Raw genomic sequence first — 144,179 nt, forward strand, 5'->3', positions numbered from 1 at the left:
AGTTTTCCATCACTATTTTCTTCTTGAATTTATAGGGTCTCTTGAAGTTACGTATACAGCCTTTAAGACAAAAGATTATGTTAAAAACTTTTGTACTCCATTTAACAAAATTTAACAAACTAAAGAATAAATATTAGAATGAAGAATGATGGTTATTATACATAACCCTAGCTCATCTTTAAATTATTTAATAAAGTGGGGTTGTTAACATACGTAGTTTCTAGTGATCCTCCATCTAAAGCGTGATATGTTCGATTCAAAACGATATCCTTGAAAAGTGTTAGCTGATTGAGAATTACTGAGTTAAACAATTTTCTTTCTTCAATTGTAGTTAATTTATTAAAGTGCCTTGCTGAAACTATGGAATTAATTGTCAGAATTATCCAAGGTTGTATGATAAGGTTGGTTACTCTCGTTTCGCTCGAATGTTAGGGAAATTTCGTCTTCTAAGATAGATAGATGAAATGAATGGCGTCACTCTCGCCTCTTATCAGTACGTTATATCGGATATTTATCTTTCTTAAGTGACGACATATTCCGTATAAAGGGTAACAAATCAGTAAAAATAAATTCCTGGAAGAGTTGAAATTTTTAAAGTATGCAAGATAATAATTTATTACGAGGTTTAGGAGGGAGCCTCGCCAATTGACCTTCGGAGCCTCCTGCAACGCAGAATCGCTTCAAAGCCCCACACAACTGTCTCCACGCCTCCCACTCCTTCCACGAGTAGTTTCCATGAAAAAGGTCAAAAATAAAGACCAAAGTAAAATGTGGAACACGATTTTTTCAAATATGAGGTTTTATAGTATCTTAATATTTAAGATGCTAGATTTCCATATTTTGCGGACAATATCCTTAAATAGCGCTCGAAATTTTATTGTGAGTTTTGAGCTCGTAGCGCGGTATTCGAATATCAAATAGATACAAATGTTAGAAATGTACAAAGAGCTTTGTAAAATAAAGAGTAGGCATTGGGATTTATACGCAAAACCAGATGCCTCAATTGGGTTCAATAAGAAGCCAAATAATGTCGTCTTTTCTATAATTTAAAAAGATTTTAGGACTTTTTAAGCATTTATACATCACCAAAAATTTGCGTTTTTTACATAATTTGCCGTTAGAAATGCATAACTTTAGTATCTTTTTAGATAAACTTAATCTTAAAACAGACTGCAATGTAATTGGTTTAAAAAATTTGGCTACTTAAAACCAAGGTTTTTTCGGGCTTTCCTCACGTTACTGGCCTAAAATTCTGCTTTAGACTATAACAAAACTATACTTAATAACATTCTAATAAATTTTGTTTTAAAATTTGTGGTATTTTTCATACAAATGAGATGCGTTGCGTAACAAAATCACAATTTTAGCCTTATTTTTAGAAGTTTATATAAGTGGACAGAGTGTACACACTATTCGGATTAATTCCTAAGGCCCTATCTTTTACTATTCTACCGTCTTTGGGTATGTAGTTTCCCAAAAGCAAATTCCCAATGGCGACCCTCAAAGTGACAATTTCCCAAGTTCCACTTTCTTAAATCTGCAATTTTAAAAGCAGCAACTTCCCAAAGGTTAAGTTAGGCCGAGTGCTTGTGCCAGGTTAGGCCAGGGGGCATTATGCACTTCTCAAAAATGTTTTGTTAACATTTCTGTTAAAATTGTAGGTAGAGTTTACATTTACAATTTTCTATATAGGTGGTCTGGGTTCCTCTGGGCTGCTTGCAGATCTCATTCTCATAAGTCATATACATTCTCATATACATGTTAATTAATAGGTTTTTATAAATCGTTTATTGTATTTTGCAAAAAGAAATAAAAATTATAGATAAAATATATAGCTAACTCTTTTATGGTTGAGCTTTTATTATTGTAATGATATTTTCCCTGATTTTTGGCTTTTTGTGAAGGCATCACTTTTTTTTAGAAATAGAGTCATTTATTTATGGTTTCTTGTCTTTTACTTTATTTTCAACAATTTATAGTTAGAACAATTGTTAATGGTGTTTGACATTGACGGCTAGTATTACATTATTATGGTTGACATTGACACCTAGTATGACATTATTATGATTGAAATTGACGGCTAGTATTACATTATTATGGTTGACATGACACCTGGTATGACATTATTATGATTGACATTGACGGCTAGTATAACATTATTATGGTTGACATTGACAGCTAGTATGACATTATTATGGTTGACATTGACGGCTAGTGTGACATTATTATGATTGACATTGACACCTAGTATGACATTATTATGGTTGACATTGACGGCTAGTATGACATAATTATGGTTGACATTGACGGCAAGTATGACATAAGTATTGCTAAAATGTCGTCTTACCATTCCAATGTTTTCTGATTATAACTGTAGGATTGTGTTATTACTGCACAATTGCTGCGTTTTATGTTTTTAAGTGGACTATTCGGCCTATCAGTGGAGTTTTTTGGGACTTACAGCAACTTTAATATGGTAAGTTATATTTCCAAATATATGGTATTTTTTTTAAGCTCCACTGAGTGAATGTATACGACAATAATCTATGGTAACCTGTGTTTGATGCCTATAGATACATTTGTCATCTATAGAGTCTATGTCTTCGCAGCAAAAAGAAATAAGAAAAATAAATGTCGTCGTTGTAGAATTTATACTTTAGAAGGTTAAAACGCAGCAGAGCCCAAAGGCCAAATCTTCCCAACTTAACGGACGTATTTAAGACGTACTTTGTATGCCTCCGTACTCTATAGTGTTATCCTCTAGATGTCACGCAAAGTATAGGTGTCAGCACATATGTAATTTTACTATGCTTGCTATTGGTTTCCGCCGAGAGGGGTCGTGTTTCACCATGAGTAAGTTAAGACGTCATATATGTTTGCAAAAAGTACGAATGGGAAGATTTAGGTTCAATGAATAAGTTACTGATTGATAAAGTCATTCATATCAGTGTAGTTTGCAACTGATTATCTTTCATAATTTTTTTTATAAGATTACAGGAGGGGGTAAGATTAAAAGGGTGAATAAACATTTTATTTAGCGCTTCGCGCGAATATACTATCCTAGCCCCCCCCCCCTCAATTTCTCAAATCCTGAAGCCGTCCTTGTAAACACGTCACACGATGAGATTACAATTTGTAAAGTCGTCTCTAAGTCTCATTTTTTATGGGTAATCCTGTAGTAAAACCTGTTTAGCCTGTTGGCGTCACTACCTCAGATAAAGGTTATTGTGTATATCAAGGTTAATGTATTCTCTAAAATTTATATTTGTAGTAAATAGTAACCACCAAATAGATGTTCAAGTAAAGGTGTCTGTCTACAGTACAGAGAAAAGAACCAACACACGACGTCACAAGTGTAAACTATAACAAGGAAAACGAAAATTTCTCTTACTAGTTGCAATATATTCCAAGATCAAATAAAAAAGTATAAAAGCAGAAACTAAAAAACACATAAAATTGCACTTATTTTGCTGTAAGATAAGCACTTTATTTTAAAATTATCACTATAATTAATAATTTTGTCAGACACAAAAACGGAATCGACACTTGTGACGTCAAAATACAACTGTACTGAGAGTGTACATATTCTACGTAGCCATCTATTGTAATCGAATTTATTTGATAACCACTTTCCACGAACTCCGTAAATTGAACTACATTTAAGAACAGTCTCTAAAAAGCTTTATACCCGATAAAAAATGAATTTGATATATGCAATACCTTTTATTGAAGTAACTTGTCTATTTTATCTTTACAAACAATAGAGGAAATTATCAGAATTAAACGAAACTATCTTCCATCTTATTGACTTAATATGGGACCGTTGTGAATCGAGCTTGAAGTTACTTGAAGTTACAAAAACCGTCCCCTATATCCTTATTTTTCGTGAGAATTCCAATTTGAACTTTTAGATCGTTAAATGTTGAAGATTTTTAGTTCGTCTTCAAAGTGTATTCTTTCAACTGTGTATTGAGGATATTGAGTCTATATGTGTATCATATACAGGGTGTTCCAATAAACATCGTCTTTTTAAATAATTCTTTGATTTAGTATACTGATACCTACTGAGAAGCTGTAATCCGTAAGATTTTTGTCTGCTATGTTTACAATTTGTTTGTTTTTGTTTTGACTGAATACAGTTGTACTTAAAAAAAACAAGAACATTACAGTATACAAACAGATTAAAACTGTCCATTTTCACTGCTCAACTTACAAAGACACTATAGACAAATCTTTACAGCCATTCACTGTTTTGATAAAATAAACTCTAGTAGACATAATAATATTATGTCTTTTGAAATCAGGTATTACAATGCTAATTTATAACAAAGACGATGTCGAATTCGTCCCATATTAATTGGGACACCCTGTAGGTTAATACAAATATTTCAAGTTAAACCAGTATTTCAACATATTAGTGTAGGATGTATATATTATTGTGTATCACTGTGTATAGTGTATATAGTGCATAGTATATCAGTAAACAAGCAACAATCTTCTGTTAACATTTTATTCATGAGCACAATGTTTCATGCTTTATGCAATCTTCAGTATAGTGTAAACAGTAAGAGATAGAATACTGCAATAGATGTTGTTACAAAGCAAATAGTTTTATTACTAAACAGTAATTTAGTGAAATGTGTGACTGTGTCTGTTTTTAACAACACAATTACTGTGTGTCATGAGCATTGCGCACTTTTTCAAGTTTTAATTTTATTCCAAAAGTCGTCTTCTTATTTCAGAGTTTTCTGGTTATCACTGAAGTATATGTGTGTTGTGTATTGTCTATATAATGTAAAGCCTATGTCTGTGCTATACTTTTCATTTTTAAGATTAATATTCGTTTTTATTCTCGATATTTTTAAAATAGTTTCTCTGACTCCTGTTTTTTTCTTGCTTGTTTTAAACCTAAAGTGTGGACCACTAAAGGAAACAATTGTTGGACAACAATTAATGGTCGTCTTTATTCTAAAATATAGTGACATCATTGCAGTAGCAAAAAGTTGTTAAAACATGTCATTTGATAGCTTTCAAAGCTGGAGTGGGTACAAAAACAAAAGGCCCAAAATTTGAAGAAAAAAAATATGTTTTGTACCCACTCCTATTAAAGATCGTAGACGATCTGTGAGTCGTCTACATACTATCATACATCCTTTATAAAAGTATGAGAATATAACTCAATTCTTCATATTTTCAGAAATAATCGAACCAAAATGGCGGAAATACTGATGGTAGAGAATTTTATCGGAGGGGATTTTATATCTTCTGCCAAGCATATAGATAGGTATCCATGAGATAGGTATCCATGAGATAGGTATCCATGAGATGGTGTCCATGAGATAGGTATCCAGGAGATAGCTATCCATAGAAACTATTTGTCAGAAATAGCGTGTGGAAAGGAATCGTAATCACTAATCTAGATTGTGTATAGCTATGTATAATAATAATACAAAAATTATAGTAATAATAATAAGAAAAAAAAATGAGAGTTTTTGTCACAAAATCAAATTGTCTAATCCCTATATCTTAACAATCTGATGACGTAAACCCTTGACATTTCAAACTTAGATTATTTGGTCTAACAGAATTCATTGTTTGAAATATCAAAGGTCTACGACATTGGGTGGCAAAGATATAGAGATTAGAAAAGTAGAGTTTGTAACAAAAACTCAGTTCCTTTACCAACTGCGTTTATTGAAGCTCTTTTGTTTTCAATGTTTCTGAGTTCTACGTTTCAATTTTTGTTTTTGATTTGTTTTCTAGTTCTTTGTTTGAATTAAGATAAATCTAAGATTTAGAATGAATAATATTTTTGTGATGGGCGTTCCAAAAATCAAACATTATTATAATTGTGAAGGATGTTCCAAAATTAATCAATATTTTTGTAAGGGATGTCGGCTTAAAAATCATTTTCGATTTTCTGCAATCACGTGTATTAAAAAACATTTTATCAAAAAGTTTAAAATCGATTTTATTCAAAAATGATTTACAAGATACTAGCAGTTTAAAGCGGAATACCGATATTACTGCAAATAATTATGTTTACACAAAAAAAGAGTTCATTTTGAAACATGTGAAATGAATATCTTTGTATCATAATATGTCAAGCAGATTTCATATTTTTTTCAACATATAATTATATTATTCGATAGATACCTCACGTTAATTTCACTCCTATCCCAGCAAGATATGTAAATTTTGATCACAATTTGAGCCAATAAACAGAAATAATTCGCTTTTATCAACTATACTTTTTATGACGACGGATGCCGATGTTAAATGAAAAGGAATAAAATTTAAACTTATAAGTTTGATAAATTGTAGACCAAAACACGATTGAATTGAAATTAAAGAAACCTAACACATGTCAATGTAAGCCGAGATTTGAAGTTTTTGCAGGCACTCAAGTATCAAAATATAAATACCTAGCTTGGAAACCCAGCTTTGCCTTGATACAAAGTTTTATTAATAAGAATCAACCTATTTAATTAAAAACTGTTTAACCTAGCTAAGAATATTCCCGTGGTTCTACAGAGTTTCCCAATTTAAGTTGAGGCAAATCGGTTAAGGAGTTCCTGAGTAATGATCGGACATACAAACAAATAAACAGAGAATGCTATCATGTTTCAAAATATAATCAATAAATCATTTTCTTTTAGTTTTAACCCTGCAACTGGGGAGGTCTGGGCACTTATACCAGATTCAGGGGCTCACCAGGTAACTAAAAATTAATTGAAGGAAAAAATTTTAAAAAAATTATCTTTAAATTTTTTTTTATTTTTCGAAAGAATCATCATGGAAAAAATAAATGGTATTTTTTTTTTATGTTACATTTGCAGCATTTGGTGTTAACGATTTTTTTGGCTTACCCGTAATGTGAATTAAATTTAATTTTGCTAAATCAAAAGCACAAACTACTAATTGGTGTAAACGTTTATTTAAGTGTCCCTCTATCTTGAGAAGGGGATGCAAAGATTAACAATTATATTCCTAAATATGAGACACGGCTCAAATATGGTTGGTTCCACTTTAAATTGTATTGCTATGTTTCAAGATTTAAGCAGGCGCTCAATTGAAACTGGTTTTTGGGGGATTTCAGACGCCGCTCAAATTAATTAAATTCGGACTCAAAATTTATAAATTTTCTTTTCATAGATTATTATTTCCAATTTTGATTTCAATCTATTATTTGTGAATTCAAATGACCTGGTATTTTAAAAGGAGAATACACGATACACAACGGTACCCAATCTAAACCCTTTTTTTATCATTGAGGACAGAGAACTTGTATAATCTATATATTTTAAATGCTATGTTTAAAGCCGTAAACCTGGATTGTACGTTAACGTACTGTGTGAACTCGACACTAGTGATATTTATGCCAGGAAAATCCAGAATGTTCTATGTCCAAAAATTCAATTGAAAATATTTATATTCCGTGACTTCTATAAATATGTGATAACAGCTTGCAAAGAAAGTGTTAACACAATAACACGAGTTTCTGTAGATAAATAAGGAAAAGTCTGACATCGTTGATCAGAAAAAGGTTAAGAGGGTAACGTTGGTGGATGCCCTCTTCAAATGAAAGGTCACTTGAAATTATGTGTACAGTCCCTTTAACTGTAAAAGGTGAATGAAGCTGTAGCAGCAGCCGAGAAAGCTTTTCCCTCCTGGTCACGACTAACTCCATCAGCCAGAGCAAAATATCTTCTTAATATTGCTGATATCATTGATCAAAGGTAAGCAAAGGTAATTGTTTAAATAAATATTTTTAAAAAAGTATTCGTTGTAATTACAAGCGAAATTCTTTTTTTAGAGGCACCCAAGGGTACCCTATACATGATGATAAAAAAACGTTGAAAAGTGTTTATCTCACACTCCCCAAGCCATTTTCAAAGAGAAACCATAGTTTGAATTAATTAATTACCCCACGCTGGGCCGTAGTAAATTTGAATTCGAACAGGACCTGTCCAGTTTGTACCGGCCTGCCAGATAACAGCGTGTACTGACCCGATCCTATGACCATATTCTGTACAGTACGTCGCCCTAACCAGACTAGCATACGACAGGGGTCAATTTTCTTGGTATAGTAACGTCGGAGGGCTAACTACGACAACTCCCATGGCGCGTTCAGACTTTTTACAGTACCCGGCTCCACTGGCTTAGTCCACCGTGACCCAAGGGAAAAAAAAATTTTCAGGGTACAGTAGTGAATCGGAAATGCCACTTTGTAGAAGATGTTCTCTAAAATTTACATTTCCATCCCCACAATATCGAAATGAGCTTTATGTTTTGGCGATTGTTTTCTTCGAAAATGTTTTTTTGTGTCTTAAATTTCCAAAGAATTATTTTGGAATCATATTTGGATGTCTATAACATTTCTTTAAAATTCAAAATAAGAAAATTATTTTTTAACTTTCCTTATTAAACGCATTCGTTACCCTAATTTTTTAAGCATGTTTAGTTCATTGCATGAACTAAAAAAATGAAAGCAAACAATTTCAGTAATTGGCAAAACATTTTTTGATGATCCAGTTTTGTTCCAAAGTTGCCAACAATGGTTACTAAAAGTGAACAGGTTTCAGGTGGGTGGTAAAGTCTTATCTTTTGTGGATAACCCTGTATCTATTATATTTTAACAAACCTTTTGTTTACTGACCCATAAGCCTATAAGTCTACCAAAAGTACATATCAGTCAGGCTTAAAAAGCTTACATGGGATAATCCTGTATGACCTAAGAAAATCATGTAAAATTCTTATTAATATTTTATTTATTCTTAGATTCAATTAAACATAAAAAAGAACTTTAATGTTTATTTAGAGTGTATTTCACCAAATAAGGATAAATAACGGGAATAAAATTGAATCAACGTTTTTATTTTGTGAATTTTTGCTATGTCAGTTCATCAACAGATTCTCTTGGCAGGTGTCAGACTTCACTTCCCAGTTTTTGACTAAGATACAATAATGGTGTAAAAGGTTCACCCAGATCGACCCTAAATTAACCCCTTCAATTATCTCTAGTTTCCTGTATCTGCTAATTGTATCTTTAGCTGTATCTATGCATAGGTTGGATGTATCTTTAGCTGTATCTATGTATAGGATGGATGTATATCTAGCTTTATCTATGTATATGCTAAATGTATCTCTAGCTGTATCTATGTAAAAGTTGCTTGTATCTCTGGTTGTATTTATATATAATGAAATAATCTATCTATGTATAGGTCAGATATATCTCTAGCTGTATCTCTGTATAGGTTGAATGTATCTACAACTGTATCTTTGTATAGGTTAGATGTATCCTAGCTGTATATATGTATGTTGTATTGGTTGGATGTATCACTGGCTTTATCTATGTGTAGGTTGGATGTATCACTAGTTTTATCTATGTATAGGTTGGATGAGCTATATCTAGCTGAATCTATGTACAGGTTGGATGAGCTATCTCTAGCTGAATCTATGTACAGGTTGGATGAGCTATCTCTAGCTGTATCTATGTACAGGTTGGATGAGCTATCTCTAGCTGTATCTATGTTTAGGTTGGATGAGCTATCTCTAGCTGAATCTATGTAAAGGTTGGATAAAACTCTAGCTGTATCTATGTATAGGTTGGATGAGATATCTCTAGCTGAATCTATGTATAGGTTGGATGAGCTATCTCTAGCTGAATCTATGTATAGGTTGGATGAGCTATCTCTAGCTGAATCTATGTACAGGTTGGATGAGCTATCTCTAGCTGTATCTATGTATAGGTTGGATGAGCTATCTCTAGCTGAATCTATGGACCAGGGTAAACCTGTGTGGTTGGCTAAACAGATGGACATCCCAAGAGCTTCTCATAATTTCAGAAGTTTTGCTGAGTCGTGGCAGGTATAGAAGTTGAGTGTTTCCCACAGATTAATTTTGCTAATCCTGATATCAATTGTAACCTGATCATAGGGATTCGAAAATTAGAATTTGCAGCAAAGACTCAATTTGTTTTAATTTTGCTTTTAAAAGGGTCGAGTATTCGTGAAAAATGAAAAGGGGTATAGCTGCTGATCCTAAATTGAATTCGGTTTCGATTGCTACGATCGCTACTAATTGTTGTGTAAGGAGAAAATGGTTAAAATCGCATTATACCCAAGAGAGTAGAACCCATACGAATTCACGGAGTCGAATTCAATTCTGGGCATTTGTATGTAGTTTACATTTCACATTATTTTTTTTATATACGATGTACTTATGTCTATACGATGTACCTGTGACCTAAAGCGGTAAAAAAATCGTACTCCAAAAAAAAGCGCACATAAAAAAATTAGATATAAACTACATAAGAATGCCCCGAATTGAAATCAACATAACTTGTAATATCTTATTAGAAACCGTTTTTTTAGCATTTAACCGAATCCTCTAATTCAATGAGTGGAGCTGGAGTTATAAACTACTCTCTTAGAAAACCGTTAGGAGTTGCTGGTAATAATAGTAATTATATTAATGATATTAACCCCTGGAATCTCCCTTTATATCTTCTAACCTTCAAGATTGCTCCAGCTTTAATGGCAGGCAAGTTTATTACAAAAAAACATGTTTCATCTTTTTGCAACACTTTTAGTTTGAAAGTACATTTTTTCGAGAAAGTTCAAACCTTTTAATTTGTCCGGAAGGGAAATGAGTTTTGCCAAAAACTCTAATTGTTTAATTACTATATCTTTACAACCCGATCTCGTAAACCTTTGATATTTCAAACTATAAATTTTAAAATCTAAAGGTCTAAATTTGAAATATCGAATGCTTACACCATGCATTAGGTTGCAAAGATATTGGGATTAGAATATTTGAGTTTGTGGCTAAAACTCATTTCCTTTAGCGAAAGATCAAAATAATCTATAAAGGCGAGATACCGAAATTTGTGACTTTTTCGAGAAATGGTGTTTGCTTCTAGATATTTCACAAAGAAAAGAATTAAAGCAAGTTCATTTGAAATATAGATTTATTTAAATTTAAATATTTTTTTAGAAAAACCAGTAACTAATCGAGCAAACTAATATCACCTTGATATATTACTATATAATAAATTAAGCATGTCCTTTCTAAATAGAGTGTAGAATAGTTACATAAAATATCTTATTCACAAATATATGAAGAATAAAGATGAGTTCTAATTGTACAAAAAGATGAATAATTCAAGCATCTATATTAGAAGAATAATGTAAAACTTTTCTAAAGAAAATAGAATAATTTATTATGTTTCTGAATAAGATACTTTTTGTAAAGTGAACTTTGAATTGAACATTCAGAAATAGTTCTTAAAACTAATATTCCTAAAATTTGCTATATCTATATTTGAATTGAAAAATACAATTTAAACGTAGAACTATTGCATTTGTACTTTTGTTTGTTTCAAATAGATTATCAAGTATACAATAGATGGCAACAGAGAAATGGAACAATTATTCACGACGTCACGAGTGTCGATATAACAAGAAAAACGAAATTTTCTCACATTAGTTGACATGTTTTCCAAGATTAAATAAAAAAGTGCTAAACAGAAAATAAAGAACAGATACAATTGCATTTATTTGGCTGTAAGATAAGTACTTTATTCTAAAATTATCACTAATATTAATGAATTTTTCGGACATATAAAATTGTTTAAACTTGTGACGTAAGAATACAGCTGTACTGAGAGTGTACAAATTTTACTTTGCCATCTTTTGCACTATAGATTTTATTTGGTTTGTTTGCAAAAAATTGTCGGCTTAATTGCATAAACATGGGCTATAAAATTTAGCTTTGGAACTCGTTAAAGTGTTACAAAGAAACACGTGGTGTTTTTTAGTAAACAAGTGAGAAAGAAGTGAGAGGGATTTACGCGTTGTTTCAACTTTCCCTCCATGATGACATGATGCAAAAATGACATTACCAGATTTACAAGGATACCCTTGTAACCTCTGTTTGTCCAATTATGAATTAGAAATCTTGTATATTATTATATTAGATATATTATTTTTCCTTTATAGTGTTTATTTCATTTGCGGTTTCTCTGCAAAAGTTACTTGCACATTCCGTGTTTATAAGAATCAATGGAGAAATTCACCGAAATTAACACCTTTAGGGTCAGAAAAACGATGGTATCTTCCACATTTTTTATCAGATTAAATCAACCCATTCTTGAATATTGATGCAACTTTTCATAGCAGCCAGGATCTATATGTGTAAACATTCAATCCATAGAAGCAATGACCACTTGCATTAATTTGCAATTATTTGCAATTTCACAATTTGACTATTTGATCTGGCATAACTTCAAGTTAACAAATCTGACGACAAAAGGGTTGATTGATATTAGTGAGATGCTTCATTCGAAACTTATAAATGAACAAATTAAAAATTTATGTTGTTGCATTCAACAACAAAAAAGCGTATTGGTAGAACAACAAATATTTGTCTCTGTTGATATAGAATATGTAGATATCAGAAGAATACATATATTTTAGAAATATATAGATATCAGAAGAATATATATATATATATATATGTCAGAGGAATATAAAGATATCAGAAGAATATTCAATTTATTGTTCAATAAAAAAAAACAGATAAACATTCTCATACACAATGTTTCATGGACCAGTTGTCGTGGACCAATCTTCAGTAAGGTCTGTTATCAGAGGGATATATAGATATCAGAGGGATATATAGATATCAGAGGAATATATAGATATCAGAGGGATATATAGATATCAGAGGAATATATAGATAACAGAGGGATATATAGATATCAGAGGGATATGTAGATATCAGAAGAATATATAGATATCAGAGGAATATATAGATATCAGATGAATATATAGATATCAGAGGGATATATAAATATCAGAGGAATATATAGATATCAGAGGGATATATAGATATCAGAGGAATATATAGATATCAGAGGGATATATAGATATCAGAGGAATATATAGATATCAGAGGGATATATAGATATCAGAGGGATATGTAGATATCAGAGGGATATATAAATATCAGAGGAATATATAGATATCAGAGGAATATATAGATATCAGAGGAATATATAGATATCAGAGGAATATATAGATTAGAGGAATATATAGATATCAGAGGAATATATAGATTAGAGGAATATATAGATTTCATAGGATTATTTAGATTAGAGGGATAAATAGATATCAGAGGAATATATAGATTAAAGGGATATATAGATATCAGAGGAATATATAGATTAGAGGAAAATAAAGATATCAGAGGATTATATAGATTAGAGGGATATATAGATATCAGAGGATTATTTAGATTAGAGGGATAAATAGATATCAGAGGAATATATAGATTAAAGGGATATATAGATATCAGAGGAATATATAGATTAGAGGAAAATAAAGATATCAGAGGATTATATAGATTAGAGGGATATATAGATATCAGAGGAATATATAGATTAGAGGGATATATAGATATCAGAGGAATATATAGATTAGAGGGATATATAGATATCAGAGGAATATATAGATTAGAGGGATATCAGAGGAATATAAAGATTAGAGGAATATATAGATATCAGAAGATTATATAGATTAGAGGGATATATAGATATCAGAGGAATATATAGATTAGAGTAATATATAGATTCGAGGAATATGTAGATATCAGAGGAATATATAGATCTGAGAAATATATAGATCAGAGGAATATATAGATATCAGAATAATATATAGATTAGAGGAGTATATAGATATCAGAGGATTATATAGATTAGAGGGATATATAGATATCAGAGGAATATATAGATTAGAGGAATATATAGATATCAGAGGAATATATAGATATCAGAATAATATTTAGATATCAGAATAATATATAGATCAGAGGAATATATAGATATCAGAAGAATATATAGATCAGAGGAATATATAGATATCAGAGGAATATATAGATCAGAGGAATATATAGATATCAGAGGAATATATAGATATCAGAATAATAATACAAATTTTGCGCATCATTGCGGTAAACTTTAAAAAACTATAATTAACATATTAACATATTTTCACTATTATTAAAGGGAATATTTAACAAATCTTGTTCAAACTTTTCTAAAATTGAATTTTAAGTTTTTGCGCATTTACACCCTAAATGTTATATTGTTTACTCACAGGTAACACTGTAGTTTGTAAAACAAGCGAGATGACCAGCGTAACAGCCTGGAAACTCGCGCAGATCTGCAAACAGGTTCAATCAATCATTCAATTAATTAATCCATCAATCAAATAACCAATCAATCAATCAATCAATTAACCAACACATCGATTTATAACTCAGTGAATTGATCAACTAATCAATCAATCAATTAGGCCATCAATGGTGTAAATTAAATTAACCAAATAAACAATCAATCAACCAGCCCATCAATCTATAAGTAAATAAAAAAAATCAAAATTCAATCAATTAATAAATTCATTAATCAATTATTTAGCAAATAAAGCAATCAATCATTTTATCAATCATTTTTTCATTTAATAAATCAATCATTCAGTCAATAAGCAAATAAATCAATTGATAAATCAATTTATCATTTCATCATTTAATTGTTTTGATAATTATAAATATAAAGATGAGAGATAACTGTGAAAGAAGAATTATAAAGTTGTTAAATTAACTCTAGAAAAGTGAGAGACCCTCAAGTATTTAATTATCAGAACTACAACCCTTGTTTTCCTTTAATGTTTTTAATTATTATATATTTCCGTTGAAATAATGAAGATGTAACAATAAAACTAGTAAAGGGTATACTCAATAAAATTATATAGTGTTAACAAATACATCTAATTATCTGAAATTCATGATTAGCATTAAGGAGATTATTCATTTGATGTCCCGTCCTGTGTTGCTGTCTTTGGTCTCTATACATGCTCTATCTGCCTTAAAGTCGCTTCTGTACTTTAAATAAAGAGCAGTACTATATGTAGGCTACTAGTAGAAGCACCGCCTTTAAATTATCTTTAGGTTGAACTTCCACCGGGAGTACTGAACATGGTGTTTGGATACGGACAGACGGCTGGGGAAGCACTGGTAACCCATCCAAAAGTAAGTTTGACAAAACCAAAATAAATCTCAGCTTTAAAACCTTGTGGCTGTAAGTTTTTCAAGGCTATTTGCGATTTAGATTTTAAAATTTTATATATTATGTGTACGCCAATGTACATAATTTTATATATTATATGTACGCCAATGTACATAATTGGCTGCTAGATTGTTCTAAATTCCAATAATCTGAAAAAATTATTAAATACTTCGGCAAAAAGTTTTTTTTCTATTCTTTACGTCAGACTATAGTAAATTGCTCTTAAGATTAAAATCTTATTTGTTTGCAATCATAACTCCTCACATCAAGGAACTTTTGAGAACTTTTTCAATTTCTAAAATATTTCTAATATATAACCGGATACATTTTTTTTCTTAAACTTCTTTATAATCCAAACTAAAGTAGCTACGAGGTTTCAAAACCATGCCAGTAATATCGCATTTAATTTTTCTAGTTTTCAGTGCACTGCGGTTGATATGTAACGACCAGTAGTTGAAAAAAATGTGCCCACGTCTTGAATAAATCGTTTCTTTTAATTGTGAAATTTGCCTTTTTTTCCCTTTCCCCCTAGATAAATAAAAAATTATAACCCCCTATTATTGAGTGGAATGCCGATTCACAAAGATACCATTTAACCATCTGTCGTAGCTAAAATGATAATGAAAGCCAGTTTTTTTACTAATTAAAGTGTACCGACTTGTAAATAAGGGTTTCCTTGAAATTTGTCCCTTTAAGGTTCGCATTGTTAGTTTCACAGGATCTACTGCTGTCGGTCAACATATAGGGTAAGCAGAAGAAAAAGTCAAAACACCAAATTTTGGAGATAAAAACTGTTTTGAAATTTTGTAGATTTTTTTTATGCCAACAATTTACGTCAAAATTATAGAAGTAAAAGAATGCAAAAAAGTGTAGTTTTTTTTAAATTGTTTTTTTTGAAAAATATAGATTTTCGAAAATGTTACAAATATTTTTTCTTTCGGTAGACGAATTGCAGCTCCTATGATGAAAAAACTAAGCCTGGAGCTTGGTGGAAAGAATGCCGCAGTGGTTTTTGACGATGCTGATCTTGAAAAATGCGCACAGGTGACATGAACTTATTTTCAAAGTTGTATTTAAAAAACCCCGATTAACTCTGATATGTAATTGTTTTGAACTAATAAGTGAAACTGATTTCTTACAGTATTTGATGCCTTGTCTTTCCTTCCAAGCAACAGCAAGTTTTTATTTTCAAGGGGATTGGAAGCTTAGTGTTGCACCTTTGTCAAGTAATAGACAAGATGGGATATAGTGAATCTGATGGGTATTACATTTGCACAGGCTGATCACAGTTAATGTGCAGTAGGACAGCGGAAGAAAGTAAGAAATAGATAAGTAGGAGAAAATAAGAGAGACTTTTACGGAGCCAGAGTTCCTAGAGTTTGCCCAAACCCGAAAGGAAAGGATTGGCGCAAGAAAGAGAGAGAGACGAATGAATATCTTCGATCAACAACCTTTCTTGGTTGCGTTCATATTGTCTATCTCAACTGGTAATCAACAGTCAAGATTAAGGAAAAATAGTATGTATAAGCAAGATCAGACCGCGTAAAACAAATGTTCACTATGGTATAAAGGCCACACCCATTAACATAATTTTTAATAATAAGACACGGCGCAACACAAAACGGTTGGAGTATATATCTTTTAATCAGCCTTGTGCAAAGCAAATTATAGAAAGACTTCGAAAACAAACTGTAATTGCAGGTTACTGATATATCGCATTTTTTTTTGCATGCGTTTGCTTATGCCCACAACCCTTATTTAAAATGAAATATTTTTTAAGTTAAAAAAGATTTTAAAGAAAAATATTTATAGAAATGAAGCTTGAATTGCCTTAAAACAATGCATTCGATTTTATCAATTATAAGAAACTAAGGCTTTAAACTCGCCGCGCCTATGACCTACAGATTCAAATTGGACAACATCCGAATGACCATCTTATACAGTGAAACCCTTAATAACGAATACATCGAAAGAATTCATCAAATGTCGTATTCTTCACTTTCTGCTAATGGAATATTGCAGATATTTAGTTTTGTAATTAAATGATTATATGGAACTCTTTAAAACTGTTCCCGCATATTCATGGCTATTTATTTATTTTCGCAAATACTAAAATTTACGTAAAATAGTATAAACTCATTTAAAAAATGTCAAGACGACATTTGATAAATTCTTCCGATGTATTCTTTATTAAGGGTTTCACTGTACCATAGTCATTCTGTTTAGCATGAAAAGATGGAAAAAGGTATTTCGAAAAAATATTCTTCTTTTAAATTCCAGGGATGGAATTTGATGAACTAGAGAAAGGTCGCTGAACTCTCTTCCGTCAAATCATGAATCACTGCTCAAAGTTAAATATTCATGAAAATTTAAATCAGTGATCTAGAATTTGAATCGCTGATTTAGAATTTGAATCGGTGATTTACAATTTGAATCGGTGATTTAGAATTTGAATCGGTGATTTAGAATTTGAATCGTTGATAGGGTTATAGTTCAGTAATATCTCCAATTCATAAAATTCCGTCTTAGAAGTTTTGCTAGGGGATATTTTAAATGCCAAAAAATGGGAAGGATATGGGATATTTTTATTTTTTTTTTATATTTTTTTTAATGATATTTGATTTGTCGGGAACCCGCATTTATTCTCTCTCTTGTGTATTGGCTTCATTTAGTTCTAAGCACATGGTACTATCAGAGAAATGATTGGTTGGAAAAATAAATATCATAAAAAATAGAAAATAATGATCTAAATAATACTTTTTATATAGTTCATTCTTAAACACCGTACACGTAATATAATCTAAGTATACTGGGGGAACTTTACAACTGTGGAAGAAGAAGACTGTTAAACTCAAATTCAATTTATAATCCTAAATATAACATAAATATAATCAATGAAAACGGCAATGTTCACAAAATCAGTTAATTTACTCCGAGAAACATAAAAATTTGACTGGTACATCAGATATTCCCATTTAATTCGTGTGATTTCAAATCTCTTTAACACAAAAAGAATCTGCATGGGGTATTATCTTAAAGGAGGTTTCGTAATTTGAGAACCTTCCATATACAGACAATTTGCACTCTAAACCCAACTTTTTTATACTACTAGAGAAATCTTTATATTAACCTTAAGTTCCGAAGGGTCAATTAAAATAGCGTCAGAAATTTGAAGTACAATGAGAACTAGAAAACAATGAAATTATTGTCGTCTTTCTTCTTTTAAATGGACTGAAGCGCAATTTGTATTTACCATTTACCATGCAAATATTGCAATGCCGGATTCACAATGGAACCCTTGAAACCTTTCTCTGATCAATCGTTTTTCCGTCTTATAAACTGTTAAACTCCGATAATTCCTATAAAATGTCCTGCAGTAGAAATGCGTGAATCTTTTTTGCAGAAAACTCGAACAATTGAAAATATCAAGTTTTCAAATTTCTAATTTATACTTTATCTGCGATAGCTTTTAAGGGTACAGTTGTGAATCGGGCCATTTTTGTGTGTACGATCACTTGAAATTACGCTTACAGATCCTTTAGTTACTAACTGTCGCTATGAATTTTTTATTTGTAACTGAGTTATTTGTAATAAAATAACTCAGTTACAGTTACAGTTATATATGTTGCAAATCACAAAATAATCCTTAGCGATATTTCATAGATTAATAACAATACAGATAGAACACTAGGTGTCGTCTTTTCAAAATTTACGAAAAACCCCTAAATCTTGAAAAGACGACATCTAGTGTTTTATCTGTATTGTTATTAATCTATGCTGTAAATCAAAAGATGATTTATATTAATAGGGTCTTGTTAGATCTGCGTTTTTAAATCAAGGAGAGATTTGTCTATGTACCAGCAGAGTTTTTATACAGAAGGTAATTTTTTTTTCTACAATTATAAATTTATTTTTATTTCATTCTCTTTTCTTCTTTCATTGTAACAACAACATGATGTGCAAAAATAAAACAACTTTCTGATCTTTTAGAAATATTTATCGTTATTATAAAAATTTCATTCTGTAAATCCTTTTTGAAAAATACAGAAGATTACAGTTCATAATTTGTCAAATAACTTTTTTAACTTGTCTTAATTTTCCGCAATTGTTCAATACTTTAGTTGTTATTCATTCACACTTTTCTTTAAATTACTTTTCATTAAAAATATATTGTAGGGTGTATACAACAAGGTACTGGAGAGGTTTATACAATTAACCAATATATTGTAGGGTGTATACAACAAGGTACTGGAGAGGTTTATACAATTAACCAATATATTGTAGGGTGTATACAACAAGGTACTGGAGAGGTTTATACAATTAACCAATGAGCTGAAAACTGGAGATCCAACACAAGCTGATAATTTCCTCGGAGCAGTTAACAGGTTGGGAAATTAAAAAAAAACATTTGAAAAATATAGGAATCAAGGCTCATAAAACTGAGTAATAGGAAGACGACTTTGAGATCCAATTTATGATTTTAAATGGTTCAATAACTGTTTATGAACACAGCTAAATTTCCATTTAAAATTTGATTTAAAATCTGTTTTCAATACTTTTGCTTTACACATCAAATATTACAATATATATTTCTTAAATATCGTCTTCACGTTCTAAAGTCTGTCTAATTCCACTGTAGAAAAAATGTATTTTAAAAATATATCTGAAATTAAATGTAAAAGGATCGAGTCTTTGCCACAAACTCTGAACTTCTAATCCCTTTATCGTTGCAACCCAATGTGCGTAGACGTTAGATATTTAAAACTACTATTTGTGTTTGATCAAATAATCTAAGTTTGAAAAATCAAATGTTTACACCATCAGATTAAGAAAATATAGGGATTAGAAGATTCAAATCTCAATTCCAATTTACCCTGGCAAATAAAGTGTGTGTATGTACAATATGTTTTTCCATTATAAAAAGTTGGGTTTTTTGTTTATTATTCTGAGATATTTATTTTTAGTAAGGTTCACTATGAGAAAGTGATGAAGTATATAAAGCTCTCTGTAGAAGAGGGAGGAACTATCAGGACCGGGGAGGGGGTCTCAAAGTAAGTTTTTTTATCTTTAAAAACTTTTTGTTAAATCTTTTAAATTAGACAGTAAGATATGGTCTCACTCCTTTCGACTGACTTTAAAGTTTCTTTAAGGCTTTTTGTCTTTAATTTGACATTCTTAACCAACAGTTTTATAGCCCTGAATCTTTTTAATTACACTTAATAACATGCGTTATCTGTGTGCGTCTTAAAGTTGGGGTTAGGTTTATTTCAATTTTGTTTTCAGCTATAACAAACATTTTTCCTAGAATTTTCTATTTTTTAGGATAAAATCCGTGTACCAATTAAACATTATAGCACCGTATACTATATAATACTAGCTTGGGAAATCAGCTAAATGTTTGCTATAAAAGTCGACCCAATCAACTTAGAATCTCAAAACCAAGCTAAGAACATTCCAGTGGGTCTCCCGAGATCCACAATCAAAATTTTAGGGAAATTGGACCAGGGGTTCCTATATATATATATATATATTTATATCTAAATATATACAATAATCATAACTTATTTTGAATTGAATATGATATGATCAATCTTACAAAATTATCTCAGCAAAATGTTTTAAAATCCATCCTTTAATTACGTTTACAATTTTCTTTTTTAACTTTTAAAATAAAGGATTGTTTTTTTCTCATTTCAGGTTGGATTTGTCAGAGAAGAATAGAAAGGGATGGTTTGTACAGCCAACCATTATTACTGGACTCTCAGACCAATCAAGGTAAATGTATGCTCGTCTTTCATCTGCGCGGCATTAATTCGTGAACACAAAACTTTTAAATGATGTAGTGGGCTAACAGATAAAAATACTTTTCGCACTTTATTGATTTTTTTTTGTGCATGAGCAAAAGGAATGTACTTAATCCGTTATGCCAGAAAGGATTCGGATTGTGTTTTCTGTGCTATGATAACTCATGAAAAGGAGTGAGACATCGAGACTGCTCACCAGTGCAAGGTTGAAGATGTCCTGCATTGTAGACAGGTTCCTGAACAAGAAAAGGTTAGAAAATGCAACCTAGTAAACAATCTTGTCCGCAATGGTGATGAAATGATCTCAATACAGTGCTAGGAGGTACACAAAGAAAAAGGTTGGGATGAACCTAGACAGCCATGTAAACAGGTTCCCGAGGAAAAGGTTGGGATGAACCTACTCCAGTATACCAGAATATTCCCAAGATGGTTTGCCAGAATGTTCAAAAGGAAAAATCTTTGGACAAGTCTAGACAAGAATGACATGATAGGCCAAGAGAAGAGTTACACGAGGTTCTCAGAGGGTATACTGACAAGGTATCTGTACAAGAATACAAGTCTGTCAATGTTCCTGTACGCAGCCCTGTACACCATGTATCATGCAGGGAATGTTACAGGACAGATTCCTTAATTGGTTCCTAGACAGAAATGTTCCAGTAAGTCATGAAAGGTCTGTCATCAGGTTCCAAAGGAGGTCTACAACAGTGTGCCCAGGAAGTAATGTACTCAATAATGGAATATATGAAGATGTGGAGTTGCTGGAAATAAGGAAGTATGTTGAAAATGAGAGAGAAATAGCCTTTTTTCAAACTCCCCCAGTTTTAGCAAATATGAGGCCCCATAGTGAATTATGTTGTACATTGTCCATATAGCTAAATGTGTCCATAAGTAAATACGTAAATCATTCAACTCATTCAATGTACATAGATATATATAACTTCGTCATACCCATATTGTGATTGCTTAACTACGTTATATATAACAGCGCATAACTTAAAATTACGCTGTTAAAGACCCAATTCATATCTAAACTGAAGAAATATACCTTAGTTGATATAGAAACTCCGCTTTGATTACAGTGTTGAGAGTAATTATGGTTTTGACGTTGATATGTACAAATTGAGATTGTTGCCTCAAGTATTGGTTTGATAAATAGATTTCTATTGTCTGGTTGACATAGCTAACCAAATTGCACGCAGTGGTATTAGTGGCGTTGATAGTTCATGGGATTGGAGCCATGTGGATCGTGTCCTTTTTAAGACATCAATTGATTGCTAGTGTCCATATTGACACCGATAGCTAACGAGATCGCGCAAAGTGGTAGTGGCGTTGATAGTTCACGGGATTGTAGCCGTGTTTTGACATTGAAATTCAAGAGAATTTTAGTTATACCTGGATAGATACGTGTTCGTGAAAATTGTTATAGAGTAGGCGTTTACTACATTCATATTGAATTTGTTTGTTTTAAGAGTGTTATAGTTTTTGTGCATTTCCACTAAGTTCTCATTTCCTTTAATATAATACTGTATAATATATAGAGTTTATACTATTTAATGCAAGTATAGAGTGCAGATTATAATTACCAGGCGTTGACCTTGTAAAGTATATATTACAACAAATCTAAATATACATATATATATATATAAAGGGTGTCCAAAAAAATCGTTATGGTAACTAAGGTCTCAACTCTCAATTTTGAACTAATATTGACGATTTTGAACATTTTTGGTATCTACAATACAATTCTGATCGAATGGTGTAATTTAGATCAGAGCCTGTATCTGCATCTGTATCTTTATCTGTATCTATATCTATATCTGTATCTGTATCTGTATCTGTATCTGTATCTGTATCTGTATCTGTATCTGTATCTGTATCTGTATCTGTATCTGTATCTGTATCTGTATCTGTATCTGTATCTGTATCTGTATCTGTATCTGTATCTGTATCTGTATCTGTATCTGTATCTGTATCTGTATCTGTATCTGTATCTGTATCTGTATCTGTATCTGTATCTGTATCTGTATCTGTATCTGTATCTGTATCTGTATCTGTATCTGTATCTGTATCTGTATCTGTATCTGTATCTGTATCTGTATCTGTATCTGTATCTGTATCTGTATCTGTATCTGTATCTGTATCTGTATCTGTATCTGTATCTGTATCTGTATCTGTATCTGTATCTNTATGATCATTATAATTAGTCTTGTTATTACTATCATTAGTATCAGTGTTATCATTTTCATCATTCTTATAGTGTTCATTATTATTATTATGATCATTATGATTAGTCTTGTTATTACTATCATTAGTATCAGTGTTATTATTTTCATCATTCTTATAGTGTTCATTATTATTATTATGATCATTATAATTAGTCTTGTTATTACTATCATTAGTATCAGTGTTATTATTTTCATCATTCTTATAGTGTTCATTATTATTATTATCATCATTATAATTAGTCTTGTTATTACTATCATTATTATCAGTGTTATCATTTTCATCATTCTTATAGTGTTCATTATTATTAATATCATCATTAAAATTAGTCTTGTTATTACTATCATTATTATCAGTGTTATTATTTTCATCATTCTTATAGTGTTCATTATTATTAATATCATCATCATAATTAGTCTTGTTATTACTATCATTATTATCATTATTTTCACTATTATCATTATTATCATTATTATCATTACTATCAGTATTATCAGTATTATTATTATTTTTATTATTTTCATTATTATCAGTCTTGTTATTATTCTAGCAATATTACCAGTGTTTTATTATTGTGATTTTTATCTTTATTATTATTATTATTATGATTATTATTATTCTTATTATAATCATTATTTTTGATATTAGTATTATTGTCATTATTACATTAATATCATCATTATCATTATTATTATTTTTATCGTTATTATTAGTGTTGTCATTATTATCATTTTCATCATTGTTATCATTATTGTCATTATATCAATGTTGTCATTCTTATCAATGGTGTCAAATTTTCACTATCTAAAAATTTTCGTTGTTGTCTTTAGTGTCGTTATTTTTTTAATTAAATTTGTGCAAAACCTTTAAAATCATAAATATATTATCAACTAACCGTGAAATTGACAAAGATGTAGCCAAAAAGAGAATTATCTACAGTAACAATCCAATTTAGAAATACATCGGTATAGTTGAACTCACAAAACCATGTACGTACACTGTACACTGTACAGGTATGGTCTGTGTGCTAGTGTATGGTCAAGTAACCTAGGCCGGGTTCACCGGCTCGGAGAGGAACTTGAAGTTGGAACGGTTTGGGCAAACTGCTGGTTAATCAGGTAGAAATACAGGAGTTAAAATTTTAGAAACTGTAGGAGTAATTTCAACTAATTTTTACTCAAAAATTGTAGCATGTCCGATTCAAAACCGTCCCCTATAACTCTCTAACAAAATGAAGATTCTAACCCGGCTTTCAATTATGGTTCTCTTTAAACTTGACTAGCGGATTTAAAGGCAGCAGAAAAAAATTAAAAAAATTTTATTTCAGAAAGAAAGGACACGAAATCTTAACCATTGATAATTCTTTATAAAGGGTAAAAGGTTAAATTCAAATTTAAAATTAGAGTGTACTTCCATTCGAATAAATGTTGCAAGCTCTCAAGCAAAAATCAATAAGAGTTTTGCCAATTACTTTTTAAAAACCAAAGTTAATAACACGTGCTTTATAGTGCGTGCTAAAATGAACATGCATAAGGCTACAGAAAGCATTAGTGAGTTAGATTGGTAAAGTCAATGCCAAAGGCGTGGCGACACTTCAATGTCGACCCTGTCTTAAAAAATGATGAGACTTTTTATAAGCAGGGTGAATCTATGTGCTGTGATTTTTTTAATTTCTCAATTTCCCCGCCGTTCGATTTATTTTCATTTTTGTTTAAGATGCCTGGAGATGCCCTTTGGTGGGTGTAAAGAATCTGGTAGCGGACGGGAAGGGACTGTTCACTCCCTTGAAGCGTTTACACAAGAAACAACAGTCTGTATAAAATACAAGGATTAAACTCAGCAGGGAAATTTAAACTGTTTTGGTGTCAGAATATACTCACGTTTCACAACTTTTAAATGAATAAATAAAAAGATCACCCCCCCCCCAAAAGAAAAAAAGATTTAGCATTAATACTTTTATAGTTGTAAACGTTCAATGTGTTTTAAAGATATTTTATTAAAAAATAAAATATTCCATTAATCTTTAACAAATGTATTTTATTTTATTTATTACTCATACTCTGCAGACTGTATAATCAAACTATGTAATTAAAACTTGTTATCTAATCCAAGTTTAATGTTAACGGCGCATTTTAAAGGAATTCAGTCTTTACCATAAATCTTGATTTTCTAATCCCTATATCATAGCAACCAAATGTCGTAGACCTTAGATATTTAGAACTATGAATTCTATTGGATCAAATAATCTTAGTTTCGAATATCAAAGGTTTAGAAAATTAGGTTGCAAAAATTAGGAAGCAAAAAATATATGGATTAGAATAGTTAATTTTGTTCCGAAGACTAATTTCCTTTCTGTAATATATGTTTTTTTATTGTGCATTTATATATTAAAATTAATTATGAAAAAAAAAAAAATTAAATTCTATTAAATCAAACTTTAATTTGTTTAGAGGATTTCAAAACAGTTTTTCAAAATGGTAGAAAAGTTTTGTTGAGAATAAACGTTTAATTTGTTTAACATTTTAATAGTTTTGTTGTTTAAGTTGAATGCATAAAATGTTTTCCAAGTAGCAATTTCAAACTTAGAATTGCTAAATGGGCAAAAATACTTGAAATACCACTCAGTACAACTATTCTTATTATGAATGAATAATGGGTCTAGGGTTTACGTGTCCATATTTTAAGCTAAAATGTTCACTATCAAATATAGGGTCTTTAGGGTTTTTGAACTTGATCTTAAAATTAAGAATATGGCGTTAATCAATGATGGTATAGAAACAGATTCACTTTGAGTTGAAAATATTTCATGTAAGGCCATATAAAGCAAATCAAGTTTTTAAAATCTCGCCTGAATTTACTGTGTAATCTTGAGAAATATTCTTTACACACAACAAAATTTGATAAATACATGTTCTAAATATCCTTAACAGTTAAGAATCTCAATATATTATTTATTTTAAGCTTTCTTTACCCAAACTGCAGGACAGAATACTGAAAAATTTGCATAAATGAGTAAGATACAAAGGGAAATTCCATATTTTTTGTTTATTTCTGCAGCTCAAAATCTTGAATTTCAGCTTTGAAAATCTGCTGTATCTTACTCAAATCGGAGAGTTTAACATTTACTTAAGTACAAATAATTTGAAAGGGAACTGAGTTTTTGTCACAAACTCTGATTTTCTTATCACTATAACATTGCATTTAATCGTCGAAAACCTTAGATATTTCAAACTATGAATCATTTTAGATCAAATCATGATAGTTTGAAATATCAAAGATTTACACAATCAGGTTGAAAAGATATGGCGATTGTAAAATCATATTTTGTGGCAAAAACTCAGTTCCTTTCCCTTTCCTCTATTTACATGTCACCTTCGGCCTCCCCCCCCCCCCCCCCCCCCATTTCCTTGGGGGTATAAGGGGGGGGGGGCATAAACATTGTGTATGTCCCCCATCTTTCGACGATTATACAAAAATTTCTTGAATTTCCAGTTACATACATATTTTGGAAACCCTAAAACTCAAACTCATCGGTATTATTGTCGTACTCGTCCTTTCTTTCACATAGATTTTGTATAAACTTGTCACTGCAAGTTCTGAAATGTGCCCTGAGGTTGAAAAACTCTTGTATTGTGGATGTTGTGGATAAGATTAATTTAAACTTTTGTCAATATCCCGTGAAGGTTGAATTGAAGGTGAATCTGAATGGCAACTACCCTTACTCCCCCAAATACCTTCAGTTTTTAAAGAGACCGCATCCCCACTCTTTGATTATTCTTTGCGCATGGTATACAAAATGGGTATCGGTTCTCATTGAATCAATAGTTTTGAGCTTGTTTCTGGCATTCAAAACACTCTCCGACCTTTACTATCCTTACCACCCATCTTCTGAAGGGTGCACATTTCATAGTCGAAAAAAAGGCATTCATTTTATACGTTCACTAAAGATTGTCGATGGAAAACGAACAGCCGATCAGAAACCAGAGAATTTCGCTCTTAGTCTTAACCATTGAGAGAACAGAGAAATTGCAGATGTTCAAAAGCAAAATTTAAAAAATTAAAAATGCCCATTGTAAATATCAAGATCAAGGGATATGGTTTAGACTTGTATAGAGAAATGAGCCAATCTATCGCCTTCTGGGTATCTGTTGCAGAAAACATTTTTAAAAGATTTTATACCAACTTTGTTAAAAAAATGTCTGACAGACAGAAGAAAAACTAAATCCAAAAAAAGCCTGTGAGTTCATGGTTGCATGAGCCATTCATAATGTCTTTTTTTAAATAGTATTTTAATTACTGTTTCTCTATAAAATTAATTTGCGAATTTTATGATACATAAACAATGGAGTATACCGTGAGAATTTGACAATTTTAAAAGTAGAAAATTGACGATATCTTCCATATTATTGACTGAAAAATCTCTAAGAAAATGAGTTATATATATTTCAATATTGCTAACTACCTTGAAGAGTTATGTCAGCATGTATGCCTTGTGAATACAATACCTATTGTTTATCAGGTGTTAGGACTCTAGCAGTAAACTACCTGTATACAAAAATATGACATAGTCAAACATATTAACAATTTTTTCGATTGCTTTTAAAACCATATTAAACTTAATTTGATAGTAATAAGTTGATATAAACTATATCTTAAAAATAGAAAATTTTACCACTCCCACCTATTTCTCCTCTATGAATGAACATTGATGATTCACTCAAGGACTTCAGAGTTTCAACACTACAGTGAGTAGAATGGATGTGCCTTACTACAAACAGTATTATGTAAGTTAAATAAAGAAATGTACTTAAAAAGTCTGTAGACGTAATTTCAAGTAACCCTTTCTTTTAGATTCAAAAGAATATTAGAAAATATAATTATAATTATATATTAGAATATTTTGTTTTATCAAAATCACAAAACATTTTTAAGAAAACGATTTTTTAAATGTCCCTTACATTTTGTTAATAATTTGGAACTACATATTTAAAATTTTTTGTTCAGAGTTCTTTTAGTAGTGTGTAATTCAGGAGAATACTGTGCGAGGAGTCATCAGTAGCGCTGTGCTTGCATCCTTCTTTATAATTATCTGCATCATTAATAGATTTAGGTCAAATATAATTATCTGCATCATTAATAGATTCAGGTCAAATACAATTATCTGCATCATTAATAGATTCAGGTCAAATATAATTATCTGCATCATTAATAGATTCAGGTCAAATATAATTATCTGTATTATTAATAGATTCAGGTCAAATATAATTATCTGTATTATTAATAGATTCAGGTCAAATATAATAATCTTTAGTATTAATAGATTTAGGTCAAATATAATTATGGCTGTATTATTAATAGATTCATGTCAAATATAATTATCTGTATAATTAACAGATTCGGGTCAAATATAATTATCTGTATTATTTATAGATTCAAGTCAAATATAATTATCTGTATCATTAATTGATTCAGGTCAGATATAATTGTCTGTATTATTAATAGATTCAGGTCAAATAAAATTATCTGTATTATTAATAGATTCAGGTCAAATATAATTGTCTTTAGTATTAATATATTCAGTTTGAATACAATTATAGCTGTATAATTAATAGATTCAGGTCAAATATAATTATCTGTATTATTAATATATTCAGGTCAAATATAATTGTCTTTAGTATTAATAGTTTCAGTTTGAATACAATTATAGCTGCATAATTAATAGGTTCATGTCAAATACAATTATCTTCAGTATTAATAGATTCGGGTCAAATATAATTATCTGTATTATTACTAGATTCAGGTCAAATATAATTATCTGTATTATTAATAGATTAAGGTCAAATATAATTATCTGTATTATTAATAGATTCAGGTCAAATATGATTATCTGTTTTATTAATAGATTCAGGTCAAATACAATTATCTGTATTATTAATAGATTCAGGTAAAATATAATTGTCTATAGTATTAACAGATTCAGTTTGAATACAATTATAGCTGTATAATTAATAGATTCAGGTCAAATATAATTATCTGTATTATTAATAGATTCAGGTCAAATATAATTATCTGTATTATTAATAGATTCAGGTCAAATATAATTATCTGTATCATTAATTGATTCAGGTCAGATATAATTATCTGTATTATTAATAGATTCAGGTCAAATATAATTATCTGTATTATTAAAAGATTCAGGTCAAATAAAATTATCTGTATCATTAAGAGATTCAGGTCAAATATAATTATCTATATTATTAATAGATTCAGGTCAAATATAATTGTCTTTAGTATTAATAGATTCAGTTTGAATACAATTATAGCTGTATAATTATAGATTCAAGTCAAATATAATTATCTGTATTATTAATAGATTCAGGTCAAATATAATTGTCTTTAGTATTAATATATTCAGTTTGAATACAATTATAGCTGTATAATTAATAGATTTAGGTCAAACTCTGAAAAATTTGATTTCTACTATTCCTGTTTTCTTTTATTCATCCTACTTTATACTTTTCTTTTTTATTTATTTTTTATTTTCCGAGAATACCTTAATAACTGTTCAAATTCTAGTTTCACTGAGTCTGCAAATTGGAAATAAAGTGATTAAATATTGTACTTCAATATTCTATTAAAATTACATCCAACTTATTTCTTAAAAGGAATGTATCCGATGTATATGTAAAGTGACCTTCCAATTAAAGAATGCCATGTTCGATTCCCATTCACCAACCAAAATTCCGGTTTAAAAAATAGAATGTTAAAATCCAACATCTTTCAGAAATATTTCAATATATCAATACTAAGGCCTTGACCTTCTCTTCTGTACAATTTTTATTTTAAGAAAATTTTATCGATGTAAAAAATCCTTCTTATAGCTTTACATTACAAATTACAATTCTCCTTGAAAACTGTTAACAATCCCTTTACAGATGGAAGGAGGAAGATAATGAATCTGTTTATGAATATGATCTCCCGGGCTCTAGTAAGGTAATTATCCTAGATTAATGGTAATACTCACTATATTTCATAGTCTCTACCAATACATACCTGGTCTATAGTAAAGGATCTAATTTATTGCCTCAAACTCTAATTTTCTCTTTACTTTATATAATTTTCTAACTTCATGCTGTACAGTGTATAGTGTATATATCTTTGATTATTTTTAACTTTGACTTTTTGATCTAGTGGCGTCTATTACTTAGAATATATCTAAGGTCTACAAAAAAAAGGTATATCATTTGAGGTCCTACAAAAAATTCTGATCCGATCGGTTTAAGGACGAGAAAATTTTATGTTTGAGGAGAGTAATTAGTTAATTTAATTAAATATAATCAAATTAATTAATTAAGGAGAGTAATTAGTTAATTAATTAAAAATAGAACTTAAGGTGTAATTTAGAGTCATTTAAGACAACAACAACTGTTCCTTTGCATATTGTTTAAATTATGTCCTGCTAAAAAAAGAAAAAAAATACTTTGCATATACAGTCTGCTCTTTAATTTTAGGCCTTGGACCGACGGGTTGAGATTGAATCTGTTTCTCAAATCATCCTTCTTAATCAGTCAAACTCTGATTATAACTTAAACAAGGAGAAAACTGCTGAATCGACACCAGCTAAAACAGCTGAATCCAAATTGTACAAAACAGCTGAATCGGAACCAGCTAAAACAGCTGAATCCAGATCGGAGGAAACAGAAGAATCGACACGTGATATAACAGATCAACCAATATCCCAGAAAACAGCTGAATTAGACAAGCACCTAATGCACAGCGCTGAATCGAAAACAGAGTCAACTTCTGAATCAGAATATGAGCTAAAATCAGCACCTGAATCCATCTCAATTCTCGGAGAAAAAACTACAATTTTCACCAACCAAGGAGCAAACTATCAAATTCATTCTGAATTTGAGGGAAGCACTAGATTTGAAGAGTTGAGAATATTAGCTCCGCCCCCTACTCCTGCTAATGAATTAGACTTTCACTTTGGATACGATTCACATTCGGTTCCCGCCACTATTCACGAACATAAACATTTACCATGTTTAATTCATGAATATGAACCTACAAAATGTTCGATTCATGAACATGAACCAACACTCTACAGTTCCATTCATGAACATGAACCTACCCCCTCATATTTTAACCATGAGTTGGCAGCAAATAAAAGCAAAGTAAATCATGGTTTTGAAATTTAATCTACAATAAACTAAAATATATTCTTTCATGTTTCTGAAAATTAATTTATCAAATTCCTATTTTAAAAAATAGGTAATGAATGATATGTTAAAAATTAAACTGTTCAAATAAAGTATTTTTATATTCTTTTTAACCTGAAGCCACTTTAGAACAAAAATCGAGTTAGTTTTAGCGATAAAATATTTAAAAAAAATAATATTATTATCGTAAAATATTTGTAAAAGTTCTCAGATAGGAAATTTCATAAGTTTATATACTGTATAAATTTTCTCTATAGGAGACTTCAGAACATTTTTCGTGGATATTTCATAGAAGATTTTAATTAATAGAATATTTCATAGACAGGACAGTTCTTAATGTATAACTTTACATTTAATGAAATTTTCATGTGTTAATTGTCTATTATTTATTCTCAAATTAATACTTTGAATTTTTTTATCCTAACCCTTTTAAAAATGAAACAACTTTATTTGTAATTACATACATTTAAGCAAAAAATGAAACAAGTTTTATAAGAAAACGAAACAATGATATATTCTATTATTACGCTAATGAAGGTTTAAAGGGTGCACGCGTTATTGTAAAATAAAGGGTGGCTTGAAATTACGTCTTCCAGTCTCTTTAAGTTGAAACATAAATTCTAGCCTATTCCATTAAGTTTCTCTTCTGCCAAGACATATCTAATATATGCACTGAAATAACTTTAATTTGAGTCACATGGGAATTTGGAGGCATTTATTTCAGATGGAAAATTGTTTGACAACCATGGTACAATCGTTTTGTATTCCGTTTCCTGGACTTTAAAGGTGGTTCACAAAAGTGGTTTTCTGATTTTTTTACAGATATAATTTTAAACAGACACCCGAACAGAGATTACAACTTTATATATATATATATAGATGCCCAAGCGTTAACTAAGAATATCCTATTTTTACTATTGAAAAACGGTTGGAAATTTATTATACTTTCACTCTCTTTTATCATCTGATTTTGCAGCTGCATTTTTCCAATCATATATCTTTATAATAAAGCTCTTCGTTCATATTTGTATATTTGTATGTATCTTCTTAAAATAAGTCTAGAACATATTCTATTGTTTATTAAGATTGGTTATTGCTGGACACTGTGTTTCATCGTGACATTCTTCTTTCAGCAGTCCGGCTCAAGTTTTATTCTATAAACTGAACTTTTATATATCATACTTAAACATAACAAAAACATAATAGTAAAATTAAAAGCATTAAAGAACGATTTTTTAAAACTAAAACTTTTGAACATAGTATTGTCGGACAAATAAAACTGTGGAGCAGGATCGAATATTACTTTTTTGAAATATTATGTAAATATTATGTAAATATTATGTAAATATTATGTAAATATTATGTAAATATTATGTAAATTTTATGTTGCATAAAAACAAATATTAACTTATTAAGTTAAATTGGGTTGTATACACTGTACAATTGCTGTATCTCTCGTTGGACCATTTTAATTCAATACACTGAGTATTACCTGTCGTCTTTCTATTGACCAGTCTTTCTGTATGATTCTTATAAATGCGTAAAAAGAAAAAAGGTCCAAGAATAAATAAACATATTCCTCTTGGGAAATAAAAGTATGTTATAGGATTTTAAAACAAGCATAATGAAACTAAAAATATTCTAAAGAATTTTATGTGTAACATAACACCTTTATTTTTAATAGCTTGTTATAGCAACAACACGCGGCCTAGAATTGGTACTAACCTAACCAAACCCACAGATAGGAAGTAACATTGTATATGTGAATGAGGCTAAGAAAGTTAAACACAGAGAGACACATGAGCTGGATGAGCAGGATCTGATGGAGTATATTAACAAATACATGCAGATTATTTAAAAAATCTTTTTAGATGCTGCGGTTTTCAGCTACAAAACCACTCGGGGCTATGCCCAAAGTGGTTGCCCGCGCGAGCATAAAACATTGCACTATGCTAAGCAAACGTGCCGGTCAACCCAATTTTTTTCTCGTTCTGTCTATTCTAAACTTTCTCGTTCTGTCTATTCTAAACTATCTCATTCTGCCTATTCTAAACTATCTCGTTCTGTCTCTTCTAAACTATCTCGTACTGTCTATTATAAACTATCTCGTTCTGCCAATTCTAAAATGTGCTGAAACTTGACTGAAACTTATCAATTTTGGTCAATTTGCGTAAAAATATAATTTTTTGTTTACAAATTTACGTTTTGAGCAATAATTCCGGTTTTGCGTAAAGGGGATGGTGGAGTTGGCACATTTGATGTAGGGGGGGACACAATCCCCTTTCGCAAAAAAAACGTACTGCGCTTCTGACGCAAAAGATGCGCAAAACATATGGTAATTTCAATGAAACCCTACCTCCAGTATATTAGGAGATCTCAGAAAGACCAAAAATCTCAAAAATCATGAAATTTATATTTTTCACTCTGTCGAAAATTGTTCAAAAATAATTTTTTTGTTGAAAATGAATCTTATTTAGTTGGACTCTATCGGAAAAAAGATTATGGTATTAAAAACACACAAATAAGGAAAAATACCTAACATGCAAACATTTACCTAATTTTTAATGTTATAAAAGCTTTATATGATCCAAAATGTGAAAGATAGATTTAATAGTCACAAGTCACATTTGCAGAGAAACCACGATAAAAGTAAAATAAGTTTTTAAAATTCAAAACGTTTATATCTAATTCATACTTGACCTGCAACATTTCTCGGAAAATCATTTTGCAGAAAAAAATATTATAACATCGAATTCATAAAAACACAGGTTTTGTCCACAGCTTCCTAATAAAATTTACCAGGCTATTGCAAATTATCTGTTACAGCGCGTTACAGAATTAAATGTCAAGAATGGAAAGAAAACAAATGCGAATCAGCAAGTTAAACCCAAAGGCCCAGGCGTCACAAAACTTCCAAGATGACCCGGTCTTGAGAATTGATATATAATTTTTTTAAATGTCTGGTTTCTCTGTTTTTTTAATGCATCTTGTTCTTTCCATGGACCAGTTGGAACTTTTATACAAAGTTATATAAAGTATATAAAGTATTAAGTTTATACGTGACTAGATTGCAAGCTGGGACTTTAGATCACAATCTGAAAACAATATTTTTTCAGTTTTAAGTTTTTACAACTCCCATTCCCATAGGGTTGCAGAACTCAGCGCGGATGAAATCATATTTACTACTGGAAAGCCTACAATTTTCTGTTTTCAATAATTCGAATATTAATCGATAAATTTTAAAACTTCTAGAAAGTAAATTTTAATATTCCTCAAATGTAAAAACAGCTTCTCATTCCCAAAGTGTGGTGGCATACATCTTTTAATTCCAATATATGGCAGTGGCACACAGCTTCCCTTTCCAATAGGGCAGGGGCATACAACTCCCCATTCCCATAGGGTGGTGGCACACAGCTTTCGATTCCCATTGTATGGCAAAGGCACACAGCTTCCCAGTCCCTTAGAACACGGTAATACCACTCCCCATTCCCAAAGGGTGGCATGGCATACAGCTTCTTATTTCCATAGTGTGTTGGCATATATCTTTATATTCCCATAGGGTCGTGGCAAACAGCTTCCCATTCCCATAGTGTGTTGGCAAACATCTTTATTCCCATATATTGCAGGGGCACACAGCTTCCCTTTCCCATAGGGCAGGGGCATACAACTCCCCATTCCCATAGGGTGGTGGCATACAGCTTCTCATTCCCATAGTGTGGTGGCATACCTTTTTTATATTCGTATATTTTGCAAAGGCACACAGCTTCCCATTCCCATAAGGTGGTGGCACACAGCTTCCCATTCCCATATGGTGGTGGCATACAGCTAGCTCCCCATTCCAATTGGACAGGGGCATACAGATTCCTATTCCCATAAGGGCGAAACTTTAAAATCGATAGACTTTAGCATATATCTATCAATTTCTTTATAAATTCATACTATATAAATATTCTTAACGAAATCAGCTGATTAAACCAAATACTGTTTGTCCCACAGGAGTGATTCAATTACATTTAATATTATGATTTACAAGGAGGAATATAAATAGTGATTACCAACATTTTCTAGAATTTCATCAAAAACCTAAATTGCGTTTTATACGTTCTTTTATCAATATATTTTAATCAGAAAAAAATAACTGGACAAAAATAAAAATTATGATGTAATTTAAATTGATAAACGTGAGACCACAGAGGAAGTTTTAGACCGTATGAAAAGACCAAATTTATTAACTAACATAAGAGAAATTCCATACATTTTTGTTATTTTCAATGCAGTTTTTATAGAAATAGTAAACTGGAAAACATATAAAATGTTGAATCAGCGGGAAATACACTTTAATTTGACGTAATATATGATATATTTGGTTGATCAAAGATAATGATTTGAAGACTTCGTACCATGCAGTGGTTCCCATAAAACTTTGGAATAAGAAGATGACTTTGAAGCAACTTTTATGTTATGTTTTAACTAACCAAAAAATAAATTTGGTCTGTTCTTTGGGAAGGAAGGGAAGGCCGAAGGGAAAGGTTCAAACTGGATAAAATTTACTTTTATTAAAAGAAAATTTTCTCTAAGTTGCATTGATACAAAAATGTAAATACTTTGAAACCAATTTATTTTCTGCTTGCACTAAATCAGATATAAGTCCCTTAATAATGGTAGGTATGACGTCCATAGTCCCTTAGTGATGGTTTATGACGTCTACAGTTCCTTTAATGATGATAAATAATGTCAACAGTCCCTTTAAATGGTGGGTATGACGTCAACAGTCCCTTTAAATGGTGGGTATGAAGTCAACAGTCCCTTTAATGGGGGTATGACGTCAACAGTCCCTTTAATGGTGGATATGACGTCAACAGTCCCTTTAATAGTGGTATGAAGTCAACAGTCCCTTTAATGGGGATATGACTTCAACAGTCCCTTTAATGGTGGTATGAAGTCAACAGTCCCTTTAATGGTGGATATGACGTCAACAGTCCCTTTAATTGTGGGTATGACGTCAACAGTCCCTTTAATGTTGGATATGAAGTCCATAGTTTCTTAGTGATGGTTTATGAAGTCAACAGTTCCTTTAATGATGTTAAATAATGTCAACAGTTCTTTTAATGGCGTTGTATTACGTATACAGTTCCTTTAATGGTGGGTATGACGTCAACAGTCCCTTTAATGATGTTGTATGACATCAACAAGGAGTATGGACGTCATACCTACCATTAAAGGGACTGTAGACGTCATAAACCATCACTAAGGGAATGTTGACGTCATAAACCATTACTAAGGGACTGTTGACGTCATAAACCATCACTAAGGGACTGTAGACGTCATTTCATCTAAAAAGCTTTGAACTATCAAGCTTTAATGAATAATCATGATTTTCTCTTTTTTTAAATTTTTATTATTTTTAAATGAGCGTTTTCTTCCGATGAAGAAAAATAGAGCAAATTGACCAAATTTAGCACTTTCAATTGCTAGACCAACGACACATATTATTTTATCAGATGAAAGGTGTGAATCCGGCATGCCCCTATCTTTTTTAAGTAGTGCGTCACCTAAGAATAAAACGACGGTAACAGATTATTGTGTAATCAGAGCTTGAAAGTTTGTGTAGAAAACTCATAATTCCGAACACTTTATCTTGATATCCACTGTGGATACTTTCGATTTTAAGGATCTTACTGCTTTTCTTTTCAAATTCCTTCAGAGTACAATTTTACCACAACATCGAATAAAGATTAAAATAATCTGCAGATTAACAAAGATTAGCGTCAAGCATTGAAATCTATATCCACATTCCAAGAGTTCCCAGCTGAGTAAATAAAGATAGATTTTTTAAAGTTTATTTTCTGCTCTCGGTATATTATGCATTTACAATAAATATGAGGATAATATATGTATTAAGATAAATTGTGTAGCAGTCCACAGTAGGCTGAAACAATCATTAATATTAATATCAGCAAACCCATATTATTATTGGTGTTAGGTATTTTCACACAGCCATTTTTTCAAGCGGCAAGGCAACTGAGTCTAGAACATTTTGCGGCAAGGACAGACTTGGGAAGTTGCCGCTTGGGAAATAGTTCATTTGGATAGTTGCCGCTTGGAATTATACCCTTGGGAAGTTGCCGCTTTGGAAAATGCCTTTGGGGAAGTACCTTGCACCTTATTATTTATTACTAGATTCTTGGACTGTAAGACCAAACAGTCGACATACCCTACTATATAGAATATTTCCTCTTGTTATGTAAACTTTTTGATTTATTTTTCATACTAGCTGAAGTGCCGGGCGTTGACCGTGGAATTTTAAAAACTCTTTTGGAAAATAATAATTCTAATCTTTTAGCCTATTTTACACCCATTAATTGGTTTACTAAAAAATTCAGCCAATTTGGTCCAGCATAACATAGATTTAGATCTATAGCAGCTAGATCATAGTTTGAAATATAAAAGGTCTGCGAAATCAGGTTGCAAAGATATAAGGATAAGAAGAAAAGTGTTTTTTAGTTTTTTGTTCAAAATGTATGAAAGGATACTTATAAATCCTTGCAAAGATGGCTCAAATGAAGGGCAGTCCGGCTCAAGTTTTATTCTATAAACTGAACTACAAGTAAACTCTTATCTGCCGGAGAAAAGACCTCCCCTGTCACACTAAAAATAAATATTTCTTAAATTTTTTAAAATAAGGCAATTTTATAGATTGCAAAATTGACTGGGGTCTCTTGGTATTGTGACTTATTTACTGTAAGTAATGAAATCCTAAAAGTAAACAATTTAAAACATTTACGAGAAGAAAACAATTATTATTTCTTTAATAAAAGAGGATTTAAACAAAGAGAATAAATTACAAACAATTTATTTTGTTACAGCAAGGCCAGACTAGAGTCAAAATTTTATACCAAGAAACGTGTTACCTTGCAGTTGGCTCCCCATAGGTTGCATTTGCACACAAAGCCAGAGCAGCAAAACTAAAACAAGTTTCAAATATAAGCTGAATCTAAATAAAAAATTTAAATATTTTTAAAGCTTGAAGACTTAAATCCTATCCAGCTTTTACAAAATGTATATACAGTGAAACCCTTAATCACAAATACATCGGAAGAATTTATCAAATGTCGTTTTAAAGATTTCCATATAATCATTTAATTAAAAAACTAAATATCTGCAACATTCCACTATCAGAAAGTGAAGAATACGGCATTTGATGAATTCTTTCGATGTATTCGTTATTAAGGGTTTCACTGTAGTTTATATTTAATTTACAATACCGGCCTGTACTACTAATTACTTGTACAGCGGGTTCAGATCATTCAATGATTGGCCAAAAAATGTTTTATTCAGACCTGAGGAGCCGCGGAGCAGGACATTGAATACGGGATGCACAGAGATCCACGCCTAGATATTTAATTAATCAATCAATCAATTAATATTCAATGAACTGATCAATTATCCGTCAATTGATCAAAAAATCAATCAATAAATTAAAAAATCAATCCATTTTTTCAAAACGAAGTAAAATTAATAAATTATCGTTTAATGATCAATTATGTTAACACATTGCTATTTCATTATGTTAATCAATGCATCTATCAAATCAACCAATGAATCAATAAATCGAGTAGTCAGTCGATCATCTTTCAGTCAACCCAAAAAAAAATGGAATCATAAAATCCGAATCCATTCAAAAACTCAATGTTTTGCCATTACAGAATAAGTAAGTAATGAGTAATAAATCAATTTTGTAACATTTCTAAAAAAAAATTATATTTAGCATTAAGATATAAAATTGAATTAAATTTTATTATGGTCTTTTACTGAAATGTGATTTAAATTAAATTGGCAGTTTAAGATAATATATTAAGACTTCAGCACTGCATAGGACAGAAGAATATGTCTATATCAGAGGCGTGTACACAGGGCTGATCTTCCTCCCCCCTGAACAAGTTCCTGTGTACGCCCCTGAATTCTTAACAATCTCTTATTTCTAGCTTTGTTTATTAATTTATCTCTACTTATAAATAATATGGATTTTGAAAAATGTAATGAATCAAATGTAATAAATATATCATGTAATTGATATTTTTGTAAGGTTTCTTTCTTAAAGTTAAATACTTCAATAAATATTTGTTGAAGCAGTTCCAGATGTTCATAAACATTCTTAAAAGAACTGTTTTCAAGTCACCCTCATTGACTGCAGTATTGGATTTGAACTGAAAGAAATGAACATTTAAAGGGATTGTTCGCAAAAATGAAAGGGGCCGATACAGGTTACGGCGAAAAATAAGCGCTTTTGATCGCTACTAATCTTATTTTTATCTGTTGCGTTTATAAGGAGAAAAGTGTTAAACACGACTCATGCTGAAGAACGTAGCATCCATGAAATTCAGAAAGTTGCAACATTCAACTCAGATCGTAAACAAATCAATTTAATTCTAAACAAATTATTCAGATATTACAAACAATAGTCATCGATTATTTTTCGACGCATTCGTATTTGGTTTTCGAACATTCCTGGAAAATATAAACATGTCGTTTTCATTATCAACAATCCTCGAAACAGAAATTATTTTGAAAAGTAACTCTCGGATCATAAAAATAAAAAATATTATGAAATTTGATCTATACACGAATGCGTCGAAAATCTCTCGTTGATTATTGGTTGTAATATCTTCGAACGATTTGTTTGGAATTAAATAGATTTTTTATAACGATCCGATTTGAATGCTGTACGGACTAAAAATTCCGATAAGAGTATTGAATTTCTGTAATTCCCATTGAATTAGAAATGCTTATATTTTACATAAAACACAGCTTGCATTAAAAATTTTTAATAATTAAAAATCATATAAAAATTAAATACAAAATTATAATCATAGAGGTCCTGAAAAATACGTCTAAAGTCCCTTTACAGCTTCAATTCATGTATTCTTGTTTAAGGTAAACTTTATGTCATATTGCAGGAATTTTAGATATTTCAAAATTTAGACATTTTCTACTATCGGATAATTTATGGGTAAAGTTTAAGATTTAACAAAGTGATAAAATATTATGCCTCGACAAATATGATGAAATATTTTGCCACAACAAACATAATGAAATATTTTGCCACAACAAACATAATGAAATATTATGCCACAACAAACATAATGAAATATTTTGCCACAACAAACATAATGAAATATTTTGCCACAACAAACATAATGAAATATTTTGCCACAACAAACATAATGAAATATTTTGCCACAACAAACATAATGAAATATTTTGCCACAACAAACATAATGAAATATTTTGCCACAACAAACATAATGAAATATTTTGCCACAACAAACATAATAGAAACAATCTGCGACATTTTTATTAAAATTAAACTTTCTCCAAAATGAAATGTTAATGTATATATTTTTTCCAAAATATTAACATCGATTTATATTATAAAGAAAAAATATTTGTGTAAATCTTCATCAAATCTTACGAAGTGAAATATTAAAAATGTATTTACTAACTTTATTTCCCGCAATCTTTTAAATTAAAATTATTAATATGAAAATTTTAGATATAAAACAACTATTTAAAAAAAGGACTAGGCTTTTAGGGTGATGTCCCACAAAAAATTTGGGCCCGATCGGTTCAGCCGTTTTGACGTTTATTGGATACAAACAAACAAACAGACAAACAGATAGACAAGCCAAAGGAATTGAGTCTTTGCAACAAATCCCAATTTTCTAATACCAATATATCTACAACCAAAATATGTAGACCTTTGATATTTCAAACTTTGATTGTTTGATATAACAGAAGTCATAGTTTGAAATATCTAAGGTCTACAACATTGGGTTGTTAAAATATAGGGATTTAAAAATCAGAGTTTGTGACAAAGACTCATTTCCTTTAATCAAATAGTTGAGTTAAAAACAATTTACCGTAAAAACAAACAAATAAATCAAACTTAAATCTTAGTAATATTGAATTATAATTTTATAGATATTTCTTATCTATTGAAAAGAAAAACATAAAACGAGAATAATAATTGTTATCAAAGAACTATTTATATAATATTTTACATAATCAACAAACTTAAAACCAATGTTTTTGACAGAACAATATTTTTTGGATTAAGTTCATAATTATGACTATTGCATAAAGATATAAAATAGCATAAAGATATAAAATTGCATAAAGCTATAAAATGCGTATAAATTTTGTGCATTGTAGAATAGTTATATAATTTACTCTAGTATGATGTTTTTTTAAGGTATGTACACAATAAATCCAGGCTATCAAACTTCTATATAAACAGCAGATAATAATAATATAAAGTAGTTGAACGACAATAAGGAATGAAGCTTCTTGTCTTATCAGTATATTTAACTGTCACTCTAGGCCTTCATGAAGGTTCCTTTATCCCTCCGTATCAAGAGGTATATAGCACTTTTTTTTAATTTGGAAATTTGAAATTTGAAAAATTTGCCACAAACTCAAATTTTCTAATCCATTTATCTTTGCAAACCAATTTTGTATACCTTAGATATTTCAAAATATGAATTCAGTTAGATCAAATAATCTAAGTTTAAAATATTAAAGGCTTACCCCATCAGATTGCACAGATATAGAGATTAGAAAATTAGAGTTCATGGCAAAGACTCAATTTCTTTCTTACAATAAGAATTACATCATTGTTTGCATCTGCAAAAAGAATCAGAAGTTTTATCAAAGTTGCTTCAATCTCAGTTGTCAATGGTTTATTTTCTGTTTGATGTAAATCTATGGTTCAAAATTATAAAGATTGTTCTAAAAACCTGAATATATTATTTTTTGGACAACATATGAACAATCTGATTCTGCATGAATGAAAACTGAATGAAAACTAATCATTCTTTATGAATTACTATTCTTTCAGATGATATTTTGTTTTTAACAATTTGTGAATATCAAGATTTTATTTGTGCAAAAATTAGTGTAAAATAACTTATCATTCCTAAAAAGCTTCTCTATGTTTAATTAAAGTCATAAATATAAATTTTTATGTTTTAGGGTGAACCATTGGCTATGTCAGTTGTAGCTCTGGATCCTCCAGACTTTCGAGGAGCAGAGGTTTACAGGATAGAGTTTGATCTTCTCATCAAGAGTGGGGAAGTTGAAGCTGGTATGATCCATAGATCTTTGGCAGATTTTGAAAAGTTCAACGACATTCTTCACTCAAGGTTTTTCACCTTTGGAAATGTAAATGATGTTGTCTTCCCTGAAAATCCAGATAAAGATTCATTAAATGACTACCTACAAGCTGCTATTGCTCACGAAAAGGTGTTTAAATCAACTGAGCTTCAGGATTTCTTGGGAATTAACTGGTCAGGATTTGATTTAAAGTTTATGGAGTCTCTCCCTGAGTTTATGAAAATTGTCATCCCTCAACTTTACAGAGCTCCTGAATTTGCTCCTGAACCCCCAATTTTCTCATGCGAAGAAGATTCTATTACAGCACCTGAAACCCCATTTGAGGTTTACACTTATTTGCAGGCATTCAGAGCAAGAGGAAACTTAGAAGAGTATTTAAATTTTTTCAACACATTTGTAAGTACTTATCCTTCATTTGCTGGATTAGAAGATGATTCAGATGTTCAGCCTACTGGAGTGTCTGTTGACATCCCTTCCCATTTCAACCAGACATATGTACACTTTTTGCCTGGTGGATACCTTAATGGACACACTGTCAGGATCTCATATTTGGGACGTTCAAAGTTCAATTTTCTCCATGAGGACCTATTGACTGAATGGCTCATCAAGCTGCATGGAGATAAGAAACCCAAGAGAATTTTAGATATTGGAACTGGACCGGGGTTTTCAGCATTTGTTCTAGCTAAAATCTTTCCTGATGCAGAGGTTGTTGCTGTTGATCTTGCTGCTCCGTACATCAGAATGGCAAGACAATGGCAGTCATTGAGAAATGTGAGTAACATTGAATTTTATCATGCCAATGCTGAAGACCTTTCCTGGCTGGAATCTGAGTCTTTTGACTTTATCAACTATGCCTATGTACTCCATGAAATGCCAGCAGAGAACGCTCTTCGGATTATTTCAGAAATGTACAGGCTCACAGCTCCTGGGGGAACCATGAATGGATTTGAAGTTCCTTATCCTGATAACGTTGTTGAGAGATTTGCTCTTGTAGAGTTCAATACCTGGGGACATGTCTGGGATGCCCCTGGAGAAAAAGGACCTGAACCTTATATGATGGAGTATGAATTTGGTACAATGATCACACAAGCACTGGATGCTGTTGGATTTAAAGATTTAGAAATTGTTGAGTATTCTTACTTTGAAAGTGTTTTCATTGCAACAAAGAATTAGATAAAAAATGGATACAAAGTTGGTAAATGAGGTTTCCTTCAGATAATTAACAATTACAAATATTCTAGTGCATGCCATTGTATCAATGTAAAATTAGGTATTTAATAAGTTTGAAAGAGCTATATTTGTGAACTATATTTTTCCCCATGTGGTAGAATTTAAATAATTAAAATACTAAAATTTCATAAATACTTATTTTTATTTTTATCTCACAAAAGAAAATTTATTATACATGCCAACTTGTTTAGAGCTAAAACCTAAAGAGGGTCTAAATTTGTTAACCATTGAAACTTTGATTTAATTGTATTAAAATTAGAAAATCAACATTGGAGACTTACAAATTTTCTGTAAGGGCCTTTGATGAAAATATAAGTGTCTTCAATACAGGGGTATTTCAAAGGGCAATATGAGGTTTTTTCCCCAAAGTGGCAACTTCGCAAGGGTATTTTGCCAAGTGGCACTTCCCAAACATGCAATTTCCCAAACGGCAATTACCCAAAGGTTAGTTTAGGTCCTCTGAGGCGCCACAGACTGCCATGGGGGGCTGCGGCTAGGATGGGCTAGGGGGCCGAGTACCGTGGTTAGCATAGTTGGGGGGAAGCACTGTGGCTAGGACAGACTTGGGAAGCTGCCGCTTGGGAATTTGCACATTTGGGAAGTTTATACTTGGAAAAAATCCTTTGGGAAAGTACCTAACATCATCTTGAAATCTCCAAAGAAATGTGGCACTTAACTAAAATCTGGGGGGTCACCAATAATACTGGGGATTTCTAGGAGCAATCTTCAGATCTCTAATGAACAAGTGGTCTTTGACTAAAATATGGGGGTCTTTGATGAAAAAAAGGGGGTCTTTAAACAAAACTTATGTAGGGTCTTTAATGAAAAAAAATTTGGGTCTCTGATGGAAATCCAGGGGTCTCCATTGAAATTTGAAGGGGTAGATCTCCTCTACAAATTTTGGGGTCTCCTATGAATATTTGGGTGCAGATCCAATAAAATTGCAGGGGGTCTCTGGTGAAAAGATTTCTCGATATGATGATGATTTCTTTTGAGACTATAATGTTGAGGGTGTAAAGTGTATGGTTTATTGTACAGAGGAGACAAGTGAACAATTTTAAGGTTAGTAGGTAGCTAAGAAACATTTTAAATATCAAACAACATATAAAAAGTCCTTAAATATGGATTAAAATTCATGCATATGTCACATGAGAGCCCGATGGGGCCGAGAAGGGGATACAGGTATATGAATAAACATTAGCCAATAAAAACTAGGATTATTTTTTTATATTCATTATTAAATTCTGTTGAAGCCTACAAGTATTTAAATATACATGACTTAACATTTCTAGACTATTTAGATAATTTGCCAATATTAGGTAAAAGAGATAAGAAAACGTTATACAACTCAAGAATATCTACGTTTAGCCTTTTTATTAGACAAATTAGTGTTGCGTACTCTATAATTCTATAAAATTATTAAACTCTAATATTGATGGGGGGGGTACCCCCCTGCCTATGATTTTGTAAGATGGTTTAGTTTTTTTCTGTGCATAACTTTATATCGTTTGTCAAAGACACATATTTGTACCACAAATTTACTTAGAAATATAAAAAAATAATAATAATTCCTACTTTTGAGCTGGTTGCATCATTTCCCTCATAAACTCATTGTACAGCTCATAGTCCCTTTCAGACCCTAAAAATGCATTATATTAGTCACTTATACTCTAAACATAAGATATATTAGTCCCTTTCTGACCCTAAACATAAGTTAGATAAGTATCTCTCAGACCCTATACATGAGTTAGCTTTCAGACTCTAAACATGAGATAGATTAGTCCCTTTCAAACCTTAACATGAGATAGATTAGTTCCTTTCAAACCTTAAACACGAGTTAGATTATTCCCTTTCAAACCTTAAACATGAGATAGATTATTCCATTTCAAACCTTAAACATGAGTTAGATTATTCCCTTTCAAACCTTAAACATGAAATATATTATTCCCTTTCAAACCAGTAAACATGAGTTAGATTATTCCCTTTCAGACCCTAAACAGGAGTTAGATTATTCCCTTTCAGACCCTAAGCATGAGTTAGATTATTCCCTTTCAAACCTTAACATGAGTTGGATTATTCCCTTGCAAACCTGAACATGAGTTAGATTATTCCCTTTCAAACCTAAACATGAGTTAGATTATTCACTTTCAAACCTAAACATGAGTTAGATTATTCCCTTTCAAACCTTGAACATGAGATAGATTACTCCCTTTCAAACCTAAAGATGAGTTGGATTATTCCCTTTCAGACCCCAAACATGAATTAGATTGTCCCCTTTCAGACCCTAAACATGAGTTAGATTAGTTCCTTAAAGACCCTAAATATGAGTTAGATTATTCCCTTTCAAACCTTAACATGAGATAGAAATTAGTTCCTTTCAGACCCTAAACATGAGTTAGATTATTCCCTATCAGACCTTAACATGAGTTAGACTATTCCCTTTCAAACCTTAACATGAGTTGGATTATTCCCTTTTAAACCTAAACATGAATTAGATTATTCCCTTTCAAACCTGAACATGAGTTAGATTATTCCCTTTCAAACCTTAACATCAGTTAGATTATTCCCTTTCAAACCTTAACAGGAGTTGATTATTCCCTTTCAAACCTTAACATGAGATAGATTATTCCCTTTCAAACCTAAACATGAGTTAGATTATTCCCTTTCAAACCTTAACGTCAGTTAGATTATTCCCTTTCAAACCTTAACAGGAGTTGATTATTCCCTTTCAAACCTTAACATGAGTTAGATTATTCCCTTTCAAACCTAAACATGAGTTAGATTATTCCCTTTCAAACCTTAAACATGAGTTAGATTATTCCCTTTCAGACCCCAAACATGAGTTAGATTATTCCCTTTCAGACCAGTTGCCTGATTGACTTCAGAGAGTAAGGACCTATCTTAAATGGGTCCCAGCCTTGTATCAGCCATGTATACCTATCAGGGAATAAATTACTTCTTAAATCTCCTGAGAACCCAGATAACACAAAACCAGAAAGGAAGGTTTTAATCTATGTTTATATCTTGCTTCCCCTGTAGTATACTAGATGCACAACTAAACATAGCACTTTCCCTACTGTAAGCACAATGATACTGGTTTTTACTCAACTGGCTGTGAGGAATGGACTGAGGACTGGACTGCTAAAATAGATTCCCCTCAAGAGGGCTTTACAGGGCTTACAACTCCTCATTTTGCATAAGGGGAGCAGTTATGAGTTTCCTTATAATTCCCCTAACTGGGAAATAGTATAAAATGAAGGAACACAGGAAACAATTCCCTATACCCTTCTTCTTACAAATCTCCTAATCTCTCTCCTCTACCTTTTCCACAACTCAGATGTTACAAGGACTATTTGGAAAGGTCTTAAAGTGCAAAAAAGAGCTAAACAAGAAAAAAGAAGAAAATAAAGAAAAGTAAAAAAAGAAAATCGAACAGGAAAAGGAAAACATGGAAGGGAATCTCTAGTGTCAAGCTGTACACTGTCATATTTTCCAACAGCAAATGTAGAAAACATTGGGAAAGGGAAGGATACATCCACCCCCCCCCCTTCTAAAATTTTTCTACCCTAGGTAGAAACCTCTTCGAACAGTGTATTTAATTGCTGCTGAGACTGCACCAAACATTAGAGATGTTGAGTCAAGACATTCCTAGATCAGAAAAAATATTAAAAACCGCAAACACATCTAAAATCTACTCCTGACAAACAGTACCCTTATATTATACTTATATTGATATTTCTGGCGCCAAGATATAAAAAAAAAGAATAGTATGAATGATAAATATGTGTCAAAATGCATTTTTCCCTTGTCTACAAGGGATTAGAATGCTTAGATCTAAAAGAGAAGAACAGAAAACAGATGTATGACCAGATAAAAAAATATTCAATCCAGAGTTCAGAAAAAAAAATCAGATGCAAGAGTTTACAGAGTTCATAAGAAAAGAAAGCAAGATGGCTCAGAAAAAAAGCAAGATCATTTAAAAATAATTCTTACTTGTAACACAGCAAACTACAAGGACATCCAACAAAATTCTTTCTTTTTATTTTCAAAATTAGCTGAAGTATGATTGAAGGGGACCAACAAGAAAAAAATGAAGAACAAGAAATGTAGAAATCTCAAAATATTTCCATCTGATATCATATAAATATTTAAAATATTGTAAAATTTAAATAAAAAGAATTTTTAAAGTTAAAAATTTCCTTTAAGACCCTAAACATGAGTTAGATTATTCCCTTTCAAACCTTGAACATGAGATAGATTATTCCCTTTCAAACCTAAACATGAGTTAGATTATTCCCTTTCAAACCTTATACATGAGTTAGATTATTCCCTTTCAGACCCTAAACATGAGTTAGATTATTCTCTTTCAGACCCTAAACATGAGTTTGATTATTCCCATTCAAACCTTAACATGAGTTAGATTATTCCCTTTCAAACCTAAACATGAGTTAGATTATTCCCTTTCAAACCTAAACATGCGCTAGATTATTCCCTTTCAAACCTTAACATGAGATAGAAATTAGTTCCTTTCAGACCCTAAACATGAGTTAGATTATTACCTTTCAAACTTTAACATGAGTTAGATTATTCCCTTTCAAACCTAAACATGAGTTAGATTATTCCCTTTCAAACCTTAAACATGAGTTAGATTATTCCCTTTCAGACCCTAAACATGAGTTAGATTATTCCCTTTCAGACCGTAAACATGAGTTAGATTATTCCCTTTCAAACATTAACATGAGTTAAGTTATTCCCTTTCAAACCTAAACATGAGTTAGATTATTCCCTTTCAAATCTAAACATGAGTTAGATTATTCCCTTTCAAACCTAAACATGAGTTCTTATTCCCTTTCAAACCTTAACATGAGATAGAAATTAGTTCTTTTCAGACCCTAAACATGAGTATAAAATAGTCTTTTTTTGTGTGATTACCTTCTGCAGGATCAATTGAAGCCTGGTAGGAGAGATGTGTGATTACCTTCTGCAGGATCAATTGAAACCTGGTAAGAAAGAGAGGCTAAGAGAAGAGAATGTGTGATTACCTTCTGCAGGATCAATTGAAGCCTGGTAAGAAAGGGTAATTAAAAGAAGAGAGTGTTTGATTACCTTCTGCAGGATCAATTGAAGCCTGGTAGGAGAGGGTGATTGAGAGAAGTAGAAATGCTGCTGCAAGTACTTTGACCATGATTTTGAACTTCTTTTAATCTAACAAAATATTTTTTAGAAACCATTGACAAACTACATGAAGACACATTTATGTTCTTTAATAAATTTTGCGGCATTTAATCGTCAACCTTATTTGTTAACCCTTTATTGTTATTTTAAAATGTAAAATTTTTTTTTCAAATTTCATTTTTTTAAGAAAACCAAAACTGTCTTAGCTCTGAACCAAATTCTTTATATCTTCCAAAGAGATGGGGGGGGGGGGTTACCTCTTGGGCTGAGAGGTTGTAGAGGAATGACGGAGGTTTAACTGAGGTCTACATGGAGACCGGAGAATTGTGACGAAGAGTTTTTGTAGAGACCGGAGAACAGTCCTTGTATTTCCAGAGGAAATATTTGGAAATCTATGACGTTGTTACAAGGGAGGGGGAGTAGGATATAGAACGGCATAAATTCATATATTAAAGACTAATTTGAAAGAGTATCTTCTCTTCTGCTAAACCCCTTTAACTTTGAAATCGATAACAAACAAAAATGTAGCCATTTTTAAGAAAAATAATTCAAATATTAATTAAAATAACAAACAGTTGTGTTTCAAAATAAAACCAACAGTGGCTTCCGTTAATTTTAAACTTAAAATTGCAAAAAAATTTACAGAAAAATTTTTGTGTGCTAATGTTTTTTTAATGTTATCTGCCCAGCATTCTCTTGTTTAAACTTAGGTTGTTTACAGAAGTTAAACTACACCACCATGTGCATTGTGCAAGCCATTTCTCTCTGGTTTATTCGTTTTAGGTAAAGGTTTAGGCCATTTGCAAAAATACTCTACTACATTCGTCTGTCTTGTAAGAAAACTTGTCCGTTTGCCTTTGCAAAGGCAAATTTTCATAAAAATCCTAAAAATAAGGTTAAAAGCTCTAGCTTCAACTCAAAAAAGGAAAAAATTTTTTGCAAAAATTAGATGATGGACTCTGAAAAAAGCGAGGTCAAAAAATATAAAAATAATTTCGGAGCAAATGTTATAACTAAAATAAAAAATCTAAATTTAAAACTTATTAAGTAAAAAATAGCGTTTAAAATAGCTTGATATCTTAATTAACAAAAATGTTATTGGTAATTGAAGCATGCAAGGTTGGAGTGAAAATTGCCTTGAGGCAGGAACTTTAGAATGACCCAAAAGGAACAAAATAAAATCGTTGAAAATCATAAGCATTTTACGGACCAGTCAGTAAACCTGTGTTATTTGAGGTCAAAACTTTTGTTTTAAAGGCCCTTCAGCTACTTCAAAATAAATTAAATAATCCCATTGAATGCCACAAGATTATAGGGCAACTACTTAATCCTCAGATTAACAATTATCAAATAATGTTGAGCTCCCAGCTCACAGCTAAAACTGCCATGGATTTAATCTAGTTGATATCCAACAGGAATTAATTTTATCCCTAAGAAGACACAAGATTCAGATAACTGCTTAATTTTTGGGATTTCCACCATAAAATGTTTGAGCTCAGAGGTCATTTGGTTCCACCATAGCACTGTTCCCAACAGATGTTGTTCAGGTTTTATTTCTCGCATGCTTTCCACAATCCATTAGGACAACTTCACAGAATATTAAACATACACCATAGAAACTTAAACTTAAAAGGAATGTTCTTGAAAAATTATCCTGTTATCATAATATGTTAAAAAATTGTTAAACAAAAAATTTTTTTTACTGCTATAACTTTTTTTCGAACAAAAAACCGATTTGTTTGTTAAAAATATTGAATTAGAAGTTAGCATAAACAATAAACATAAAACAAGCTTTTAGGATGTGTAAAGTTTTAAGCTTCAGAGTTGGCCACTAGGAAGAAAAAGAGAAGAATTAATCTAAGTTAGAAATGTTAAGAACAAGTTTGGAATATTAATTTGTTTATTTTGCTGTCTAATCTCCTTTAATTTTATGGGTAAATCATCAATTGCAACTAGGGTTGTTAATCGTTTTTTGTTTCGTTTTTAAAAACGATTGTTTCGTTTTCAGAAAAAAAAGATCGTTTTTAAAAATGACCCACTCGTTTTGAACTTTTAGAAAATGAATAGCGATTGTTTTTGAAAACGATCGTTTTGCTTAAAACGATTTGCGACCGTTTTTTATACGATTTTTTTTAAAAAAGCGATCGCTTTTGAAAAAAAATATTGACAATTATGTTAACGATCGTTGACGAAGGGTCGTTGTTAACGATCGTTAACAAAGGGTTGTCGTTAACGATCGTTAACGAAGGGTTGTAGTTAACGATCGTTAACGAAACAACGATCTTTACCAAAACATTCGTTTTTGGAAAAATATTACATGCAACTTTATTGAATGTCGTCTTACATGAAGTTTAACAGTTGTGGGGGAGTTAAAACTCCTTGATAATTTCTGAAAAACTACTCAATGATAAGTACAGATGCCCTTCAGGTAAGTTTCCTCTCATCGTTATAACGAAGGGGTCGTCATTAACGATCGTTAACAAAGGCTTGTTTTTAACGATAGTTAACAAAGGGTCGTTGTTAACAATCGTTAACAACGGGTCGTCGTTAACAAAACGACGAATTTAAAAAAAAACGATCGTTTTAAAAACGACTATTTTTAAAAAACGATTGTTTTTTAAACGATCGTTTCGTTTTCGATTTTTCGTCGTCGTTTTCATAACTAACGATCTTTTTCTGAAAATGTAAACGTTAACATCCCTAATTGCAACAACTACCAGTTCACATTCACAATCTGTGTCTGTCCTAGTGGCAGTCAGAGCGGTTCAGGATGGGAGGGGGGGGGGCTATGTGGGCTTAGCCCCCTACTGGATCAGTGAAATCCACAATTTGTAGGACCCCTTGGTGTTCAGTCCCACTCTAGAAGACAAAAAAAATTAAGCCCCCCTGGACAAATGTCTGAATACGTCCACGGAAAATGTTCAAGGAGGAATATCCCACATTGATATGGGGGGGGGGGTAGCCCCCACACAGGAAATTTATGGAGAACCCCTTAAAACTAACCAGAAGGAGGGGGCAACTTGTTTAAAAAATAAATGAATCTAATTTCAATACACCTTTATAAAACGCCACCGTTCTATACTCCTGATATTCATAGAGTTTAAACTTGTCATTCAAATCTTATACTTTTAGGGTAATAAAAAGGCAACCTGTAACACTATTTCTATTTACAGTACCGTTTGGGAGAAGATTATTAATTAAGAACAAGCCATCTGATTCTGAGGGCTTTCACTTGAAATTGGATAACTTGATTTATGACCTAATATTGATACTCTTATTTTCTGAAAGAGTTACATTACACGGATTCATCTCTAGAGTGATAATTACAAATTACGCTGTGAAAGTGTACAGTGAACTGTGACAGTTTAGTTTAGGTGATAGTGTACATTTGTACACTTTGTACAGAGCTAGAATGTACAAGTGTACTCTACTTATGTGTTTAGTTCACGCTGTGAGGTGCATACCAAACTCCAGGAAAACATTGTTCAAGATAAGAAACTCTTAAAACTCATTTGTTTAGATCGACAAGTTGTCAACCCTCATATTGGCATTGTCTAAATTGAACCACATTATTCTGCCAGCTCTGTAGAATTTTGAATAGAATTTAAAAAACCATAAACTGCAACTATTATATTTAATGACAGTCAATAAGGTAAGCAGCAGTTATTTAACAATTTGTTTTCATGACGAAAAAGAACTGCAGAGGAAATTACCAGGAGCCATCCTTCTGAACCTTACAGCCAGAGCACATCTGATCCTAGAAGGGGAATGGAAGCATACCCTTCTGAACAGACAACGAAAAAAGGTATTTTGCGGAGGTTTAATCTGCGGGTTTGGGGAATTATACCATGGGGGAAAATTTCAAAACGGGTTAATAACACTTATAATGGGCCACTGTCTTCCTTACCCCCCCCCCCCTCTATTGTAATTGCCCTTGATATTTCTAAATGATCTTTTTTGCAATATCTCATACAGTGTTAATTTATGATAAATGCTAATTTTCCCAGTAATTCATAGTTTTTTGTTAATGAATTCTTTAAAACAATATACGTACGGACACTGGAAATTAATGAATTCTTTAAAACAATATACGTACGGACACTGGAAAGTGGCTGAGTTTGAAAGAACATTAATATTCTTCAGTTAAATATTTTGATTTTGATAACAAACACTTTCAAAAGTTTTTCTGTTTGGTAATTCTTTCTGCTGCAAAAAATGTTAAGATACTGATGAATCATGATTTTGATCAATTATATTTGTTTTTAGATATTGAATGCATTTATGTGAACTCTGCTTGGAGTACATGTGATCTAAGTACACTGAAAAAAACCAAGTCAATGAAAAGATCAAGGAAAAATTGATCATCATGAAAGGAAGTCAACAAAAGATTCAAAAATCTTCTTTTTTTTGATGGCTAACTTTAATGTTTTTCAATAAATTATAAAAAATTTACTATTTTGTCACATTTCAGTAATTCAGGGGTCTGTTAACTCAAATAAGCAATTTTTAATTACAATTTTGAAGGAGTCCCTTTTATAATGAGCAATTAATTGTATTGTCTGCAGACCTGAGATGGGGTCTGGTACCAAGTGCACAGACTGGAAAAATCTAACCCAATCATGTTCCAATGAAGAGATCATTTCAGGTGAAAACTGATAAATCTAGATTGACTGAACATTACGCTTTAATGCATTATGTCATTGGTATAATTCTCCCATCTCCCCCAAAAAACTGAATTTATTTTGTAGGTAAATTATAAATAGTTATATATGTTAAAAAAATGTATTAATTTTCGGGTCAGATCATAATAAATTTAAAATACAGGGTTATCAGCAAAGGATGAGACAGTAAAGACGCCCCACACTCTATGTATATGTTAATTGAAAGGTTGATTTTTAGTTTCTGCATTCAATTTTGTATATCATGGGTTTATGAAGGGTTAATCTCAGAAATAAGCCAGATTTGACTTACAAGGAACCCCGAGAGCAAGAAAACGGACCAAACATGTCCATACAATCGTCTCTGAAGTCTCATCCTTTGTGGGTAACCTTGTAAGTTATTTTTTTTTAACTGTGTAAGAGGGCTTTGCCCACCCTGTTTCAAATTCATTATCTGCATTAATTTTTGGGAAAAATTCTAATCCTAAAAATTATAGATTGTTGAATTTTATGTTTTCATCCAACAGGTTTTAAAAAAAGATAATTTTAAGGCAAACTACGTTAATTCTGAAAAACTGTTAACCTATTCTTATTTGTCTATAACAAACAAAGAAGCCATTTCCTATTTTTTTTGGAAAGAAATACTAAAGGCGTATTCTTAAGTTGGGCCATATTTCGTAAAGCTCTTGAAAATGAAGTTTTATCAATTTTCTTTTTATATTTATGAAAGTTTAACAGTCCAGTTTCTCTCACCAATTCTCTTTGATATGAATAACTATCGAATATCAAAGACAATTTAGACTGAAATCCCATTTATCGAAACACTTTGAAAAAATGAAATATTTACTTGGCTACAACGAGAACCATAAAAATCTGGTATAGGAAGGTGACTTTAAGACTATAATTATGACTTAAAATAGTCCATTGAACATGAGAACATGAGAACATGAGAAAATGAGAACATGAGAACATGAGAACATGAGCAACAATTTAAACTGAAATCCCATTTATCGAAACACTTTGAAAAAATGAAATATTTACTTGGCTACAACGAGAACCATAAAAATCTGGTATAGGAAGGTGACTTTAAGACTATAATTATGACTTAAAATAGTCCATTGAACATGAGAACATGAGAACATGAGAACATGAGAACATGAGAAAATGAGAACATGAGAACATGAGAACATGAGCAACAATTTAAACTGAAATCCCATTTATCGAAACACATGAGAACATGAGAACATGAGAACATGAGAACATGAGAACATGAGAAAATGAGAAGAACATGAGAACATGAGAACATGAGAACATGAGAACATGAGAACATGAGAACATGAGAACATGAGAACATGAGAACATGAGAACATGAGAATATGAGAACAACTACAATATTTTTCATCTTAAATCTTTGAAGATCTATTTTTTCATTTCTTGAATAAACTTGGCAATAAAGTGGTAATAAGTTTGATAACTGCAAATTCCCCAAATCATGAAAGTACAAAAACTCAGTGATAGAAATATGGTTTTATGGAAGTAAGTTCAAATAAAACATTTATACTAGCTTAGGAACCCAGAGCTGCCAAGGTTATTTAATTTACTCCGCCGTTTACCCGCACTTGAACGTTTTTACACCGGGAAACTAAATTTTCGCTGTAAAGGTCGACCCCCACTCAACTTAGAACCTCAAAACCACGCTAAGAACATTCCGGTGGGTCTCTTGATTTTCCCCAAGCATTTGAGGCAAATCGGTCCAAGGGTTCCTGAGTTATGATCGGATAAACAAACAAGCAAACACAAAAACATACTTATTTTAAGAAGATATATATAATTTAAAAACTGGAGTATGCACAGAAATCTACCAACATTCTCCAAAAATGTTTAAAACTTTAGTTTTCAAATTTAACTCATGGTGCCGAGCAGTGTTTAAATCATGAAAAAATTTGTACAGCTATAACATGGAAACATAATCTGTCTATTAGTTATCAGATATATATTATATATATATTTATAGAAATGTACACAACATTGATGATGATATTTCATCTTTTTATGATTTTGTTTAGAATCTAGAAGTTTGGTGGAAAAAGAAAGAAAGACGACACATAAATTAGAAACCTACAGGAAGATTTATATGTGATAGAATACAACTGTATGTCTTAACTTTATGTGACCCTTCATCTATAGAAGGGCAAGTCCGATACACAATGGTACCCTTTTTAACCTTTCTCTCGGCAAAATGATTTAATTACCCTATTTTCTCTAGCTTCAAATTGATTGTTTTGAGTTGTAGCTTCTCAATGACATGCATTGACTTGCGGGTTTCTTGCTACAGAAACAATGCAAGAACTTTGGAGAACGTGATGTGCTGCTTAGGCCAAAAAAATTATGATATCTGACACATTTTTGATCAGTGAAGGTCTTAAGAACATCTTTGTTAATTTGTAATTTTTACTCTTCTGCACTGCAAACTGGACATAAGGGGCAGGTAACATTTATGCGATATCACTGTTACGGCTCCTGTGGTTTTATTTTATGCAGTATGATAACAGCAAATTCATTCTGTTAAATAGTAAAAAAAACATTTTTGTTATTTTCAATAGAAGACAAGTTATGATTGAAAACATTAGATTTTATTCTAATGTTACAATTTACTTTAGTCTGAAGTGTCTGAAAATCATTGAAATAAAGGGAGTGTGTGCAAAAGATAAATGGGGGCACACAAGACGTAGAAACAGAATTATAATATGCAACTTTATTGGCAATGACATACGGTGGTAGGCGATTATACCAATAAAATGAAGAGGAATTTCGATTTCATTACATGTTATTCGAAAAAAGCTTGTAAACAAAACTTAAATATAAAACTTCTTACATTCATACAACTGTGGAGTAAAAAGACGACATTTAAGCAATCTTATTCGTACTTGATTTTGTTATTAAGACTGTAGATTTACCGTCAGTTTAAAAAACGTCTCTAAAACGCGTGTTTTATGTTAATTTGACTATTTTAAAGACCATTTCACAAGCCTAACCGTCATCTCCCTAACCCACAGTTTTTCGGGTCTAATTGTGTCTCTATTTTATGTTTCTGTACATAAAATTCCTTTCTTCACACAAAAACAAGGCGTCATGTTATTTATAGAAACTTTTGATTGAAATAAATAAATCTTCCAAAACACTTTTTTTTTTTTTGGCAAGCACTCCTTTCATTTTAAAATGTTTAAAGATATGAATCTTGTGAACAAGGCAGTTCATTAACAAAACCCTTGGCACTCTGGACAATTTGGAGAAAAGGGTTTCAACCATTCAAACTGTTCATCAACAGTCCAGACAAATGTAAGTAAAAAAGGTAACAACTGAGTGAAGGTGATTTGGACCCCCATTTCTTGGAAACTCGACGTATCCTACCTAGCCTAGTGTATAATTAGGGTTAAATTGAGAAATATAATGAGGAACGGGGAGGAGGGGTCCTAATTACCTTCACTAAGATGTGGGAGAGGAGTTTGTGACACTTTTTTGTTCTTCTAAATTACTTTTATTTCTTTAGGCGTGACTCTTACCTAGAGTCCAGTGAGCTTGAAAATACCAGGTATTCTTCATTTTTATTATCATCATTATTATTATCGTTATGGTTATGGTTATCATTATCATTATCATTATCATTATCATTATCATTATCATTATCGTTATTGTTATAGTTATCGTTATCGTTATCGTTATCGTTATTGTTATTGTTAGCGTTAGCGTTAGCGTTAGCGTTAGCGTTAGCGTTAGCGTTAGCGTTAGCGTTAGCGTTAGCGTTAGCGTTAGCGTTAGATCATTGCCATATTACAGTAATGCCTCATTGCGTCATCGCCCCATTGCCGTATTGCCGCATTGCCGCATTGCCTCATTGCATCATAATCATATTATTATAATCATGTTCTGGTTTAAAAATTTTCTAAAAGAATAATGTCTTTAAATGAAATCCATGTTTTTTTAAATGAAGCATCACTTTTAAGAAAGAAGTTGAAGCAAGTAGAAGAGGAAAATCTAGCTCTAAAAAATAAAAATACCCAATTGAAAACGGATTACAATAATTTAAAGGTAAGCACCAAAGGAATTGAAAACTCGACACAAATTCTAATCTTTTAATCCGTATATCATTTTTTGCAACCTGATATTTCAAACACAAGATCCGTCAGATTTAATAGTTTAAAAGCTTAAAATAACAAATGTTTCCCTTATCATATTAATCCATCTTGTTTACAAGAAGAAAGCTGAGGCGAAAACTTTAAATTTGTACCAGGCTTACGCATTTCTATGATTATTCAATGTATTGTTAAATGAAAAATCCTACCGGAATTCAATTACTTTTTTTATTTATGCTGGCCCAGGTGAAAACCAGCTTTTTACAAAGGAATGTAATTTATCTGAGACAAATTAGAATGAATGGAAATTTGCCTTGAGAATAAATGATACAATTAACGTTTTTGCAAAAAATCTAATCACGGGTGTATATTTTCTCAAAAACCATTTCCCTTTCGAAAAAAAGTTTTTCCTACAAAAACTTATGTATGTAAAAAAATTAAAATTTTGGTTAAAAAGTATCAAAAAGAAATAAAAAACTTCTCTCTGATGTACAATTTTCCATTTCCACCCAGGCCTTCAGACCTAACAAACAATAGTCGACTTAAATTGAGTCACGGAAGTTCGTAGTAAGATTTTGACTCCACTGGAGACCACCGGAGGGAATTCTTTTTCACTGCAGGGGTTTGAAAAAATGCTTTTTATAATTCAAAACTTTACGTAAGGTGATTTACATTCCACTGGAGGGATTCAGATGTCCTTCCTGTGGGGTTATAATTCCACAAGAGGGATTCAGTTATCCTTCCTAGGGGTTTATAATTCCACTGGAAGGATTCAGTTATCCTTCCTAGGGGTTTATAATTCCACTGGAGGGGTTCAGATATCTTTCCTAAGGGTTTATAATTCCACTGGAGGGATTTAGTTATCCTTCCAAGGGGTTTATAATTCCACTGGAGGGATTTAGATATCCTTCCTGGGGGTTTATAATTCCACTGGAGGGATTCAGTTATCCTTCCAAGGGGTTTATAATTCCACTAAAGGATATCTGAATCCCTCCAGTGGAATTATAAAACCCTTGGAAGGATAACTGAATCCCTCCAGTAGAATTATAAACCCCTAGGAAGGATAACCTAATACCTCGAGTGGAATTATAAACCCCTAGGAAGGAAATCTGAATCCCTTCAGTGGAATTATAAACCCCCAGGAAGGATATCTGAATCCCTCCAGTGGAATTATAAACCCAAAGCAAGGATAACTGAATCCCTCCAGTGGAATTTTAAACTCCTAGGAAGGATAACCTAATCCCTCCAGCGGAATTATAACCCCCGGAAAGATATCTGAATCCCTCCAGTGGAATTATAAACCCCTAGGAAAGATTTCTGAATCCCTCCAGTGGAATTATAAACCCCCAGGAAGGATATCTGAATCCCTCCAGTGGAGTTATAAACCCCTAGGAAGGATAACAGAATCCCTCCAGTGGAATTATAAAACCCTTGGAAGGATAACTTAATAGCTCCAGTGAAATTATAAACGCCCAGGAAAGATATCTGAATCCCTCCAGTGGAGTTATAAACCCCTAGGAAGGATAACTGAATCCCTCCAGTGGAATTATAACCCCCTGGACTGGATATCTGAATCCCTCCAGTGGAATTATAAACCCCTTGGAAGGATAACTGAATCCCTCCAGTGGAATAATAAAACCCCAGGAAGGATATCTGAATCCCTCCAGTGGAATTATAAACCCCTTGGAAGGATAACTGAATCCCTCCAGTGGAATTATAAACCCCTTGGAAGGATAACTGAATCCCTCCAGTGGAATAATAAACCCCCAGGAAGGATATCTGAATCCCTCCAGTGGAATTATGAACCCCTAGGAAGGATATCTGAATCCCTCCAGTGGAATTATAAACCCCCAGGAAGGATAACTGAATCCCTCCAGTGGAATTATAAACCCCTTGGAAGGATAACTGAATAGCTCCAGTGAAATTATAAACCCCTAGGAAGGATATCTGAATCCCTCCAGTGGAATTATAACTCCCAATGAAGGATATCTGAATCCCTCCAGTGGAATTTAAACTCCTAGGAGGGATAACCTAATCCCTCCAGTGGAATTATAACCCTCCGGAAGGACATCTGAATCCCTCCAGTGGAATTATAAACCCCCAGAAAGGATATCTGAATCCCTCCAGTGGAATTATAAACCCCTAGGAAGGATATCTGAATCCCTCCAGTGGAATTATAAACCCCTAGGAAGGATAACTGAATCCCTCCAGTGGAATTATAACCTCCCGGGAAGGATATCTGAATCCCTCCAGTAGAATTATAAACCCATAGGAAGGATAACTGAATCCCGGAATTATAAACCCCTAGGAAGGATAACTGAATCCCTCCAGTGGAATTATAACCCCCCAGGAAGGACATCTGAATCCCTCCAGTGGAATGTAAATCATCCTGCGTAAAGTTTAATTGTAAAAGGCATTTTTTGAAACCCCTCCAGTGAAAATAAAATCCCTCCGGTGGTCTCCAGTGGAGTCAAAATCTTACTACGAACTTCTTTGAGTCACTTAAATTAGACTTTAATCATTCCCCCCTCTGTGAAGGGTTGGGGAAATATATAAATCCCTGTAATTGCAGACTTCATATTCTGGATGTATAAGCCCTGAAAAAAATAATGATCAGATGGAAAAGTTAAAAAACTTAAAAGAAGATAATTCTGAGTTAAAGAAGATAATTGACTATGGATATGGAGCTAAAAATACCCACGGTCTTCCAGGTTCAGTATTAATTCTTTTCTTTTATCGAATTATTCAAAAGAGAATATAATTGTTAAAATTCATTGACAATTTCTTTTATAAGAGAAGAAAAGATATAAAAATGATTAAAAGGATTTGTTTCAAACAAATTTATTTAAATTTTTTAAGGTTTAGTTTCCATTTATAAAGCCTTGAGTCTAGAGGATTATTGTTTAAATTACATTTTTGGAATGTTTAGAATTATAATAAAATGGTAACAATCTATTAATTAATGCAGGAGAGGTTAATCCCTGTGAACAGTCCTTTAAGCTGACGATGAATAATCTTGAAAGCATGAGGAAGGCAGATTGTAAAATTTTGAAATGAAAATTAAGATGCAGTGCAAAGCAGTGAAAAACTTGGTTCTTAAATCTTCTAATTTAATGAGACCCTACATATGTTGCCAAATTTCAAGGGAACAGAAAACATATGAAATAAAAAAAATGTTTAACCCTTTTTGTCCTATTTGACTAATTGTAAAAAAAACTAATATAGGGATAACAGATTTGAAACTACTGGATTACTTCCAAATTTTATTTTTTCATTTTAAAAAAGAAACGTTTTACAACTGGTTTTGAAGGGTAAAGATGAAAGATTTGATAGCTCGGCTTGAAATCCAGACAGCGGAGTCATACAAAGATAACGTGAGCTGTCAAGGTGACATCAAGAAACTAACAGCATTGGTGCAAGATTATAAAACTTCAGAATCAGGGTTAAAACAAACACTCAGGAAAATTATATTGATAAAGACATTTCTTAAATTTCAAGAAATTAACGTTTGGGGAAATATATAGTCCTTGCAGTTTTACTTCCAGTAGAGCTTAGTCCTCTGACCTATCCTAGCCACAGTGCTCGGCCCCATAGACTGTTCTAGTTGCAGCCCTCGTCTCGGTTTTAGCGGGCCGAGATTATCTTTTCCTTAATTTCTATTCCAGGAATTGTTTTTCCTTATTTGAAAGAATGAAGAAGTAAAAAGGAATACATGTTATTAATTCAATATACATTTTTAGCAAGATTTCTGTTTCAAGTATACAGGAGTTCGAGCCCAAAGGTATCTTGCATTTTAAACAATTAAACTTCAACTTAAAGGGACTGTAGACGTATTTTCAAGCAACTTTAAGTTTAATTTAATGAGAAGAATGCCTGATTCACAATGTTGCTCTCTAACAAGGGCAGATACAGGATTTAAGTGAGAGGGGTGCTAGATTTATTTCGGAACAGATTTCGGAATTTTTTTTTTAAGATAGCTATTTTTCCTGCTTTGCACTAGGGTTTCTTTCCCTTAAGTGCTATTGAGAAGCTATTCTGAAATCTCAGGGGGGTGCGAATGTTCTGTTGCCCTCCCCCTGTATCGGCCCCTTCTCTCTAAATCTCTTTCTGATCGCTGATTTGTTTAGCCGGGAATGTGTGTCTGGCAATTTCCTTAATTATTTCTGTAGAAGAAATCCGCAAGTCGCATTAAAAGACGAACCAATATTAAAAATAATACATTTTCAAATGTATAAGTATAGATATCTCATTCATTCTCATATACATTACACAGCTTTAAAGGGTTCAGCTGGGAATCAGTTGTGCCACTTTTAATAAATAAAGAGTAGGCCGTATTAACTTTACGTATACAGTTTTTTTAAAATTAATTAGTTTAAATGTATCTTGCGTTTGAACTAATTTTAAAGATAAAACATTAATGGGTTTTAATATAAAGAAAATCTTGAATTTTTGAATAAATATAACTAACATTTTTATAGTACAATTGGTTAACCACAAAGGATAAAACTTTAAGAGACAACTGTACAGAATAATTTCTTTTCTTCTTACAATATCTTGGTTCTCTCCTATTCTTTACACTTGCTCATGTTGTAAGCCAACTCATCATTAGTCAGAAACCCAAATTGAAATTCAACCCCTCAGATCGTTCGATTTATTATAAACCTCATGATTATTTCCGTAAGATTGTTCAAAGGTCGTCTTTCTGTTCCGCAGTTTTATGGGGCAATGTACAGTTAGAACCAGAAAACTGTGGAATATGGAGACGACATTCAAGCAAAAATTACGTGAATTTGACGACGTAGGAAGTATATAGCTTTACTATTAACTAAATAATTCGACCATTAAGTGAAATGGGTCTGTTTTGTCCGCATAATTGCTGTTCATCATATTCATTTGACTATTTAAATTCATAAATTTAATCTGAAAGTCATCTTTCTACTCCGGAATTTTCTGGTTCTCACTGCAGCAAAATTGTAAAATATAGCAACGTTAAACCAAATGTTTTTATAGATCTGGAACTTACTGCGCCAGCCTCAGACGACGGAACAGTGACCATGTTAAAGCAGATGCGGGATCAAATGGAACGAATCAATTTTAAAGAAATTCAACTGTTTGACAGCATTATTGCCAAAATGTCGGAGAAGAAGAATGCCGCGTCGAATAAACTAGTTGCGCGGCTGAAGGATCAGGGACCAGATTTAATCCATAGCAAGAGATACATAGCCAGTTGAACGTTGAACGGGACTTTGGGTGTAATTTTAAGTGACCTTCAATACAAAGATAACTATTTCTGATTTAAGACGGTACCCTTCAAACCTTAATCTAATCAAAAATGTTGAGAATAACGTCGTTAATGTGTTTCAGAAAGTGTTCATTTCTTTGAATTTCGTATTCACAAAAATGCAAAAGTCGTTTTTGCTGGGAAACCAAAAATGAAAATCAACAGTTTAAAAGCTAACAAAAATATGGATGAATACTTGATCAGACAAAGTCATCTTTGCATGGAGGCTCACTTGAAATTACACTTAGAGTCCCTTCAAGCCTAATCCGGTCCACAAGAGAAGTTACGTCTATGAAGTTCAACTACATCTCACCATTTATAAAATCTGGTATGTCAGGAGGAGTTAATACAATCCCTGGTATCAGAGGCGGGGAGGAGTAAGGATACGATTGATGGTTTGACCGCTCTAGTCTCCAGACTTAGACAAGACAAGGAAAGAGCCGATACTGGTCTCAATACAGGTGAACCTCCTTAGTCTCTAGACTCAGGCAAGAAAAGGAGAGGGCAGATGCTGGTCTTAATACAGGTGAACCTCCTTAGTCTATAGACTCAGGCAAGACAAGGAGAGGCAGATGCTGGATTTAATACAGGTAAACCTCCCTAGTCTCTAGACTCAGGCAAGACAAGGAGAGGGCAGATGCTTGAGGTGAACCTCCCTAGTCTCTAGACTGAGACAAAACAAGGATAGAGCAGATACTGGTTTTAATACAGGTAAACCTACCTTGTCTCCAGACTCAGAAAAGACAAGGATAGAGCAGATACTGTTCTTAATACAGGTGAACCTCCCTAGTCTCTAGACTCAGGCAAGACAAGGATAGAAAAGATAATGGTCTTAATTCAGGTAAACCTCCTTAGTCTCTAGACTCAGACAAAATAAGGATAGAGCAGATTCTGGTCTCAATACAGGTCCCTAGTCTCTAGATTCAGACAAGACAAGGAGAAGGCAGATACTGGTCTCAATACAGGTAACCTACCTTGTCTCCAGACTCAAACAAGACAAGGATAGAGCAGATATACTGGTCTTAATACAGGTAAAACTTCCTTGTTTCCAGACTCATACAAGACAATGAGAAGGCAGATACTGGTCTTAATACAGGTGAACCTCCCTAGTCTCTATAGACTCAGGCAAGACAAGGAGAAGGCAGATACTGTTCTTGATACAGGTAACCTCTCTAGTCTCTAGATTCAAACAAGACAAGGATAGAGCAAATACCTGGTCTAAATACAGGTAAATTTGTTTTACAAAAAATCGAAAAAAAAAGAAAAAAAATTGTTTAGTTGTTTTTGAACATGGTACTAGCTCTGGGCTGTATAATTTTAAGAATTTATGAATTGGGAACTTACCATATGAAGAAAATATCCCCCCCTGAACGAATGAAATTAATGAGAAATTTCAATTACTTGAACCGAATTAGCTTTTGATCTCTTGAAAGTTTAAACGATTTGCACAAAATTCTATGTGCAGAAAATTACCTGGTTAAATAATTATTTTAAAGCAGATACTGTTCTTAATCCAGGTAAACATCATCTTCAATTTAACTTTTTGCATTAGATTTAAATCTTAAATTAATCATCATTTCAATTTTTGAAGAGAAATTGAGGAAAACGAATTTGTTTTACAATTCAAATATGGAGAGGTTGAAAAGAGAAAGAAAAAAAATTGCATTTCTTATGCTGAATTACGTCATTGAGTCTTGCCTATAAATCTTAACCGTTTGTTAAATCACTACAGCGGAGTTTATTCCCCAAAGCATATATTATTGAGATTGGAGTGACTTTGTTTTTAATTGAACCAGTGGTTGTATTCTCTATTGTTGAAACGTTGGGTTTGCCCGGGTTGGTATTTGAAAATCGTTCTATTCTCGACAGATAACATTTCTTTTGTGTCGAAACGTTTGATCTGAGAGATATCTGGGTGTCATGGCGGCTGTAGGTTACTTATACCAAACCTTTCATTTCGACAATCTTTTTTAATTAAAAATTTTAGAACTCTGAAATGAGATGATTGTTTTTATATTGTAAATTTTATGTACGTTATCGGCTAGGTTGTTAGGAATGTTTTTAAAGTGTAGGTACGCTATTGACTTAGCTGTCAGGAACCTTTTAAATTGTATAGGTACGTTGTTAGGTAGTCTATTAGATATGTTTAAATTTGTATGCAAGTTATTGGGTAAGTTGTTAGGAACGTTTCAAAATTATAGGTACGCTATTTACTAGGCTGTTAGGAACGTTTTTAAATTGTAGGTTTGTTATTGGCTAGGCTGTCAGGAGCGTTTTGAATTGTATGGTACGTTGTTAGGTAGGCTATTTTTAAAATTGTAGTTACGTTATTGGCTAGGTTGTTATGAACGTTTTTAAAGTGTAGGTACGTTATTGGGTAGGTTGTTATGAACGTTTTTAAAGTGTAGGTATGCTATTGACTAGGCTGTTAGGAACCTTTTAAATTTTATAGGTTTCGTTGTTAGGTAGTCTATTAGATATGTTTAAAAATTGTAGGCAAGTTATAATTGGGTAAGTTGTTAGGAACGTTTCAAAATTAGAGGTACGCTATTTACTAGGCTGTTAGGAACGTTTTTAAATTGTAGGTTTGTTATTGGCTAGGCTGTCAGGAGCGTTTTAAATTGTAATGGTACGTTGTTGGCTAGGTTGTTATGAACATTTTTAAAGTGTAGGTACGTTATTGGGTAGGTTGTAAGGAACGTTTTAAAATTGTAAGAACGTTATTGAGAAGGCTGTTAGGAATGTTAAATAGGTTCTTTTATAGGTTAAGTATGAAAAAATGCAAGTTAGAAATCTGGATTAGTTTATTACAACATTTAAATAAAAAATATTAATTTTTAACTCTCTTTCTGAAATTGATTACATTAATGAAAGAACAGAAAATTAAAATATGTTTAATGTTTTCAACATGTAATTAAACAATAAACATGTTATCTTCAATCTAAGTTATACTTATAAAACCCTGGAATTCAACAAACAACATTTAAACTGTTTATTAAGTTGTACACTTTAATAGTGCTTGTTCTTTAACCAAGGGTGAATAACAAGAGATACATAGCCAGTTGAACGTTGAACGGGACTTTGGGTGTAATTTTAAGTGACCTTCAATACAAAGATAACTATTTCTGATTTAAGACGGTACCCTTCAAACCTTAATCTAATCAAAAATGTTGAGAATAACGTCGTTAATGTGTTTCAGAAAGTGTTCATTTCTTTGAATTTCGTATTCACAAAAATGCAAAAGTCGTTTTTGCTGGGAAACCAAAAATGAAAATCAACAGTTTAAAAGCTAACAAAAATATGGATGAATACTTGATCAGACAAAGTCATCTTTGCATGGAGGCTCACTTGAAATTACACTTAGAGTCCCTTCAAGCCTAATCCGGTCCACAAGAGAAGTTACGTCTATGAAGTTCAACTACATCTCACCATTTATAAAATCTGGTATGTCAGGAGGAGTTAATACAATCCCTGGTATCAGAGGCGGGGAGGAGTAAGGATACGATTGATGGTTTGACCGCTCTAGTCTCCAGACTTAGACAAGACAAGGAAAGAGCCGATACTGGTCTCAATACAGGTGAACCTCCTTAGTCTCTAGACTCAGGCAAGAAAAGGAGAGGGCAGATGCTGGTCTTAATACAGGTGAACCTCCTTAGTCTATAGACTCAGGCAAGACAAGGAGAGGCAGATGCTGGATTTAATACAGGTAAACCTCCCTAGTCTCTAGACTCAGGCAAGACAAGGAGAGGGCAGATGCTTGAGGTGAACCTCCCTAGTCTCTAGACTGAGACAAAACAAGGATAGAGCAGATACTGGTTTTAATACAGGTAAACCTACCTTGTCTCCAGACTCAGAAAAGACAAGGATAGAGCAGATACTGTTCTTAATACAGGTGAACCTCCCTAGTCTCTAGACTCAGGCAAGACAAGGATAGAAAAGATAATGGTCTTAATTCAGGTAAACCTCCTTAGTCTCTAGACTCAGACAAAATAAGGATAGAGCAGATTCTGGTCTCAATACAGGTCCCTAGTCTCTAGATTCAGACAAGACAAGGAGAAGGCAGATACTGGTCTCAATACAGGTAACCTACCTTGTCTCCAGACTCAAACAAGACAAGGATAGAGCAGATATACTGGTCTTAATACAGGTAAAACTTCCTTGTTTCCAGACTCATACAAGACAATGAGAAGGCAGATACTGGTCTTAATACAGGTGAACCTCCCTAGTCTCTATAGACTCAGGCAAGACAAGGAGAAGGCAGATACTGTTCTTGATACAGGTAACCTCTCTAGTCTCTAGATTCAAACAAGACAAGGATAGAGCAAATACCTGGTCTAAATACAGGTAAATTTGTTTTACAAAAAATCGAAAAAAAAAGAAAAAAAATTGTTTAGTTGTTTTTGAACATGGTACTAGCTCTGGGCTGTATAATTTTAAGAATTTATGAATTGGGAACTTACCACACATAGATAATCCATACTATAAAATGACTCTCCGTTTAACGAATATTAAAATGGCTGATTTGTAATGGTACCCTTCAAGCAACTATCTGAGTAACAATCAGAAAGATATCGTCGTTTTTTTTTCATCTAAAAAAGAATTAAATTCTGAAAAATTCCTTAAATCTTGCCGCAACTATAACTTTCTTAAGACACCTAAATTGAATCTAACAATTTTTTATCTTTAAAATAAAGCTGTCTCATTCAGTCCTGTTTGGAAAAAAGGGTTAGGGAAACTATTAGACATGCAACTCTATAAATGGAGAGTTACTTGATATTATGGCTCTAGCCCCTTAGTGTGCCTTAACCTTTTTTTTTGAATTAATGCTTAAGACAGAAGAAATAACATATCATATTTTAAATCTCCATGTCTATGTCTATGTAAAACTTTAAAATATCAAAATATGGCGGAATCTACAATATAATTTGATCTCTTATAAGTTTAACATATTGTGTATATAGTGTCCCGGAAGCTGAAAGATTTTAAAGACAGTATGTTGATGGTACTGCACAAGTATAACACTGTAAAAAGATCAGCTGTGGATCAGAATAAGTTTAACCTTTGTTTAAACAATCTGGATGTTTATCGGTCAAAGTTTGAGACGTCAATGATGTTAGGTAATAATTTACATTTTTTAGTAAATAAAACAACAAAAACATTTTTAAAGGCTAAAGCTAAAGTATTTTTAAAAATATCCTAGTAGTTTACAACTTTACAAGTCCTAAAAAGCTCACTCATTCATTTTCAATCATACAAAAAGTCATTATGGTTCGATTTTTTGTATTTGTTTCATAACTCCCTCTGTTTTTATGCTACAGACCTCTTCCTGGTGTCCAAAATGTCAAAAATGGCAGCATGATTAGAGCCGCAGTACCTAAAAACACGTTATATTTATGACACCTTGTATGTATAAATATTATTTTAGTAAACACAATCCGGACTGTAGCTCAGCGATTCAGAGAGGATTTCATCGTTAAACTAATTTCAAAGATGAAAATGCTTCAACAGAAGAACAAGGAACAGTCCCTTACTATCATGAGACAACAGCAATCCATCAGGCAAAATTAATTTGAGATTATTATCATTTAGTTTGGCTCTTAAACTTTTCCCTTCACGCAATTTGCTCATTTTTTCACAGAATTTACGTCATAATTATTGCACATTTTGCGGATTTTGCGTGTTTTTTCTTACCTATTTATAAAAGCCCAAAAATTGCGTACTTTGCAGCTGAATGAAAAATTTGGGCTCAACGACTTTTCCATTTCGTTCACATACAAACTTTTTTCAAGCAACGTTGTAAAAATTAACGATAAATTAACGTTTTTCGATATTTGAGTCAGCATTTTAAAACTGTATTCTTTCGTAGAACTGTGATATTAAATATTCTATTAAAAAAAAAACAATTTTTACTGAATTACTTCTGTTTAATTGTCATAGTTTTTAAAGCGTGATATAGTGTCAATGCAGCCCTAAAATGTTGATGAAAACCATGAATATTTTTGTTTAAATATTTGAAATCCTATTTCTAATAATGTACTAAGAGGACAAAAGGAGGACAAAAGTTTTAAAAAATAATGAGAGTTGTCTTTCGTTAATTATCATCATTCTTTGATCCAATCCAATTATTTTTTAATAATAGTTCACAATAATATCAGTTTTTGTTTAACCTTTTTCTTCACATTCAAAATAAAAACGCATGTTTTACATATATTTAAAATGTTTTAAGAAAACATGCAAATATTTTTTTTTTAACAATAAAAAAGACATATTTTCATTTATTCTTGAAAGTTTATAATTTTATTTACATTTTAATTTATATATTTTCATTTACATTTTAATTCAGATATTTTTGCGCAAATATGAATATAATGGGGAAGTTTAATGGCTTGTGGCTTAATTTCAAATTTCAAATTGTTCAGAATGAACGAGGATGAGTTGGAAAAAATAGGAGATTACTTAACTCATTTTGTGAAAGAGATGAAAACTTTTGGATCAAAATATACTGGATTACAAAGGAAGTTAAATGACACTATTAAGACGAAAAATGTGGATTTTGTAAAGATAAAATACGGTTTAGGTAAAATTTAATTTTATACTTCAAAATGAATTTATTGTAGGTTTTTAATACATATATGTATGCTATTGCACTATGTGTAAACTTGGAATTTGAATGTTAACGACTTCTAAAAAATTGTTAAGAAATAATAATGTACTCATTATTATACCATAGATATATTAATTACATTAATTTAATTGTCTTTAAATTCTAGTGATTAACAATGCAACACCTTACATTGCTAAAAATTTCCAAATTTGGTTTTTTTGATACCCTAAAATTAAAATAATTATAACATTATATTATATATTTGTGCAGAGGATGTGAAAGAAGATTCTCACAAAATTTACAATATGTACAAAAATGAAAACTTGTACAAGGAAGATTACCTGGCCTGTACATACCGTGTACATGAGATGGAGAAGCTGGCGGATAACAGTTTAAGTGTACTGCAGCAGTACAAGGGAGCTGTACAAGCGTTTAGAAGAGATTATCTTACCAGGCTTATACAGAAGTTACAATCTTATCAGTCGGTAAATATATAATATCGAGGCTTTTAAAGGGACTGTAAGCGTAACTATAAGTGAACCTCCATACTAAAAAGGCCATGCCCGATTTACAACGGTACCCTCATGAAGGATTCCCCTAGAAAAGGCAACATTTTAAACTTCTAACCAACTATAAACCTTTCTTGGGATCCTGTGAGATACCACAACACAAACTGGGCCTGAGTCTTACAGTTGTCTTCCTATTCCTTAGTTTTATGGGTCTCATCTATGATATTTTTAATAAATGTTACCATGAATGTTAAGGAATGTACGACATTTGTCTTTACTATTAATTATTGATAGTATTTTTAATAAATATTTGGATAAAAAATATTCCTTACAAAACCATCTCAGTACCATGCCGAGCTTTATTCCTTACTAATGTAAACCATTTTTTTTATATTAGGAATTAAGTATTTGCCAGAAACTCTGATTTTCTAATCCATATTTCTTTGCAACCCAATGTCGTAGATATTTCAAAGTTGCACTTTGTAAGATCCAATAATCTTAATTCCTTTATGTTTGCTTACATTGTGCAGGGTTACCCTCAAAGAATGAAACATTAATAACGGACTTTATGATCTTGGTCCTTGGATTTTTGCTTTGAATATATTTTAGTATATGTAAATGGTTTGTCTGAATAAAAAAGTTTAAAGCTGTAGGAAACCATAAATTAAAGAACAATAACTTAATATACTCTAGTCGACTCTAAACCCTCAACCTATAAACTGTGGGTAACCATAATCCTGTGTAATCTATAACATACAAATATTCACAAGAACTCTTTTTTTAGAATTTGGAACTAGAGAGATTAATGCGGAAAGAAAAGGAGAAAGAAGTAATGCAGTTATACAAATCTCTAGAACATGTTGAAAATACGATTAGGTAAATTTTTATCAAAATTAACCAATCTTACACAAAAAATAATACCAATGAAAACCTTTTTTTTGAATTGCACACAATATTTATTTCTGATTATTGTATTTTATGTTGTAATTGTCTTTGGTTTAGATAATGGGCTTTTTATTGTCTCTAATAACGTGTCAACGTCTCAACCATATTAGGTTCTAATTTTTAAACGAAAACAAGCTCATTACACACTGTATTTATACGCCAGATGAACACTCATTTTAAAATAAAAACACTTATGCTGAAAATCAAGAATTGGAGCGGTTTTAAAAAACTGTAAGCATAATTTCAAGTGACCCTCTTTGCAAAGATGGGAGTTAAACATTAAGCTGAAATTGATTGACGTCATATGGTCCTAAAGGAAATTAACCATTTTCTTTAGATTTTTGTTCAGAAAATTTTGTTTATTTAACTTTCTAACTGAAGGTCATCAGATGATTTCAAAGTGAAGTTTACAACAAAATTTTGAAAGCAAAAAATAAAACCAAAATATGTTTTTTAAGGCACTTCAAACTGGAGTTTCAGGAGTTTAACGCCAAATATTTCCAACTAGAAGATACATATACAAGTGTTAAGAATAATATGACAGAGTTAAAAAAGCATGATGAACAAAGGAATAGATCACATAGAAAGATAAAACCAAGAAAAATATTTTGACTAACTATGAACTAGGCATTTTTTCGAGTCACCTTGGACCCCTTCCGGAAATTTCCCGTAGCTGTTCAGAATGATAAACTATTGACCTAAACCTATGAGACGTTTTTACGGTGTATAATTGTTCAGCAAGAGTGAAAAATTTAATCTTTAAAATCCTCCTGAATTGTCCATTCTGGAGGAATAATTTTGAGAAACGGTTTTTAAAGATTATTTGATAGCGACTATGAAAAATGTTACAGTAAGCTAGAAGGATTTTAAAGATTGAATTTGTGCTCGTCCAGAACAATTACATTAATGTCATTATAGTTCTCAAATGAATCCTGCAATAAATCTGTACAATACTGCACTCTCAGCTCAACTACCATGTTATCCGGTCTCTCCCTTCAAGAATAAATCTACCTACTAGATGCTACAGAGCGCTACGGATAACTTTCTTTAAAAAAAAAAAAAAAAAAAAAAAAAAGTCTTTGTTTCATGGTCATTTTTAATGGACAAAATAATTGAGAGTCTAACAGCTGTTACGCAACAAATCGACTAAACTAAAATCTGAATAAGGATTGCTGCGTAGTGATACAATTAACTCCATCTTAATCTTATAAAATTCGAAAGTGGGACCGCTTTGACTGGCGGAGTTCGGAACCCAACTCTTCCGTGCTGAATGAGGCCAAGTCGTCCATCACGCTGGTTCGCCTAGGTTGATGCCTCTCATTTATTCTGCAAAAAGGAGTTAATGAACCGTGGTTTTTTCTAATTAGAAATAAGTATAATTAGTATAATCTTTATATATAAAACGGCGATTTTTAGAAACGAATTTAAATCATAAAATCATACTGCGCATTAGTTAAAATACAAGACAGATAAAAAACTGGCATATAAATCATAGAATAAGCAAGGATTCAACCGGTACAGTGTAGACCAGATCTAGAGCCCAAATGAGAAAGTACGGAACAAAGGTAGATATTCGGTTCCGCAATCGCAAGAAGTCGAGAAATGAAGGTTAAGGAAAGGGATATCTGAGGATATAAACCATAATGGTTTGGTTCGGTACCAACGTTACTATAGGGTATAAATTTGGGCTCTTTGCACCAAGATATTTAACCCAACCTGAACGATCAAACCCTTAAAGAAATTGAGTCTTTGCCACAAGCTCTGATTTTCTGATCCCTATATATTTGAAACCCTATGTAGTAGACCTTAGATATTTTAAGCTATGAGTTCAATTAGATCAAATAATCTAAGTTTGAAATATAAAAAGGTTTAAACTATCAGGTTGCAAAGATATAGGGATAAGAAAATTTGAGTTTGTGGGAAAGACTCAATTTCTTTATTTCTTAATAATTGCCTATGGTGCTCGGTAAGTTGGTAATTCTAAACATTTGTAGTACTGAGTAACCTTATACCATTCTCTTTTGCAAAATTTTATCATTTAAGAACCTTAATGATCTTTCACAGCTCTTACGCATTTACACAAAATGGTGATTTTAACCCTTTTTCTCAAACTGCGTGGACTCAGGCATTATGCCGCACCTTGCGCGCTGTCGGTAAAACTCCCTTTGTAGAAGCCTGGCTTCTCGTGAAAATATGTTATCATTCTGAGTTGTTGAGACTTCTATACCTTATACTTTGAGCCCTGGACTGATCCAGAACTATGAAACAGCAGCAATCTCTCTATTCCAGAGTTTAAGCAGATATAAACTTATGAGTTCATCTCATTTTCTATCTATCTATGAAATCTATGGTTACAGATTAAATAACATTGGAGGGGATCTCGGAATGCTTATGAATAATATGCAGGTACTTAAGAATGAACTTCAGAGAGTATATTTATTATTAATAAAGATTGTAAAAATTCTAATATGAAAAAGATTAGCCTAATTTGTAAACTCTTCTCTACAGCTTAAAATTGTATAGTGTTGGGACATTCCTTCAGTTTTACAGGGAGGGGGACGTCCTCCCAATATTCCAGAGCACTCACAGCGACATCTAACAAAAAGAATCAGTGAAGTTTGCATTGGTACACCTTCTTATAAATATTTATATTTTCAGAGAATTATAGAAACATATAAGACAAAACTGAAGGAAGATAGAGCAAGCTTTGTAAGGTATATAATCTTTTTTCTCTTTACAAGTTTGAAATTTTTAAAGTTGACTTTAAATAAAGATGAAAAAATCAAAGACATTGGCATTACTACTTTATCCCCTTAAAAAAATTTGTTTTTATGAACATTATATTACATTAATATGTAAATACGTAAAAAGTATATTGAAACAGTAAATACAGTTTTCAATTTTATAAAGCTTTGATATTGTAAACTTGTAGAGAGGCTTGCTTGTAAATAAACTGTAGTCAACAATAGCAGTGGGATGGATGATAAGTCGCCTCATGTATATTGTACAGAGAGATTTATCCATAAAAAGATACCAACTTAGATAACATGCTTTTAACGCATGATTTGAACGTTTGGAAGATTTGAACGAGTAGAAAACCAAACCACCATTGGACCGGGAGTTATATTTTAAATTCAAGCCGATAAGCTTTAAACACAACTTGACACAAGGTAGGAGGAAAAAGGATCGGCCAAAATGAAAGTTAGTATTCACGAAGGGTCGAAAGACGGAAGATTAACTTGTTGTACAGGGAATGAAAGGTGGAGAGTCTGCCAGAGAGCTCAGGCTTTTCGTGATCAATAGTATTATATTATTTTTTATTTTTTACTTGTAAATACATTTCCTTCTATTCTTTGTAGATTTACTCACATCAGTTTCAGGCTTTAGATTTGCATTATTTCATACCACTTTTAAATGGTAACAATATACTGTTGTAAATTTCGAAATAGAAACATATTATATTATTATATTATATTTATTATATATTATATATTATATATTATATTATATACAAAAAAGCTTATTATTGCTCTGCACAGCAATCATTTTAAAAAAACATTTTATAATTTTGATTCTCAGCTTTCTTTAAATTTTCATCTAAATTTTCTTTAAAAAACGATAATTCTTTTACCATTTTAAATTCCTTAAAAAAAACATTATTGTATTAAAAGAAAATCTGGAAGCTCATCAGAAATATTTTCTTATATGTTTTACTGTAGGTTAATGGCGTGGAAAATATCATTTTCTATTTTAGTATCAAGGACCAGCTGGAGAAATTTAAAAACAAAATGAAGTAAGTTTTTTTTAAACAATCTTCGTTGAAAAATGAGTGTTTGTTAATTTTATGCAGTACTCAGCACTCAGCGGTAGAGCCAATAAAGGCAACTGTCAGAACTGAACACCATTAATGTAGGATTGACGTTATCTTTGTTAATGTTTATCAGATAAAAATTTAATAGGATTTACTACTATATAAGTGTAAATACACTAGGTTTAATGGGATTTACTACTCTGAGGCCGTTCCTTCCATAAACTACATTGTTCGACAACTTGACGTCTCCTATTTTGGTCGTAAAATGTACGGAGAAATATCTATTATCTATCTATCAGATAAGAATTTAGCAGGAGACATCTAGCGGCCAACATATCGTCCCCCAAAGTACGTGAAATACACGACCACTTTCTATGGAGAGAATGGGCTCAGATCAAATATAAATACAATAGGCGTAATGGGATTTCCTACTCTATAAATGTAAATACACTAGGTTTAATGGGAATTACTACTCTTTAAATGTAAATACTCTAGGTGTAATGGGAATTACTACTCTATAAATGTAAATACACTAGGTTTAATGGGATTTACTACTCTTCAAATTTAAATAAACTAGGTTTAATGGGATTTACTACTCTGATCAAATATAAATACACTAGGCGTAATGGGATTTACTACTCTATAAATGTAAATACACTAGGTTTAATGGGATTTACTACTCTATAAATGTAAATACACTAGGTTTAATGGGATTTACTACTCTGATCAAATATAAATACAATAGGCGTAATGGGATTTACTTCTCTATAAATGTAAATACTCTAGGTTTAATGGGAATTACTACTCTATAAATGTAAATACTCTAGGCCTAATGGGAATTACTACTCTATAAATGTAAATAAACTAGGTTTAATGGGATTTACTACTCTTCAAATGTAAATACACTAGGTTTAATGGGGTTTACTACTCTGATCAAATATAAATACACTAGGTTTAATGGGATTTACTACTCTATAAATGTAAATGCACCTCCCCTTTAATTTTCTCCAAGGTTTGATATGGATTGTGAAGAGAAACTACAGCTGTGTCTAGATGAGAAGGAAGAATATAGGACTCATCTTAGAACAGAGCAAATGCAGTTATACAAGTGTAATGTTAGGTAATAATGAAAATCGTCTTCTTCAGAGAAAAAAGAAAATGCGGGAACAAATTTGTTTAAATCTGCAATCTAAAGTGGGACCCGGCCATGAAAAACTGTGGAATTATTATATAATTATAAAGATTTATTCACACAGAAAGATATAAATACATATATAAATGGTGTAGTTTAAAATTTTTAAAATAAATTTTTGAAAATACAGCCCGCATAGAACAAGCGACGCTGTTTTAGAGTCTGAAAACGACCCGCACGACCACAAAAACGGGCGCCGGCCCGACTCTATTTTAGTACTAATAAGAGAGTCGTTTTTAGACCGAAAAGACCCTGAATCCGTCTCTCCTCAAAACGGATGGGTGTCGGGTTTCTGTCACGGCAGGGGGCCATTATCTCCCTNAATAAAACTGAAGAGAGTCTTGAACAACGACCTCTATCAGACTTGGGGGGAAACAGCAGAAACTGGGGTTGGGACATATGGAGGGGTGCTTGAAGAAAGGGATGGGGAGAGGAATGCTCAAATATTTTAATGGTTTTTGCTCATATTACATATATTTGGTGAAATTTGATATTTTTTTCCAAAAACAGAGGGTCTGAGGAGGTCGGCCCGGCGTCTAAGACTAGGTTTCAGACTCTTAGATTCTACCCGGGAGGTTTCCAAAAGAAAAGAGAAAAATATGCAAAATTATGCACAAATAGACAACATTGATCATTACTCATTACATAACATATTTATTATTTCAGTTAATACGTAATCATTGAATCCTTCAACATATAAATAATTTATTCTTGTATTTAAAAGTTCTTGTAAAACCAGAACTTTCCATGCATGTTCCAATGGGACGATAGGATGACGATTTATAATCTCAAGTTTATTATTAGTTTATTATTATTTTTAATTGTCTTTTTAACATCAAACATATAAATTATACAGTACAAGCAGACCAATATCAATTAATAAGTTGATTTTAAAGCTTCTGTTAAAACTATTTGCTTCATAACAACATAATTGAAACAGAAGATTACTATAAATGTCGTCTTCTACTATAGCTAGTGGGTCTCTTTTCAGTTCTACATTGTATAAAATTGTTCAGTAATTGTATATTTTTTACAAATGTATTCTTAAGTAATAGTAAAAAAGTATTCTTAATTAGAGGCCATTGAAATAGTATTTGCAAAACAATTTGAAAGACAAATACAAGTTTCTTTTTTGTAATGAAGTATTCTTCTTGTAAAAGTTTAAACTAAGCCTTGTGTTTTCTTTACCTGACTTCTAACAGTGTTAGAATATAAATTCTAAAAATATTATTTTAATAAAAAAATTTGTGTCCAATTTTCCTTTTCCTTTTCAGCATTCTTTGTTATGACATTAAGATCTTTCAAAATTTATTTTTTTTATCCGGGCTTTAGATAACATTTAAAACTTAAAAATTTTCCGGCTTAGCCATTTAGAAGGAAATTTTAAAAAATTGTCGATTCGGCTTTAAACGGAAATAAGAAAGCAATTGTACAAAAAATTAAGAAAAAAACACACAAGTTTAGGACATTCATGAAGTAAATATCAAATATAAATTATCAAATTTAGGAATTAAATTCTTATAAGTAATAATCAATGAGGAATAATGGACTTATATGGATTATAAATTTTGAAAATGGCAGGACCTGGCCTATTTTTTGGTTATTGCCAAATTGACGTTTAAAAATAATGGAGTATGATACACAAAAAACTACAAGATTGGGTGAATACTTATTTGTTTAGATTTTACCGTGGTCAGAAAGTGTTGAAGGATGTGAATGAGTTCTATATTTATTTAATGGATCGTCTTGTAAGATTACATGATGGAATTCATAATCTTAAACTCATCGGTATAAATCTCAGGTATAGTTCTAGTAAGTTCCATCGGTATAAATCTTAGGTATATTTCCATTAAATTCCATCGGTATAAATCTCAGGTATATTTCCAGTAAGTTCCATCGGTATAAATCTCAGGTATATTTCCATTAAGTTCCATCGGTAATAAATCTTAGGTATATTTCCATTAAATTCCATCGGTATAAATCTCAGGTATATTTCCAGTAAGTTCCATCGGTATAAATCTCAGGTATATTTCCAGTAAGTTCCATCGGTATAAATCTCAGGTATATTTCCATTAAGTTCCATCGGTAAAAATCTCAGGTATATTTCCAGTAAGTTTCATCGGTATAAATCTCAGGTATATTTCCAGTAAGTTCCATCGGTATAAATCTCAGGTATAGTGAGTTCCTCTACCATATTCAAAGGTTTTCTGAAAAAACTGTTCTATTGTACTAACAAGTGTTTCCAAACTTATAAAACATTTTGCTCTAAAATGCCGTTTTAACCTTAAAAGTAAGTGCAGTAGGCTAAAAAGCTTAAATAAACTTGTTTAGTCACCTTGTAGTTAAAAGAAGCTATAAAGAGAGTACAGTGAGGATCAAAAACTGTGGAATGAATGTCGTCTCTGTTCTATTAGATAAGATTTCCCATTATAAGATTTGTAATGGTTACAATTGAAATGTATTGCTAACTTTTGCAACTTTTTTTATAATTTGGCTTCAAGCTGTAAAATCCTCAGTTACATTATAGAAAGAAGAGGGTAAGAATTCCACCGTTCTTGGTTCTTGATGTAGAATTTTGTTTTGGTTATAAATTTGGAGTCAAACCATTTTTCTTTTCTCATAAACTGGAAGACAAAGGCACAGAGATCTAGACAAGTTTGAAAGATGTGCTTCAGATTTTAAGACCGCGTCGGCTTTAAAGTGTTGCAAGTTGCAATACATTGGGCTTTGGCTTTACTTCACCACTCAATTTTTTCTAGTCTTGGGCATGTACATTTCAAAGACTTCAACGTGCTTGTTTCTAGTTTCAGTTTAAAAGCAGTAATTGAAAAAAATACTGTCAATATTTTTTCCTGAGAACTTGCTTATTTTGGTTGGCTGTAAACGTATGGTAATGCACATAGCACACAGTACAATAGCGTACTCTCTTCAAGGTTTACTTGAAACAAATGTAATATATGCAGGACACAATGCATATTGTATATTGCATATTTACAGAGGAGTAATTGGTTTACATGTATATATATATATATATATTTGTAGAAAATATCCAACAAAATATTAAAAATTCTTTCTCTTTTTTATTTTTCTTAGACCAAATTTAATGTATAGCGAAAAGTAGTAGAACTACTTAGTCTGAGTTGAACCACTTCTCTTTAAACCAGTGAAAAAGATAAGTGGCTTAACTCCTTCTTTGTAGTTAAACTACTCCTCCTATTCATTAAATGTGGTTCCATAGGATTGTTAGTCATTAAACACTTGTGTATCTGTATGTTTTAAAGGGAAATTTAAACACTTTCAAAGTTGCTCAAAACTGTTAAAAAGACATTTTTCTAAGTTACAGTGACAAGTAACAAATAAAAATTCATCCAATGTAAAATTTCACAAATTTCAACTTTTAATGTGTTAAATTTCCACAAATTTCCAACTGGCTGCGCTTAACTCATAAATTATATTTACTAAAGGAGCATAATAATTTGCTAACCTGACATTTTGGTAACTAACCTTCTGTTTATCGAAGGAGGTTGAATAGGGGGGTGCCACCGGCCTCCACACCCTACCCCCCACTTCTTTGCACCTCTGGATAACCGCGCAATCAGATATACTGGTCGGCGATTATATTAATACAATGCAGAGGCTTTTTTAAAGTTTTTACTGTTAACCCGCTTTTTTAAATTACAATTGTACAAGTATTAAAGTGAAGCTTCTCTTTGTTTCCATGTTTATGCTGCTTAAAACAAAAGCTTGATATAAATGAAAGAAAATAAAAAGACTATATATTAATCTATTTAGAGATAATCTAGTCACAGTGCACGCTGCTATGGGACATTGCACAGGCAATCTCCAGGTTTTCATCTTTTTATTTCAATTTTTGTTTGTAATTTTATATTTTTTTATCGAATATATTTTATTGATGATTTTTGTTCCAGGCTCTTCGTCACGAGTGTCAAGGGCTTGTAAGCTGGTATCAGACTCTTCCAAGTAATTATTAAAATTATATTTGCAAAAACTTTTTAGAATATTTATTTTAACATTTAAACGGATAGATTTCACTTCTGTATATTTATCGAATTTTTATCGAAATAATGCTTGGTAAAAAAGACGGATCGTATTTGCTGATAACTAGACTTTTCCTTCCTTTTAAAAGAACTAGGCTTTTAGGGTGCTTCGGGTCCCTATTGTAGCAACAAATTAAGCGTTTTTATTTTCCTTTGAAGCAGCCATTTTTTTTGCTATTGTAAAACTGTAAATTTTGCGAATTTTTCATATAAACATTGATAGATTTATAAAATTAAAAATCGTCAAATTTTTTAAACGCAAAGTTTTTCTCTTTTACTAGTTTTTACTGGAGAGGCCAGGAATCGAGTGAAATGTCACAAAAAATATGGGCCCGATCTTTTTAGCCGTTGGACATTATTTAGCCATAGACAGACGAGCAAAAAAAGTCAAATTTAGATATTAAGTAAGGTATTTCCTCCAGTATACACGACACGTGTATAGTAGATAAAAATGCGCTGAATTTCCTGATTGAGAAATAAATTATCTTACACGCAAGTTTAAAAAGTTCGGATTTGAAAAACGTTGTGTAGGAAACAAACTTTCTCTAGTATCTTATTTAAGATGCATGGAAGAGAATTGTTAATTTAACACATTTTTATCAAAGGTTTATTTGAAACTGCGCAGACATAAACTCAAGTCCATCTGAAATTTTACCCATAATACTTGAATAAAGAATAATGATACGATTGAATCTAGATATGGAAATCTTAAAGAGAAAACTCTCCACGTGTCAGCAGCAAGCTCAATATGTAAGTAGATTTACATTTATTACCCTGCTTGCCAAATTACGTAATAAAGTTGTAAATAATGTATGTTGTCAATGTTATGTAATCATTATGTAGTAGATTTACATGATATTGATCTAAAAAACAGGCCTCAGTTAAAGAGTGCATCAAGATTATTTCATTGAGTTTAAGAATTCCATTATTACATTTTTATCCTTGATGAGATTAATATTATATAATATTTGTGAGGTTTTATGAGCATATACCCAAGAAATTCTATTTAAGAATTTGGGCCAAATACAAATTTTGAGTTGAAAAATTTAAAAAGGGTTGCCAATATGCTTTTATATTTTGTTTATGCTCTTGTCCTGACTATCTCTGATCCNCCCCCCCCCAGCCTGTTTGGTTTAAAGCTACCAGAATATGAAAAAGTTTGTTTAAATTAAGACAATTTATATATTGTTTTAATGAATTGTAATAAAAGTTGTTTAACTCCGCCTGGTAATTAAAAAAGTATTTATAAAAGACAGACCACAATTTGGAAATTTGAGGCAAGGGTGAATTTTGTAATATTTTTTTCAAGATTCATAGAACTTGTTCACTAGATTGATGAATGAATGCCATAAATTACTTTGAAGGGGAAATACAATCTTCAAGACTTCTTTAAACTGTCATGTTTTGTGTGTTAAATTTTACTAAACAAGCTGATTATTTCAGAATGAGAATTCTCCAACTTATCTGTTTGATCAGATAAGAGAACAGAAAGACAAGTTTGCTAGGATTGCACAGAAGGTATATATTTATTTAAAGGGACTGTTCACATTTTTAAAGCGACACTTGTTTTAAAAAGTGAACCTAAGGTACCCTTAAAATCTTTTTTTGTCACTTTTCTTTTTAAATTAATTTTGTAAGAAAATAAGTGAGGTATAAGGTTAAAAATTTTTTTTAAATCTAAATATTTATTCATGGTTTATAAAATTCGAATTACAATTTAAAAAATGCATGTATTAATCACATTATTACTTTTTACTATTTATTTTACTTGAAGTCGTCTGCCNATACAGCCGGGTCAGCTGGTTAGATCTGGTTTGGGAGAGTGAGTTGCTTGTTGTTGACGGGAGCAGGTTATGAGAGAGACTGAGCAGGTTATGAGAGAGACTGAACAGGTTATGAGAGAGACTGAACAGGTTATGAGAGAGACTGAAGAGGTTAACAAATTAATCAAGGTTAAAGGGAGAGTTCGCGAAAAATTAAAGAGGGTATAGGCTTACGTCGAAAATATGTGTTGGCAATCTTTTTTTTTCTGTCATTAAAAGTCATCAGAACAGCGATCACACTTTACTTAAATCTGCGAAAACCTTGAGGTTTTAGATGATTCCAATAAACAGATTTTTATTGATTGAAAATATTTTCTTACAATAAAGGATTAGAGCAGTTTAGAAAATGGATTACTTGCACAATTTTCTTAAAACTTTGAGTCAATAACTCATAAAATGCAATTCATGTTTTCCAATAACAAAATACCCATTTTATACTTTATTTTATGCATTTTTTAAACGAGTCAGTTTTGCTTTCTGTTTCTAAATTTTAACTATTTTTGATAAATTCTTTTAAAGATGAAAATGAAAATATTCATAAACACGTTTTAACAGTTTTTGGTTCCATTTTCTCTCTAGTAAGTTCAATTAAAAATATTATTTTAAAAGAATTAAGAAAATCCTGGCATTTTCCTGAGAGAAACTTTAAACTTTCGGTTAATTAACTTCAACAACTTTGATAACTTAAAAAACTGGATATAAGCAAATTTTTAAATTAAAAAACTTTGAATTTTAATATTTTTTATTATTTTTAGGAAGAAAACTGTGAGAGAAGGTTAAAGGAGAGTATGACTGAAATGATAGCATTGACCAGACACTATCATACTCAATCTGGGTATGTTATTTTATTTTTGTTTGAGAATAATTAGGGATATATTGTACATAATATGGGCTTGTACGAGTAAACACTAGATCGGCTTTTTTCCTTGTACTGGTTCTGATCCTGCAGTAATCGGGTTCATATATGCCTTAATTATGTACTGCATTTTACTGCGTTCATTAAATTGTACTTTACTGTTTTGCACTGTACTGCAGTAGACTACTCAACTGTACTGCATTGTACTGTCCTTTACTGTCCTTTACTGGCCTTTAATATCTAGTACAGTGTACTGTACTGTACTGTACTGTACTGTACTAATATACTGTGATTACAGAAAAGATGACTCTGATAGATCTGATTACACGGCAAAAAATCAAGAAAATGTTTTAAGAATAAATAAGGTAGGAAACAGATCCAGACTGAACTAACACAAAAATTGGGTAAAAAAAAGCAAAATAAATATCAGTTTAAGAACTTGTTTTTTGAAATTTTTCTGATTCAACAATTTTCTTTACGCAAATTATGAGGTTATTATTATCAGTAATTAAATTATGAAACTCCAAGATGAATTAAATACAAATAAAAGTTTCAAGTATATGCTTTATTTGTTTTCTTCAATTCAATATAGGATTTGGCAAACTCAACTTATTTGAAATTTATTTGATTTTCTTGAGAGAGTTTTTACCCTGGGCTTTACTCACAATTTTATGATCTTGTATACAAAAAGTTTCTTATTTGTTCCAAAGCAAATAAGTAACATTTTACATTTCGCGGGTTTTCATAAAAAGCCACATTTTTTGTGGAACTTGAACTGAATAAATTTATAAACCCTGTAAAAACATTTTTTGGTGATTTTACTTTTTTATTTGAATTCCAGTTTAACAATTGGGGATGCTAAACTGGCATTTAAACAAATAAAAAAGAAAGAAATCCCGGCTAAAGCATTTTGTCCTGCATAAAACACAAGGTAGATACAAAAATAGACATTATTTCGCCGCATCAAGGATGAAGACTCTTGGTTTTAGCATGTGCCAGGGGTTCTAGTAAGACACGGGCAGCCGTTGTACGTTTCTGGACCAGGTCAACCTTTCCGGTCCCAGTTTTTACTGTATCGCCCGGACTTTGGTTAAATAAAGCAGACACTCAATAGAACTAGCCGGTGCAACAAGGTTGACGCGGTTGAATTTACTTTTACTTTAGGGTCAGAAATTGTGTGAAGAGTCACTCTTTCATTTCTGAAGCAAACAAGTCATAAATATGTACCAAATATCTCTAGTCCTAGTTTTTTTAATCAAAAATTGCAGGTTCTGTATGATCAGATTTTGAACAGCACTGGAGTTTCAAGAGGTAAACACAATTCGAAGGGTTTTTTACATTAAAATTTCAATCAATATTCATTTTACATTGGTACCTTTTAAACATTAATATGAACAATAATGGGCAAGATACCCTTGTAATTCTAACTTCAAAAAATTAGTTTAATTTCGACAGTTGCCAATTATAAATAATCAGTTTTCAAAGATTAAAGATTATTTCATTCATTCTTGAACATAAAAAGGGTTTAAGGGTACTTAAGGGTGAATCGGACACGGCATTTTATCACGGGAGGGACACCATAAAATAAATGCCCCTTTGAGTGTTGAAAAGGTTCTTTTTTATTATGATAAAACCGAGTTTAAAATAATGATAATAATAAGATATTTTTTCAGAAAAAGATGAAATTCTGAGATCCTGGAATAGTTCAAATCTATCATCTACTGAAAAGGGGATTCAAAATAATAAATTCTAAAAGGGAATGTTTTCGCATTTAAGTACGGGATCTAGAGACATCCACGATATTGTAACGTATAGTGAAATGTATGTACCACGCCTAGAAAAAGAGGGCCTATTATAGAGAATAGGTTTAGGGTTGAAATGCATGTTCATAGCCCATATTTTTCAAACCAACTCATTGAAAAAATAATTAGATCGATAACTTTTACAGTTTGGGTGCAATGGGAAGATTGAAAAAATGCAACAAAAAAACTGCCGGGCCCTGTAATCTACCCTATACATTAAAAAAAAAATCATTAACAAAAAATCCTTTAAATTTCTGTTAATTAAAAGTAAAAAAAAAACTAGAATTCTCATTCTGTTGAGAGTTAAAGAACAGTCAACACGTATTATTGCTTGAATCAGAAATATTTGAATCAGAATAGGCCTTGAAGTACTTGTTTGGACATTGGACTGGATCTCAGATAAGCCATCAATCATACCAAGTAGGGAAATAAAACAGATTATGTGCAGTCTTTCAACTGTAAAAATCAAAATAAAGGTTTTTTTTATAAACATCCTTCATCATAATTTCACAGTCCACTGTCGTGGAATTGTTGGTTACCAAACCGTCTTCTATCTAGAAAAATCAAATCATTCGCGGATTGTCTTCCTAAAGACGTTCAGATCGTATAAAGCTACTTAGTTGGATAAAAAATGATTTTTCCTTTTAATCAAATAATTCAGACAGAGATCTCTGGACGCCGAATCATAGAAACGGATTCAAGCAATTTGACAGGTGAAATCGTTTATAAAAAGCAAAGAAATATAGAAGAAAAAACTATTTCAACTTTTAATTCTTGTTCTATCTTTTAACAAAAAAAGTTCACGAATATAATAATATTTTTTCGTGGATTTTCAAAACTTAACGAAAATCAAAAAGTTTTAGAGATATTTTTTTGTAATTTTGAGCATCCATAAACCTTTCCTGGAGTTATTTGAGGTCTCATAAAAAATGTGGGCCCAACCGGTACAGCCGTTTTGACGTTTATCTGTTACAAACAAATAGACAAACAGACAAACAAAGTATTTATTAAAAAACTTATTATTAAAAGGAGTTTATCTGAATATTGTTGAAGAGATTAAGACAGCGATGCATCAGTTAAACGATAAAAAAGACAATTTAATCACAGTAAGTAGAATTTAAATTTTCATTTGTCATCTATTGAAATGACAACAATAATTATAGCGGGATAAATTAATAACATTTTTCAAATCTCAGAAATCTTAACTATTTAGTGAAGAGAGAATGAGTTCGATTCTTGAATATCGGTTTATTTAAAACATTCCAAATCAGTTAAACTCAACTTTTTTTACAAACTTTTTCATGGTCGATATTTTACATGGCAGGGTTTCCAACAGAAAAGACAAATCGTTGCTCTTAAATTCCGCATTTTTGCAAGGAACCTTTATATTCCGCATTTTATACGCTTCCCGACATAAGATATAATTTACGGAATGTGTAATTGCGTATCGTAACGTTCTGCTTGTTGCATTCATTTTTGCGTATAAATTTTCGCGGAATTGTGCAAAAGTATGCAAACATCGATGGAAACCAAGGAAAGGACTGAGATTTGAATGTGTATGATCAAAATTGAATTATTTTAGGCCATAATACTTATTTTCGAAGATTTGAAAATGAATTTTTTTTATAAAATTGCAATTTTAACGCAATATTATTTTCCGCTTTCGCATCTAAACGAGCGGGGGAAGGCAGGCGGCCATAAGCCACCACTGTTTCCCCTTCCGTGCCACATATTAGCTTTTTTCTCTTCCGGCAGCGTTGAGCCACCACTATTTCCCCTTCCGTACCACCACATTTGACTCTTCTGGGCAAAACTACTTTTTTAAATGGTATATTTAGGGCCTTTAAAGTCTGATTTTAAAAAATCCAGCCGCGTCACTCAAAAAAGCACAACTCAAACCATTTTTTCAATTCTTCTTAAGATAAATTTTTTGTGTGTCGAATTCTTAAACTGTTTTACAATGAAATTTTTTGAAAAATTTGACTGAGTATTGCATCTTGAAATATCACAAAGTCTAATGATTATTCAATTACTGACTCATTACACTAAATCCATCTTAAAATCACTCATTAACCAATTTTCTGATATTTCAAGATGCAATACTCAGTCAAATGTGTCAAAATTTCATTGTAAAACAGTTTAAGAAGGGGAAATAGTGGTGGCTCATGGCTGCCTGCCTTCCTCCGCTCTCTAAACACCAAATAAATCAAAATATGTTTGAAAAAATGACATATTATGTTAATTGTTTAGAAATTGAAGAAATGTCAAGGAAAATATCCAGGTATACAGTTTCTATAATAAGTGACGTCATATGCGGATTCTAATTATGCTAAGGAGACGACATTTTCCTTACATTGGAGCGCATCCAGAGTAACCAACCTTATTAAAGAACCTTGGCCTCCCCTAACCTAATACATCATTAATCAAGTCGTCTTCACAACAATCTTCCAAAGAAATACATTTACTAAATCTTTTAGTATAGCCTGAAAATCACCTTATTAAGTGAAATATGTCTGTGCACACTGCACAATTGCTGTTTTTAAACCGTAATTTGAGGTTAACAGTCATCTCCTGATTCACAGCTAATGGGTCTCAGTTTACATCAAATAAAATACTGTCGACCGAATTTAATGAATTTAATTACGTTGATGAACAGCAGGGTTACCCACAAAGGACGAGACTTCAGAGACGACTCTACGGGATTTATACACGTCTGTTTCCCTAGATTTATAATTCACTACAACTGCAAATTGGTTTTTGTTCTGTGATCATTAAAAGGACTATAAAAGGACTGTAAAAGGACTATAAAAGGACTATAAAAGGACTGTAAAAGCACTGTAAAAGGACTGTAAAAGGACTATAAAAGACTATTAAAGACCATAATTAGGGCAGATGACTTAACTTTATCTAGAAATCGTCATGATAAAGGTTACAATCTCAAAATTTGTGGGTAAAATAACCCTATACCTACCTTCTTGTGGTTCAAATTTGATCCACTGTTTCAAAGTTGAAGATGTATGAATGATTTTAATCGGTGATTCAAATTTGAACCTAGGTAGTTCAAATTTATTAAATTCGGTCCCTCAACCATCGTCAGCAATCTTTGAACTTTACCCTTCAAAAGCTTTTCATATTTTTGCCTGTTTTTATTGCGAACTCCGGGAGTCAGATTTTTAAAATCTCATTTCATATTGAAATATTTTAAAATATGTTACGGCCGCTAATTTATCTGAATTCTTACTATTTGACACTACTTTTTAATTCCTAAATGTAGTTTTGAAAAATTGATTTTTTAAATGTTTCTACTTTTTAGATGTTTTAAAAAACGCAGACCTCAAGGATTATTTCCCAAAAGCTGATCGGGTCACACAGGTAACTTCATTTAAAGGGGTTGTGAACGTAAAAGTGACCCTGCATTTAAAGGGTTCCATATACGATTTACTATGGTGGCGGACGGCATTTTAAAAGCTTTTAAGGCTTTATAACTTACATTTTTGAAAAGACCTTGAAGAATTAATTTTAAAACATTTGTCATTCTGATTGATTTCAAATATAAACATTTTTATATTTTACATTTTTTGGACACTTTTTTCTATTTTTTAAAAGCTCCCTTTTATTGATCTGGTCTTAAAAATTGATATGAACATGTTACACAACTTTATACCCAGACTCTAAAGCCGTTTTAAATAAATATATTTAGACCCCTTTGCCCAGGCCTTTTAATGTTTATTAATGGATATTAGTGTGAGATAATTACTAATTAGTTCATATTAATCTTGTTGAAAGATAATTTAATTCACATTAATCTTGTTGAAAGATAATTTAATTCACATTAATCTTGTTGATAGATAATTTTTTTATGATTTTATTGAAAATTGTTCCAATAACTTTTATTACTCAATTTAATTCAATTTTTTACAAATTTTTAATCCCTATGATGCAGCTTTTGAAAATTTCATATTTTAAAGTTTTTTTTCAACTTCTTATTTTCATTGGTTATCATAGGATTGAAAGTCTAAAGAAAACTGTCTGTTTTTTCCCTTAACATATTCAGTTGAAATAAAGAGAAATGTTTAATGCATTAATTATTTCAAAAATCCTATTTTAAAGGAGGAAGACCTAGTAGCAAGTCCAGTTCTTCTTGAAGTTGATAAAACCAAAGTACAAAATCCTGAACTAGAAACAAATGTGCGTCCACATCTGCGAAAACAAGTTCCTGCAATTAAACCTGGAATTCCAATTCTCCTGAGAAATGAGAACTCTCAATATGATTCCAAAAATAGGTCAGAAGTCTCCCAAAACCTCTCTTCTGAGAAAACCTCGGGTTCCCTTTTGGAAAACATCTCTAACACTCTCAACCCTACAAGCATGTCTCAAGAAACCTTTCCTACAGTTACTGAAGCTTCGGTTGATGATCTGTTCTCTACTACAGTAATGTAAGTTTTAGAAATTAATGACCGGCAAAACCTGTTATTTAAGAAATCTTTAACGAATGCAAGTAGCCGTTATTAAAAAAAATGAACGGTAAATAAAAATTAACGAAAGGACGTGTTTCAAAATCGGCGACTTTCATTCGACGATAACAGACATGATATGAGATCATTGATGTTATTTGTTAATTTAATAAATGTTAATATCAACTATACAAATGGTAATATTAATTCATATTAACATATAAATGTTACAGGTTAATGTTTTTGTTAATGTATATGTTAACAATATATACTGACATCAATCAACTTTAATGAATTGTTTAAAGCCAATGTAAATGTTTATTTTGAAATGGCGCATAACTTATTTATTTTAATGTTTTTGTATGTTGTCTTCAAAGGCTAGCAAAAACAATTTCTGAAATATCTTGTGTTACTGCCACGAACTTTTAAAAATAACGGAAAATACCGTTATCGAACGGAATGTTTCGTGCTAGGTTTGTTAAAACAATTTTACAGAATCTTTAAGGAACGGCTCATAAAAAGTCTGAATGTGCCCCAGTCCTACCTTCGTCTTCACCATTCTATTCAATGTATTAAATAAGATTGCGGCATAGGTTTTAATAGTGCAGTTAATTTAACATTGGAACCAAAAAAAAACAGACAACAGGCTGGATTTTAAGTGATATAAAAACCGGAGCTGGGAATTCTGACCTTTTCGCGTCCATGTAGACCAACTTTAAACATTTATGAGAAAATAATCTCTTACTTCCATATTTTAAGATGCCATTGGCCTAAAAACCTGTGTTTTCGCCTGTAAATGCCTGTTGCTATAGCCGAACGTATAATTTCGTTCTTTAATCACAGATGTGAATTACCCAAGAAATTATTAATTATTTTAATTTTTGTTTGACACACCCTGTTGGGACTCTCTATATTTACTTTTGCCTAAGTCTTCTAATAGTTAAGTTAATTCCTGTTATATTTAGAATAATTACCTAGCCAACTAAATCCATTTATGTATATTAGAGTCATAATATATGTTAAGCTCCAGTAACCCCAACTTCATTTTCTTTTAGCAAAAATAAGTCGTTTAATCTATTATCCAACCGTAATTCTGGAGTTTAATTCTGCACTTTTAGAATTGTTTCCATTAGATTTTATTTTTAATTCTGCTTTTTAAACAAGCTTATTATAACTAGAAGTAACCTTTGCATCAAGACAATTACATACAAATTTCATAAGCTTACCTGCTAATACTATATGACACTAATATTTTAGCACGAAGTTTTCTAAAGTGTTTTGACTTCAATTTTCTCTGTATCTCGAAGGAACTAGTTTTTATTTTATTTCATTCTCGCTAAAGCCCGAGACTAAGTATAATTCAAAAGGTTTTGAAAGTTGAATCTTGAAGCTTTCCAAAAACTTCACTGTGAACTAAAATAAAAATAGAAAAAATAAATATTTTTTTCTTCAAATTTTCTACATTAATTTCAAGGTTGTATAATGAGGTTGCGCTCCAATGTACGGGAAATATCGTCTCCTCAGCATAGATTGATAACATTCTCAAATGACGTCACTGATCATAGAGGCGAGAGTGACGTCATATACTGATTTTATCTTTCTATGCTGAGGAGACGATATTTGCCGTACATTGGAGCTCATCGAGAGTAAGCAACCTTATTATACAACCTTGATTAATGTCGAAAATAAGATAAGTGTGAAATTTGTGAAGTTCGTCGATTTCTTGTTTTTAGACCGGGTGCAATAGACCTAGAACGGCTCCAAGGGCTTTTAAACTCAACTGTTCAGAAACCTCCAACGCTCAAGCCATTGGAAGGTAATACAACTGTGAAGCAAAATATTTACATCTATATACAGTGATACCAGGACACTCTAAAATAATAAGACGACTTTTAGAATCCAGTTTTTACTTTAAAAAGTCCAATGAGCATGAGACGGAGCAGTGCATGTGAAATAATGAAACAGACATAAATCAGAAAATCAGTGATTTAATAGGTGTAAAGTAAAACTATTAGCATTGTTACAACACCAACTACACTTAAGTATTGCTATAATGTCAGCTTCCTATTCCATTATTTGTTGGTTTTCACTGTAATAATGCTTATAAGAAAATGCTTTAATTAGGCATTTTCTGACCCATTCACTTTAAAGTTGAGTCAAAAGTCCCTTAATTCATTCCAATACACAAATTCATTACAATACACAAATTCATTCCAATACACAAATTCATTCCAATACACAAATTCATTACAATACACAAATTCATTCCAATACACAAATTCATTACAATACACAAATTCATTACAATACACAAATTCATTCCAATACACAAATTCATAACAATACACAAATTCATTACAATACACAAATTCATTACAATACACAAATTCATTCCAATACACAAATTCATTCCAATACACAAATTCATTCCAATACACAAATTCATTACAATACACAAATTTATTACAATACACAAATTCATTACAATACACAAATTCATTCCAACACACAAATTCATTCCAATACACGAATTTATTACAGTACACAAATTCATTACAATACACAAATTCATTACAATACACAAATTACTTAAAACCGTTATTTAGATAATTAACGCGAACTACAAAAGTCGGGAAATTAGCTTTGAAAGTATTATTCAGTACCGTTTAAAACGAACATTCGATCCCCAACAAACGGCAGTTTCATTTATTTCAATATTAATTAAAAGCATTAAATTCCGAATCTTCTTACTAAAATGTATCATTTGCTCTCAAACAAATTAGAATTAATGCAAATATTGTATAATCAATTTCCGGTGGATAAATGTTTGAAAATTAATACTCGAAAAATAACTTTCTCATTATCCCGAAGAAATTACAAATTTTGACAAATTACATTAAATACCATTTTAGGTGTTTCCAAGAATATATTTTATAAAATTAATTTAATATTATTTTCATCACAAGCATATTTTTTCTTCCTTGCATTTTAAATTATTGTCATCAACTAATTTCTAAATCTGGACTATAATTATTACACCAATAATTAGTAATAATGGTAATTTTACTAATTTAGACACTAGTTAAAATTATTTAGATAAAAAAGTAAACGAATTTTTTAAAATCTGTATTATTATTGAACACAATGATAAGAATCGAATTATATTGAGAAACAATAAAACATTATATTTTTTTAGATTCGGAAAAACTTCCCGAGACCCAAGGAACATTGGAATGTTCAAATAAGTTATTTTTTTTTAAATTTTAAAATTCATTTACTTTTCTCAATTTTGTTTTATGTTTGAAGAAACAGACTAAATCATATCAATGAAAAAGTCGTCTTTGTTTTATCTTGATTTAGAAATAAATCACCTTATTTGAAAAAGTTAATGCTGATATATTTTTGAAAATTTTAAGAGCAAACTTTAGACTTTAAACTTTAAAGAGGGGTATTAAAACTTTAAAAAGGGGTATTTTAACTTAAAAGAGGGGTATTTACACTTTAAAGAGGGGTATTTAAACTTTAAAAGGGGGTATTTAAACTGTAAAGAGGGGTATTTAAACTTTAAAGACGGGTATTTTTACTTAAAAGATGGGTATTTAAACTTTAAAGAGGGGTATTTAAACCTTAAAGAGGGGTATTTAAACTTTAAAGAGGGGTATTTAAACTGTAAAGAGAGGGGTATTTAAACTTTAAAGAGGGGTATTTTAACTGTAAAGGGGTATTAAAACTTTAAAGAGGGGTATTAAAACTTTAAAGAGGGGTATTTAAACCTTAAAGAGAGGCATGTAAATTTTAAAGAGGGGCATTTAAACTTTAAAGAGAGGCATTTGAACTTTAAAGAGTTGTATTTAAACTTTAAAGAGAGGTATTTAAACTTTAAAGAGGGGCATTTAAACTTTAAAGAGAGGCATTTAAACTTTAAAGAGGTGTATTTAAACTTTAAAGAGAGGTATTTAAACTTTAAAGAGAGGTATTTAAACTTTAAAGAGGGGTATTTATACTTTTAAGAGTACCGTTGTGAATGGGGGATGCTGCTCTTAATATAAATAAGGTCACTTAAAAGTGAAAACCCTTGAACAGCAATTTTTTAAAGTTACTAATTTCCAAGTTTGTGATAAATGGCTAAAAAAAGTCGACTTTAATCTAATTTCCAAGTTTGTGATAAATGGCTGAATAAAGACGACTTTTACTCTACTTTACTGGTTAGGACTGAAGTAGAGATTTTCGGTATTAAATTACGTTTAAACTTAATGGAAACTATCTGATAAGTTGATGAAAGGTCAGAACCTTTTTTTTTATGTGAATCTCAGGATTAAGCACACATTAACTCCTTCTTGTGCATATATGTGATTTGATTTATTTTTCTTTGATTTTCTGTGGTAATTGTACACTGGAATAAACTATATGAAGAGATCAAGTACAAAAGGAATTTAGTCTTTAAACAAACTAAAATTGTCTTACCCCTATACCTTTGCAACCTGATGGTGTAAATCTTTGATAGTTTGAAATATCTAAGGTCTATGACAAGGATATAGGAATTCAAAAATTCAAAATTTGTTCAACGACTCAATTCCTTTTTGAATTCAAAAGCTACTACAGTGGATATCGAGATTAAGCGTTAGTGTTTCGACTTCAGACAATAAGGTTCGTTCTTTCTTAAGGTCGGTTTTTCGAGCAAAAAAAAAATATAAAAAACCACAAAGATTGAAAATTTATTTGAGTTTAGAGAGTTTAGATAAAATACGAAGCAAGATGCTGAATATTAAAGAGCAGCTAGTTAAACAAAAGCAGGATTTACAGCAGAAGAAACAGGAAACAGGTATACACATCAGAAAACAGCAAAACTATGGTATTTACATGTTTAGTAAGCAATTGGCCAGGGTCTAAAAAACTGTGGAATGTTATTAATATTGTGTATAATTGATGCTGTCTTAAAACATATAAATTTATCAGTTGAAAATCATGTTCAATATAATGGATCTACGTACAGTTTGGTACAATTACTAACATGTTTAAGAGACAATTTAAGATTAAGGGAAATGACATAAAATCCCTTCTGCCCCCCCCCCCCTTCCATAAAAAAAAAAACATTATTCTTGTAATATTTAACAACTTGTTTATTCTAGTTATTCCTTCAGAATTGTCTGATGAGAACCAAGATGGGGAAAAAGATGAAAAAATAAATATTGATAAAATCAAGAAAATTCTGGAAGCTACAGATGCAAAATGAATAAATGACCTTATGTGCCGAAAATTTAATTATAATTTGAGTTGTTAAATGGACTGTAACCGTAGTTTCAAGTGACCCTCATTTCAAATATAGCAATGCCAGATTAACAACGGTACCCATGAAACCTAAGCCCAATCAAAAATGTATTCTGATTATAGAAAAGCGTTTATTTCTGTGAATTTCTTAATTGTTTTTGAAAGTAAGAAATCAGCAAGTAACTTTTGAAGAGAAACTGAACAAATGAAAATAATCTAAGCCCTGAATATATAATCTAATGCATACTTGATTAGCCAAGGTTTATAAGGATAAACCGTTAAAATTCGGGCATTGATATCACTTGAAATTATGCTTCTTGTCCCTTTAACTCCCTTCTGTAATATCACTGTTTAACTCCGGCCCGATATCATCAAAAATGTCGAAAGATTTTTTGTGTATTATGAGAATAATTCTTATGTATAAATATCATTTTTTCAGAACAATAAAGGTGTGTTTAATCAGTCTTGTTTAAGTCCTTATAGTCATTAGAGCAGTCATGTGTCCCATAGGTTGCTGTATCCAATGCACTAATAGTACATCGGACGTAAATTTGTTTGTACTAAAGTTCATAGGGGGACTAATATTTGCGAATTCTAACACATATTTTCAACCCGCATGGAAAATTTATAAGCACGTTGACAATATTCTTTATAAATCTTAGTCTTTCGGCTTACCTATATGAGTAGCTCCATACATTAAACATGTTTTAGGACGGATAAAGAAAATATATTTACTAAAACTAAAAGTAAGGTAACAATTAAAGTTAGTAAAAATTACAAAATGTGTTAACACAAATAAATGTTTATTCATTCAATTCTTGTGTAATGCGTTGGAGAAGTCCTACGACGGTCAACCACTATATAGAATAAGAAGACGGCGGAAATAAATGTGTACCATAATCGATTCAATGTTTGATATCTGGTCCCACTCCCAGTCCCACCTCAGTCATTTTTTAATCTGGATAAAATAAAGATATGTTAATTTGAACTGCCTATCGCCGCCGGTTTAAGTTTGAATCACTGATTCAACTACTTCCTTAATCTTTGAGTCGGTGGTTCAAATTTGTACCGGCAGATGGGTAGTTTAGCGATGTAGCTCAAATTCATTAAGTTAGGTCCCGGGTGAACAAAATCAAAAGTAGAGTGCCTAAAATGTCGTCTTCACTAATTTTGTTGTCAAACCTTACGATTTGATTATTTTGTACTTAAAAATCAAGCTGTTGAGTTAAACTGTGTCCCTCTAACAAAAATTAGAGATAATATTTTATTTCTAAGGAAAATTAATTACGTCCGTCTCTCCTGACGTCTGGAAAATTTAAAATTCAAACAAAATTATAAGATTGTATATAGTAGTGACCCTTCATGTAAATAATGGTATGTCCGATTCACAATTTTATTCTTTTAATCGTTTTCTGATCAAAGATCAATTAAATATCATTTTTCTTGTCGGAAAATCTATTATCATTTTTCTTGTCGGAAAATCTATTATTTTAAAAATCAAAACTTCTTCCTCCATATGAATCCGAAGATGCCCCTGACTCCTTAAATGTGAATTCTCAGTTGCCCCTGATTCCTGAGACTTGAATCCTGACATGGCCCTGACTCTTAATAGACTTAAATCCTGAATTGTCCCCGACTCCTGAGACTTAATTTTACTCAGGAATTCTGATCCTTTCTGGTTTTGACTTCCCAGTTCTGTGAGTTCAAGCTCTATAATCTCTTGCACCGTATTTACATCGTTCAAAACTGGAGGAATTCCTCGTAAGGACTCTTGATTTCTCCCTCTAATTAGAGAAATATAACAAGAAGGTTTGGGCTCAACTTCCTATTTGTGGCAGAAATCAAGCTTAACTGCCTTTTTAAATCAGGAGTCCTTACAAGGCATTCTAATTTTACGACGGTGGAATTACAGTGTGGCTTGATGAGTCGTTAATTTTTGACTTTCAAATTCTAGATTTTGATGGCATTTTAGCTATCTTCTGTGTATTTGATGTTGTTCTTTAGTAATTATTTACCATGATCGCTTAAAAATCAAGTTTTTTTTAAAATGAACTGTGCCTGTGTACACTGCTCAATGTTCAATGGACTATTTAAAAGCATAACTCGAGTTTAATAGTCGTCTTATTATTCCACAATTTTCTAGATCTCGCTGTAATTTTACAGTTTTACATGCCTTATTATGCCTTAATGTTTTCCTTAGTTACTATTGTAAAAAGATCTATATATAAACATATTAATTTTATTCTTGTTCACATATATGTTTTACAATTTAAGAAAGTAGCAAATATCATAAAATTAGAAAAACCTTTGCAAGGATACTTTTACAAAAATTTATTTTCCGCCATGTTTTGAATCAGCTGCTGTAAAGGAGATACAGTTGGTGGGAATGGTGGAGGTGAGCAGTGGAACCTGGAAAATATTACCATAGAGTCGTCTTTGTATATATCAATACAATTAAGACGACATCCGATTTATTTTTTTTATTTCTACTAAGCTTTTAAACTGCATTACTGTAGACTTTGGCGTCCAAATCTTGAAACAGGGTATCGTCATGAAACCTAGTGTGGGAAACCTGGTTTTGTAGGTTCTTTTATTTAGTTTCTGTATAATCTCCACTTAATCATCTAGAGCAAGTTGAACAGAACAAATACAGATTTTGAGGCAAATCGGGGTTGCACGCCAAATAATCGATCCCCTTTGATCTAGTGAAATTTGTGAGGTATGGATACACATAGAGCATGGAAACAAGAAGCTGTCAGTTAATAACTTTTCTTTGTTTTCTTGTAAACTTTTTATTTTTGAAAAAAAAAAATTAGAAATAAAAACTTAAATAGAAAAGTCGTCTTCAATGTATTGATGTATTGTAATAGATGCTATCGTATTAGTATTGGTATTGGTATTAGTATTAGTATTAGTATTAGTATTAGTATTAGTATTAGTATTAGTATTAGTATTAGTATTAGTATTAGTATTAGTATTAGTATTAGTATTAGTATTAGTATTAGTATTAGTATTAGTATTAGTATTAGTATTAGTATTAGTATTAGTATTAGTATTAGTATTAGTATTAGTATTAGTATTAGTATTAGTATTAGTATTAGTATTAGTATTAGTATTAGTATTAGTATTAGTATTAGTATTAGTATTAGTATTAGTATTAGTATTAGTATTAGTATTAGTATTAGTATTAGTATTAGTATTAGTATTAGTATTAGTATTAGTATTAGTATTAGTATTAGTATTAGTATTAGTATTAGTATTAGTATTAGTATTAGTATTAGTATTAGTATTAGTATTAGTATTAGTATTAGTATTAGTATTAGTATTAGTATTAGTATTAGTATTAGTATTAGTATTAGTATTAGTATTAGTATTAGTATTAGTATTAGTATTAGTATTAGTATTAGTATTAGTATTAGTATTAGTATTAGTATTAGTATTAGTATTAGTATTAGTATTAGTATTAGTATTAGTATTAGTATTAGTATTAGTATTAGTATTAGTATTAGTATTAGTATTAGTATTAGTATTAGTATTAGTATTAGTATTAGTATTAGTATTAGTATTAGTATTAGTATTAGTATTAGTATTAGTATTAGTATTAGTATNTTATTGTTATTGTTATTGTTATTGTTATTGTTATTGTTATTGTTATTGTTATTGTTATTGTTATTGTTATTGTTATTTTTATTGTTATTGTTATTGTTATTGTTATTGTTATTGTTAATGTTAATGTTAATGTTGTTGTTGTTGTCGTTGTCGTTGTCGTTGTCGTTGTCGTTGTCGTTGTCGTTGTCGTTGTCGTTATTTGTTACCTGTATTTTGTCAGATTGGCGAGGGATACTTTAAATTAACATAGGAATCTTGATTTCTAGAAAAGAAAGTTGTGAAGGATATTTTAAAGTGTTTGCAAAATGGAAAATGTTTTTTAGAGCTTTGCCTGGGTAAAATTTAAACTTGTCATTTAATTATATTATTTACCAAAGCTATGTATCTGTTTAAAAGACTGAAAAACTCGAAAAAAGTAATAATTAGAAAGTTATGCGAAAATACGACATTTATAAAGTTATCATGTTCACCTGTCTAAAGCATACACAGGATTGTCAAGGATTTCCTCTAAACCTCCAGAGGATTCCTTTTCTCCAGTTAGATAAACACCATAATGTCGATACCGTGATACCTTAATTATTATTTTTGTCACGTTAATTCATTCGAGAATATTTAATTTGCACTCATTCCTTCATTTTTTTTCCAGTGAACATCTATTTAAATGTTACATACCCGATTGAAAATGTTAACCTATATACTTTTTTCCTGGCTAAAATGATAGAGAGAATCATATTTTCAATCCCCAGTTTCCTATTAACGGCAGGATATATACGGAATTAGTCTATTTGAAGATAGAAAAATAATGATATCGATCCCTAATGATATCTAGTTAAACATTTAAAAGCTAGTTGTGAATTTGGAACTCTTTAAATTAAAGTTAACAGTTCCTGAAAGTATGTTTTAACTCACCACAGTTAAAGTGATAACAAAAGACACAGTTGCAACAGCTGCAATAACAGTAAACTGGCTCCAGGTTGATACATCAGCTGTCATGCTGTTAAACCCAGGCTGAGGGTCAGAGCAGCTGTTTAGGTCGGCGCGCACTAGCTGGGACACAGGAGTGCGCCTAAGGTTTGAAGGTTCCGCGCAGCGGAGACAGGAGGAAGAGGAGGGAAGAAAACATGTTCCCCAGTACATCAAACTCTAAAAAAGGATTAAATTGTTTTTACATTATTTTTTTATTTTCTTATTATTCCTTCAAATCATAATTTCATATAATCTTTAGTACTTTTCTTTAAACTGCCAAAGCAATCAATGAAAAACTTAAAGAGGTCAGTCTAGTTCGTTTGTTTACTCTTTTTTGTTTGTTTGTTGGAGAGGCGTGGTTTGATGAAAACATAAAGTGATTAAAAAATTGTATTTTTTGGTGATTAGTCAGTGTTTTTATTTGCATTAATCTATGTAATTAATAATTAATAAGTATACCTTGTCCAACCAGTCTAGTAGTGGACCTATTTTACATTCATTACAGATCCACGGATTTCCTAAAATTATATTTAAAATTGAAAAAAAAATTATGTGTTCATTGCTACTTAAGAATCAAATCTAAAAAATGTATTATTCTATATTCAGCATCGTCTTACACTGACATTTGTTTAACGGGTGAATGTTGTTTAAAAATTTTCAATTTGAATTTGAGGCACATATACATAGGTTTTAACTTGCAAAGAAGAAAGGGTCGTAATGGACAGATTTGGTATTTTTGTTTGAATTTACCAACATGAAAAAAACAGTCATGGCTTTTAGAAATTATTTTTAATCACTAGAATTCAAATAAAAATTATATTAAAGATCTAGGAACAAACCGTTCTTTTCTCATACTAATGATACAAATTGTACCAAAATAAACTTTGGTTCCATTTAAAACAAAATAAGAAATTTCAACATTGGGCATTTAAATCGTTTTCAGTGCTTTGAAAACGATAATTATTAACTATATCTCTTTAAGGGTGACTCTATTTCCGGCCCACTGTTCCCTCCGGTTCATTTAAAGCAGCCAGAGCACGCTGTACAGTACAAACACGGGCAAAAGTACACCAATGAACCACCCACTTCTATCTATCTATCTACCTGTCCGATATATAATTTAAAATTAATATACTTTACCTTGAAGATAAACCATTTCAAGTGCAATGCTAGAGGATACACTATTAAAAAATCCAGCCTCTAAACCTCCAAACAGATTCAGGGATAAATCGAGGCTGACCAGCCTTGGTAGAGCCTCTATGAGCCCAGGTTGGAGGTCAGTGAGAAGGTTAGAACTAAGGTTTAGTTTCTCCAGGTGCTCAGTACCTTGGAAGATACTTGGAGATACAGAAACCAATCCTAAGAAACGGTTTCACAAAAATAAATAAATCAAATATTGTCTTTAATTGTTATACGAGAAAATTTCAAAATTGCTAATTCTATTTATTTGCTTTCTTTAAACTATACTTTGTACCAAAAGTTGAGTCTTTGCCACAAAATCAAATTTTCTAATCCCTTATGCTTTTAACTTGATGGTTTACACCTTTGACATTTCAAACATAGATCATTTAATCTAACAAAATTCATCGTTTGAAATATCTATGGGTTGCAAAGATATAAGGATTAGAAAATCAGAGGTTACAAAGACTCATGTTTCTTTTAACCCTGAGTGAAGATATGCAAAAAGACGATAGTTTTAAGACTTGGTTCGTATTATATATATTTTCTCTTACAAACTTTGCATAGCACACACTTTTACAGTATTTTACTGTTTTAAATTGTTTTTCGTTGTACCTTTTAGGAGGCAATGAAACCTTTAAAGTTTTAAAAACAGAAGCGAATTATTTACCATCACTACGCACGGCATTGAACATGTACTCAAGGACTTGTAATTTCAATAATCAAATTTAAGACTGGGTTAAAGGAGCTGTAAGTGTAATTTCAAATGACCTTCCATGAAAAGAAGGCCATCCAGATTCACATTTTAAAATTCCAAAACTCCGGTTTGGCCACAATATTTATTTTGTAGGACTTTCTTACCTAGTCCTGCTGCCTGTAGAGAAGTAAGACCTGGAGTAAGGTTGAGTAAGGATTGAACCTGGTCCTGGTTCAACATATTCCCTGATATATCCACCACCTGGAGAGAAGGTTGGGACGAGAGAAACAATCCGCTCAAGTCCCTGACAGCAAAATACAAATTTTTTAAAAGAATTTTATGTTTAAACGTACAATTTGTACAATTTTTTTTAACGACTATTTCGTAGTTTAGAATTGATTAGATGGTATTATTATCAAAATGTTGTTTATTTTAATGCTAAGTTATTTCAGAAATAGTTTTGATTGATTGATTAATTGATTAGCTAAAATTTGATTGATTGATCGATTGATTTATATGTTTCCTAATATTATTGAATGCGATGTTTAGTTCTCTGAGTTTAGAAGATGGTTCTAATGGGTTCCTATCCATTTCTAAATAAACCCAGAATTTTAATTTTTACATTCATAGTTAATCATTTTATATCTTTATAAGAAAATAATACATTTGATGTATTGATTGTCCGTTTTGTCGCTTAAATAAATCTTTACAACTTGCTCTAGCAGCGGAGCAACCTGAAATTAACCGAAGTTTTCAGTGCATAATAATTTTCAAAAAGGCTGGCAATAGATTTATTTGAAATAGCAGGTTTATGAAATTAGAGATTATGAGAGTGAATACTTCTGATATCATTTGAACTATCTACACTCTAAACATATGTAATATATAATATGTATGTATATCAATGTGTGTGAATAAATCTTTAAACCTAATAGTTATAAGTATATTATAATGTTTCTTTTTGCCAAAAACCGAACATATAAAGATTCATATCGTTTCAAAACGGTAGGTGTAACTAATAGATTTAATCATAGAGAAAGGAAACGAATAGGTAAAGCTTACTTCAGCTGTACACAACCAACCACCCTATTAATTAATGAATAGAGTGGTCGGTTATATACATCTCAATATGTTTACGTATTACCGTACATCTTAAGAAGGCTTTACCTCTTTGTTTCTTTTCTCTATTTGATTTAACAGAATTCTTATTTTGATATTTTTATCAGGTCTATGACATCACTATGGATTAAAAAAATAGAATATGTTGCAACTGTTCAGTTCCATTTTACGTTCAAGCCTTAAAATAACTAGAATCACTATTCTATATCAAAGCGAAAACATTCATTTATACTGATAAATGAATTAAGTTCTCACTATTGAGATCAGACTCTTTTTTGATTATTGTAAAATCACATTTGACTATACGTGAATATATATGTGATTAAAAAACATGAAATCCTGGGTTCCCTGTAATATTGTTTTTCTCCAGATGTAATGTCTCCATTGCTGGTATCTCGAGAGCCTAGTGGATAGAAAATAAAACAATTATTGAGAAATAAGAAAATCTCTTCAATGAACAAATTAAAAGCCAAATAAATTTCTAAAATAAGTTTAACGTTTTCAAATTATAAAATACAAAATAATAATTCCGTGAGTTGTGAGGGTGACCCGTTCATAAATAAATATATTTGTTGATCTTTTAAAACAAGAAAGTTTTTAATGTTTATTTTTCCAATATCTAACCGTGAGTAAATTGATCTGATTCCTTGATAAATCCAGATTCTTAATAGTTCTCAGTATATGAGGCTCAATCTAAATATTATATTATTATTATACCATTAGGAATAATTTATTTGGTCAAAAATAGGACTTATTACTGCTCTGCTTTATAGTGTTTAAACGACATTTAAACCCACATCCCTATTAACCTCTCCTGTGCCAAAAATACCCTGTGGGTCAATTATTCAAAAATATTTATAAAACTTTTAACTAACCCTTAGTGTGCAATTAAACTCTAAAGGCGTTTGTGCAAAAAAAGAGCAACTTAAATATCATAGAGAAAACTTAATATGACAGGAAATTCAAAAGAAAGGACAACTTTATGAATAGATAAGATATATCATGCGAAAGAACATTGTAAAGATATCATAAAAAGAATAGAACGGATTGTATCTTGCTTCCAGATAGGTTTATATACCTGGAGAAAGGATTGTATCATGTTTCCAGATAGGTTTATATACCTGGAGAAAGAATTGTTTATGTTCCCAGCTAGGTTTATATACCTGGAGAAAGGATTTTATCATGTTCCCAGCTAGGTTTTTATACCTGGAGAAAGGATTTTATCATGTTCCCAGCTAGGTTTATATACCTGGAGAAAGGATTTTATCATGTTCCCAGCTAGGTTTATATACCTTGAGAAAGGATTGTATCATATTCCCAGCTAGGTTTATATACCTGGAGAAAGGATTGTATCATGTTCCCAGCTAGATTTAAAACCCGGAGATGTCTAAGAGAGAATTCTATCTTTAAACTTCGCAATCCACATTCAACACAAACGAACTCCTGCAGATTCCTAAAAAATTATATTTTCACCTTTAATGTTGAACTCTGTACATACTGGGTGTGCAGAATTTTATACATTTAAAGTCTCAAATTTTCGTTCTATAGTGTATTGAGTTGAAGTCTGAACTGGGGATTTTTTCCTTTACAATTAAGTGCGCAAAAATTAGGCCTCAAAACCCTGATCGGAAGGGATTTTTGTGTCACCCTGAGGAGTAGTTAAATGAAAAGCTAAGATGAATTAAGATGAATAAGGAAATAAACAAAGAAAAAAAAACGTTTCTGATTCAATACAATTAGGATAACTAATGATGATTAGGGGTATGAGGATGAGGATGAGGATGAAAATAAGGATTAGGATGAAGATGAGGATGAGGATGAGAATGAGAATGAGAATGAGGATGAGGATTAAGGTGAAGATTAAGATGAAAATGAATATGAATATGAATATGAAGATGAATATGAATATGAAGATGAAGATGAGGATGAGGATGAGGATGAGAATGAGAATGAGAATGAGGATGAGGATTAAGGTGAAGATTAAGATGAAAATGAATATGAATATGAATATGAAGATGAATATGAATATGAAGATGAAGATGAGGATGAGGATGAGGATGAGGATGAGGATGAGGATGAGGATGAGGATGAGGATGAGGATGAGGATGAATTACCTGATATCCATGAAAATCTCCTGATCAATTACCAAAAGATTATTTCTGCTAAGATCCAGAGTTTTGAGAGCGTTTAGCTTGTAGAATATTCTAATTCCAGAACCCACCATTAACATTAAAACTGATATCATAAATAATTCGGAATAATGTAAATTGAATAATGACTTCAAAGTCGTCTTTGACATCGGATATAGTTTGCAGCATTCAACATTGGTAACGTGAATTTAGCTATATTTTTTTGTGAAACAATCATCACAGAATAGTCCTAGTCCTGTCATTTACAAAATGTGGACTGTCATTTTGTGATTTTATAATTACAGGCTCATATCAATGATTTTATTATTATAAAGATTTATTCACACACAAAGATATAAATACATATATAAATGGTGTAGTTAAAATTTGTTTAAATAAATTTTTTTTAAAATACATAGAACATTACATAGATAAGACATTACATGGATAAGACAATACACGGATAAGACATTACACGGATAAGACATTACATGGATAAGATAATACATGGATAAGACATAAAATGGATAAGACATTACATGGATAAGACAATACATGAATAAGACATTACACGGATAAGACATTACACGGATAAGACATTAAATGGATAAGACATTACATGGATAAGACATATTACATGGATAAGACAATACATGGATAAGACAATACACGGATAAGACATTANAAATCACAACAAAAATTTTTCGCACGCATGATACAAGTGATTTGCAATATTCTGGGCCCCAACTTCTCCATCTATACAATTTGAAATTGTTGTATTGTATAGATGGAGAAGTTGGGGCCCAGAATATTGCAAATCACTTTCAAGAAATCTATGAAAATTTAATAGTGGTAAGCATTTTTCCGTAGTTCCCCACAATAATTTATAGGGACTGGAGCACGTGGTCATTTTTTTTTACATTTACGGCTTCCCTAAAGAAGAGAAAAACATTGAAGAGTATGTAGATATATTGTTTTTGTATATTGAAGGCTGAAATCTCCAATTAAGCTTCAAATTTTCAGTAAATAGCTCTTTATTAAATTCTTAATCTTTTTTTGTTAACCCTGTAAAAAAAATTTAACAATACGCACCAAACAATGGATTGAGAAAGAGATCCTAATGAGAGCTAGACTGTAATATCAGTTGTAATGTTATAGAGGCTTTAGACTTTATTCCAAGAGATGAGTGGTATGTACGATTTACACCGATATTTACAAAACCTATTTCTGAGTAAAAATGAGGACGATATCGGTATTAATAAATCTTGAAAAGTGCTGAATTCTCACAATTTTCTTTCCTTCATTCCTTCTTTATCACAAAAAAGTTGAAATAGGACCCTTGTGAACCGGACATGCCACCATAAAACATAAAAGGTTACAGCCAGTTCGCACAGTCCCTTTAAATCTGAAATTCTGAAGAAATATTTTCTAAAAATCTATTGATTTCTAATATTTTATTTGATATTACAATACGAATTATTTAATATTTGTATCAAATATTAATGTAGATTAGTATGTGGGAGGGGATAGGAATGTAATTGATAAATTCTCGAAAAAATGTGATATCTCTTGTTTTTTAAACAACATTAAAAATTTAAAAATAGTTAAATATCAAAAATAAAATCAGGTTTTTCTAATCTAATTTTAGTCAGCTTTTTGTTTAATTAATTGATTTCTAGATCAATCCTATAAAAAGCTAGGTTTATTCTCAAGTCAAGTGCTATTTGATATATATTGATTTTAAACTCCCCCGGGGGCAGGGGGAATTTTATTTTATTACCCGGGGAGGATCGGCGGGGGGGGGGGAATGCAGGGGGGATATTTTACGATAAAACAACAATTATCCTGATATAATCTCTTACGTCACACAAAACTCATTCTAGATATTTTAGAAATAAGAATTATTAATTATAAAAATCCTAAAATCTAAAGTAGTCCAAGCAAATAAAGATACAATTTTGACATTAGGGTCACCCGCAAAGAATTTATTTGGTCTTCTTTCTTTATTACAGTGTGGCAATGGTTTTCCAAATAATTTGGCAAAACAAAAATTAAACTGAAGCGACCTCGTAGGAAAGGACTGAATAAATTCCGTTCAGTCGTCTCTGAAGTGATATCCTTTGTACGTGTGTTTTACAAATTTAAAACTAATATGTATTTCTTAACTTAACCTTGGGGGTTTAGTGAATAATTGGTCAAGAAAAAAAGATGGCCGATAAATTGCAAATGGTGGATTTCCTGGTTGCGAGATCAGAAATCTGGTTTCCGGCAAGAGATAAACTCTCTAACTGTTCCACGTGGTGAAATGCTGCTGAAGGAATAGAACTGAAAAAAAATACATAAAATGATGAATTAGTTAATGATTAGTTTGATCATGAAATAGATTTTTTTACGGTGAAATAGGAAGACACAAATTAGCATGGAACACAGTAATTGTGGAGTGTATACCGACCCATTTTACTAAATTAGTACTTTCATAAGTGTCTTGTACAGGGTGTCCCAATAAACATGGGATTTCAGTGACGAATTCGATAAAATAATTCTTTGATTTAGTATAGTGATACCTACTGTGAAAGCTGTAATCTGTAAGAGTTTCGTCTGCTATGTTCACATTTTGTTTGTTTATGTTTTGACTGCATACGGTTGTACTTAGTAAAACAAGAAAATTACAGTATACAAACAGAGTAAACTTGTCCGTCTTCACTGTTCATCTTGCGGAGACATTATAGACACATCTTTTCAGTTTTTTACACTTTTCATAAATAAACTCTAGTAGACATAATAATATTATGGATTTTGAAATTAGGTATTACAAATGCTAATTCATAACAAAGACGATATCGAATTCGTCTCTGAATTCCCATGTTTTTTGGGACACCTTGTATAAAACTATTTGCTCTGTGACCTTGACCAAATAAAATATTGCCATAAAGTTGTCTTTCTATTCTACAGTTTTCTGGTTCTCACTGTAATTAAGTAGAAATTACCTAATACTGTTGTCGGCTAGATTCAATTGTCGAAGAGAGCTGAGTCCGTCGAAATTATATTCGACAATTCTTGTTATATTGTTAAACGACAAGTCGAGAATTTTTAAACCTAAAAATTAATTTTAGATTTTTTCTAATTCATAAATTTTTTAAAATTTTTTGTTTACCTTTTAATCCCCAAAGGGTTCGTTGTCCTATGTTAGGAATAGTAGAGTGGATAATACGAAGCTCCTAAATATAAAAAAAATATTTAAATTTAAAAAAAAAAGTTATATAAGTCATGATATGTTTGTGCTATTCAAAACTTAGTTCAGAAATACGCAGTTAATAATAAAAGAAAAGTTTATATACTCTGGATGCGCTCCAGTTTACGCAAAATGTCGTCTCCAGAGCAATGGACACTCCTCATATGACGTAACTGAGTTTTGGCTTAAGATGAAGGGACAACGTTGCTGGTGAGAGGGGGAGGGGGGATTTTTTCCGCATTTTACAACTGATAAAAGCCTTAAATATAACCAGGAGCATTTACAAATATTTCATTCTCGACCTTTTAATTAGAACTCCTTCTTCTTTTGAGAATTTAACTATACTTCTTATAATTTAATGCTAACCACACGGTTTTCATTTACTAAAAACACTAGTATTTATTTTTGTAGAATGACTAAATTATGTTATCAAAGAGAGTAAGGATCGTATATACAGCAGGATTTTCTGTGAAACCAGGGGTGTACATTTTCTCGACGAATTTTTCCCCCCTCTGGAAGTTATATATGCCTAAGTTAGGGGTTTATTCGCTGAATTGGGGGAAATTAATGATTTATTGAAAAAAGTTTAGTTTTTCATTTTTCCCTCAAATCATAAATATTCTGAAAAAATATACACCCCTGTAAAGGCTGAAAATAATATTAAAGTGAGACTTAAATTTCACCTGTAATGAGTTTAACTGTCTCAAACTAGGACCAAGGTTCAGGGTGTTTATCCCTAGTTTCGGAATAACTCTAAAGTTTAAATCTTTATTAAACACATCAAATTTTAATTAAGCTTTTATCAAATACAAAATATCTAAAAATTTTAATCTTTAATTGAAGTGTTGATGTAAACTATTAAATTTTTAACCTTTATTTAAAATTTAAAATTGAATTTTCACAAAAAGTTAAATTATGTAAAACATAAAGGAAACTATCTTTGAGGATTTTAACACTTGAATGATCATTTGGTTTTGGTTAAAGGTAAAACATTGAGGAAGAGATGATGGGTCTTTACTGATCACTGATCAAGGCTTAGATAGAATATAGATTTAATCGATCATAGAGATGATGATTATAAAGATCCCTGAGTACTGTTGTATTCTCTGGAACCTGATCAACAGGAAAATGATCTCGAAAATTTCCTGAGCAGACAACCTGAACAAAACAATGTCTTATACAACTCATTCTCAGCTGAAAACTCTTGTGTTGGAAACCCGTAATCCCATTTGCTAAATCTCAATATCCACTGCTTAATTCCTTCTTTTGGACAACTCTGCTGGGTTCCGACCAATGAGAGTTCTCTTATTAATTTTGAGCAAATTTCCCGACTTCTGATTGGCTGCTCGGTGTATGCAAACGACACTCTGATTGGTTGAATTTTAAACACTTTCCTGGATATAAAAAATAAAAATTATATTAATCTTAAGGTCAAAAAAGAGGAGATCAAGCTTTGATCTCTCGATATTCACAATTTTATAGTATTCAGCTCTTTTCATTAAAAAGTTTCCGCCATAGGCTTCATAAGTTTTAAACTTGAATAAATCTAGAAAATAAAACGATTCAGAAATGTTCACAGAGATCCAGGCAGCTACATATTGTACATCATTGTATAGGACTTGGCCAACTTTTATGTATTTCATCCCCCTGGTCTTAAGTTTTAAATTATGAACTCACTTAGATATTTTTGTAGCCCTAAAACTACAACATTCTTGTTTCTAAGTCAGTTTAAAAGAAGTTATCTTCAAAATACGGATATATTTTTAATTTTGGGGATTTGAAGTTCAGTCTTAAAACTATATTTCATTTTTTTTTGATCCATATATAAATTAACCTCTCAGAATCAAGCAACACACCTTTAGGAAAATCCGATCTTTTGAAACAAACAACCATCATTGGAGAAACTGAACTTTTGAATCAAACAACCATCATTTGAGAAACCGAACTTTTGGAACAAACAACCATCATTGGAGAAACCGAAATTTTGAAACAAACAACCATCATTGGAGAAACCGAACATTGGAAACAAACAAAATTGGAGAAACCGAACTTTGGGAAAACCTACCGTAAACGTATTCCTACACAGTGATCCAAGGTTTGTAAAAACTAAAGCTAAAAACAAGTGCTATATAGTTCTAAAATGTATATGTTTAGGGCTACAACAAATTAAAGGAAAAATCAAAAGCAGGCGCTGGGAGACTTTAAAGTCGACTCGGTCTGTGCCTGTGCCTTCTAATATCTAAAGAAAAGTTTTGGCCTAATATATAAACTATTTATAGTTTAATATTTTGCTGAGTATAAAAAATTGACGAAATGGTCAGTTAGATTTATTTTAACTAACGTTTCTTTCCCGAATTTTTGTTAATTTCTACATTTCTGTTATTAAAAGTGAATGTAAGCGTAATTTCAAATGACCCTCCATGCAAAAATGGCAATGCCTTTTCGCAACAGTACCCTTGAAACCATTACCTGATCAATAATGTGGAATATTTTGTCGTTTTTCTTGATCTAAAATGTTTGATTATGAAGATTCTATATGTTTCACTGCAGTATAAACTCACAATTAAAAATCATATGTTTTCAAAATTATAAACATTGATATCTGAGACAAAGCTTTTAAGTCCGTGAATCTTATAAAAGGGGTCACTTGAAAATACGCTTACCAGTGTTTTTAAGATAACTTTGTCCATCCTTGATATAAATAGTAAATACCAAGGAGAATTGAATACAAGGAGGGGGCGATTGGGTTTCCGTATACTTTGCTATGACGGTTTTGGACTGCTGAAGTAGTTTTTGCGTAACAACAATAATAAAGATTGTAAACAATAACACAAATGATAAACAGACATCTGGTGCATTTCTGGCGTTAGATGAAGATTCACCGTATGCTAACTCAGGTTTGTTTACATTAGATCGGCTGCCTTTGTTATTGTTGTTACGCAAAAACTAGTTCTTCAGCAGTCCAAAAACGTCATAGCAAAGTGTACGGAAACCTAATCGCCCCCTCCTTCTATTCAATTCTTCTTGGTAAATACCATCTAACAACGATGTTTGTTGCTGGGAGGAAGTTGATAAACACTGTTTAGAATTTTGCAAAATATATTAAGAACTTCCCTAGGCTAGATAGTAGGGTCGGGGGGAAGGAAGATAGTAGTTGTCGAGGGAATGGGGGGGAGGGGGGGGGGTAATTATTGGGGAAATCTGTTATAATGAGTAAAGGTATGAAGATATTTATAAGAAATTATACCACAAAAAAATGGGTATAAAAAGAGGAAAACATTTTAAGAAGTAATCAATATTCAATTTCTTAGATAAACAATATTGCTTCTTAGGCTTGTATATTCACATCGATGTCAACAAAAAATGTCCAAAAAGTTAATAAATTAGTATTCTCTAAGTATAATCAAGGGTCCTCTAATAAAAAACTGATTGCTTGCCTCAAACTCTTTATCTCTCTCAACCTTATGGTGGAAACCTTTGATATTTTTAACTTTGGTCATACAGAATTTAAAGTTTATGATATAACAATTTCAAATATTTTTTTTGGCTAGTTATATTTAATATAAGAGAAAACCAAAAAAACATTTGCAAGATTAAGCCGTCGCTAAATCGAAACCGGTTTTTGGTAGATTTAGGCCACGGCTCAAATTTATAATCACAGATTATTTAATCCAGGGATGGTAGATTATCTCTTTGTTATGAGTTGCGACGAGTTCCTGCAAATTAGACAAAATTGAAATGAAAAAGGGGGAATATTAATTGAGAAGGGGAATAAGGTGTAAGGTGGGGGAATTCAAAACCTTGATGAACCTAGAATCTCTAGAGGTGGGGGGGTATGGATGACACAATATATACCACTGGATTTATATATATTTACTTTACATGGTGTGTCATCGTACAATATATATAGATATATATAAGTTATATCTAGATATAATTATGATTCCATATCGTCTAAATATCTAGGGAGGAGTGTATCTAATATTTTTCTGTATCTGATAGGACTAAGAAGGGGAAATTTGAAATAAATATTAAAATATTAATAGTCCCCTATACACAAGGATATTATTTACAAAAATTTGAGGACAAATTTAAATACTAACCCTCCCCCCCTCTCCTCTTCCATCCCCTCTCTCCCCTCCCCCCCTCCTCCCTCTTCCTGCAACTTCACATATTTTTAGGAAGGGTTTGTATTGTATTTTATGATGTTATGGCTTCTATCAGTTTTGGAAACCTTAAAAACTAAAAAAAAGTTGAAAACTTTATTAATTCTTTGTAAGAGAGATTTATTTCTTTTTTAATCAAAAAATTCCATTATTGTGTTAATATTATTCTTCGTGGTTTTGTGGGAATTTAACAGCCGAATTTTAATGTACACATCCCCGCACCCTCCCTTTCCTGTTTCTACTTATCATTTTAATGGACTACTTTCAACCATTCCTTTTGAAAATTTCCCCATCTTAATTCAAATATAATTATACTGGGCTTCCACGTCGTGCAAAACATTTTCCCCTTATATGTTTTTCTATCTCTTGTTATTTTAAAAACAAACAAAAAATGATGTGTATTAAGTTTGTTAGTTTATGGTTCCTTTCTTTTGCCTTTCTTCTTTCAGGGTAGAATTTTGGCCCAGTGAAAGGAAAGCGAATTGTTTATTTTAAACGTCTTGTTTTTATACTATGCCAAATTTCGACCTTTTTTTCCATTTTCTTTGGATATATCTATTTATGTCATTGTCATGGGCATTATTAAGTGCGAAAAAGTTTTTGCCGGGATTTTTATTTTGATCAAAAACAAACTAGAAAAATTAAAAATCACAACAAAAATTTTTCGCACGCATGATACCCATTTCAATAACATATATAGTATTATTCAGTTTTACTCAAATTATTTAAAAGCAGGTCGATAAAGTTACTTAATCACCCTGTTGTAGGGTGATTAAGTAACTTTATCACCCTAGAATGAGACAAATTAGGTATGAAATTTGAAATTTTAATAGCATGGTGAAAAAGTTACTTTTTTGTCCTGTTGTATAGGGCGATATAGTCACTTATTATATTAGGTGTGATAAATTTCATCAAAATTGAATAAAAATATTACTCAGTTTGATATATGTAAACTTTCAAGTTTTTAAATTTTGGTATTTTTATTATAATTTTTTTTCAAAACGTTTAAATAATAAAAATAAAACAAAAGTGTAATGCTAATCTATAAAAAAAAATTTATTCTTCAATTGTTTATCATGACTTAGTGCTACTCTGCAAGTTTATACTTTTTCGACATGATGATGGCGATACACATTTGGGCTTTATTTTGTGATAAATGAATATAAGAAAAATTAAACATAAATTGATAATTTTTTTTACTTTATTATGGGTAAACTATTATCAATCTCTTTTAATACACCGATGAAACACTGTTTTACTGAGAAAATTACACATTTTGAAATGGCTTTGTTGTTTAAGTTTATTATTGTTTAATTTTCAGGACTTGCTGTGGACTGTAGAAAATATATATATATATTTTTTTCTAAACAGAAACATTAAATCGTTTAATACATTATTTTTGGTACCTCCCATGACCCAGGAAAGGTTTATGGATGGTCAAAATTAAAAAATTACCCTTAAAAATTTAGATCTTTCAAAGTCAAAATTTAAAAAACTCAAAAGTTGACGCGAAGCGCCCCAGAAGCATATCTCCATTGAGTTTAAAGATGCAACAAAGCCATTTTGGAAAATTCATAAAAGGTCCAATCATTTAGATACAATCTGTAACATTTATCAATGCTCCAAATCAAATACGAAATTGGGGTCGTCTCTTTATTTCCATGTTTATCGTGACACCCTGTACTATGTCCTTGCAAAGGTAAAATAAAATAACACCTTACCCTGAAAAGTGTGAAGGGGGCTCCTGAGTAAGTTTAGCATAACTGGGACCATTCCTCCAGTCCAGACTATTTTCACTATCTAAAACTGAACTAATGTATCTGGACGAACTGTCGTCTTCACTAATTCGTCCTCCTTCCTGATTCTTCGGACTATATGGAACCACATCACCATCGTGCACATTCTGCAATTGTTAAAAAAAATAAAAACGTATCAAAAGTCAAAAATAGAAAAAAAAATTTATTAAAATTACAAAAATATTGATGATTAGATCGTTTTAGCTTTCATCTATATTAATTTGAATTTTAACCAAATTCACATTTCCATTTTCCGGTCAGATTAATTTTCAAACAATGGGTCCAGAGGGAAGGGGGGGAGGATGATGTCGTTTCATAAACACAAAAGTTACTCTGATAACAGCAAAACCTAATGGTATTGGTAAATAGCACGAATATTTAGTAAAATGAGAGAACACTTTTTCTGATTATTCTCCTGTTTTCTGAATATCTTTGTGTTATTATTAAGACTGACAGTTGAGTTTGCAAAGTCAGCAGAAATATGTAAATTGGACAAATAATTGGCTTGGTATGATTACACAATTGTTTAAATTGGGTCAGTTTATTTTTGAAACTTTTTCTTACACAAGCTGAATCGTCTAAATATATATTTGTAACCTGATACCGTTGACCTTTGATATTTTAAATTATGAATTCCGTTAGATCAAATAGTTAAAGTTTAAAATATCAAGTTGCAAAGATATAGATATTAGAAATTAGATTTTGAATCAAGTACTGTGTATATATTTTCCTTCAAAATTTTGCGGTAGAACAATTTTAGAATTTTTTCAATTCATATTAAAATTTACGTTATGTACATATGTTTATGAATGATAACTCTAATTAAATATTCGGTACAAATCTGTGCAAAAATCTTAAATTAACTCTTAATGTTGATTTATTCAAATATGAAATTACAGACACAAAAAAAATACCAAACTAAACTATAATTACAAGGCTACATAAAAAACGCGAGACTAAAAAAAAAACTTTAATGAAAAAAAACAATGTTTAGGGTTCAATCAACACACAACATCTTTAATGCCAAAAGTAAAAGCATGTATTATAGGAAATGTGAAAACTAAAGTTTATCTTTAAAAACTTTTCTTGTTTGAAAACAGCCTTTAATCAAAAGGATGACATATACAAATATGAAATACAAATGAAAATGGCGGAAAAACGAAAGACACAGGATAAAAAAATTGAAAGAGGACTGAAAAGGTTCAGAACGAGGATAGAAAACGGGTTGAACGAGTTAGTAAAAGTTTAACCTGTTTTGGAAGAAAGTATTTAAGTTTTCTAGCTCCCAGATGCCGATGCTCCCGACCTAAAATATTTTTTATAAATTCTGTTAATTTTTTTTAAATCACTATTGTAAAAAAAAAAAAAAAGTAATGCTTTATTTGAATGTCGTGTTATTAAAAAAATTATAAGAAAAGATGGCAACAACGTTCATGTGTGTTGACTGCCATTAATCCGGAAACTTAAACTAGTGTATCGTTATAGAAATCCAGTATCCGAAACCCAATGCCGAATTTAAAGAATTTGAACCGCAGCTCAAATATGTCTGGTTTCACTTAAGATTGTTTTCAATTTTTCAAGATTTAAGCCGGTGCCGAAATGAATCCTGCTAGATCAAAAGTTATAATATTTGAAATATCAAAGGTTTACACCATCAAATTGCAATGATGCTGCCATAGGAATTAGAAAATTAAAGTTCAAGGAAAGTGTTTAGTGCTTTTCTCTGTAGAGATGGTCATCGTTGATGTGAACAAACTTAATTTTTGAGAACAAACTCGTGAACGATGGTGTCGACGCCGTTCAGAAAAAATCGAACGATGGACGAACGACTTGGATCAATCATAGAAATGAAATTACGTATTTTTTTAAACAAATGATTTAAAATCGTTTAAACGAACTTGAAAAACGATTGTTTTTTGACTGGACGAAAGATATTTTTGAACGAACTTTTGTAAACCTTTTTTTCCCTGAACGAAAAACTTTATTGAACACATAAATTTTCTGAACGATCTTTCATTGCTAAAACGAACAAAATAGATACACAATGAACACAAATTTTGATAACGAACGATGAACAAACGAAATGAAAAAAAGCTAAACACAACTATATCTATATCTCTGTGGTGTTTACCTAAAGGACAGTAAGCTGAGTGTCCTAAGTAGAAAAGAAGAGGAAACAGGAGAGGATAAACACTCTTCATCATTCTTCACTTTACGACATCTTCATTGTGAACAGTATTCAAGCATATCTTGTTGTTCACAGCTCTAGCATGTAGAAGACAAAGAAGAACAGGAAAATAGGAGAACAGAATAGGTGAAACAAGCCTTTTCCACTGAAAAATAAATATGTTTGATAAGTAAAACACATATTATTCTCCATTTTATTGCTTTACAATTGTTTCGTGTTTTAAAACACTTCTCGGCACCATGAGTTAGATTGAAAAATAAATATAAAAATAAAATCAAAGCTTGTAAATAAATTTGTACAAATCTTTTGGAAACACCTTTAATTTTTTGATTGATAAAAAGTTAACAAATATTTTCCTCAAGATGATAAATAATGCTCAGATAAGATAAATATATAATATAGTAAGATAATAAATGTTAAAAATTCCAATTGATTTTGTAACTTTAGATTGGACCAACTAAGTTGAACTCGCTTGAAATATGTCATTATCTCCTCACACGACAATTTAACTCCAACCCTTTCTCAAAGTTAGTGATCTGAGATCAGCAATGTTTCATAAAAACAAAATTAGAAGTCGGAAAATCATATAGTGACCGTGGAGTGATTGTCGTCTTTTTTCTTTCTTTCAATTTAAAATGTATCTAGAAGGAGTTTAAACATTTTGAAAATAATATTCATATATTGATAAGTTACACATTAATTAGAATAAAATATACCTTCCCACTTTCAAAGTAAGTACAAAGTCGGCAATCATAGTTCTATATCCTGGGTGTATATAAAGATAAAGATACATAGTTGTAGAATAATTAACCTGGTTTCACAGGAATCAGAAAAAAAAACATTCATCAATGATTCATTAATCTTTCTTTGTTGATGAAGTAATAAGCTCTGATACCATGCTGTTTCATAATGGAGTATTTATAAAATAGAGATACCATGCTGTTCCTTCATGGAGTATTTACATAATAGAGTTACCATGCTGTTACATAATGGCGTAGTTATATAATAGTTACCATGCTGTTTCATCATTGAGTATTTAATATAATAGAGATACCATGCTATCACATCATGGAGTATTTATATAATAGAGATACCATGCTGTTACATCAGGGAGTATTTATATAATAAAGATACCATGCTGTTCCTTCATGGAGTATTTACATAATAGAGTTACCATGCTGTTACATAATGGAGTATTTATATAATAGATACCATGCTGTTTCATCATTGAGTATTTGATATAATAGAGATACCATGCTATTACATCATGGAGTATTTATATAATAGAGATACCATGCTGCTACATCACGGAGTATTTATATAATAGAGATACCATGCTGTTTCATCATTGCGTATTTAATATAATAGAGATACCATACTATTACATCATGCAGTATTTATATAATAGAGATACCATGCTGCTACATCATGGAGTATTTATAAAAAAGAGATACCATGCTCTCCCATCACCGAGTATTTATATAATAGAGATACCATGTTGCTCCCATCATGGAGTACTTAAAAAAAAAGATCACATTCTGGAGCATTTGTAACCACAGATAATGGAGCTATCATATTGTACTGCATAATGTTAAGACTCTGTATTTTCAATACTCTATAAAAGCCCAGGACCTCATTACAAGTTCCTAGCAAGAGATGATAAAAATCATCAGAAAAAGATATTCCTACATTTTTTGTTCGATTCTAATATGTGTCAACAATGCAGGAGGTTTACAAAGTATCTCACTATAAAAGGTTTACATCATATCTCAGAAACCAGAATGTTTACAAAATTACAATATTTCTCACTAGGAGATTTACATAATATCTCAAAAATCAGGAGGTTTATATCTCAAAACCATGGGAGGTTTACATTATATCTCAGAAACCAGGAGGTTTACATAATATCTCTGAAACCAGGAAGTTTACATTATATCTCAGAAGCCAGGAGTTTTACGTTATATCTCAGAAACCAGGAGGTTTTCATAATATCTCAGAAACCAGGAGGTTTACATAATATCTCAGAAACCAGGAAGTTTACATAATATCTCAGAAACCAGGAGGTTTACATAATATCTCAGAAACCAGGAGGTTTACATAATATATCTCAAAAACCAGGAGGTTTACATAATATCTCAGAAACCAGGAGGTTTACATAATATGTAAGAATTGTTAAGGACAAAAACAATGGAACCGAAATTATTTGGAAATTGGTTGTAATCTTTCAAAAGAATGTCATCGACAACCAATAATTGTACCAATATCTTAAATAATTGTTTCTCTTAGTTCATTTTATTATATGTATGTACGACCCCCGAATGATATTTCAAGATCTAAGTTTATTACCTTCAATGAGCAGAGAGAGGGGCAGATGCGCTCAAAATCTTCTTTTGTTAAAACTTCTAAATTTCCGCGCGCACAAATGGGGTTTTCACTTTAACATATGTAACAGTGACACAATGTACACAAATTCGTCTACATGTACAAGTTGATATTCCGCATGTACTGTAATAACTGTACAAAATTACACGAATTATAACGTGTTAAGATAATTTATTGAAATATCCGGTCTCTTAATCCCTGAATAGTCCACACTCGACTAAAGTTCCGTCCGACTCCTAAGGGTGTATTCCCCCAAACCAATATCTATCTATCTTCCTCTATCTATCTATCGTCTACTCTCAAACACACATGAGTATAAACCATTTGAACCACTCCACTCTTTGTGATAATTCATACCTTCTCCTTTTTCCTCCCTATTGTTCCTCTGCACATGTATACACGCGCTTTCCATTCAATAACTAAAATTGTATATAAGAATTTGAAAAATAAAAAATAAATAAAAGTCCTTAAAAAACATAATATTTACTTTAAACAATCCAAACAGGATTTGCAGTTTTACAGTGAGACCTATAAAACTATGGAATAGGAAGACGACCGTAAGAATAAAATTTTGAATTTAAATAGTCCAATGAAAATGAAACACAGCAATTCTGCAGTGTATACAATAATACAATGTCCACCTACACACACCCATTTTAACACAAATATTAATTTTTCATGCTAATATTTGCATTAAAACAACATCAAACACAATACAAGATAATTTAAATGTCGTCTTCCTTTTCCAAAAATTTATTGGATTTGACGTGCATTTACTAATATGTATGAATATTAAGTTGTTATTGTCGATATATTTTTTCTTATTGATGAACGGTAATGAAATATGAAGGGTGCTCATCGTATCGTGTATTCACACTGTTTGCGAAAGAGATATATTATGAAATTCAATTCGTTTAAAGTGACTTTTGTTTTTTTATATATACATTGCCATATAGCAATTGCAAACTTTTCAGTAGAATAAGTTTCAAAATAAAAAATAGTGAGATTTTGGTTGATACAAACACTGAGCGGATTATTGAATCATGTGTATTTAACACCCTGTACTATTTTCATGTTTGTCCTGAATCGGTGTATGTTAACACTCTGTACTACTTTTATTTTTGTATTCTTTCTTGAGTCATTTATGATGTATTGTGTACATGTTGTGAATTTATTATATTTAATATACATTAAATACACATATTACATAATACACATTTACTAAATGTAATTTTAAAATGGTTTTAATTACACTTCATTAGTCATTACAAGTTCGCGAGCCGACTTTTAAGCAGCTAGAGCAAGCGGTACAGTACATATATAAGAGACTATTTAAGGCGAACCAGGACGGTTCACCGAATAAATCAGCCCGACCAGATCACGAGATTGTATCCATGTGGTTCCCTGTTTTTATGAACAGGCTGAGGATCGTCCGCTTTAATTTGGGATCGATAGTTGCGAGCTTCCGATTGATATCGATAGCTAACGAGATTGCGTCCAGTGGTAGTAGAATTAATAGATCACAAGATTGTATCCGTGTGGTTCTCTGTTTTGATAAACAGGTTGAGGATCATCCCCTTTGCTTGTTACGGAATTGTATCAAGGTTTAAATATTGATACTGAACTGTACCTGGATAGATACGTGCTAGAAACGGTTCTGGAGTATGGTTTTTACTACATATTTATGTGAACAGCAAACAACATAGAATGCTACTTTTATCAAGGATTATGAAATAAAAATATAAATAAAAACATGTTACTTAGATAACTGTTTTCTCGATTATAGATAATAAATTTGATTTAAATATTTAGTTTTAGTGAAATACACAATTTTTATCCATCCTTTCGATTAAAGTTCTTGGTGGACTGATTTCATATTGTTAGGTATAAGTGTTATGGACATTGCAAATTTGTAATGCATTCTTCGGTTGCTTGATGCTGAAGTTTAATGGACCATATTTCTAACAACAACTATTATGTGTATCTACATTAAGGTGCTGAAATTAAGGAACGTACAATTATTTACAGAAATAATATATTGTAGTGTGCGCGAGAAAATATATGTTTTTATGAAAAAATCTGTTTAAATTTAAAGGTACTGTCGACGTAATTTTAGGTAACCCTCCATTTGTAGCGGGACATGTTCAATTCACAAAAATATACAAAGAACCTTTCTCTGAAAATTGATGACAAAGATATTTTTATTTATCTGGTTGAAAATTGAGAGCTGGGGAATTTGAGATTACATGGTACTGTAAGTAAGTAAGTAAGTAAGTAATATTTAATGCACAAAAACATGAAAAGTAAAGTTAAAGTGACAGGAGATATATAAATCACAGGATTGTGGTTTACAATGTAAATATCATATGTAGTCTTTAAAACAAATTATACATTAACAAAAAGTAATCCATTGGTAATTAATGTATTTTTCATAACTTGAACGGAATGTACAGGGTGGCGAAAGGATGAGCTGGGTGGCTAGAGAAAAGACTCGATTTTTAGCGGTCCCCAAAAAGGAATAAAAAATTAGACACTAGTTATAAAACCCCAAATAGCAACTTAAATCACTGTGAATTTACTGATACATTAATTAGATCATAAATTCATGTTCCGTCCATCCGACTAAAGGGACTGTAAGCGTAAATTCAAATGACCCCCGATATTACCGAATATTTTACATTCAAAGCGGTTTCCAAAAATTCGAAAGAAAATTTCTATTAATATTTAATTAATATTTTTTTAAAACCCAAAACTACTGGCAAAAAAAGTGTTCAACAAAAGTGTTTTCGTAGATTAATGAGAATAAGTCCGAAAACCTGGATTAGTCAAAGGTTTTAAGGGTAAGGCTGTTACTCGGACTATCTTTGCATGCAGAGTCACTTGGAATTACGTAAACAGTTTATTTAAACACTAAATATTGTACAAGTCAACCGATATTTGGTAGATCTTGCTCCAGATTAAAATATGTATACAAATATCCCGGACACAATTGACCCCCCCCAGCGTATCCTGGTTTTCAAGTACCCCAGCGGGGATAGGGTTAAACATTTAGATGTCGTTTCAATGGCTGATTATTTCTCACTAATTTAAAATGAAACAAGAATTAAGTGAACAATATTATAAAATATGTTTCTTAGACTCATTTTTGTTATTTGTCTAAAAAACAGAAAAGATTTTGTGAAAAGACAATTTTGGATTTCACATGTTAAAATTGTATCCAATATTTTAGTAAAGATAAATTGAAATAAGAATGCGTCCTTAACTGACTTCAAAAGGCCCGCATTTTATTTTTTTTCGCATTTTTGCAGTCTCATCAAAACTATTTTTACCATTTATTTCTTCAGAAGCATCGGAAAATAGAAACTCAATCAAATCGTATTGAAATTCCATTGTGAAAACCCTTTTAAAAGAAATAATGTGTTTTTAAGATTATTTCTTGAAAATGAACTTTTATTTTGCATTTACCTCACGAGAAGGACATGATTCTTTTGGTGCACTGTACCGTTTTGTCGTATATTGTCTGTATCCACACGTAGTAAATTCCCTACTCCCATAAATCTGTTTAGACTCGTATCAATCCAGGTACAAATCAATCCCTTCGTTAATCCACGAGGCATAGAACTATTCAGTTCTGTAATACGATACCAACCCCGGCATATATGTCCGTATCCTCAGGTATCTATGTTTTAAGATATTTATTACACACTGACTAACCAGACTGCGCATATGCTCTACCTGGATAGGCTAAGCTGACTAAAATGTTTCTGCACGCCATGCTAATTTTATGAAAGGTTTATTGACTGCCATCTATCGGCCACTTATTGTATATAAAATCCACTTAGTGTTTACGTTTTACAACTTTTAAAGAAATACTCCAATTTTTAACATGAAAAATAACATTTATGAATTCAGTATATTTTTAAAGATTTTGTATTTCGTATCCAATGGATCCTTAAATATCCCTGAATACAGATGTCTGCTGATTGGTCGTGTACAGTACTTATACACAGTTGTTGACAGATAACAGCAACACGCTAGACAAATCCGGATAATAGGCCGGTTAGGATTTTGAAAGGGGTGTTTATTATCCCCAGACGATTCTTTCCCGATGGCCGAACAATACACACACAACAGAGTAACCCCGTCACAGAAATTCGATAACAAAATCTTTATTTCCTAAAAAATAACATAAATTATAGGTCATGTTTAATTGTACAATGTTATAATGAATGTTAATAGTAGAAAAAATCTTACGAATTATTTAAGTATAGAAGGGGTGACTTATTTGTTGATCAGTATTGATATACGTTTTTTTTAACTTCTGAAAAATTACAGTTGAATATTTAACGAAATTCACTTATGCTTCTTATGAAAATATTTTGCTTAACTTTAATGATTTCACAACGACAAAATATTTTAAGCTCCGTCGGAGGAGGACAATGGAATTTGCGGGCTGAAAATTTGGTTTGGCTGTCTCCGACAGGAGATTCCAGTAGAAGACGACATTTTATAGAGGTTTTAAGATTAATGGTTAACAACAGTAGTGCCTGCTGTGGAAAATAAGGCATAGCTATAGGTTTAAATTGATCTCGGTTACTCTCTTATCTCTGCTGTATTTATATTTGTATCTACTAAAAGTCAGAGTCCAGTACTTTTAATGAATCAAAGTTTTCTGTGATTCATTCTGTAATTGTAAACGATCAATGATGTAATGTAAGGTTTGAATTTAAACAATTCTGTCTGAATACAAAAACTTTAAAATTCTTTTTGAAAATTTAGTTTAAAAGTTTTGAGTGGTGCAGAGTTTAAAGTGCTGCTACTTTAGATTAGAAAATGTAAATTATTCATTAAACTTATCCTTCCCCTTCATTCTTCATAATTATATGTTAACATACTTTATCCTTCCCCTTCATTCTTCATAATTATATGTTAACATACTTTATCCTTCCCCTTCATTCTACATAATTATATGTTAACATACTTTATCCTTCCCCTTCATTCTTCATAATTATATGTTAACATACTTTATCCTTCCCCTTCATTCTTCATAATTATTTGTTAACATATTTCATCCTTTCCTTTTATTCTTCATAATTATATGTTAACATACTTTGGCTGCCTTTTGACCAGCAAAACCGACACATGATTCCACCACTAAGGGACGCTATAAAAAAATGGGCCAATTTACCTCCAGCTTTGCAAAGTTTTCTTTAAGAAAATTGCGCATTTTTATCTCTAAAGACGATGAAAAAGACTACTTCTTAGGAAAATGAAAATTGCACTCGACCAATTTAGACTACAATACATTCGTTGCTGCCTCTAGATGTTTGTAGGCAAAATTGGTCTTGGGAACCCTTGCATGAAGAGCATTTTTATTTCTGGCACGAGGCACCATTTTCTACCTAGCAAATGGTTATATAGACTATATGTAAGATAATAATTTCTACTTTAATTTAGTATAAACCGTAAATTCTAATTATTTAGATTAATTATTATCAATTATCTAATTATCTAATTAATCAATTAATTAATTATGTAATCCTGGACTCTGTTGCACTTATAGCAATCTCAGTAGATATAAATAAAGGTTCTGTATATTTGGGACAAAGGGAATATACATATATATAGTGTGTAGTGCAGTCTCATTTATATTATAATTTGTAGTATATGACCTCCCTATAGGGGAGTCTAAAAGCGACCAAATTCAAGATTCCCTTTTAAAAAAGATTGCACTTGAAGAAAGTGTTTTTATACTCAAATGGGAAAAAAAGTCTTTCAAACGTGCTGTAGAAATCCGCAAGTTATCTTCTGAAGAAAGATTTCTGCATTTTTACTGCTGAAATTAAATGGGGTAATAATATTATTGTTTAATAATTGACAGACTTGTTGACAATTTTCCATGATATTTTTTTTGAATTCCCACCTTTTGTAATTTTAGGTTTAACCTTTCCATTTTCTGTGTAAAAACAAATAAACGAAAACCAATATTAGATGTTAATCCCTTAAGTAAATTCTAATCTGTTAGAGTTAAATTTTACTGTATTCCTATCCCTATGATTTACCACAGTCTATCTACAATACTGATATCTTGCATCTTAATTTTAAGAACACTTTTTTATATGTTGAGAGGACAAAACAAAGTAGGGCTTAGTGAAGTAAGGAATGAGTGACTCAACTCTTGCAACTTTAAGCTCGTACACAATTATTCTTGTCATTGTATTTACTTCCATGGGTATTTTTCCTGTTTCCCACATCTCATCAGCTCTCTTTCTGTTTTCTGCTGTCTCAAAACTGTCTGTATACGTAGTTTTTAACTTCTTTATATTACGGGATAGCTGGCGATCTAGTATACTGCCTCAATCTTCTTTTCCTTCTTTAGCTTCTGAGGCATAAAGAACAGGCATGTTTCCTTCAACCCTGCATCATACAGTCCCATGAGCATTTCAACCTTGAATTCATACCAGGCTCCTCTTGCTTGGAGCATATGCTTGTATCCATAACCTTTTGTTGTCGGTATAATATTCATTGGTATCTTCACCACTTTCTTGTTTCCTGTCTAAGTATTCCTGTTTCTTACCTTCCTCATATTTTTCTTGTGAGAACTTTTTCAACATTTCTGTAAAAAATCTCCTGTTCCATAGTTCTTAAATGCTAACCCTAGGATGAAACAGCACTATCTCTTTTCTAGCTGATCCTGTGATGCAGGACCACAGCATCCTTTTCACGTCTTCATCTGGGATTGTTTCCCTTTTGTAGTTTACAGTCGGACTTATTCTTATTAATCTACAGAAACGCGTTTAGTTATTGAACACTTTGTTTGCAAGCTGTTTTGTATTAAAAATATTAATTAACTTTCAGAATTGCAGTGGCAGAAAATAAATGTTTCTTTAGAATTTTTGAAAACTGCTTTTAACGTAAAATATTCGGTCATTTGAAGGAACACCGGGAACGCATCAACTGTGTTATTCTCTATGGATATATACATAAACTATCCCAGCGCGGCGTTGCCCGTGGAATTAAGAAAATCGACATTTGAACAAATTTGATTTTTAAAAAATATTTTTTAATTTTTTTAGTCTGTTATCCACAAGGTACCCAAGGGTTCTCTAAACAATTTTGAGCGCAGAAACCACAGATTTAAGGTTCAACATTTGTACCCTCAGTATACTCAAGGATAGAATATTAATTTTCATCAAAATAAAAAGATTGAACAATTATTTTTGTATGTGTGATAGCAAATCGTGATATAAGGTCATCGTTTATTGATCAGAAAAGAAAAAAAGACATGTACCCTTTCTGTGTCGAGGTTTTTATTTGATGTTTAAAAATATGAATTAAAAATATAATATGTTTTTTACATTAATAACAGATTATTTTTTCAATTTTATTGCTGAACAATGTGTTGTGATGAGACACCCTTTGGCATTTTGTGGAAACGTTGGTGAATTTTTCCAGAATTTAAATAATGTAAAGAAATGTAATAAATATATTTCTACTTCTATATATATTCAAAGAATCATATATTCCAAAAGGAATGCTTTTTTATCGATTCTTCTTTCACATCTTAATTATGCATTGTATCTCATTGTTTTTTGTTTTGTTTTCTTCAATATAAATAAGTTCCCCCACGCTAGATCTCTTATTAAAGACACCCACAAACAAAAACCAAATGATTAAATTAAAATTAATACAGCATTTCGATTATTCTGGTACTTAGAAATATTTTTGATAAAGTGTAGTTAGTTAATTTCAACTCCAAATATTGAAATTAATTGTGTACATTATCTCCAATGAACATCTGGTGGTCTCCAATGAAAATCTGGGGTTCTCCAATGAGATGTCCATGGAGGTCTTCAATAAAAGGGATGGAATATTCACTTAAATACTTTGTATTACAATTTGACATAGTAATAAAACCTGCTAGCATTTAGTTATACATACACCATTATTTGTTTGTTTACGTTATAAAACAACATATTATTTTTATTGTAAACAAATTCTTAGCTGAATGTTTGTTTATTCAAATAAATAAACACGGATATTATGTATTGTACAGGGATGAGTACTCTCAACGGTAATCGATTACAAATATTTTAGCGGATTACATTATTTAGATCATAAACTAAGGATCATACTTGGTAGGAACATACACATATTTACATTGAAAACATTACTGCATGGCACGACTGTGTGATCATATAGTTTTGATTTTACACGTACACAAGTATATGAAAAAAAAAATTATCCTATTATATTAAAAATTCAAGAAATTTTTGATATTTTTATAGAACTTCGATAATATGATTAGTTATGGTTAAAAACATATAAGATCTCAATTTTACGTGTATTTACTTTAGTTTGTGGAAGATGTAATATTTTAAATTTTTTTGTTTCTATGTTCTTTGTTTGAGGTGTTTTGAGGAATAAAAAACACTCCGCAGAAAACGACCCCTTGCGCCGAAATTGTTAATCTTATGGTACCCAGGGAGCCAGGTGTAACACGTTTTTTCTACAACCCACTAACTGTTACGGTTATTGATAAAAGGTATTAACTAATTCAAAAAAAATTTACTTTAAAAAAGTGTCTAACGTTAATATTGACTTTTTATATTTATGATTGGAGGAATTTAAGCATATAAGCATACAATATATAGAGGTTCTACGTACGTACTCTGTGAAAATCTGCTTTAGCAAATACTTATTTTGAAATATTCTCACGCCTTACATACACAGAGGATGTTTGGAGAGTGTGTGAATGTCAGTGTGTGAAGCATTGTGTGAATAGGAATAAAATTAGCATTTTAAAATCCAACATGGAACCACTGAAACTATTCACTCTATGGTTATAAACCAAAACATAAATTTACATACACCCTATCGATGTATCTACTTCAATTGAAGATTCAATATTTAAAAAAACAATTAAAGATTAAGTTAATTCTTTCAGATCATCAGATGTGCTTTTAAATTTATCAGTTTTGTTTGAACTAGGAATAGAAAATCCGCCAGTTGAAAATGCGAAACATCGCAAACTTAGTTTAGAAAGAAAATGGACTCTGATAGAGGTGCCAACTTTACCGTTCTTCCTGGAATGCATGTTGCTTCATTTCAGTGTAATCTGGTGAATGGTTTGACAACTGCAGCAAGAGTTTGGTCCAGTGATGAAATCAACACCTCTTTTTCTCTGATATTCTTCTTTCCGATGACCAGTGGTGTTGATCCTTCTGAGATTCTGGCATTAAATGTACACATTTTTTTATTTATAACTAATCATTTCTGATATTATTAATATTTTTAATTAAGATTACGATTTTTGATTTGCTTTTGCCAATTTCAAAACTTTTTAGGAACACATAAAAGATTTTCACAAGAACGACTGTTCGGTCTTTGCGTGTACAAGCGAAGGAGTACTCCCAATTATGAACTGGGTCAAAGATGAAGTTGGCGCTGGAGGGTTTGGAGGACAGGTCATTTTTAAACAAGTTTTTAAACGGTCTTTTAAAGTTTTTACAAACGAATTCACAGGAGTTTGGCATCATTTTTTACCTTAACTTCAATCAAATATATTTTCTTATTGAACTTATTTACTAATTAAGTTTACACGAATGAACCTCAGAATATTAATGAGTACGATACTTGCACTTCTGAATTCTCAAATTATCTGAATCAATATTTCAGCTGCTGTTTGATATATTGAGTGATCCTGATCTTAGCATTGCAAACCAGTTCAGTGTAAAACGACCCTCTGGATTACCTTGCAGAGCTGCCTATATTCTAGACAGGGAGAAGAGAGTGAGACACAGTGTTATTCACTCTAGGTAAGTAGATTTGAAAATGGAAAGCTGAGACAATTTATAGCTATACACTGCATCTGGCCTCAAACTCCAATATTTTCTATATCTTTTCAACCTTACTAATGGAATACTGTGAAATGTATACCTTTGCAATATAAAACTTCGGCTTTTTAATTTAGCTAAATTTCAAGATGGAATTATCAAAGGTATGCGACATCATGTTACAAAAATATGAGGATTGGAGAGTGAGGCGATGATATTGATGATATTTTAAGTTACATTTTAAACATGATCCGTAAAAACTATCTGGCCGGGCTTGTCGATACAATTGTATATTTTAATCAAGGTTCAGTGATGATTGGTCATAAACCATTAAAATTTAAGCCTCTATACCTTTTTTAGATTTAATACAACTTTTTCGAAAAGGCTTTTTTTAAAGATTTAAAGTTAAAAATAAAGCATAACCTGTTGCGCTCAAAATAGAACAAATCTTCTCTCACGATGAAAGCAAAATTTACCAGAGCTTGTAAATTCTTATGGGCGGGACTAATTAAAACCGTTGAGCCAAAAATCAAGTCTTTCCATTTAAAAGTTGCAAGCGCTGTTGTTGGTAAAAGAATAGAGATTTAAAAATTAAAAATGTATGCAAAGCATTCTATCTTACTATATAGGTCAAAGATACTTGTAAAAATAATTAACTGGAATAAACCTCTTCTTCTAGATATATTGGGCGAAGTATCAAGCAGCTCCTGCGAACTGTAGAAGCTCTGAAAACTGTTGAGGATAAGGGAGCAGAAGGTCAGGTTGTGGTTCCAGCAAACTGGGTGATGGGGAAAGAAATGGTTTTTAACACTGTGGAGGGAAGGAAGGAATATTTCTCTAATCTGGTTTCTCTTATATAAATATAAATATCACAGTTTCATAGTTGTGTTTAGTTACAAAGTTTTTTTGTATTTCCTTTAAATAAACAAATTTTAACTTTTACCAGATTTTGTTCTTTCGAATTAACTTCGAGAAAAATATCAGAAGTATATCGCATTGTTTTTATATAAATTCACATTTTAGAAAAACATCGAGGTAAAAAAAATAAATGTGTAGATTTTTTGTTTGTTTTATATTTCATTGCATATCTTATGAGTTAAAATTTAATGTTTGCTTAATCTGGTGAAGGAGATGTGACATTACTACAGTTTTGATTTTGTGCACAAGGAACCGATTACAATTTTATTATTTTGAATAACTCAACAAGAGAATTATATGACTAAAAACATAAAAGATTTCAAAATTACTTGCAATTACTTTAGTTTGGCGTGGAGTGTTTATCTTGTATAAAGATCATATAATACAACTAGACATAAGCAAGGATGTTCTAGCTGTATCAGATCACACATTTAGTCAAATATGATGTTAAAATCTTAATATGTACAATCTGTACAGCAAACCCGAGTTTCGTTTTTCATTTTGTAGATTTTGATTTAAGAGATTCGACAAAAATGGAGAATATGAAGAAACTAAATAAAATAATATTTTATAACAAAAATATTGATATTCACAAAATTGCCTAACCCCATTTGTAAAACTCAGGTTTCAAAACTGGATTTCATAACGATACCCTGTCTTAAGTTTTGGGCTCTGACAGTGGAATTATTCTCTGATATTAATGGAAACATGATTTATTCTCTTCTATTTTCTATTCTAACCTACGGAAATTATCTTATCAATCAGTTTGGCATAGAACTTTCAGAATATCTCATCCCCCCCCCCTCATTCACTATATATACCTCCAAAAATAGAAAATATATGTATGATAAACATATATTAGGATTATGTATCACGTATATTCTTATTCATTATCTACAACCTGAAATATAGTGCAACGGAAATATTTATTACTTGTATGTACGTAATACGTATTAAGTAACTTTCGCTGAGACAAATTAATAAGAGATTGGACAAATAGGATAAACATAAAATATATATTCATATTTTTGGTTTAGTAAAGTATAGTTTCTTAATATCAGTTTTTAATGTTGTTGCAAGAACAAATTTATTCTGGAAATACAAGCCAACAGTTTATACATAAAATATGTCAGTATTAATCATGATTTCTTTTACTAAAACAGCAGATCTAATTTTAGATAATTATTTTATAACGCGTTTTTAGAGACAGGAATTATATTTAAAATTACTTGTTGTCACAGTTAAAAATGCATTTTTTAACATTTTTACAATTTTAAAAAACGTGAAGTGACTAGAGTTTGTCTTTTTAAAGTTTATAAAAACTATATACTACACGACAATATTTGTGACAATTTGTAGTCCATTATTTAAACTTGTATGGATTTTATTTTGTTTTTCCATATCAAAGCTCTAAATTCCTAGATACATTAGAATAGATTATTTATGCAGATTATAAAGCTAAACAATTGCACATCATTAACTCGTCATACAAAAAGGTCAATGAATACGTTACTTCTCGGGGTCAATCTGTAGAACAAATTTTAAATGATCTTGTCATTTTGAATTGTGTGTATTACTGAGCCCGAAATTTAAAAGAGTATCGTTGAACGGAACTCCTTCGGGTTTACTTTTTGGGATCTTAACATTTTTGTAGATTTTGATTTAAGAGATTCGGAAAATGGAGAATATGAAGAAACTGTCTTAAGTGTAGGACTCAGAGCTCAATTCATAGTTTCAATTTCAGCTTAAACACTCCGGTATGGTGAAGACGACATTTATCTTGGTCTAAATCTTAAAGCTGTTACTAAAATCAATCTACCCCCCCCTCTGTAAAACAGTCCCCCGTACTAAAATGACCTCCTGGAGATGACCTGCGTGAAAGCTGTGTACTGTGTAGTAAGGCACACTACCTCGAACCCGGAAGTGGCCTATGTCAAGTGACATTCCTGCTCGACTGGAGGCGGGGGGGGGGCTTGTGGAATGTAAAGGGGGGGGGGGGGGGATAAAAGAGAACATGAACAATGTTTGAGGGGATATTGTAGAAAGTTTAAACAGTTCATCTATAACAGTGCTATACATATACAGATAATATAAACATTAGTTTTCTTCTAAATATCAGCTTCAGTTCGGATTCATGTTTTCATCTTTGTCATGTCAAGTTCTTTTATTTATAGGTCATGTTAGAATAACACACAGATTTTTTTGGATTGCACAAATCGTGTTTAAATAACCTTATGCCAAAAAGCTTAGTTTACAAAAATGTTTTTTTTTCATTGTTATCTGATACACTAGAAAATAGTTTTTATGTTAGTCAGTTGTCTTCCAAAAGAGAAAAAATAGACATGGAACCCCATTTGGAAAGTTTTAAATTAAGAAAAATGCCAAACTTATCGACAATATTATTCGGAAGATTTAAAAAACAAGGAAAATAGAAAATTCGGGATTCTTTAATGGGACTACAGGAATAGATTCCAGTGACCCTTCTTTAGTAGAATTTTGTAGAATGGCGTGTCAGATTCCAAACAGTACCCTTAAAACCGTATCCTTATTGTACATGGAAGGTCACTTTAAATGCAATGCAAAACAATTTCTATAAATTGCTACAATTTGGCATTTATTGTTCTTAACATTGATTTTGGAATGTTTCAAACATCAACAATTTGTTTTGCCGTTTTTTATAGAGAATTCACAAACATATCTAAAATGTGTGTATAATTTGACAAGTTTTATTCCATAATGGATTTAAGGAAACACAAGCAAAAGCAAACAACAAGTTAAAAACAAACGAAAAACAATTTTTTATTGAAAATACACAACTTTAACGTTTCACAAACAGTAAACGGTTTTAAAGAAAATGCTTGTTTTAGATGCTGAATATAAAATGGGTGGATTTCTACAGTGTGTCTCACAAGGAGATCTTACAGCAACAAAACAGTTTCTAGATAATGGACAAGTTAGTTTATAATTTTAATTGACCCTATTTTATTATAGTGGCATGTCCATTTCAGATTGGTACATCTAAACATTAAGTCTTTGCCACAATCTCAAATATTCGAATCCATATATATTTGAAACCGGATTGTGTAATCCTTTTCAGATTTCAAACCTAGATTATTTAATCTAACAGAATTAATAATTTGAAATATCAAGGTCTCCAATATTGGGTTCCAAAGATAATGAGATTTAAAAACCAGAGTTTGTAGCAAACACTTAATTCCATTTGACTCCAGGGTTAAAAAGAACTAAAAGCTATAATTGAAAACAATATAAGATTTAATCTAACGTGAAAAGAATTAAGTGTTTGCCACAAACTTAGATTTTCAATCTTTATATCTTTGCAACCCAATGTTATAGACCTAAAATATTTCAAACTACGAGTTTTTTTCTATCAAAATATCTAAGTTTGAAATATCAAAGGTTTAAACTATCAAATTCTAAAGATATAGGAAATAGAAAATTTAAGTTTGTTGCATAGACTAACTTGGCGTGGTCTCTACCCGTAGACTACTGCAGGATATTGACAAGACTGATGATTACGGGAATACAGCTCTACTCCTGGCAGCAGAGAAAGGATTTACTCCGATAGTTCAAATACTACTAGGAAAGTTAATTCATCAAAAACCACCAATTAACAATGTGGAATCTAGTTGAAGAAAAAGAAAACATAAAATTGTGTTTTCTTTACACATATTTTTTTAAGAAAATATGCACAATAATAACCAGAAAACAATGGAATAGTAAGACGACATATAGCAATACTTAAGTATATTTGATGTGGTTGCAAAGCAAAAAATTTCAATAGATACTTAATAAATCACTAATTTAGTGAAATTGGTCTGTTTACACTGCACAATCGCTGTGGCTCATGGTCATTGGACTGTTTAACGTTAAAACTTCATTCTAAAAGTCGTCTTCCAATCTCAAAGTTTTCTGGTTATCACTGTATGTAATCTAACCAAGGATATTTTAAAATATTTAATTACATAAAACCAGTGTTCACCAGAATGAAAGTAGTTTTTGTTTGACATTTTAGTAGAAATAAGCCAAAGTTAATTACCGCAGTTTTGTTATTTACGTTGTAAAAACATTTACAAAGACTGAAAACAGGAATACTTTCACTTCGCTTTGTACTGAAGTAGTGTTTAAGAGTTCTTGAATGTACAGATTCATATATCATTCAACATACAAACATAATTGTATTTTTCTTTTTTCTTTTGAAAATTCTGAAAACCTAAGATTATGGAGCGAACCCCGATACAGCCAGCACTTCTATTGGTGAGCATATACAATAAACATACTTATAACAATGATAAAAACATTTTTTAAAATAATGCCCGAAAAGCTGCTCAGGGAATGTGAGCGTAATTTCAAGTGACTCCCCATGCAAAAATGGCAATTGTCGATTTACAACGGTACCCTTGAAACCTTAATATGATCAAAAATGTGAAAAATACCGACTAAAAAGTGTCTGTAGTTCTGAGAATTTCTCCATTGCTTCTTATAAGCAACACATGTGCAAGTCACCTTTGCAGAGAAATGTTTGATACATGAGAATTATACCTGTCATTATGTCCCTGATTTTGTTTATGGCGACATTTTCTTATTTTGATAATTTGTTCAAGGAAATATAAAGATTTTGTTTAGGTTGGACTGCCCTTCACTATGCGGCTTATGAAGGACATGCAGAGGTAAAAAAATTAAATAAAAACGAATTTTGAGAGAATGAAAGATTTCATTCAAATGAAATATTCTCGTTTCTATAAATTGCTTTTTATATAAAAATATATGTTTTTTTACAGAAATAGTTTTATATCAAAAACATTTTGTATTTTCTGTTTGCTCCAAGCTTGGCAATGCTATTTGGAATCTTAAAATCTTTAATTTGGCCCAAAATTTATCATGCCCGTTTATAGCGAAACACCATTATTGGTTAAGCACTAGAAAGCCAAGAGCTTCTTGAAAAAAAATCTATAGTTGTAATTTTGATCGGTTATAGGTTGTGGATTTACTTCTGAAAAATGGAGCAACTCCAGACCTGGTGGACAAATCAGGTACCACTTAAACACCAGACCTGGTGGACAAATCAGGTACTACTTAAACACCAGACCTGGTGGACAAATCAGGTACTACTTAAACACCAGACCTGGTGGACAAATCAGGTACTACTTAAATACCAGACCTAGTGGACAAATAAGGTACCACTTAACACCAGACCTAGTGGACAAATCAGGTACTACTTAAACACCAGACCTGGTGGACAAATCAGGTACTACTTAAACACCAGACCGGCCAGTGGACAAATCTGGTACTTCTTAATCACAAGACCTAGTGAACAAATCAGGTACTACTCGCATATGCAAATACAATGAACAGTGTATCGTAATTGTATCTATGTGCAGGAGATACAGCTCAATCCTGGGCAGAAGAATGGGAAAATACAGAATGTGTAAATTTTATCAGGTCTTGCGTCTTTTCTTGAAAATACAAATATTTTATTGATTCATAATTTTTCCCTTTTCTGATAAAGTTTTGTTTTAAAGTTTAAATCTTTAGGAGAGCTATAGAGAATAGAGAAATATTAAAGATGAAGTGTGTGAATCTAAATACAGATAATAAAGAATTGGATTTAAAGAACCAACAAAAAATAATTAGATATCAAGAAACTACATACATTGAGCATCAAGAGTCAGAACAACATGGTGATACATTTACTTGCAAAGACAAAGAATCAGCTAAAAGCAAAGACCTAGTAAGAGATAACATTGAAAATCAAGAGATTGTCAATAACATAAATCTCACAGAACAAGAAGACTTTAATTCTAAATCAGCAGCTGATCTAGATAGTCCCGACTCTAAACTTAACGAAAAAGAAAATGAGAACAACGAAGAAACCCCAAAAACCAATGAAACCCAAAAAAATAAAGATGAGGAAATTGAAAATTCTCTTTTAAGACATTTTGAAAATCAAACAGAGTATGAAGGCAATACGTTGGACAAAGAAACAGACTTTGATAATGATAAAGCTTTAGAGAAAAACTATGAATCTTTTAATTACATTGGTAATGCAAATGCTGAAAAAAATGATCAAGAGAGTGTTGATGATATTGCAAAAAAGAACAGCCCTTCACATTTTGTTGATTTTATTGATCAAGAAATAACTGATTACAAGGATGGTTCCCATTTTGATGATAAAGATCATCTATTTCCCTCCCCTCCTCCTCCTCTAACTATTTCAACAACTGTATCTCCTACTACACCTCCTTCCCCACCTCTACAAAATTCTCCACTTCCACCTCAACTGTCTCCACCATCACCTCAATTCCAATCTACTCCACCTCCATCTCCCTCACCTCCTCCTTCTCCTCCCCCCAGCCAACATTATCTACCTCCTACCCCTTCACCACTTTCACCTCCTATACCTCCACCTCCATCTCAAACCCAACCTTCTCTACCTCCATCACCTTCCCAACCTCCACTGGCCCCCCTACCTCTTCCTCCACCACCACCTCCTCCTCCACCACCACCTCCTCGTCCAGACTGTTCAACGACCAGACCAAAACACCCCCTTCATACTGGCGCTGAACCAGACCTCCATAAAGACCTCTTAGATGAGCTGAAAAACTTCACAAAGGGTGGAGGAAGAAAGAACAAGGTTAGGTCGGATGGAGTCCAAATTACAATCACTCTCCCTAAACCTATTGTAAAGGATAAAATCTCTAACACACAGGTAGCAAGCATCTTGTCAGAAAATGTCCAGTCAATCGTAGATAAGCCAGATAAGGTCCCTAATAGTGTCAGCACGATCATTGATAAACCAGAGGACTTCCCTAAAAGGATCAGCTTAGTTATTGATACTCCAGAAAATGCACCTGAAAAGGCTCAAGTTTTGCTGAATCAAATGAATAGCCAACCCCAAATTAATTCAGAAACTTTAAACTTGGAAGAATCAAAATCAAAACCACAGTTATCAGAGAATTCAAGTAGTAGTATTGCCTTGAAGGATAGGTCTGTAGAATCTGATGCCAAACTTCAGGGCACCTGTAGCTCCTTGAAGGTAACCAAATACATTGACTCAGCTAGTTCGGAGTTGGAAAGAAGAAGAAACCTTAGAAAACAAGGTACGTGCACATGTTAACTAACATATCATTCACATCAATCTCAATTTTATTTTTTTTCTAATCTTTACAATCTTTATAATAATTTATATTTTACAATTCATTTTCGTAACTTCATAATTTGTTTCTAATCTTTTGCAATTGTATTTTTAAATGATTTTTTAAGATATTACATAAATCAAATTTTGTAAAACAAAATAATTTTGCATCAGAGCTGGAAGATGATTCTGATGATGATTTTGTGGAAACTTACAGAAGAAGCAAACAGCGCACACCGGTATTACTTTTTTTCTATAATTCTTCAAAATTAAGTAACAACAAACCATACCTCTTCTTTTTCAGAATAATTTCAGCATTGTGGATAGAATCAGAAATGATTTAAGGTCTAAATCTAAATCTCCAGATGTTCCTCCTGGTTTGGAGCCAGTATCAATCTTACCAGAGGAATTAAAGACATTTTCAGAATTCTCTCAATTTCTCTCTGTCCCTAGCAAATCTTCGGAACTACAAAATGTTCAAGACCTGACTCCAGAAAAATCAAATCACCACCAGAAGTCTCCGAAACACCAATCAAGCCAAAACAGAAGTTCGATAACATTATACAACCAATCCAAATCTGTTAAATCTCCTGAAAACTCCAAATACACAAACAGTACTCATAGAACCTTATCTCCTGAACTAGAGACTTCATTAAAAAGTAATATTAAAAGTGATAATGATACTGCCTTGGGGAATTCTAGATCCACAAAACCGGATAAAGATGTGGCTGGTCAATCTTCATCATCATACCATCAAAGCAATGATTGCAAAACAAAGCTCATCAAAGGAAAAGTGTCGCTAAATCTAAATTTTTCATAAAACCAGACTTCCATTTCAGTTCAGTCTAAAGGAATTGAGTCTTGGCCACAGACTCTGATTTTCAGAACACTATTGTTGAGTTCAAGGAGGGGTATATTTTTCCCAAACTATGGTCCCGGACAATTTAAGGTCTCAAGTTGGCAATAGAATGTTGGCAATGGGTGGCAATCAAAAGCAATAGTTGGAAATAGTTTCTATATTTGGCGATAGGTGACAATAGTTGGTAATAGTAGGCAATAGGTGACAATAGTTGGCAATAGTAGGCAATAGGTTGGCAATATTCCAGAGGTCTTCTCAAATTCGCCACAAATCCATAGAAGATAATACACGCAGTAGGTATATTTCAATCCTATAAATAAGTATGGTTAACAACAACAACAATTGATTGATACATAAATGTTAACAGTGTTTTTATCATATTATAAAACATCCTTACTAGTTGAGGATTGTGGGGCGAATTTGAGGCGTCTGGTTATCAAAAATAAAATAACATTTAAACTTCTGAAATAAAATGACAATTGGTTACAAAGATATGTAAGTCACTAACTGAATTTGAAGCGAAAGTACAGCATGTGAAGATATTTACACTTTTGTCAGTGGGTAGGGGGGGGGGGGGAAAATGTTTGGTTTGGCTGTCGTAGAATTCTTGGTCAAAGGCGACTTTACAATGTAGTAAGCTAATTGTTTAAGGTTAACAACTATATCTTTGCGACTCAATGTGGTAGACTTTGGATACTTCAAACTAGGATTATTTGAATTTGTAGAATATATAGTTTGAAATATAAAAGGTCTACTACATTGGGTAGCGAAGATATAAAGATTAGAAATCCAGATCTTGTGGAAAAAACTCATTTCCTTTGATTTCATTGCACAATTACAACCTTAATTTGATTTTGACAAAAACAACAAAGTTGAAGGGATGGAAGATAAGAATGAATTTGACGGAAATATGAAAGAAAAAGAGAAATTATCCACAGCTTCAAGATCTGGCAGTAGATCATCTAACCTTGATCAGGGTCGGAAAGGTCGACCTATGAAGGAGCTGGAACGTATTCATGTACGGGAGCGAATAGAACGAGAAAAATCCCTGATCAGGGATATTTCACAGGTTAATAGTATAATTTTTTTAAACTATAGCACACCTTATCACTGATTGAAAATATATGGTGAATTCTAAAATAGCATTTTGCCATTTTAAGTAATCGCCGTGATATAAGTTAGATTACTTTTGAAATATAGCATGGAGCTTTAAACTTTGAACGGTTCCTTGATTTTCTCAAAAATGAACCAAGACAAGTGCACACAAGTTCTTCCCTTTTTAGATTATATTTTGTTCAAGGCCAGAAATACTTGAACTTTTCAAACATTGATGTCCTAAAACTTTAAAGCACTGTGAACAAAATGATAGTGTTCTATATTTACGTTTATAGATTTTCTTTATTTTTTGTTATTTTTCTTTCTAGAGCCGAGATGTTCCTGCTCCTCTTGCGCTGATGAAACAACTTGTTCGAATGTCTTCAGGGATATTTTATAATTTAATTCGAATATTGAAGAAACATTACCAAACTTTAACTATGCTCTATCAATCTTATTTTTAACTTATCCAATTCTAACTTCTTGTATTTTAATAAAAAGTAAATGATTTATAAAAAATTTCTCCACAATACAACATTCTCAGTTCAACTACCATACATTGCATTTAAAGAGTCATGCTTTGAATCACGTGATTTATCATCAACAACAATTGTAAATGTAAAATGACAGGAAATGTATCTGAGGAACTAAGAGCTAGTTGCTCAAATATCTTGACCAGGTACATTTAGTTACAAATTACGCATTCTTTTGGTTCTGTCTCAAAAGGAGAAAATTAAGAAGTTTAAAGTAATTACAAAATCTGGTTTTCTACTATACATATCCTTTGCAGCCCAATGTCGTAGACCTTATATAATAATAATTTGTGTTAACACTAAATTAGTGTGAAATGATATAGCGATTACAAAATTTGAGTTTGTGGCAAAGACTCAATTCTTTGCCAATTCCCTGCAACAAAATATTTTGATTTTTCAAAGAGAGTTCCGGGCGAAGGAGAAGACTATTTTTGTTTAAAGGAATTGAGTTTTTGCCACAAAATCAAATTTCGTATCCCTATATCTTTGTAACCTTATGGCATAAACCTTTGATATTTCAAACTTAGAATATTTGTTCTTATAGAATTCATTGTTTGAAATATGTAAGGTCTATCACATCGGATTGCAGATATATAGGGATTAAAACATTAGACTTTGGAGCAGAAACTCAGTTCCTTTCTTGAAATATTTTTAGAGGAGAATTTTTGACGAAAGAGAACAATGAGAAGGAATTTTTACTAAAGAGACTAGATCAACTAATGTCAGGTGTAGTTTAGATTTTACTGAAGAGACTAGATCAACTAATGTCAGGTGTAGTTTAGATTTTACTGAAGAGACTGGATCAACTAATGTCGGGTGTAGTTTAGATTTTATGTTTATGCGGATTTTCCAATCTCATAGATTATGGATATGACAAAGAAACGAAATATGCGGAATGGGTAAAATTTTTATTGACAAAATATGTGTTATATAATCCTGCGTACTTATGACCATATATAATTATGATTAGAGGAAAAACAACAGCTGACAGCTGACCTTCATGCTAGAAGAAAACAGCTGAAGGAGACAAGGTATGCTTGTTTTAACAATGCTGAAAGGGTTTGTGACCCTCCAATTCCATGCAAAGATAACAATGCCCGATTTACAACCTTAGAAACCTTGATCTATTTAAAATTGTGAAAGATAACGCTCTAATTCTGTCTCGAAAGGAATTAACTTTGTGTCACAAACTCTGATTTTCATATCCCTATATCTTTGCAATAAAATGTCGAAGACCTTAGATATATCAAACTATGAATTATTTTAGATCAAATAATGAGAGTTTGAACTATTTCTCCATTTGTTTCATTAAAGAAAGAGATGTTACGCTGTAGCAACAATATGCTGCTTCGTCACACTATTAAAAGCATATTTGCGGTTGAATGAAACACCAACACCCCCCCCCCCCCCCCCCCCAATAAAAAAATTCATTTCCTGCTTTAATCTAGTACATTTCGTTTTTGTAAACTAGAGAACAGCATGAGAAAGAAAAAATAGTTCTGAATACAAAACATACTAGCAAGATACAGGTAAAAAAATAAAACCATATTTTATCTTCAAGCGAGACAGCTGTTTACTTGGCTTCCAATGCGCATATAAAGCTGCTCTTTTATCGATTTTTTTTCGTTGATTTTGAGAAATAGAATTTTTTTAAAGCAAGTTGTCTCAATTCAAACCATCCATGAATATTTTACAAACACTCAAACAGACAAACGGACAGGTAAAGTATATATAGATGTTATTGATTCTAAAATTATTAGTTTTAATGTTAAGGACTTGATAACACAGCAGGAAAGGGAAATTGTTAGACTTAGGAAAACATACAGGTTTCAATATTATTATGACTATTATTCTTATCTTTATTTATTACTATTATTAATATCATTATTATTATTTTACTGAAGAGACTGGATCAACTAATGTCAGGTGTAGTTTAGATTTTACTGAAGAGACTGGATCAACTAATGTCAGGTGTAGTTTAGATTTATGCAGCAGCTTTTACGAGGCTTAAATTCGTGGTGGGGGGTCAAAATCTCACCATGTGGGTCGTTCTCTAGCGAGTCGGAAATGAGTAAATTTCTGCCCTTACCAATTCTTACCTTATAAGAGGGGTGGGGGATGGGGGGAGGAGCAAAATGATCTGCGTTTAAACAGAGTGTATTTCGTCTCTGGGCCAAAAAGGGAAGGGGGGTGAAGAATATGGGGGGAAAATGGAGGGGTCTGATATCGGGTTTCAACATATTTTAAAAAAATTCCTTTTTAAAATTTTGTAGCGTCGAAATCAACGCATTCGACGGGGTCTGCGTAAAATCTACGCTATCTGGTCTAGTCGGGAAGGGAAGGGAAATGGCGCTTGTCTGGCATGAGAAAGCAAGTCGCACTGTTTTGCAGACGAGTTTGTTATTGCACACGCACACCCCTTTTCCCTGATTCCCAACATGTTTTGGTCATTCACATTATCCCAGTTTTAAAACATTCTCAATATTTATTTAGATATTGCGAGGCATTTTACAGAAAGAAGACGACATTGAATCCAGCAAAGACGATATTTCTCACGGGGCTGATCTGGATACAGAGTTCCAATGCTGTGTTTGCGGGTGTCTTCTTAAACCTCCAGGGCAGATATTTCAGGTGGAAAAAATTCAAAACATATGTTGAAATAATTTTAACTGTTTAGATTTCATCTTTTAATAAATATATTCACAAAAACATTTAGACAGATATGATATACACAACTCGACATCAACGACAGCTTCCGACAAAATATTAATATTTTAAATCGGATCGACTTTTAAATGTCGCAACACAATTAAACTTCGATTTTACTTCACTAACTCGCTTATACTTTGTGTGTAAAGAAACTCTCAATGAGTGTTTTACTTATGGGTGCTAAAAGCTTTGAAAAAAATGTCAAAAAAAGGTCGGACAAATTAAAAAATATTCTTGTCTTTGATCTGGCAAATATTAAGATATGACATCAATTTTTCAAGGGCTTTTAAAAAAAGTAGTTCTTAGTACTGTAACTTTAATAACAAAAAAGTTATGAACTATTTTAGATTTTTTTTAACACATTTTTACGGTCCTGTAGCCTACCCTATGTATAAAAAAATCCTTTAAATTACCATTCCTTTAAAGTTAAAAAATGTTAAGGTGATAATGTCGAAAATAGAAGTGCATAGGTAAAAAAAAACTAGAGGGGCTTAAGATTTAATTGAGACCTGAGAGTCACTGGAAATTACAATGACAAACACTTTAATTAATAAAAAAACTAAAATATAAAAATTGTAGTGTCCAGATGGTGATCTGTTGTGTTCAGTGTGCAGATCCAACCCAGATATATCAGTTTGTCCAGATTGCGGTATCAGGTCAAATAACATTGTTTTAAATGTCGTATTTGTTGTACAATTCTTTAAAACGAAACAATTAGTGTGCGATTGTACATCTGTCATTGTACATGTACACATCCTTTCGGGCATTCAGTACAGCTGTATTCTGACGTCACAAGTGTCAACTTAGTTTTTGTGTCCGAAAAAATTATTCATAATAGTGATAATTTTAGAATAAAGTGCTTTTCTTACAATGAAATATGTGCAATTTCATGTGTTCTTTATTTTCTTACTTTACACTTTTTTATTTCATCTTGGAAAACATGGCATCTTTGTCCAATTGTTGTATTTGACACTGTTGACGGTGTGTATAATCGGTCCATTTCTCTGTTGCTACCGATTGTACTTGATAATCTATTTGCTTTACAGCATATTTGATATCTTATATAATAACTTGTATTTTAAAGGCTGTTTGAGTAATTTATTTTAGACAAATTATGCATGTTTTTACTTTATTAATTTTATGAAAACAGTGGCCGAATTTAAAGAATTTGAGCGGCGGATTAAATTTAAGCCGAGGTTTAAATATGATTGGTTCCACTTAAAATTGTATCAAATGTTTCAAGATTTAAGCCGGCGCTTAATTTAAACCGGGTTTTGGCGGATTTAAACCGCGGCTCAAATTCTTTAAATTCCATCTCAGACAAATGTTTCACGGGAAGTGTGGGCATTAGAAATCACGATCAAATATTATGTACTATTTTAGCTACTCTAAAAACAAGTAAAATTTAATATCAAACAAATTAAACATTGCTAATTTAAAGTAAGACAAAAATTTAAATTAAAGACTGTAAATAATTAATTATTTAAAAGTTTAAAGACAACAATTTTCATCCGTATGCAATTCAAATAAAGTTAAATGTAAAGTTCCAGTGATAATCATAGATTTTGCATACGTCCCCCGAAACATGACAAATGGTGAATGGTTTTGAATGTCTTCTTCCGTAAGCTGTATTAGATGTTAAAGACTTTTTTTAGTTTTTTTAGTTTTGAAAAAACCTATTACTCAAATTATTTTGAAATCCATTTTACAAAATTATGACTGCCATATAATATTTTTTATTATTCTCCTTGGTATCAAACAACTTAAAAAATTATGGAAGAAGACATTTAAAACTATTCACAAACTGTTATGTTTCGTGGGACACCCTGTATTTCGTATTATAGATGATATGTTCTTTTTTTAGACTACAGGGCGAGACTAGTAGGAATAAAGCCCTAGAGAAACTAGCTATCAAATATTTTCAAAATTGTACATAAACAAAAACAATAAACATTGATAATAATATGATAAATTTATACAAAACAATATTCAAAGTTAGTGCAGATATGATTACATGAGTATAAGTATACAACTAAAGAGTAAATTTAAAGGGAGTGATGGGCTAAGTATTTCTAGATGAGCTGAGACTGTAGCATTATGTAATTAATGGAATTTATGATAATCAGGGATATGTTTTGTATTGTATAATTGCTGCATATATAAATCTCATTATAACGACATTATTCCTTTGGTACTGGCTGTACTCTGTACAGTGTATAGTGTACAGTTTATGTGTACTTTACAGCTTGCTTTAGCTGTTGTAAATTGTCTAACCCTATTCACCCCTCCCACATCCATATTTGTTGTTAATCTTTTTAAAAACGATCGAAAAAACGATATTTTTCCTTTCGTTTTTTTATTTTTAAAAATGACCGTTTCAAATTTTTTTATGTAAGCAAATTAATTGGATTATTTCTTACGGGTGTTTAAAATCAAAACTTGAATATCTACGAGGATAAAGTCGAACCATGCAATGTTGCATAAAGTCGACCTTCTCTTTAATGTATTGTGGAATACGGTACTATCGAATTGCAAATTTACATTTTTGCACACATTTGAAACAATTTGATGGTATCAAATGAATCCTGTTTTTCCCTTGCCAGTCACTCCCTTTATATACGCACTATTTAAAGGGAGTGACTAAGGATGAGACTGTAAAAGACAACCCAAAACTCTAAACTGACGATGGGAAGCTTGATTTTTGGTTTCTACATTCAATTAATCATTTTGATGGTTTATCAAATGGTTAAGAACATAAATAAGTCAGTTTTGGTCTACAAGGAACCCTAAATACAAGCAAACGGACTAAACAAATTCCGTACAATCGTCTCTGCAGTCTCACTTTTTCTGAGTAACCCTGCAGTAGTTTCCGGATTTAAATGAGATACAGTTAAGAATTTCTATGTTTACAGTGCACTGTTTGTATATGGTCATGTTCTGTGTGTTTATTGTGTTATAGTTTAAATAACAACTCATCGAATCACTTCAAAAAAAGCTGAATTTCGCAAAGTTAGCCTATTTAAGGGTAATCATTCTGCTTAAGGTATACACCACACATTATTTAAAGTGAAAATCTGTTTAACGGGGTACATGCCCGGTTTACAGCAGTACCCTTAAAACCATTATCGCTTTGATTATATAAAAATTGATTATTTCTATTTGTGGTTTCCCTGAAAAATTACTTTTTTATTTTATGCATTGCAGTAACAAAGAGAATAATTTACAATATTCAATACTTTTTAAGTAGAAAAACAACCATATCTCCG

General features: G+C 31.5%; 8 protein-coding genes and 2 long non-coding RNA genes across 19 annotated transcripts; 8 read left to right on the top strand and 2 right to left on the bottom strand.

Moving 5' to 3' along the window:
• The first annotated feature begins 5,201 nt into the window (after window positions 1–5,201).
• On the top strand, window positions 5,202–20,933 carry LOC111713926 (aldehyde dehydrogenase family 8 member A1). Of its 2 annotated transcripts, XM_023488916.1 has the most exons (13): window positions 5,202–5,284; window positions 6,660–6,717; window positions 7,630–7,739; window positions 9,753–9,870; window positions 10,377–10,545; window positions 14,162–14,235; window positions 15,010–15,090; window positions 15,824–15,873; window positions 16,072–16,171; window positions 18,936–19,007; window positions 19,412–19,512; window positions 20,092–20,178; window positions 20,825–20,933. In XM_023488916.1, exons 1-13 carry the CDS (start codon window positions 5,214–5,216, stop codon window positions 20,904–20,906), a joined length of 1,173 nt encoding a protein of 390 aa, XP_023344684.1. In that variant the 5' UTR covers window positions 5,202–5,213; the 3' UTR covers window positions 20,907–20,933. The 2 variants fall into 2 exon arrangements, with proteins under 2 accessions (XP_023344684.1, XP_023344685.1); XM_023488917.1 differs by lacking the exons at window positions 19,412–19,512; window positions 20,092–20,178; window positions 20,825–20,933 and adding an exon at window positions 19,304–19,405.
• A 3,212-nt stretch (window positions 20,934–24,145) lies between these two features.
• LOC111713927 (uncharacterized) lies at window positions 24,146–25,098 on the top strand. Its single transcript, XR_002767833.1, has 2 exons — window positions 24,146–24,272; window positions 24,871–25,098. It is a non-coding gene; the product is annotated as an uncharacterized LOC111713927 (long non-coding RNA).
• A 2,705-nt stretch (window positions 25,099–27,803) lies between these two features.
• Window positions 27,804–31,386, top strand: LOC111713911 (uncharacterized). Its single transcript, XM_023488902.1, has 4 exons — window positions 27,804–27,938; window positions 28,185–28,264; window positions 30,090–30,147; window positions 30,666–31,386. The coding sequence occupies exons 1-4, from the start codon at window positions 27,909–27,911 to the stop codon at window positions 31,353–31,355; spliced, it is 858 nt and encodes a 285-aa protein (XP_023344670.1). The 5' UTR covers window positions 27,804–27,908; the 3' UTR covers window positions 31,356–31,386.
• Window positions 31,387–41,693: 10,307 nt separating this feature from the next.
• LOC111713864 (uncharacterized) lies at window positions 41,694–43,748 on the top strand. The gene is made up of 2 exons (XM_023488829.1): window positions 41,694–41,794; window positions 42,408–43,748. The coding sequence occupies exons 1-2, from the start codon at window positions 41,714–41,716 to the stop codon at window positions 43,719–43,721; spliced, it is 1,395 nt and encodes a 464-aa protein (XP_023344597.1). The 5' UTR covers window positions 41,694–41,713; the 3' UTR covers window positions 43,722–43,748.
• Window positions 43,749–52,171: 8,423 nt separating this feature from the next.
• LOC111713865 (desmoplakin) lies at window positions 52,172–94,323 on the top strand. Of its 9 annotated transcripts, none has more exons than XM_023488836.1 (44): window positions 52,172–52,427; window positions 52,649–52,758; window positions 53,220–53,304; window positions 53,519–53,598; window positions 55,678–55,735; window positions 56,861–56,950; window positions 57,162–57,203; window positions 57,616–57,700; window positions 60,362–60,455; window positions 60,713–60,773; window positions 61,055–61,204; window positions 61,485–61,525; window positions 62,755–62,933; window positions 63,363–63,486; window positions 67,987–68,142; window positions 68,451–68,583; window positions 69,445–69,602; window positions 69,900–70,114; window positions 70,923–71,014; window positions 71,542–71,652; window positions 73,441–73,489; window positions 73,742–73,797; window positions 74,838–74,876; window positions 75,907–76,014; window positions 77,768–77,880; window positions 78,215–78,221; window positions 79,879–79,933; window positions 80,016–80,067; window positions 80,842–80,894; window positions 81,588–81,662; window positions 82,723–82,802; window positions 83,122–83,188; window positions 84,092–84,134; window positions 84,497–84,552; window positions 84,986–85,045; window positions 85,287–85,338; window positions 85,655–85,731; window positions 86,876–86,906; window positions 87,939–87,997; window positions 88,736–89,061; window positions 90,813–90,895; window positions 92,276–92,302; window positions 93,809–93,901; window positions 94,209–94,323. In XM_023488836.1, exons 1-44 carry the CDS (start codon window positions 52,366–52,368, stop codon window positions 94,310–94,312), a joined length of 3,891 nt encoding a protein of 1,296 aa, XP_023344604.1. In that variant the 5' UTR covers window positions 52,172–52,365; the 3' UTR covers window positions 94,313–94,323. The 9 variants fall into 9 exon arrangements, 7 of the variants coding, with proteins under 7 accessions (XP_023344604.1, XP_023344603.1, XP_023344601.1 ...); XM_023488835.1 differs by having other exon boundaries at window positions 52,173–52,427; window positions 60,317–60,455; window positions 94,221–94,323; XM_023488833.1 differs by lacking the exon at window positions 78,215–78,221 and adding an exon at window positions 77,918–77,924 and having other exon boundaries at window positions 52,174–52,427; window positions 60,317–60,455.
• Window positions 94,324–96,570: 2,247 nt separating this feature from the next.
• On the bottom strand, window positions 96,571–110,057 carry LOC111713934 (protein artichoke). The gene is made up of 18 exons (XM_023488925.1): window positions 109,942–110,057; window positions 108,366–108,436; window positions 107,962–108,031; window positions 107,201–107,264; window positions 107,034–107,142; window positions 106,285–106,371; window positions 104,032–104,121; window positions 103,253–103,370; window positions 102,542–102,610; window positions 102,266–102,320; window positions 101,322–101,391; window positions 100,963–101,102; window positions 100,063–100,281; window positions 99,382–99,440; window positions 98,866–99,099; window positions 98,427–98,527; window positions 98,163–98,218; window positions 96,571–96,756 (listed from the first exon to the last, which is right to left on the bottom strand). The coding sequence occupies exons 1-17, from the start codon at window positions 109,966–109,968 to the stop codon at window positions 98,173–98,175; spliced, it is 1,629 nt and encodes a 542-aa protein (XP_023344693.1). The 5' UTR covers window positions 109,969–110,057; the 3' UTR covers window positions 96,571–96,756; window positions 98,163–98,172.
• A 3,104-nt stretch (window positions 110,058–113,161) lies between these two features.
• LOC111713870 (uncharacterized) lies at window positions 113,162–118,014 on the bottom strand. Its single transcript, XM_023488842.1, has 4 exons — window positions 117,775–118,014; window positions 115,372–115,573; window positions 114,491–114,546; window positions 113,162–113,347 (listed from the first exon to the last, which is right to left on the bottom strand). Exons 2-4 carry the CDS (start codon window positions 115,442–115,444, stop codon window positions 113,162–113,164), a joined length of 315 nt encoding a protein of 104 aa, XP_023344610.1. The 5' UTR covers window positions 115,445–115,573; window positions 117,775–118,014.
• An 8,810-nt stretch (window positions 118,015–126,824) lies between these two features.
• Window positions 126,825–128,588, top strand: LOC111713917 (2-Cys peroxiredoxin BAS1, chloroplastic). The gene is made up of 4 exons (XM_023488907.1): window positions 126,825–127,054; window positions 127,158–127,277; window positions 127,489–127,628; window positions 128,326–128,588. The coding sequence occupies exons 1-4, from the start codon at window positions 126,860–126,862 to the stop codon at window positions 128,504–128,506; spliced, it is 636 nt and encodes a 211-aa protein (XP_023344675.1). The 5' UTR covers window positions 126,825–126,859; the 3' UTR covers window positions 128,507–128,588.
• Window positions 128,589–131,435: 2,847 nt separating this feature from the next.
• Window positions 131,436–140,215, top strand: LOC111713900 (FK506-binding protein 5). The gene is made up of 17 exons (XM_023488891.1): window positions 131,436–131,517; window positions 132,078–132,165; window positions 132,801–132,839; window positions 133,209–133,252; window positions 133,561–133,615; window positions 133,964–134,024; window positions 134,118–135,682; window positions 135,892–135,956; window positions 136,022–136,505; window positions 137,455–137,645; window positions 138,001–138,058; window positions 138,302–138,350; window positions 138,860–138,930; window positions 139,175–139,235; window positions 139,676–139,733; window positions 139,978–140,030; window positions 140,131–140,215. Exons 1-17 carry the CDS (start codon window positions 131,446–131,448, stop codon window positions 140,213–140,215), a joined length of 3,099 nt encoding a protein of 1,032 aa, XP_023344659.1. The 5' UTR covers window positions 131,436–131,445.
• Window positions 140,216–140,574: 359 nt separating this feature from the next.
• LOC111713925 (uncharacterized) lies at window positions 140,575–142,879 on the top strand. Its single transcript, XR_002767832.1, has 3 exons — window positions 140,575–140,835; window positions 141,493–141,569; window positions 142,778–142,879. It is a non-coding gene; the product is annotated as an uncharacterized LOC111713925 (long non-coding RNA).
• The last annotated feature ends 1,300 nt before the right edge of the window (window positions 142,880–144,179 follow it).

The sequence above is a fragment of the Eurytemora carolleeae genome, unplaced genomic scaffold (genome assembly GCF_000591075.1).
Source record: "Eurytemora carolleeae unplaced genomic scaffold, Eaff_2.0 scaffold3, whole genome shotgun sequence".
In the NCBI taxonomy this organism is placed as follows: domain Eukaryota; kingdom Metazoa; phylum Arthropoda; class Copepoda; order Calanoida; family Temoridae; genus Eurytemora; species Eurytemora carolleeae.

What these genes read in the sequence shown, in the direction of transcription:
- LOC111713911 (XM_023488902.1), top strand. Translation starts at nt 27,909, where the DNA reads ATGGATGTGCCTTACTACAAACAGTATTAT. An exon ending in CTTACTACAAACAGTATTAT is followed by an intron (nt 27,939 to 28,184) that starts GTAAGTTAAATA and finishes TGTGTAATTCAG; the next exon opens with GAGAATACTGTGCGAGGAGT. An exon ending in ATCTCCCGGGCTCTAGTAAG is followed by an intron (nt 30,148 to 30,665) that starts GTAATTATCCTA and finishes CTTTAATTTTAG; the next exon opens with GCCTTGGACCGACGGGTTGA.
- LOC111713864 (XM_023488829.1), top strand. Translation starts at nt 41,714, where the DNA reads ATGAAGCTTCTTGTCTTATCAGTATATTTAACTGTCACTCTAGGCCTT. An exon ending in TTATCCCTCCGTATCAAGAG is followed by an intron (nt 41,795 to 42,407) that starts GTATATAGCACT and finishes TTTATGTTTTAG; the next exon opens with GGTGAACCATTGGCTATGTC.
- LOC111713900 (XM_023488891.1), top strand. Translation starts at nt 131,446, where the DNA reads ATGGGTGGATTTCTACAGTGTGTCTCACAAGGAGATCTTACAGCAACA. An exon ending in AAGAAACCTTAGAAAACAAG is followed by an intron (nt 135,683 to 135,891) that starts GTACGTGCACAT and finishes ATTTTGCATCAG; the next exon opens with AGCTGGAAGATGATTCTGAT. An exon ending in TGCTCAAATATCTTGACCAG is followed by an intron (nt 138,351 to 138,859) that starts GTACATTTAGTT and finishes AAATATTTTTAG; the next exon opens with AGGAGAATTTTTGACGAAAG.
- LOC111713870 (XM_023488842.1), bottom strand. Translation starts at nt 115,444, where the DNA reads ATGATGAAGAGTGTTTATCCTCTCCTGTTTCCTCTTCTTTTCTACTTA. An exon ending in CTCAGCTTACTGTCCTTTAG is followed by an intron (nt 114,547 to 115,371) that starts GTAAACACCACA and finishes AAAATATTTTAG; the next exon opens with GTCGGGAGCATCGGCATCTG. An exon ending in AATACTTTCTTCCAAAACAG is followed by an intron (nt 113,348 to 114,490) that starts GTTAAACTTTTA and finishes TAACAATTGCAG; the next exon opens with AATGTGCACGATGGTGATGT.
- LOC111713865 (XM_023488833.1), top strand. Translation starts at nt 52,366, where the DNA reads ATGTACAAGTGTACTCTACTTATGTGTTTAGTTCACGCTGTGAGGTGC. An exon ending in CATCAACAGTCCAGACAAAT is followed by an intron (nt 56,951 to 57,161) that starts GTAAGTAAAAAA and finishes TTATTTCTTTAG; the next exon opens with GCGTGACTCTTACCTAGAGT. An exon ending in TGCTTATGAATAATATGCAG is followed by an intron (nt 73,490 to 73,741) that starts GTACTTAAGAAT and finishes TTATATTTTCAG; the next exon opens with AGAATTATAGAAACATATAA.
- LOC111713934 (XM_023488925.1), bottom strand. Translation starts at nt 109,968, where the DNA reads ATGGACAAAGTTATCTTAAAAACACTG. An exon ending in CTAGCCGACAACAGTATTAG is followed by an intron (nt 106,372 to 107,033) that starts GTAATTTCTACT and finishes ATTTTTTTTCAG; the next exon opens with TTCTATTCCTTCAGCAGCAT. An exon ending in CCTGTGTATGCTTTAGACAG is followed by an intron (nt 98,219 to 98,426) that starts GTGAACATGATA and finishes TTTCTTTTCTAG; the next exon opens with AAATCAAGATTCCTATGTTA.
- LOC111713917 (XM_023488907.1), top strand. Translation starts at nt 126,860, where the DNA reads ATGGACTCTGATAGAGGTGCCAACTTTACCGTTCTTCCTGGAATGCAT. An exon ending in CTGAGATTCTGGCATTAAAT is followed by an intron (nt 127,055 to 127,157) that starts GTACACATTTTT and finishes AAAACTTTTTAG; the next exon opens with GAACACATAAAAGATTTTCA. An exon ending in CTGGAGGGTTTGGAGGACAG is followed by an intron (nt 127,278 to 127,488) that starts GTCATTTTTAAA and finishes TCAATATTTCAG; the next exon opens with CTGCTGTTTGATATATTGAG.
- LOC111713926 (XM_023488916.1), top strand. Translation starts at nt 5,214, where the DNA reads ATGGCGGAAATACTGATGGTAGAGAATTTTATCGGAGGGGATTTTATA. An exon ending in TGCTCCAGCTTTAATGGCAG is followed by an intron (nt 10,546 to 14,161) that starts GCAAGTTTATTA and finishes GTTTACTCACAG; the next exon opens with GTAACACTGTAGTTTGTAAA. An exon ending in TTCCTCGGAGCAGTTAACAG is followed by an intron (nt 19,513 to 20,091) that starts GTTGGGAAATTA and finishes ATTTATTTTTAG; the next exon opens with TAAGGTTCACTATGAGAAAG.